Source organism: Melanotaenia boesemani, chromosome 19, assembly GCF_017639745.1.
Source record: "Melanotaenia boesemani isolate fMelBoe1 chromosome 19, fMelBoe1.pri, whole genome shotgun sequence".
NCBI classification, from domain to species: domain Eukaryota; kingdom Metazoa; phylum Chordata; class Actinopteri; order Atheriniformes; family Melanotaeniidae; genus Melanotaenia; species Melanotaenia boesemani.
This window is the reverse complement of record NC_055700.1, coordinates 18,390,691-18,534,869: the sequence shown is the minus strand read 5'-3', so window position 1 is coordinate 18,534,869 and position 144,179 is coordinate 18,390,691. Positions and strand designations below refer to the sequence as shown.

Here is a 144,179-nt window from a genome sequence, read left to right as displayed (position 1 = left end):
TTCCAGCTCAAGCCGTATCTCAGCAATCGGACTGTCACAGATGAGGTGTTAATTGAACGAATCAGTGAAGCAGCAAGTTTAGAGCAGGAAAGACAGCAGAAACTGAGAAAGACAATCATAAACAAGCCCTCAAAAGTCAGTGAAGTGCAGGCAGAGGTGTATCCACCTGATGTCTCAGCAGCAGCAGTTGACACGGTTAGTCGTGAAACAGGGGGGAAGAGTAAGAAAAGTCAGGGACTCAAGACAGAGACAGACCCAATAGAAGCGCTCAAGGCGGAAGTTCTAGAAATTAAAAAGTTGATGTTGCAAACAGTGGGAGCCTCACAAGCTAGCTCGGCAGAGAAAAAGTTTACACCCAGCCGTAGCCGGCCCAGAGGTTGTAGGGGGTGTCAAGAAGCTCAAATGGGTGACTCCTGCAGACATTGCTTTAAATGTGGGCAAGAGGGGCATCTGTCCAGAGGGTGTCGATGGACCAGAGAGCAGCAGGGAAACGAGACTGGGCTGCCGAGCCGGGACTCTCGGTAGCCCGTGAATCATCCAGTCTCAACATGCAGCAATGTGCCCCCCCTTCTCCATTGTCTCAGACCTCATCAGTCAACTACCTCCCACCACGACGCAAGGAAAAGCTCATCAAATTGATTGCACAGAGACACACTGTCCATTGCACACTGGATACAGTTCCAGTAGTAGCATTATGGGACTCAGGTGCTCAGGCGACCATCATTAATGAAGAATGGAGAAAGCTTCACTTACCACACACTATGGTACGACCTCTCAGTGAACTATTAGGCTCAGACATTTTACGGGGGGTGGCAGCCAATCAGACGGAGATCCCGTTCATGGGCTGGGTGGAGGTAGAGTTTAGACTGGGGAAAGAATCGGCCATGACAAAGCCACTTCTATTACCTATTTTAGTGTCAAGCGACCCACATGTAGCAACAGAGCCCATAATTGGCTACAATGTGATAGAGGAAATAACAGGAGAGAATAGTCAGACAGCAAGGACCGACACCATTCATACGGTGTGTCAAGCCTTCCAGATAACATGCAAGACAGCACAAGCGGTGCTTCAACTTATTCATGCCCCTACTAGTGAGGAAGATGTAGGAATTGTACACACAGGAAAAAGAACACTCACTCTTGGCGCTGAACAGGTCACCACAGTGTACGTTAACGTTAACACTGGGGCTCAGTATTATGGCCAAGACCTGCTCTTAGTCCCAAGCGAAGAGCGGGTGTTGCCAGAAGGGGTCGTGATAGAGGAGGGCCTAGTCAGAGTCCCCAGAAAAAGGTCAGGTTATGTACCAGTACCTATTGCTAACACAAACAAACACAGTATCACCCTGACACAGCGCACTGTTCTTGGTCACTTGCAAACAGTGAAGACTGCTTACATGGCAAATGTTGAACAGATAAACAGAAGAGAGGAAGTAAAGCCAACTCCTCACACAGCATCAGCCCCAGGTGGTGATAATTCAACGAAACATAAACCTGCCTGGTGGGACCCTCCGATCAACCTCAGTCATCTGAACGAGGAGCAAAGGAGGATCGCCAAACAACTGTTGAGAGAGGAGTGTCATGCGTTTGCATACGATGAGGACGACATCGGCTCAATCCCCTCACTGAAGCTCCACATCACGCTGCATGACACCACCCCGGTAAGAAAAACGTACATGTCAGTCCCAAAACCACTACACCAGGAGGTGAAAGAGTATATCCAGGACTTATTGAACCGGGGCTGGATTACGCCTTCACGCTCTTCATATGCGTCACCAGTCGTGTGCGTACGAAAGAAAGATGGGACTTTAAGACTCTGTTGTGACTACAGAGAACTGAACAAAAAGTCAGTCCCTGATCGCCACCCCATACCTCGAATCCAAGACATGCTCGACTCTCTCAGTGGCAGTTCCTGGTTCTCCGTACTTGACCAGGGAAAGGCCTATCATCAGGGGTTCCTGGATGAGGAAAGCCAGCCTCTGACAGCTTTCATAACTCCCTGGGGCCTGTACCAGTGGGTCCGAATTCCATTCGGGTTGAGTGCGGCACCCGCAGAATTCCAGAGGAACATGGAAGACTGTTTACGTGGTTTGAGAGATGTCATGTGTCAGCCATATCTGGACGACAATCTAGTCCACAGCGCAAGTTTTGAGGATCACATTGAGCACCTGAGAACTGTGTTACAGAGATATCAGGAGCACGGGGTTAAACTCAGCCCCCGCAAATGTGAGGTGTTGAAGAGGACGGTGAGATTTCTGGGACGGTTGGTGTCGGAACAAGGCTACACTATGGACCCGTCCGAGGTGGCCCCAGTCCAAGCCTTAAAGGGGAAAGCGCCTACAACAGTGGGAGAGCTGAGAAGAGTAATGGGATTCCTCTCCTACTACCGAACCTACATCCCAAACTTCTCCCGAATAGCCCAGCCTCTGTACCAGCTGCTATCGGCAACACCCGGTCAAATAAATGGAGAGAAGGTCAGGACCACAACCAGGAAGAAAGGTAACCTCCCACCTAACACTCCTATACAGTGGACTGATAACCATCAAAAGACATTGAACTCCCTAATAGACAAGCTAATAGAGCCTCCCGTCCTGGGATACCCAGATATGACCCAACCATTCGTCCTCCACACAGACGCATCCCAGGAGGGATTGGGAGCTGTACTTTATCAGAGACAGAACGGCAAGATGGTAGTCATAGGTTATGGTTCTAGGACTCTAACACCACATGCACTATCACATGCACTCAGGAAAATTAGAGTTTTTAGCACTAAAATGGGCAATATGTGAACGTTTTTGAGATTATCTCTATCATGCCCCACACTTTGTAGTTTATACGGATAACAATCCTTTAACCTACATCCTCTCAACAGCTAAGCTTAACGCTACAGGTCATAGGTGGGTGGGTGAGCTGTCTGAGTTTGACTTTTCCATTAAGTATAGGCCGGGAAAGAGTAACGCAGATGCTGATGGCCTATCCCGCATGCCACTAGACATAAATGCGTTTATGACACAGTGTACAGAGGAGGTGGGTCAGGAAGTTTTCAGTGCAGCAGTGCAGGGAGTCAGGGTGCAGTTAGAGAGCGCCCCGGTCTGGGTAGCAACGGTCCCCATAGAAATGCTAGACTTAGTTAGAGATGCGAGTGCACACCCTCGAACCAAGTCCTTGACAGCAGAACAGATACGAGACAGTCAGGAAAAAGATCCTGTCATCGGCAAAGTTCTGAATTACAAGAGGGACAATCAGTACCCGTCCAGGAGAGCTGTTAAAGCAGAACCAGCGGACATCAGAGTACTAATGAGGCAATGGGCAAAGTTATATGTCAATGAGGATGGAATTCTCTTTCGGAGAGCAGGAGATAAACAACAGCTTATCCTCCCAAAAGAGCATCATCAAACAGTATTCAACGAGCTGCACAGAGAAATGGGACATCTCGGGGTTGAAAGGACATTGAACTTGATCCAAGATCGATTCTATTGGGCTCGTATGTACTCTGACGTAGAACACTTTGTCACCCATGAGTGTGAGTGTCTAAAGTCCAAGCGACCTCCCAAAGCAACCAGAGCTCCCATGTCAACTATTGTGACAACACGCCCAGGTGAGCTAGTATGCATTGACTTTTTACACTTAGAGATGTGCAAACAGGGGTTTGAATACATTCTGATCGTGATCGATCACTTCACTGGTTTCGCCCAAGCCTACGCCACGAAAAATAAGTCTTCCAAAACAGTTGTTGACAAACTTTTCAATGATTTTGCACTGCGTGTGGGATTTCCAGAGAGAATCCACCATGACATGGGGAGAGAGTTTGACAACCAGCTGATGGACCAACTACAGAAGAGTTGTAACGTGCGGGGGTCTCACACAACATGTTACCATCCCCAGGGAAACGGGAAGTGTGAGCGGTTCAATAGGACTATTTTATCAATGCTCCGCACACTCACAAATGAACAGAAGGCTGACTGGAAGAGCTCATTGACAAAACTGGTGCACGCGTACAACTGCACCCGCAGTGGGGTCACCGGGTTCTCTCCCTACTACTTGCTCTATGGAAGGTCACCTCGCTTGCCAGTGGACCTGCTGTTCAACCTACAGCCCAGAGAGGCAAAAGAGACTTACACTGAATATGTACAGAACTGGCAAAACCGGATGCGACAAGCTTATGAGATCGCAACCAAAACAGCCGCTCGGGAAGCTCTACAAAGCAAGAAAGGCTATGACAAAAGAACACATGGAGCCGACCTGCAACCTGGTGGTCGGGTGCTTGTGCGTAACTTGTCAGAGAGGGGTGGCCCGGGTAAACTTCGGTCCTACTGGGAACCTAAAGTGCATGTGGTGGTGAAGAGAAGGAGCAGTGACAGCCCAGTGTATGAAGTAGCACCAGAAGGAGGAGGTAAAAGCCGTGTGTTACACAGGAACCTACTTCTCCCATGTGACAGTCTCCCCTTGGGGAAACCAGAAGACACCCCTGGAAAACAAGAGAGGAAAATGCTGACACGAACAAGAAAAAGACAACATCAGATCAGTAAACCAGAGGAGGATTCAGACAGCGAAAGCAGTGATGGAGTTGAGCTGGTGTGTCGTTTTCCTTGCGACCCAGAACTAAAGCGGAGAGCCAGAGGCTTGAATCCAGAGGCGGGGCCATTTACACCAGTTCCTATGATGCAAGATGGAGCACCAGATGTGGAAGAGACAACGGTCGCTGAGGAGGAGGCAGAGAGTGACAACGGAGACATCCCAGCAGAAGGAAATGGTGGAAATGACACCTCAGAGCCTGATGAAAGCCTTCAAGAGTCATTAGAGGAAGATTCTCGGGACCACCCGCCAGAGACCAGCTACCCGCAGCGACACAGGCACCGTCCCCAAATGCTGACCTACAACACCTTGGGTGAGCCGACGTGGGTGGAAGCGGGTGCTGAAAGCCTGCACATTGCAAGTATGCCTCTAGCTTACTACCCACCGGTCATTTGGCGACCGTGGAATTCACGAGACACAGAGGTAATGGGCTGAACTCACATCACACAAACATTACTTTAGTTTGGAGAAGATGGACTCTACACAGTAGGATGGTGACATTTTTGGGACTGTGAAGAAGAGACAATTCCAGAAACATATTAAGCTGGCACTGTACGAACAAAGAGACTGGTAACAGGCTAAAAGAACTGAGGCCGATGTGAGTTCTGTTACATATGAGAGTTGATCTAATTGGGGTCTAGAGTACAGTAACTGATGGTTAATGGTAAAGGTCAAAATGGGCCAGATACTTCGAGAAATGGGTACGAATTGAACTGAAGGTTAAGTGCCTCTTTAACATAAGTGATACCATGTTTTCAGTGAGAAAATTCAATGTGTGAAAAAGGTACAGTTTGGGTATCTGGAATGTCCGGAGACATTTATTATCGGGGGGGGACTTTGAAAAAGTTAAATGTGTAGTGGAGGACAGCTTCATTCTGCGCCACGCTACATAATTATACATATACATACATACATTTACTTAACTATGCAGGTACACTTACATAAACAGCATCTTTACTGTCTACACAATACAAATCATATATAAATATTTATTATTGTCACTAATAATGCTATTAATACTATAGTTTATATTAGCTTTAATATTAATATCAATATGGCTGCCATGTAAGAATACATATGACTCATTGCTCTGCTGCACAAACTTAATTCAGGTTGAGGATGAGATAAACAGCCTACAAGCTAAACTGTGCCCTTTGGAATCTAAAAACTAAAATTGGGAAGATGAACTTGAAAATCAAACCCAATGGAATAACTCGAGACTCGTTATTTACTGGAGGTAGAAGGCCAAGGTCCTTGTTCGTTTCTTGAAAAATGAATTCTGGAGACACTGGATTTGACAACTCTGCAGCGCACCATAGTTCTGAAAAGAGTGCATCAAAGTAGACCAAAAGAGTCACAAAACACACTATTAGGTTCCTTAATTACAAGGACAAGCTAGGGCTGGGCGATACTGCAATTTCTGGTATCGCTCCGATACTAAGTAAATCCAGGGCAAGTATCGCTAATACTGACAGGATACCGATAGGATACCAATACTTTTTATTAAAATTTCACAATGATTGAGTAATTTTGCCTTTAATTATTGATCATGATTAAGATTACAATAAAACAGAGAACAATTTTTTTTTTCAAATAAAACATTTTTATCAACAAACTCAGTGGCAGAACTGAGAAATTTAAATTTAAGCTTTTTTGTTTCTAAACAATATAAAATAACATCAACAATGTAACAAATAAATAAATAAATAAAAATGATAAAAATTGTTCCCTTTTAACACAATTGTTTGAGCGACTGTGCAAACTGGCGAAACAAAAGCAAAACCTACTAGAAGATGACTCTCATTCACATTCTTTGGCTTTTTCCCCCAAAACCCACAGCAAATGATCGATCTCATCACACTGGTATTGATCGATACCGATATTAGCTTCGGATTCAATACTATTGATATTTGGATCAATTAGCCCTGCCCTACAAGCTGGGAGTTTTCATTTCGGCATGGGCTAAAAACAAAGAGATTAATTACTGAAAAAAAAGACTATCAGTTGCTGTTCTACCAGAACTTTGCAATAGCTGATGAAGAAATTTGATGCAATCTGTGAGGAACTGTGTAAATTCGGGATTCAGGTCAGTTTCTAATCCTGCAAGTTTGTTGGTCACTAATAAAGAAAAAAAAAGTCTTTTATTCCCTGGCAGAAGCATGGAAATTCGTTAAGCAGATTCAAGCAGATACTGGGAGCCAAGTATTACATTACGCAATGTAGTTGAAAGGTGTGAGGAAAGTTAGGTGAGTTAATACTTTAATCAGAAATTAATAGAAACTTTTTTTTTTCCTAAATACATTTTCTGATGGAAATATTTTTTTTCTGCTTTGTTGGTATGTGAATGAATAATTAAATTGTTAATACTTCAGTGTTTTAAGCCCTGACAGTTCTCACATAGGTGAGAAAAGAATGCACCTTTGTGTATTTTCATACAAGGTAATTTAGGTTTTCCTGACGAATGTCATCCTGAGCAAATCTTAATTTTGTGTCCTGGAACTGCAGAAACCTTCAGCAACTTAAAGTTAAGCAAGTTAGGAATACAGGATAAAGAATAGATTTTCTTCAAGAAATTGATCTACTGAGCAAAGACATCATAGCGATAAGAAGGAGGTGGCATGTTTTATTTCCTTATTATTAATTTATTAAAACTTATTTTAATTTATATTGTTATATATATTTTTAAGCAACATAAAATATTTATATTTATGGATCCATACAAAAATATTTATATTTCTATATAAATATAGACAACATTGATCAAATTTTTATAAATGTAAAAGTTTTTAATTGTATATTTTCTTAATAAATTTTAACTCAAAATATAAAAAATTGTATATTTTTATTTATAAGTTTTTTAAAGAAAATAATTTTATTTAAATATGAATCATATACTTTACATGGTTTTAGAACAAAAAATCCAATTTGTGTACTCTACAGTTAATCGCTATTGATCATTTTTAAACTGTTGATGCCTGTTTCAGTCTTTACAATATTGTGTAAAAACACTGAAGGTAAACACTTCAGTATGATATATTATGAATACATTTATTTAATCATGTAGCCCAAGTCAGAACTCTGAGTAGAAAGCTTACTTAGAAACTGTCCTTACTGCTCTGAACTGAACTGCAGCTTTGATTCTGTATCCCGACATTGCTTAACAATGCATACCACTCAAAAGAAACAGAACAGAGTACACAGCATTATATCACGAACCTTTGTTAGCAACAATCAGTTATTTTACATTTTATAAAATGCCCACCCTTTCATAAGTGGTTTCACCCAGTTCTCATCTGTTTCAACAGGCTACACAGAGCCCAGTGAAGTAGTGTTGATAAAAAAAATAGCATTTCAATGGTCAGAATTCAACCATAATACAATGTTGATTCAATTATATATTTACAACATTTAACATTTGAACCAGAATTCAACCATTCTGATTCTGACCTTAAATCAATGTTGAATTGACATATTTTGTCATCTGGGTATTCATTTACTCTTTTATCCTACTGTGTCAGAGCCCTTGTTTCAGTTGCACTTACCTCTTGACTCAGCTGGCTGAAGACCCAGGGAGAATAAGAGTTTTGTCACTGCTTCAACAGATATCCCAAGGTTACATTATACCTGTAATGAAAGACAAAGCCTCTGAAGAATGCAAGTAATTTTGCAAATCAACAGTCTGCCCACTGATTAAAAAAAAAAAAAAATATTATCAAGATCCCACAAGCATGAATATATGTGTCAAAAGAATCATGAAGTTGGAAGACTTCATCTGACCCTGCACAAAGACTTTTCAGTTAACACCCTTGAGGAGCACTGAGCCCTGAAAATGTTCATACACTTATTGAAGCTGTCAAAAAGACACTTAACAAAGACTAACTCTTACTACTCTCCAAGTCTCGCCCTGTTGGGGCACTCATTGCAAAAGGTATGTGACATCATACACTTAAGAACTTTGATCGCAGAAGATGATGACGCAGACTTTTAAAACATTGTACGCATAAAAGTGGTCTGAACTTGTCACTCATACAGCCTTAGCAACCTGAGGGGAAGCTCTTCAAGTTGTCCATTCTTCCTTATGCATTTTTTTTTTTACTTGTTCTGTCCAGCATTGTAGCAGGCAGAATGGTGGTCTGGTTGCTGTGTTGTGCTGAACAAATTTGCATTACCAAGGAATGCTTTATGGGTATAAGGTTACCTTTGATAATCAGATTTTTCAATGAATTAAATAACTAATCTATTTTTTTCCTTATTTATTTCTAATTATGGAATTTATGTAATCTTGCTAGACCTGATGAGAGGGGATGAGAAAAAAGGAGAATAATAAGAAGTAAAAAGGAAAGTAGAAAAGGAAGAGACGAAGATACAGTACATAGAAGGCAACAACCCTTTAATCCAACCTAACACCAGACAACCAACTGCTACACCTCTACGGAAACACAGAGAATTTCCTACAACTTTTATAGGTAAACTAAGCTGACAATCAGCAGTTTCTAAAAATAATAATAATAATAATAACCACAGCAACATGTATCAAAATAATAACCAAAGTACCTGAAACATACACAAAAAAAAAAAACCCTAAACAAAGGTAGCTCTTGTATAAACCCACTGGACAACTCTGTGACTGTGTCAGCATGCATAGTATGAGGAATGAGGAGTGATCAAAGTTTAGGGTGAGTGTGCAGATGCAACCACGCCTCTCCAGAGGCTATACGCAGACTAGGGCGGTCCAGAGACCCAGGTGATCAGAAGCAATCCTGGAGCATGAACCCAAGCCGCCCCACCACGATGATGACCCTGGACCCACCAAGGAGGGTGGCAGAAGAATGCCCCAGCCAGAGCCCCCATGGTCACGGTGCAAAGGCCCCTGCCAGCCAAGATCAGTACCTGCCGACCCCACAATGCACCAGCTATTCAGGGCGGCCAGAAAGAAGAGCCCATGGTGCCCAGAGCTCAGAGGCTCAGGGGCAGTAACCACACCATGTTAGGTGCTAGGCCACATGAGCCCCCACCCGCCATGCTCTACATGGCATGCCCCTCCCAGAAGTTGTGTTTATTGTGTTTTGATGTCTAAGTGTAATTAAACTGAAAGACAAGTCATCGTATGGTGCAGCCAACAAGACCACTTAGATGGCCCCCTCAGCTCCATCCAGCATGATGTCTGTAAATGTGTGTGAAAGTTAGCGCAGGGAAGAAGAAGGGTCCTGGGAAGTAAGTCCAGAGGGAAGCAAACTTCCCTTCAGAATGAGAGCTGCTGGTGGCAGTAGGCACCCCAATTCCCTGGGAGGTCCCCCTAGGACAAGACAAGGCAGGGGCAGCCATCCCCCACAACCAGGAAACACAGCAACTGAAACCAATGAGCCGCCACCAACCCCAGAAGGCACCCACCCACCCACCACATGCCTGGGGGCCAGGAGAGGGGAAGGAGGACAGCGGGAGGGCCCAGATCCAAGGTCCACCACTCCCAGGCCCATCTATACACACACACAGCCTTGTCTATACCACAATGTAGGGACACAAGACAAGGACATGCAATGTGGGAACCACCCTTTCTGAAGGTTCTACAGCATTGAAAAAGTAATATACTGGAACAGTCAAAAACACAGATATCACTTCAAATTGTCAATCAGACTAAGTAGAGTTCCTCACCTGACCTAGCACAGCTTCCTGGGGACTGGGATGCACACTTTCAGAATTTTTTGTCTTCCTTTGGACCACTTGACACACACTTTAAGTGTAAATTTTACTTACTTAGTCGAGACCTTAAACACTGATTGTGTTGAAAATATATTTGAAGGAACACATAATTTGTAAGCTTTGACAGTGACAGACAGACACTGTGGGTCAAGGGCTATATTTTAATAGCTTGACAGCCCTGCAATGAACAGAAAATGAACTTGTAGTAAATCAAAACAAAATGTTAACATTAAAACATCACTCAAACAAAAAGGAAAAACAGTCCTTTTCTTCTGTAGTGTAACTACAGGAAACTATGTGGCCTAAAACATTTGACACCACATTTTCCAACTTGGGCTTCAAACCTTCTGTTTCAAAGCTGTAATGCGATTCTTTACATAAAATTTTACAGCCAGCCAATTTCTGTTTCGAAGAGCTGTTTTCTCCAAGTTAATACACTTTTCACAATCACTTTTACCAGGAACCTGGCATGTTGTGATAAAGGACATCATGTGTTGTCGCTCTACAGACCAACACACAAAACAAAATTATCATTATATTTATTCACATTTTTGAGCAGACAATCTTAAAAGTTAAGATTAAAAAGACTTTACCTTTTAACCTTTTCAGAGGTTTCTGTTCATCTGGTTCACATCTGGCCCTGCTGTCTCACTCTCAGTTGTGACTGGTTGCTCTAAGGGAAAAGGATAAATTAGCATGTCATCATATTGGATATTTGTTTGAAATGGTGCCACTGTTCATCAAGTATCAAAATAATTCTTCTATTTATGAAGATTTGACTCACTAAAAATGATGGACGATGTATAGTAATAACTCATTTCCAAATGGATTAGATAATGATGATTGATATTGCGATTTTGATCAAGCGCTTAAAGATGAAAATCTACTAGATGTAGGATCACACAAGGGGAAAAAACAAACACTTACCTGGTGAATCTGACTCATAGTCTGACTCAAGTGTCACATGGGGCCCCGGGATCTCTGTCCTGGTCGCTGTCTAGGTGCACCTTCTCTGGAAGGTAGGAAGAGGAGAGAGAGGAAAATGAATGTGTCACTGTACAAGCTATAATTCATTCAGGCCCTCTCATACATACATTCTCCTTTCACATACATACAAAATGAAGCACAAAAATGAAGCATAATGAAGAGGACTGTTTCAAAACGCACTGCCACTGAACCAGAACATTTAGTGGTGGATTCATGGATCAGACATATGTGATGTTTGTGGTCAATCACCTTGACATAGAACAGCATGTTGTACTGAAACACTAAAAGGTGGACATGTGCACTCAAAAGCTTACAGAAGGTCAAATTAAGTTCACCTGTAAAAGTCAGTGCATTTTAGATGCAGTCAGATATTTCATCCCCATGTCAAAATCCCTAACTTTTGAGAGAAAAATATTAATGTGAGTGGAAAAGTGTGTATGTGAAAGAAGACTGAATGTGTGTGAGAGGGCCAGAGTGAATTCACCTCAAACATGACAAATGCATCACCTGATCCCCACATATTTGAATAATGCAAAAGTAATAAGTCCAAATAAGCATATGTTTCTAAGTGGAACAATTAAATATTTCATACCTTCTGGATCAATGTCATCCAGGGACTTGCCCTTGAACTCTGAAAGACGCCCCTGCTCCAGAGCCATATGAATCTTGCTGATTTTAGCAAGTTGGAGTGTGCCCTCAGGAATTCTGTAAAACTGTCTGTGGACTCTTATGTCCCAGGAAATCTGCCAACTGGTCCAACTCTGTGTTAGTGAGTTTAAGGACCTGGGACAAGGTTCCTGTTTGTTTTCGCAGTTTTGTTGAAGTAAGATTTCCGGGGCTTTTTGCACCACTTACCTTGGCAAAGTATCGAAGACTATCAGACCCACGGTAGCAAATCCGACTGGCTGGTCTTGCAAATAGGTATGTGTTGTCTGGAAGAATCCCACATTCCTGCTGTTTGCTGACAAGCAGATCCAATGCCTGTTGCATTGCTGGAGTTAAAAGTACAGGTACTTTTCTTCCCCTTTTACTTCTTATTTCCATTCTTCGGAAATGCTGACAAAGTTTCTTTTCAAGAACTAAAAGTGCAACATTCGCATCCTGGTGTAGGTCGGATATATTGTAAGATAAATATGCAGAAAGTGGAATTTTTGACACTTCCCCAGCTCTGCGTCGGTTAAACAAAATGACTTGTGTCAAAATGACCTTTGTGCTCAGAATTTCTAATTTACAATTCTGTATATTTAAAATATTCCAGGAAACATTACTTTATTCAGGATTTTTAAACTTTTGTAATATAACTTGAAACATTCTTTGAAATGAAAAAAAAAAATAGTTGTCAGATGGGGATGCTATAATGTGACATCTTTGTCACAAATGTTATGACAAAAGCCATCTTAACTACTGACGTAATCTTATAGAATGTATATTGGTAAGACTATTAGAAATATATTTTAACAGTGTGTAACGAAGGACCTTTCAGAGACAGGTAAGGTTCAATCAGATCTTTAATAACAGACTTGGGAACCAACAGGAGGCTTACAATGGAGGCACATGTTGGATCAATCTCAGTAGTCCAGACAATTTCCACCATCCAGCATTGCTAATACGAGGTCTGACGAGGTGTGAGTGCGGAGCTGGTGTATAAGAAACCAGGTGGATAATCGATAGGTGTGATGAATCAGTACTCGGGGGACTGACTGCGCTGATGCCTGACAGGAGTGAGCGTGTCCATGGCAGAGTCAGGTGTACGCGTAACACAGTGGACATATGAGTTAAATAAACTTAAGTCAAGGTTCAAACAATCCATTTATTTGTTCAGTTCAACATTTTATGCTCAAACACAAGACTTGTAAACATAGTAAAATTCTACAAACAAATTTATTGTTTGTAATTGTAAAAACATTGTAAGAGCATTGTTAAAATACTGCAACTCTGTAAAACATTACAGAAATCAGCACACTGAAAGTGCAAAACACGGATTTGAACGCAATTACTTAAAGTGATTCATCTAAGGAGTCCTCTTTGTAGCCCAACAAACTAACTTTGACAGACTGTTCACTCAACACCAAAAGCAAGTGCCTGCAGAATTCCCTCTGTCATACATTTCTTGAACATGTCATAACGAATATGTACAGGTAGGCGGAGGATTATGAGGCAGGTATTTGCCTCTGGAAAGATTTTGTTGTCTTCGTGGAGGAACTGAATTTGTGGAGGGTATGGAAATCCCAGCGGAGGTACGGTTAAGGCTCCAAAGGAAAACTTCAACACCTTCTCAAGGTTGACTGGACTGCATCCTCATTCTGTAACACAAGTGGTGAAAAAATTATTAGTAAATGATAACCATGCTAATGCTGATAACAAGTGCTAGCAAAACTTATCCTGAATTCGTTGAAATAGTGACTTGACTTGAAATAGTCGTCTTGTTGCTGAGAATAATTCCTCTCCATTTCTGGCCATCAGCTCCTGTCATGTACGGGCTGCGGTGTTAAAAACCCTGTCAAAAACCCCAATTTCAGGTTCTCACTGCTCCGACATGGCAAGAAACAATATGGTTTATATGGTAAGTGGTTTAAGCATTTCATAGCTTGGCTGACGAATCCGGATTACAGTGGTAGATGGTTGGAATGTGTAACTGTGTAATTGCACTGCTTGACTGTACAGAATTGGCATATTTATGTTTTAGCTCACCATATCATAATCAGAAGGTATATGGATGGTGATGGTGCAGACCTTAGCAGAGGAAGTTTATGATGAGTGAAAATCAAGTCAGACTAGTGTGACTGTCCAGCTTACTGTAGGTTTTCCTTTGTGATAACGGAGAATTTTATTTTAGCATGTCTAATTCTGCCAAATCTGAGAATATTTAGTCAAAATGGATCAATTTTACCAAATTTATCAGTCAACCCTCTGTAGTGTTTTTCTGGAAATGTTAGATGGAGCAACAGCAGCTGCATGGAGGAGACAGACCGAACAGACTTGCTGCAGCTCTGAGCTGTTGCAGGGATTTTATTCTTGCAAAAGTCGGTTGACTTAGGTTGGTGTTTAGATGTTGTGGCAAGACAATGTGTGAGCAAAATAAGAAAAGGACCATTTACAGGCATGGGGTAGTGGAAAACCACTTTTCCATTTATTGTAACATTCAGTACACCACAGTTTACAACTTCCCTATGTGCAGAATTGGTCTGCTTGGAAGCACCTCCGAAACAGTATATACCCTGAGGCACCACCTTCTCAGGCCCATCTCAGCAGACTTCTGAAAAAATAAAAGTCATTATCAAAACATGAATAAATTGCAACTTTATTAATTGGATATATTCTGAACTGTTTTAGGTCTTCTATGGATTTTTTAAAACATGTTTTTAATGTAGAATTTATCTGACTCAGCGTGTCCTTCAGCTAGAACTCTTCCAGTACATAGCGACTGATAAGCAGGAACTTGATGTAACCACAATGTCAGAAATGTCAACCACCTTTGCTCCAACAGTGAAAAGCACATCCATATCTATTGAGCAGTGGATGGCCTGCGCACGTCAGTGATAATTAGCCAGTTATAATCGGTTGAGTGTAAGTCCAACCAACCTCTGTAGGGGGTCCGTCCTAGCCCCATAAGATAAATGAGATAAATGACCCATTAGATAAATGACTGAGCGCCTGTAGATACTCTGTCTCTGAGCCCAGTGCTGAATTGCTCTACCCATACATTTCATACTCAGGGGGCAGCATGGCTCAGTGGGTAGAGTAGTCATCCTGCAGCCTAAGGGTTGCTGGTTCGATTCCCAGCTGTCGAGCTCATGTCAAGGTGTCCCTGAGAAAGACACCAAACCCCTAATTGCTCCTGAAGGGTTGTGGTTGAGCGCCTTGCATGGCAGCTTCCACCATCAGTGTGTGAATGAATAGTGGATGTACAATGTAAAGCGCTTTGGGTGCCATGATAAGGTGCTATATAAAATCTAATACAGGTCATGAATTAAATATTCACAAAGGATCGTTATATATGCATAATATCTATATTATATATTATATATATATATATATCCTACTGTCTCCGAGGAGGTCACTCCTCCTCCGCTCTTGGCTCCTGTCTCAGAGGGGGTCCCTGGACCAGACGCTCCTCTGTCTCCTGTGGTTACTGTTTTCTGTCATTACGGTCTCCCGTCCGCTCTTCTGAGATCCAGCTCCTCCTGTCATGGTCTCTGGGCCATCCTCCAGAGATCCAGAGCACAGTCTCCTGTCTGTGCGGCCTCCAGGGTGCCCTCCAGAGCTCTTTCAGCTGGACAGTTTCTTTTGCCTTCTACCTTGTCAGCCTGCATTTGGCTCCTCACCTCTGCCTTTACTCATGACAGCTATTTACATCCTGCTTCAGGCTAACATGTCTTAGCTCTACAAACTGCTAATCACTAAACTGACTCACAATACAAAACATAGGGATTCAACTCTTATAATTCTGGTAGTCTATAACAAAACTAAAATATACAAAAGTTACCCTAAGTTATTAGTCCCATCTGATAACACACTAGACCATCACCATACTGTGGTAAAAGGCTCAGTCCCAATCCACGTTGTAGCTTTTTAGGCTCTGATCAGTGACTGATCAGCAAATCCTGTGGATAAATGGAAATGTACCAACCTGGATGTTCTCAGTTCACCCCTGCTGAGCCTGACCTGTTAACAGAACTGTACTAAATATTTAGATATGATTTTATTGCAACTTAATCAGGTGTTCAAAGAAGCAATGACTGGCTCGGGCAGCTGGCTCCTCTGTGGAAGTGAGAAAAACAGGTGAGTATCCTTGAATGATTTGGAGTATAGAATTTCAGAAGTGTTGAAACCTACCAGCGTGTATGTTGAGGTCTTTATAGGCGGTTTTATGGTTGTGCTGCGTTTGCGTAACCGCCATAGGCTCGCCGTAGCTCCACAGAGGCTTGACGCGCACCTCTCCAAGACCTGGCGTGCAGACAGTTATGCGGAGGTACTCTCTTGTGATTGGTCAGTTTGGGATTATGTGTTGCCAGATGTCTGGATCTCTCGCTGAATTTGTGTGGTAACCCGTGTTTAAAAACATTAACCAGTGGATCAAGTTGATGAGAGGCTGATCAAATTATTTCTTTGTTATCTTCCACAAGCTAATAAAGACACTTAACCATACTGGATGCCATTGTTGTTTTAAAACAGAAAATACTGAAGTGAACCATCAAAAGAACTCTGACCTGGTGAGTTTACCAGTCAATACCACCCCTGCTGCTACCTTCAGATTAGGAGGAAAAACTGCAACACGACACCAAAACGACACGTAACCTCTACGCTTGAGTGCAAACGCAAACTCACCGGCGTCAACGCTGTAAACGACCACACTCAGACGTCGCGCAAACATAAATCCAGCTTTATACTCAAGAAGACCGCAGGTCAATACTTTGACTCAGTCAGCCAATCTTGAAGGCCCAGTGCTTTTATCCATCCAACCAGAGAAAACAAACTTGGTCCAGAATCCTTATAAAATGTGAAAAGACAGTAATAAGTCCAAAAACCAGGAAAGGCTCAAGTTTAGAAAAACAAACACTACAAGGCTGGGGCATGGCTGAAGATTATGAGATCATAGAGGAAACATTTGGCATGCTTGCTTCTTTCAGTCAAGCCACAGTGGAGCTGTATATATGTGTGTGTATATATATATATACATAAATATTAGGGCTGGGCATGTGAACGCATTCTTATTGCATTTTTTAACGTGGGTTGACACAGGTTTCTTTTTTTTTTCTTCAAACTTTTTGCTCAGTGGCCACATGCAGAGGCTTGCAGTCCATGTCTCTTCCTCTATGTCTTGTCCTGCTGTCCTGCTGTTGCAGTGTGTCTGATTTAATTGTTTTCTGTCTGGCAAGAAAAAAGAAAAATAACGACAGTTCCTTTTGTCCGTCATAATCCATACAAACAAGCAAAAAAAATTGTGATTTTTGAAAAGGAAACTGCTCCCAAAAGACAATGAGATCCTGGTGGATTTAAGTTTTGAGGCAAGGCAGCAAAAGTAAGCATTTTATGTTTTACGAAGGTGAAGCATAAGTTGGGCCTTCTTTTGCCGTGGGCTCACAAATCTTGGTCATAGCGAGATTACACTTACATTTTTGGAATCTGTGAGATGTGTGCTTTCAGTAGAGGTGATGTTTGTCAATGTTCATGCTGTTGGGTGGACACAGGGAAACATAATTTGTGATTACAGATTTTTTTGCACTTTGTTTTACCTGGTCTTTTGTTTGTTGTCTTAAACTCTGTGTTTGGTGGTCATAGAAATGGTTTTACTGAGCTGTTAGCTGAGATTCTGGACTTTCTATGGATACCACACATGTTAATAGTTACATTTACAGACCTGACATTACCCCTGTAAAACCCATTAACTCCCAGTAGGCGCAAGAAGTTAAGCTAAACGGTCAAGCAAAGTTAGATGCAAAATGCAAAGTTAGAGAATTTATGGGCAAGAACTTGATAATGAACCACTAAAGGTGCATGTGCAGATGTTATTGTGCATATTGTGAATATTTATCTCTCCTCACCATCTAGAAGCTGTGAGATTCTAATCCTGCTTTCTTTCTGGTCACCTGATGGCTGATATTTATCATATATATATATATATATATATATATATATATATATATATATATATATATATATATATATATCATATTGTTCCTTCTGTGTTTAGAAGGAAGCAGCTTCACAGCTTTAAATTCATCCTGCTGACTTTTTACTTTTTAGCTAATAAATCCTGAAAATGTCCTCCTTCTTTGTCATAAATATTTGATTTTATATATATTAAGAAATATTTTAACTGTTGTTGTTTAAAAACAAAATTGCTGCTATATCCGTTTATTTGTTTAGTTTAGGGGTCAGCAACCTTTACCAAAAAAAAGTACAGGTACTTTTGTTGTCATTCTGTTTTGGAAATTCAATGGAATTATTCCATGTAAAAGACTTTTAACCTGCATTTGTTATTATATCTGTATTTAAAAACATCAGCTAGTTCTTTAGCATGTTTTGCCATTTATTAAAAGCTTTTTTGGAAAGTCCAGAGAGCCACTTGCTGCTCCTGATGTTGCAGACCCCTGATTTAGTGTTTAAAAACCAAAATTAACTGCATTTTCTTCATAAGGCAGTAGACCTTCTTTTAAAGAAAAAGGACATTTTGTGTGTAAATATTTGATTGATCATGATTAAAAGTCTCCAATAACACCAGAAAAAGTCACTAGATTTGTTGCTAGTTGCTTTTTTGACAAAAAAAGGGGGTCTGAGAAGTTGCTAAATATAGTGACAAAGTCGCAAAGTTGGCAACACCGGTGGTGGCCTAGTTGTTATAGAGGTGGACTTAGGAGACCAACTCTGTGGGCCTCTTAACTCCCCCTTTCTCTCTCTGGGTACTAAAACATGACAGTCCACTGTTCTCTACAGATGGGTAAAATGCAAGGGCTACATTTCCAATTGCAATTAAGTAGTATTATGGAGACCAATTTCTTGGGGCACCATTTCAATACATAAAAAACACGCAAAAGTCAGGGTTTCATGAATTATGCAAACATTGCTGTAAATTTCAAATGTAGTCCTTTAAAATCTCTTTAAGAGACCTCAAATATTTTTTATTTATGTATTTATTCCAAGACTTCAGCCCTGTCCTCATAATACCAAATGTCCCCACAGTGCTGTGTACTTCCTAACAAAATATCTCTAGCAATTGTATTCACCAACATATGCCCCCACTCCCCACACACACACACACACACACACACACACACACACACACTATTCACCTGTTTAACAATTTTAAATGATTGGTGTTTCAGGAATCATCCAGTTTAGTTGCCACAAAGTGCACAGACTATTCTCCTTTTCTTTAAACAGTCCCAAATAGGGTTAAGGTAAATGACTAAGGTAAATAGGCAGCTCATTAACAATAGTGTTTCTCAGCAACTGCTCTGTTTACTGTTGCTGGCACTAACCACAGCACTAAAGAGTATGAACAACGAGAATAAAGAAGTGGGCAGTTGGCAGCGGTGCAATCTAATTTCCGGGAAAGCTGAGGATATCTATCTTTGCTGGAGGGCAAAGCTATTTTTAAACTTTTGAGGATATCACAAAGTCAACTGTAATTATTGTCCCTGAGCAGGAATGGCTTTTGTTTAGTTTTGTTTTTCTTTCTTTTTTATGTAATAGACTTTTTTTTTCCCAATTCATGCATAACCTCTTCTTAACAATCTTTAGACTCAGTCTTCACATTCAATGTTCCCTATGGGCTCTACAAATTCACAGAAAGGGAGAATTCTTCATAGCACGTCTGATATATTTCTAATGCTTTGGCACAGCAAAAACAGAATGAAAATTTATTTTGTCCTCTGACAAAAGACCATAAAGAATGTGAAACTGAAAACTTCACATTCATCATTTTATCAGTTTGTCAACCATTAATTTATATCCAGTTAAGTTAGCAAAAGGGTTGACATACAGTACTTTAATATATTTAGTGTATTTATTTTCTTTCACATTGCACAGCTGACATTGCTCCCTTTCACTGACAAATGTCTCACTTTATAATCTTTTGTTGTTTTACGTTTTCTTCCAAAATCAAAGAATTTATCACATACACATATAAAAAAGACAAAAACTTGCTCTGTACGTTTTGTATATTGTTATGCAGGAAAGAAGTTCAGCTGCAATTAAATCACTAACTCGCCATCGTTTTAGTATTTATGATTCTCTTGTTAGCTTTAAAATGACACCTCTGCATATTTTCAATAAGATTTCAGTCCACGTTACAAGCCAATGAAAAGCAAATAGTCCCATAATTAGGAAGCAAGGCAATTGTTTCTGTTTTATTGATTTTTGTTCACCAGGGGCCTCATTATTTTGATGAGGTATATACAATCAAACAGAACAACTTTTCTCATCCCTTTTTTTTTTTATTTAAATTATTTAAAATGGTAGAATACTTATAATACACTGAGGCATTGAAAAACAAAACAAAAGAAACCCAAGAGATTTCTTATTAATTAATGTCTAAAAGGAAGTGTCATGTAGTGAAAAAAAATGAAGTGACAGTAATTTTACATATAAATGTCAGCAACAGTGTTCTTCAGGGAAAAAATAAACCTGGATCTTATCAATGACATTGTTGTTAAAATAATAAATTAAGGTCAGTTTTAATACCTTAATGGCAATTCACTTTTCATAAATATCATCTCTGTTAGTAATGAATAAGAACATTTGTAAGTATGTTAGAAAGTCAATGTCATATTTATTTATTTAGCACATTTAAAAACAACAGTTGACCAAAGTGCTTCACAGTAGCATCAGTAGTGATAAAATGGCAAAAAGGGAAAAAAAACACAGAAGAGTTAGGATTACTGAAAACTTATTAACCCATAAGAATTCTACACCCAGTTTGTGCCATACCAAGTTAAGTCACATCATGAAGCACAATCTGGTTACCACCACAGGCAGAAAAATCCAGGCTTCCCTCAAACTATTGAAACTATGGATTCTGTGGTTAGACAGTGTTTGGTTAGTTGTATATGTATAATTACTGAATCTGTTGTTTTTCATTCTGGTACATCAACCCATTCATTACTAACACTTATCTGGGACTTGGATTAAATAGAAGCAAGCTATAGTCAAACATTCCTCTCCCAAAAGAAGAAATGTTTGTTTAGAAGCTCAGCCAGGGAGATCCCACATTTTCCTGAACCAGATAAGATTTTTAAAAAGCGTGCTCTGAGTCTTTCTCAGATGATCCTATGAGCCAGATATGCCCAGAAATCTTTATAAACCATGTGATGTATGACTTTGTCTCCATTTCTCGTTCCAGACCTAAAGATAAGCCACAGTGAGTTTTTAACAAATAAACAAATTCTTGGCCTTTCATTGTCACTCTGAAAACAAGCAGAAAGAAAGAAAGAAGGGGCTCTATTATATATGATTTAGAGAATGCACAAATTCACCTCAAAGTAAAAGGATAAATCTACAGTGTAAACAGAACTGGGAACTGTCATGGTAAATAACCTGAGACAGAAGACAATTTCACCACCCTTACATTAGTACCCAAAACGAAGTTACATCAAGTAGAAGGATCCAAGAAGACAACTGAAATACCAGGCTAAAATAAAAATGAGACAATGGTAACAAGAAGTAATGGATTGCTCAAGCTATACTGAAAAATACAACAATGGAAGACATCAATAATTTAAACCTCTCTACAGGTACTTTGGGGAGTCATGTAATGAGGTGAGCTAGGTTTATCAAGGGTTTATGGTCTGGAGAGACTAATGCAGATCACAGACAAAGTTAAATAGCTCTGTTACACTATGACAGTGAGGAAGTGACTCTAAAACCTCATGTGTAGAACTGAGTGTGGGAGCTGGCTGCAGCCTTCCTCTGCCTCCTTCTGGCTGTTCATGTGGTGGGCTCTCGGTTCTGTTCTGTTCTGCTGATGGTTGCCCAGGGCTTGGGTCCCTCTCAGTCTGCCTCTGATTCTTGCGGGGGGCACGGTTGCATTTGCAAGATCTCTCAACACAACTCATTCTAATGATTAGTATACACACCTACACACACACACACCCCTGCACACACACACACACGCAGACACACACCCACACACATATACTTGTTGCTCTTGTGTTCATTGCTGTTAATGTTTTTTCTTCCTGCAGGTGTTCCTGTTGATTGTCTGTTGTGCTTTCTTAGAAGCCTTTAGGATGTTTACTGTTTCTTTACAGGTGTAGCAGCTGTTTAGTTTCTCTGTTTGGTTTGATTGCGGTTGTAGTTTGTTTTCTACCTTTTTTTTCTCTCCTTTTCTATTTCTCATCTATCCACATTTTTCCTTCCTACTGCTGTTGTTTTGCAGAATTAGCAACACACAACACACACAACACATTTATAAAATAATGCAGATAGTCCCAAACAGCAAACATTTACGACCCAATAATAGAAACATAAATTAGGGAGGGCAAAACCACCAGTGGCCTTGGTCTTTTGCAGGTGGCTCTTACTAAGACGAGGATGCTTACCCTTACTCAATTTCTTTCTTTATATTCCTAACCAGTTTACCTTCCTAACAAATTAATTTGTTGTGCTATTTCAACTCCCAAGAAATATTTGAGGGAATTAAACGTAAAGTTCTTCAAAGAACTATTAAAAGGGATCTTGATTATTTTCTCGTTACAGTACAATATCTTCTTCTGTTCTATATAATACCTTTCAACGAAACTGAAGTGATTTCTATTCAAGTCCAAGCCTTAGCAGGCCACCTGTGAACTCTGATCCTTCCAACAGCACTGCATCATATATATATATATATATATATATATTAATGTTTTCTGGCTGAGACCCCAACACAAAGCAAAACTTCTCTCTTTTGTGCAATGCCTTATAGTGGGTTAGTAATTAAAACTTTAATTAATTCAATATGATTGTGGGAGACTTAGAATGTATTGAGCTCATTATGCAGTAATTATATGCAATTTGAAGTCTATTTCACAGTTGAGTACACTACTGAACTTTGTCTTTCCATTTGCACTTACCATGCATTTAGAAAATATTCAGACCCCATCACTTTTTTCATGTTTTCTTGTTTTGCAATTTATATAAAACCTTTTGAAATTTTCATTCATCTAAGAGTGTCTCATAGTCACAGATACAGACTTTTGGATTCCTTTTGCAAATCAAATAAAAAGAAGAAACTAAAATATTAAAGTAAAACTAATATTCAAACTTTTTTATGTGACATTTGAAATTTAGCTCAAAAACATATTTGTGACTTATCGCAACACCTTTATTAGATCCCCACCTGTGGAAAATTAAATTAATTTGGTATGTTCTGGTAGGGGATACAGGTGTCGGTGCATATCAGAACAAAAACCTGGCTTTGAAAAAATGCCTGCAGCCCAGAGACATGATTACATCTAGTCTTAGATCTAGTGAAAGCTTGAAAAAAATGTGCATTGTAATTTGTGTTGACAGCCTCCAAGTGTAGAATGAGTTCCATAATTCTTAATTTAGCTTGAAAGTGTGAATAGTTTACAAAAAGGACTCAAAGAAACAAGTTTGTGATGATGCCTAAAAGGACTACTAGTTTGCCTCAGTTTAAAGTGGCTCTGTTATGCTTATTTCAAGCTAATTTATTTTAATATGTGAGTACACAAGAGCAGGAATCAATTCAGCATGTTTTCACAAAATCCCTTTATTTATTTATATCAATCCTCTCTGTAGGCCCTCAGATCAACCTCTACCAGAAACAAGCAAAATGAGACTCTTCTGCCCTGAGCCCCGCCTCTCCCCAATACGAGCTGCCTCTGATTTGCTGTGAGTAGTTGTTGGGAGCACACACTGTTTTCATCATAGAAACACCGGCAGAACTCGTAAACAAACCAAAGTAATATAAATACTCAGTAAACAACGTCAACACAAAACATTCAGCCATACATGTTTGTCGAATCTGACCCCAAAAACGAGAGTGAAAAACTCAACCCACAGCAACGAATGCAGCAGGACACATCGGTTTAGTAAATACTATACTTACCAGCTGTAGTCCAACATATTGACGTCATAATCCCTCACTCGCCTTATTTATTTGTACATGCCCCTGTTAATAAGTGTACATGTGGCAAATGTACCACAATGCTAACACTGGTGGAAAACGGCTGCTGTCAAGAAATACAGGTAATGATGCTATTTGCTAACACTTTTATGCATTGTTACACATGGTTAGCTGTATTGCTAGCCACACCATGTGTTACAGTCTGTCCTGCCGCTCCTCCATTCACTCCTCACTTCCCTGATCCTCCACACCAGTTCCAGATCCGCTCATCATAATCAAGTCAACCTGCCACACCTGTTCCCCATTGACTCTCCAGCCCTTATATACTCCACCATCTCAGTTACACCTTGTCGGACCTTAAACCACACACCTAATGGACTCACTCCCTCTACGTTCCCAGATTCCTCACCCTGTATCGGTAACTGTATGTTTCTCTTCAGAATACCAGTCACTGAATAAACCTTGTTAACGTTCCCTTGTCTCCCCGGAGTCCTTGTGTAACACCATGTACATCTATTGTTTCACAAGACTAATCATCTGGGTGTTTTTAGCCTGGTTGTTAGATTTGTAACAATTCCATCTGCAGTGTTGATCGCTAACTTTCTGGTCATTACATGTGTGTTACCTGCTGGTAGCGATCAGGTAAAGTAAGTATGGGTTAATTCCTTCAGTCTGACTGTTGCTTACACTCTAACTATCAAACCAAAACAGACAACTTATTCTGTTTCACTTTCAATTTGTGGCTCAGGATCAGAAACGCGGTCCTTGATTGTAGGAACAGACGCTCCTTTCAGCTAAAGCCTGGTTGCAAATCTCTCGTTGTACCGGCCCCTATTCATCCAGCAGTCTTCGGTGATGTGCCGGTCACAAATACAAACGTTGGCACAACTATGTGGCTGGCTCTTAAAAACACAGCCCATCCATTGTTGTCTAGCTGTTATTTCCTTTGGGAATTTGAACAAATGTCGCTTTCCCTCACAGCCAAAGAAGCATTTCTTGTGTCATATGTTGACACTGAAAATGTCCCAGTGTCCACCACGATATCTTACACTGCTGTAGCCTGTACTGTAAATGTCCGTCAGTGGCACAGCCAAAGCAATGACAAAATTTGAGCTGATGTGTTGGGAAAAATTTTAGAAAGAATCCAAATCATGACATTCAAAAAGACATTTCTTTTGTTTTTCTTTTTCATTCCTTAATCAGGGATATTGCTGAGTAGTTGTTTACAACCACTGCATCCACAACAACAACAGACCGGTGGCAAATGTTCATTATCCAGTTATCTATGGGGGAGATTAAGCTTGATTAAAGTCTAAATAAATTACACTTTATCTAATGACAGGTTTCTGTTGCTGAGTAACAGATTAATTCTGCTATATATCAGTCTGTGTATTGTACACATATTAAGAGTAGAGAAGAGCTAGATAAAAGTTTAAGTGATTAAACGGTTTAATAAGGCATCTGCATTAATCATCTTCAGGACAATGTGCACATGGCATTGTATGTGTGCTAATGTTTTTGGTGCGTGTGTGCATGCTGTGCCAATGAGCATACATGTGTGACAAATTGATAAAAGACGATGCAGTCATTTTAGATTAATTGGCAAGCCTCAGTGAATCATTTTACAGAAACTTCAATCTGATCAAAACTCCCACCTTCCAGTTTTTTTTTTTTGCCTCAGTACGTCTATTTAAACCTTGCAGAGAAACCAGATTTATGTGGTTGTGTAGCTTGTATGCAAAACTGTTCTCTTGCCAAGACTGTGGTTTAGATATAGTTAAGCATTATTACAGCTTTTTAGGGGGCGTCACCAATCATGTTTGAAGAGGGGTGTGAATACACAGTATTTTTAAACTGGATGCTCTAGTGTGAGAGTAGTAAAGAGACTGACATGGAATGCAGTTAATAAAAACACTTTCCCTTTCATGAATGTTTGTTTTTTTAAAAGAAAAACAAAAGTATTTGTTTTTGCCCACATTAAAACTATTTACTAACCATTAATAATAGTATTATGGAATTCTTTTGCTCACATGACAAAAGTTATTGTCGTTTTAATCACTATTCAGTTTGATGTAAATCTCAGATTTTAATGTAAACTGGAGTGTGAACAAACACAGCGAGTGTGGGAGTACATGATTATGCAGAAACAGTCTAGGGAACTAAATAGAAAGCTAATAATATAACTAATTATAAAGAACATATGCAGTCATCATGAAAACACGCTGTAGATAAGCAAGTCACCTAACTAAGGAAAATAATTCATTCAAACTGTTTGTCAATCTGAAGTGACAGATCATTTTGAATATAAAATACCTGTTAAATGTGATTGTATTTTCACATGTAACCCACTTTGAAATAGGTTAAATAATAACTTGTATTCATACATGCTGAATTATGCATCAGAACAATGTGTGGGACATTTCTGTGGTTACTCACCTGTAAACAAATTATGTTATTTTCCAGTTTGAAAGGATTGATTTACTTTGAATGAATCTAATTAGATAATTTTGCATTAGAACCTGGACTATAAACATGTATTATATATACAGGTCAGTTCTTATTGACTCCTGGAAAAAAAACTGAAGGTCCAGTCCTTGTGTCCAACGAGGCTGACCAGAGATCCAGTTGATGGTGATCCTCACAGTTTCTTGAAATCAGCAGAAATGATGAACTCTAGCCAACACAAAAACACATGACAGCAATATTATCCAAAATTGCCAACATGTCATGTGGAGATTTTACTAGCATCAATCATAGAAAGTTTCTGCAGAAAGTTCGGTGTAAAAGGTTGGACACATTTCAGTTCTCTGCTCTACCTCTGAGAGCAGCTCTAAACTGTTGTACATCTCATTTCGGGGAATGTACAAAAGCAGCTCCAGATAGAGGAATATTGTAATTGTAAGCCAGCGTAACAGAAATATGCCTAATATTGTATATAATATTTAATTATCAGTAGGAAAACCATTTAAAGAAATTAAATTTCATTATTGATAATACCACCTTTTTTTTTTTTTAGAAAAGATTAAGCCTAATAGTACCAGTCAAGTTTACACAGATCCTCCCATCCAAACTTCTGGGTGGTACTTTATGGCTTATTGCATTATCTTTAATCCTGAAGACGGTTTTTGTAGTGCTGATGAAACCTAATATAATCATGGATGGAGGTGCCAGGGCCCTGTTTTCACCCTGCAGAGAGGACACCAAATGGACACGTCTGAAGAAACCTGTAGTTTAAAAAATGCCCAATAGGAGTCATCGAGTAAGATTTAGTTACATTTGTATTGAATGTTTAACAACAATACAATGGTCTACGCAAAGTCAGCTCCGTCTTTGTCATGCCCTCTTATTCTACCAACCGGCTGCTGTTCTTTGTACTCCTTCTTGGCTGTATGCTTTTTGGCCTGAGTGGACATGTGTGCTCCTGAGCCTAAGCACAGCTCCACCTGCAAACACTTCCGCAGTCAAGCCCTACTTAAATGATCAGTCCTGAGACCTCCATTCGGTTATAGCTCCAGCCTTTTGATTTTCATTTACTATCCCATGAGTATTCTGTTTAAGTATACCTCCCTTTCCCAATGTTGGTAGATTTTTAAAGTTTGCAGCCTAATTTCCCAGACATTCTGCTTCCAGATCCCAGGATCTCTCTCACCATAACACAACCAGCTTCCAGCAATGTCCCAAGCCTCCGCCACAGATTTACAGTTAGTTCTGAGTGCTCCAACTTGAGTTTTCCACTGATTCCAAAGCTCCTCTTCATCCTAGTTCATTCCTCTGTCAAAACATGCTTTTAATTAGTTCCTTGTATTCAACTGCACAGCAGTACCACCATCACAGTTTGCACCATCACCGTTTACACCAGATGATTCCAAGCTGCTGTTAATAATATGCAACATCTTAACATGATATCTGAATCTGGAATTTCTAAGGCCAGTGATGAATAAGCACTCCCATGCTAGCCAGGGCTGTATTTGTAGCAACACATCAAAATGTTCATATATCCTATAGGTTATGCAGCGACCCATATCATAGTCTTGTAGCAGTATCACTGTTAAATCAGCAGCCACTATGGTGATGGTGAATAATTTTTGTACGAAAAATAAACTTCCCCAGACAATGAATTTGGCATATATTAGTGTTTAACATAAAGACGGTAAAGATCCTCTGCAATGTTTATCATACAGGCCCATAAGTCTTCTGGACCATGACTACAACATTATTACCAAACTTCTAGCAAGAAGGCTGGAGTCAATTCTACCTAAATTGATTGACGCAGACCAATCAGGTTTTATAATGGGGAGATATGCAGCTGATAATATAGGAAGAACCTTAAATGTAATAAATTGCATCAGCAGTCAGCAGAGGCCTTCTCTGTTGTTATCTTTAGATGCAGAGAAGGCTTTTGATAGGGTTGTGTGGAGCTTTCTTTTTTCTCTCTTCCTGTGATTTTAATTGTACACCAAAAGGCTTCAAGCATTAAATTAAACCCCCCTCACATTTAAGGTCAAATCAGATCTGTTAAAGTGGTCTTCCTTGCCATTGTCCACTATTAAGTAGAATAAACATAATCAAAATTAATGTTCTCCCAAGATTTAATTTTCTTTTTCAGATGCTGCCATGTTTTTTATGTGTGCAGTTTTTTTTTTTTTTATCAATTAATAATCATCTATCAAGATTTATTTGGTCCAATAAAAAAACTCAAATTAGCCTTCGGAATCTTATGAAATCTGAAATTATGGGAGGTCTTGGTCTACCCAACCTCCAATATTATTTTTGAGCAGCCAAATTGAGGAATATGATTTCATGGTCATTGGAGAGACAAGACTCCTTGTGGGTCCAGATGGAATCAGAAGCTTTTGTGCCACTGCCTTTGACCACCCTCTTATTTATAAACCCTTTTGAAAAGATAAAAATACTGATAACTGTTTCACTGTAATTAATACTCTGAAAACTTGGAAAGACTGTAGGAAAAAAATTGGAATTACATCCTGTACTTCTATATATTCTCCAATTTTTCAAAATCCAGATCTAAGTATTCAAATCCAATTCAAATCTTACAGTGGACAAATTAAGGTATATTACAATTTAAAGATATGTTCAACATGAACAAGCAGTTAAAATCATTCATTGATTTAAAATCAGAGTTTAACATCTGTAATAAACATTTTTTTAAATATTTACAAATTCGGGCCTGTTAAACTCTTTTATTAAGGAAAAGAAACTACAGCTTGTGGTATCAGAATTGGAGGACACTTTATCGGTAGACACAGTAAAAGGAAAAACTAGCAAATTATATAATATCCTGATAAGAGAATGACAATCCGCCTTCCAATCATTAAAGAAGATCTGGGAAAAGGACATGGGGAGAATAGAAGATAGTGCATGGTTAAGTATCTGTGAAAGAATTCATTTTCCTTTTACAAGTAATAAAATTAAAGAAGCCAATTTCAAATTTATATATAAAACCTACTTAACGGCAATAAAAATGCATAAAATATCAAAGAATATCTCATCAGTGTGTCAAAGATGTAAAAAGAGGGAGGGGACATTCATGCATATGTTCTGGGACTGCGATTCCCTGAAGAATTATTGGCACTCGATTCATTCTTTTGCTCAGTAAGTCATGGACATACAATTTGATTTCAGTAGAAGTTTATATTTAATAAACAACACATATAATGTACAGTTAGATCACAAAAAATGCAGGATACTAATTTTGATCACTTATTTTGCAAAGAAATGTGTACTTTTATTTTGGAAGAATGACTTTAGAAAAGCTAACTCTGGAGAAGTATAATCATGCCCATCTCATTAAAGATTTTTGTTACCTTTAATCTTTTGGATGGAGCAAGTTTGAGTGTACATGCCAAATGCTGGAGGTTGCATGACTACTGTTTCCTATATTACAAAAGGTTTCAATATGTTTATGTTGTTGCCCATATCAATGATATTATCATTATTATTATTATTATTGTTGTTGTTATTGTTGTTATCATTATCAACTGTAATTTTATTTTAGTATTTTTATTCATTTATATATTATCTATATTTTCTTTTATTTTATTATTATTAATTAAATTAAATTAAATAAATAAAAAAATCCTTAAATGTATTATGGATCTTTTGTGTGCACAGTTCTAAGAAAAATGTTTAAAAATCTGTTAGAAATATATACATATGTTTATGCAGCTGTAAATTTGTGCAGTATTGATATAAGTATAAGTCTATAATTGATGGACGCAATCTTGAGAGTAGAAAGTACAACCTGTAGAAAACTAGTTCTGGAGAAAAAAGGCAGAACTTTACAGCATCTTTTAAGCTCAAAGTAAATTATTAATCAGTGTTGTTTCAATAGATTCTTATTATTTGTGTTTTCATATCAACTTTTCTTTGAAGTTGTTAGTTTTTTTAAAGCATCAGGAAGACTGCAACAGTGCTTGCAAAATATATTCAAACTGTGTGTTGGAATGGATGATGAACATGATGTAAAATGTTTCCCCAAGAGATGGAGTGTTTTCGTTCTTGCAGTTGAAGGGTTTATAAAGTGGAAAGTGGTTGTATAATTCTGTATATAACAGTTTCTTTTTTATTTATCTGAATCCTTCACATAGTTTATCTCCTGCGTGTCTATGTGTTTTGCTGAGCTGTGGGGGTGCAAGCCACCAATCACAAAGAAAGTGTGTTGATATGAATTTTCTCACCTGGATATAAAGCACTGTCAGTGCTGAGGAGACAGGGTGACAAGAACAATGAGTGTGCAACATGAACTTATAGCACATGCTGAAACAGGGTTGACAGTCACTCTATTATTGGTAAAAGAAATGACAGGGAAACAGAGGGAACAAAGAAAAATAAGGTAAGAAGAGAGAGATGGAAGGAAAAGAAAGGTGAGAAGAGGTTGTAAAAGTTGGATAAACAACTGCCTTGTGTGAAATGAAAATCATAAGGCAGCTGCAACACTTGCATTAGTGACTGTGAGCGAGGCAAGCATAGTCAGTCACAAAAAGGAGTTTCTGTTATGTCTTACTGATCTCACAATAGAACATTTCTATTTCTTTTATTCGGTACTCTTTGATACACCCGTCCCTCCATGTAAAAGTGTGAGTTTTGTTGCATAGAGTCCATTGTTTATATCAAATCTAACTTAAAAATTAATGTAATTCTTGGCTTGTAAAAGTCTGAGAACAAAGTGGACAAAAAACAAACTAATTACAAATGCCAAACGGTCAAAGAAGAGAAATTATGGAGTGACATCTGAAGGAGTTTAATTAGGATGCCTCAACAATAAATGTAATACAAGTAAATGTCTTAGACAAGAAAAATAAAGACACAGGAGTAAAATAACAAACACAGGTGAGGTAATACACCAAGTCAGTTAGCAGAGCAGAGGGAGAGATAAAGAAGATGAAAAGAAGCATAATTATGGCATAACATAATAACAAAAGTCTCTCAGAGGCAGCGATAACAGAACAGCAAATATGCTTTCATTTTCTGTTACCTTGCTTTGCTTTATTTTACCAACACTGCTTTTTAGAAATGCTAATTTTCCCCTGTTCCTTTATCAACACCGTAATTGTGAATGATTGTTGAGACAGTTCACTTGTGTTGTTACGGTGGTCAGACAGAGATGGATTTGGACCTCAAGGTGCAGACACAGACCAACCAGAATGCAGATTTCATGAAGCAGAAACAATCCAGGATCCGATGACCGCTTTGGGTCTGGAGTGGAGAGAACAGTTCCAACTCGGGGAGACAATCCAGAAGGTTGATGAGACAGACGGGGTTGGCAGGATCGGTATCATCAGGGGGGTATTCCACGAAGCTGGATTAAGGGAAAGCCAGGCTTATCTTGATAAGTTATAAGTTAACTTATGCACCATACCTAGCCTGCTCGGGGGTAGGCTAACATTCAAGCTTAGCTTAGCTGTGTCTCAAAGGTCTGATACAGACTCCCTAAAGAAAGTTCCACCTGATAGAATGCTGCACTCCCGCCACTCATTTTTGTTAAAAAAAAAAACAAAAAAACACTTTCCACCACTGTCACTGTCAAAAAGCAATAAATCGGGCAGTGCCAAGTAACTAAAGAAATGCAGCTATACAAGTACTGAACATGAAATTAAATGAAAAAGAACATAGCATTCATTAAAACTAATTAATACCTTATCAACCTCCTCCCCAATTTCACGAACTCCCGACCTACACTGCCTCTGGTTGGTAACAGTAAATCTGGGATCAGCTGAGCCCTGTCCATAGAGGCCTAGGGTATTTAAAGAGCGAGATAGAGAAAGAGAAAGCTAATCTAAAGAGATAGAAGGAAAAAGATATAGCTAGGTAGAGACAGAGTTCCTTTTTGGTAACCATGGCTTGGCCTTTTATTAATGTCCCTGCAGAGGACGTAAGCTTAATTCAATGCGCATTCAGGCCGCCAGCTCCACGGTTTTTCAGGGTAACGACCCCCACCAGTAGCAGTCGCCTCAGACTTTGTCTTGGTATCTACAGTGCAACATATTTACAGCTCAACACATGTTTTGAACAAATACACTTCTTCAAAGACTACCTCCCACTCTGAAATATACTTTATTTTCACCTGCTGCAGGTACACTTTTGACTGTTAAGATTGCTTCTGCTGAGATGTAACAGTGCAGAATTAATGGAGGTCACACGCACACACACACACACACACACACACACACACACACACACACACTATAATATATTCAAAAAGATGATGCATATTGATTATTGGGTTATTAATAAATTGAGCCAGGCCAGTACATTAAGAGACTATTCAGCCTGCTTTATGTAAACAGGTTTATTACAGGAGGAGACCATAAATAAATGAGGACAGTGAAATCAACAATTGACAGCAGTGACGTGGGGTCAGGAGAGGCGTCAGGATAAAAAAGAAAAAAAAGAAAAAAGTACATAAAATAAATATTAATATTTTCCACTGTTTGTGTTAATATGCATTTTCTGTATGACTCTACACAAAAATTGCAGAATTTGAGGATTTCTCTATCAAATCCAGGGCAGAAATCCTGGGTAAGGCAGTGGCAAGCTGTGCCTCCTCTGATTGTGTGATCCAATACAAACTGGGTTTCATGACGCTTGCCTGTTTAAATTCCTCAGCATATCACCAATATGAACTTTACAGAAATATTTGTTATACGCCATGACTCTCCACAGTCTGTGTAATGTCTTTAATGTATGTGTGAGAGAATTATTCCTGCTTATCGTACAACAAAGTGCAGAGAAAAGTCAGCAGTTGAGACAGGCAGTACTCTGCCTCACCTCAAGGGGGCATAATTGGATGAATAGTGAAATAAAATGTTCTTCTTAGTTCTTACAATTGTAAATCTGACTCCAGAGGAGTCAGTGCCTCACCAGCCATACAGCTCACCGCATGTCACTGATCTCCATCAGCATTCTTTGTTCAGCTGCTGAGAAATTGAATTAGCCTCTATTAGATGCAGTTGAAATGTGTTAGTGGAACGGCTTGAGCCTTAATTCAGAGATGGTGTTAGTTCATGCGAGGCTTTCCTGATACAGCCTGGCTTTCTTTAGCTATGTTGGTGCAATACCCCCCCGGAGTCTAAGCATAAAAACAGATCTTGTTAACAAGCAAAATCTCAAAGAAGAAAGACAAGTGAGGCCACGAGATACCAGGTGGGTAACTGGACGATCTGGAGAGGATGGTAGAATGATCTGGTACAGCAGGGAAGTGAAGGTGGCTTGATTGTTGGATAAGATCCTGGTATGGTGATCAGCCGAGGTGAGATGATTGCAGCCCTGGAATAATTTGGTAATCCTTAAGGCCAGGTACGGACATGGCACACAAAACCGAAAGTGGGAGCCAAACGCACACACTAGGGCAGTCTGGGAACCACACACAGGGGAGGCAGACAGGAACTTTAGGTTATTTACATAACCCTGGTTCTCTGAGTAATATGAGCGAGATGTCTCACTATGGGATGCAAGCCTCTCTGCAGCCCTCAGAAGCATTACGTAGTGCCATCTGCCTTAAATAGCTCATGCGGGCGGACCAACTCATTAAAGATAAGCACCTCTTCTCACTCGCCCCAGCAAGAAGGGTTGTCTGGTGAGACAAGTCCAAGCTAGGTAGCGCTCGGCAACCGAAGCCAAGAATCAGTCTGTGAACAGTTAAGTTAGCGAGCGGTGGATGCGAGATATGCGAGTGAGAAGAGGTTTTTGAATGAGTTGGTCCATCCGCATGAGCTATTTAAGGCAGATGGCACTACGTGATGCGGACGGATACGTTCACATGTTCATCAGCCAATCAGGGTTGGCGTAATGAGATTAATGCTTCTGAGGGCTGCAGAGAGGCTTGCATCCCATAGTGAGACAACAAGCGTAATATTATGAAAGAGAACCCTATATAGCTCATTTGTTGTTAAATTTAGGTTACTTTATATATAAATACACAAATGAAAAGCATTTGTTGTAGCATACATCTTAGCTACTCTTTTCTTTTTCCACATTTGTTGTAAATATCTTTCTCAGTTAAAACAAAAGCAATTTGCCAAACTACGTACTGTGAAAATACACAACTTCAAAAGTACTCTGATTGCCAGAAACCTGGCAATAATATTCTATTAACTAAATATAAATAAAATATATAGCAATAACTGAGATTAACCCAGTAATAATTCTATGACTAACTCAAAGATGCAAGTGAGACAAAGGAATGCCATAAGAGACTTAACCTGTGTAGATGATAGTTACTCAATATTTTCAGCAATAATTGCACTGTCACGCTGAAATCCAAAGGTCATAGATTAACTCAGTGTTTCCCAATCCAGGTCCTCGAGACCCACTGCCCTGCATGTCTTAGACATGATCCTACTCCAACATAACTGATTAATGAACTTCATCATCAAGTTCTTTGAAGCCTGTTGTAGGTAGGGTTACTTCTAAAACATGCAGGGCAGGGGGTACCGAGGACTTGGATTGGGAAACACTGGTTTCTAAAAGGTTTAAACACTATTCACTCGTTACAGCAATATTATTTTACGACTTTTTTCTTTGTTTTTTCTTCTTTTTTAAACTTAACAATGGCAACCCAGGAAAGGAACACCATGCAAGTTTGCCTATTTAGAATTAAACTTTCAGAGAAGTCTCAGACCTAAATTAGCTTGTTAGGGCTATGGAAAGATCATAATCAAAATTAGGAAAGGTCAGATTATGTAAATGTCAATACTTTTAAATCTCCACAAGACTTCACAAAACAATGTGCAGTTCCTGTGAGCAGCTGCCTACCAGTAAATAAATAATGTATTATCTTAAATAAGAAAAAAAGAACAATCTTGCCCTTTAACAAAATGTAAAATAAAAAAAATGTATATTTACTGTGAATTGTAATGTCAAAATTATTGTAGTGCATTATTGTATTATTATTGTATCCAGCAGGGGGGCAGAAACTAAGTATCAGATTGTGTTCAACAGGGTTTTGAGCCAAGTTTTTACCATATAATGATGATCAAATATACAGAATTATACCCTTTTAATAAAGCTACCAAAAAGCCATGACCCCACCAACATAACCAGCCTTTCCTTTCAGGCATCATTTACACTCTTAGATTCATCACTTAGTTTACTTTTAATACTATTATTTTTACAGTCCTTGATTAGTATAATTAAATGTCGAATTTTTGTGCATGCAGGGCTCAAAGTAATTTGGCATGCAGAGTTTTTGCAGTGAAAAAAAAAAAGAGACAATTTAATAACTTAACATGTAAGTGCCTGCTAGTGGTGGGGGAGGTAGCCGGTCAGGCCTGGCAGACAAAAGCGTTGTGAGGGTCTGCTGGGAACATCTGGCGGCGTTCCCTGTCAGAAAGAGTTTCAACTCCCACCTCCAGCAGAGTTTCAATCAAGTCCCAAGTGAGGCGTGGGACACTGAGTCCAAGTTGGCTGTGTTCTGTGCCTCTATTGTTAAGGCAGCCAACTGAAGCTGTGGACATAAGATTGTCGGTGCCTGTCGTGGCAGAAATCCCCAAACCCGTTGGTGGACACCAGCAGGAAGGAATGCCATCAAGCTGAAGAAAGAGTCCTATCGCTCCTTTTTGGCCTTTGGGACTCCGGAGGCAACTGATGGGTATCGACAGGTTAAGCAGAAAGTGGCTTGAGCAGTCACTGAGACAAAAGCTCAGGCATGGGAGGAGTTTGAATGCTTCCAGACAGCTGCGAGGAGATTCTGGTCCACCATTTGATGGCTCAGGAGGGGGAAGCAGTGCTTCATCAACAATGTGTACAGTTGGGATGGCGGGGCTGCTGACATTGTGGGTTGTATAGAAAGAATACTTAGAAGACCTCTTCAACCCCACCAACACGTCTTCCGATGAGGAAGCTGAATCCAGGGATCCTGTCATAGTTCTCCTGTCTCTGGGGATGAGATAACTGAGGTGGTTACAAACCTCCTCAATGGCAGGGCCCTAGGGGTGGATGAGGTCCACCCGGAGTTCCTTAAGGCTCTGGATGCTGTAGGGCTGTCTTGGTTGACACACCTCTGCAGCATTGCGTAGACATTGGGAACAGTTCCTCTTGACTGGCAGACTGGAGTGGTGGTCCCCCTCTTCAATAAGGGGAACCCGAGGGTGTGATGCAACTACAGAGGGATCATACTTCTCAGCCTCCCTGGTAAGGTTTATTCAGGGGTTCCTGGAGAGGATTGAGTGGACCAATTTCACAACAGTTGCTAGGGTGTTGTTCTTCCAAAAAAATTTTTATTGGCTAATGCTTGATTTGTCATGCAGTGAAAAATTGCACATCCTGGGTCTTTTTCCTTAAGTCATCTGTTAAATGCCCAGTTTTTGCCCATCATTTGATTAGCTGCTCCCCAATATTATGCAGCTTTTTACGTGAACACACCCATGTTTCTACTGACGGATGCGGGTCGGAGCGGGACAGTATGCATGTTTTTTGTGTTTCCACATGTGAAAACTGGGAAGGATACTCTAATATCCAACAATCCTACTCATTGGGACCCTTCTGTTGGGGTACCAGGCTAACTGACCTGGCCCAAAAGGGTGGAATTTTACACACTGCAATTCAGTAATTTGCTTGAGAAAAAAAAAAAATAAGTCACTTGACTTGTGACCTGGCATAAAAACAATGCAGGAATGACTCCTTGTTTAGAGCAGTATATTTTCTCTTTGTTGATTAATCTCCATTTAAAATGGCATCATGAAGCACCACCAAGAAGAGAGAACACAAATTGTTGGATAACCATCAGTCTCCTCTGTTTCTGAGTTGTGTTTTGGTTATACTTTAAGGAAGGCACTGCTGTTATGTAGCTGAGACATCTATAGCGATCCAGCTGATACTCCGACTCTCAGGTAAGGTTACTGTTGGCTGTGGAAACATGAGATTACAGTTTACAAACCATATCTACACCCTAACTGTCCTGACCCAACCCGCACCTGAAAATAAGACTAAAGGAGCCTCCATGGTTTTGTTCAGATCATTGCCTGCTCTTTCAAATATTCTAATGTCTGTGCATCTTTTTGTTAGGGCCAGCTGTTTTTTCCATTAGAAAAACTGACTTTCAACAACAATCCCTGTGTTTTGTTTCCTGGTGTGATTTATTTTGCTTGGCTTCATGCTGCAATTAGCTAGATTCTCGCCATAAATGATACTGTCATGTTTCGATAAAACTGGTCATGGGGGCAATCATCATGAGCTGGTGAGATTTCTGCTGATCCACTCACCAGAAGTTTCTGTCATTCTGGGTGCTTCCTGGCAATCATAATCCGCACATAGACTGGAGTAACGGGGGGATTCTGGGTTGGTATGTCGGCTGTTTGTCTACCTGTCTCCGCACTGCTACTAATCCACATAAAGACCCAGGGGTGTGTCCCGAGGTATTTCCCAATCTGGCAGCAGTTCCCCGGGAATATCATGATCTGCAAGAGGTGTTTAATAAACATCACGCCACCTCTCTTCCTCCTCATCGACCATATGACAGCGCCATTGAATGAATGTCTGGTACGTTTCCTCCTAGGGGTTAATTGTATTCTTTGTCCGGACTGGAAAGCCAAGCCATGAAGGACTACATAGATGACTCCCTGAAGGCAGGCATCATTCGGGCGTCCTCATCTCTTGCTGGGGCTGGTTTCTTTTTTGTAGGTAGGCGAGTGGAAGACGGCGTTTAATACACCCACCGGGCATTACGAATATCTGGTGATGCCATTCGGTCTAACTAATGCCCCTGCAATTTTGCAAGCATTGGTCAGTGACGTCCTGAGAGATAAGATTGGTCAGTTTGTTTTTGTGTATTTGGATGACATTCTGATTTTTTCCAAGGATCTCTCTTCCCACAGGGAGCAGGTCTGAGCTGTTCTTCTCCAACTCCTACAGAACAAGCTGTACATTAAGGCGGAGAAGTGTGAGTTAGAGCACAGCTTTGTTGCTGGGATTCATGATCTCTATGGAGGGCATGGCTATGGACCCATGTAAGGTCAAGGCACTTATGGACTGGCCCATTCCCCAGTGCCGCAAGCAGCTCAAGCGATTCTTGGGCTTTGCCAGCTTTTACTGAAGGTTTATTAGGAACTACAGCATGATTGCATCTCCCCTGCATGCATTAATATCAACTAAAACCCGGTTTGTCTGGTCGGACCAGGCTGACCGAGCATTCATATGTTTGAAGCGATTGTTTGCCTCTGCTCCTGTTCTTTTTTCTCCTGACACATTGCAACAGTTTGTCGTGGAGGTTGACACCTCAACTCAGGAGTTGGGGCCGTTCTCAGCCAAAGATTTTCTGACACCAAGACTCACCCCTGTGCTTTTTTTTCTAGGAACCTGTCAGCCGTGTCAAGGACTTTGTGTTATCTTGCCACCTCTGCTGCCAGGCCAAACCTTCTCGTCGACCACCTGCGGGTTTGCTGCGACCCCTCCCCATTCCCAGTTGCCCATGGTCTCATGTGTCCATGGACTCCATCACTGGTTTGCCTGTATCTAACAATTACACTGTTTTGCTCACTATCATGGATAGCTTTTCTAAAATTACTCACCTGGTTCCTCTTCCCAAGCTGCCCTCTTCCAAAGACCTTGGTGTCATCCTGTCTAGGGAGCTGTTTCATCTTCATGGCCTTCCAGTCAGCATCGTCTCAGACTGGGAACCTCAGTTTGTGTCTAAGTTTTGGAACAGATCAATCAGGAGGCAGAGACCAAGCTCTGGATGCTGTGTGAGTGGGATCCATCTTCTTGGTCACAAAATCTCCCGTGGGTTGAGTATGCCATTAACACTCTTCCCTCTGGGGCTACCGGGTTGTTCCTGTTCTATGTTGTGGTTGGTCACGAACCCCCGGTTTTTAGCATCCAGGAGAGGGACACCAGGGTGCTGCTGCCTATCGGTGCCAGCGGGTTTAGAGATGGGCCCGCAGGGCTCTTCTAACCTCGTCTGCCATTTATTCCAGGGCTGTTAACAGGAGATGCACCCCTGCCCCTGAGTACTCCGTAGGTCAACAGGTGTGGCTGTCCACCCAGGACCTTCCTCTGCAAGTGGAGAATCGCAAGTTGGCTCCTCAATTAATTGGACCTTTTCCCATTGTCTGGATAATTAATCCAGTGGCGGTTTGTCTCGGATTGCCCAGGACCCTCCGGATCCATCTCACCTTTCATGTCTCCCAGACCAAGCCTGCTTCTCACCTGACTCCTGCCTTCGTGCCCCAGCCTCCCGCCCGGTTCTTTGAGGGGGGTCTGGTTTACACTGTGCGGCGCCTCCTCCGTTGCAAGTGTCGGGGTCGGGGCTTGCAGTACCTCATCGACTGGGAGGGTTACGGGCCTGAGGAGTGCTCTTGGGTCACCTCCTGTTTCATTGTGGATCACTCCATTGTCCAGGCTTTCAATCGTGACCATCCATCGATACCTGGTGGGCAGTCAGGTGCTGGCCCTTGAGGGGGGGTACTGTCATTATTGCTGCTCTGCTGTCCAGCTCTGCAATCAAGCTCATCTGCTCCACCTGCCCTGATTGCTTACTCTCCTCACCTGCTCCCCGCCCTACTTAAACACTCTCCAGTGTTCTGCTTCCCTGCCAGATGGTCACCTATCCTAACCTTGTTGAGTTCTAGAGTTATTCTTGTGTTTTCAGGAGCTAATCATTACAGATACATATGGGCCAAATCCTGTCATGCCTTCAATAAAACAGATAAGTTAAGGTAATTATCAACATAAAGTCTTACTTTATTTCTTTTTTTTTTTTTTTTTTGTCGAGATGAGTCATTGTGACTTTGGCATTTCTCAGATGTTTCATTGATGAAATTGTTCAGTAATACGTTGCCAGAATATAGCCTACTTAAACTACTTAGCTAGTGCCACCAGCTTGCTGATCTCACCAAACCACATGGAACAAAAGGAATTTAATGCACAAATCAATTAGAGGTGGTGAAATAGCCTTAATTTATTTTTTTCCCAAAGATAGATTTTCAGGATTTTACTGTTTAGAAGATTTTGATGATCCACTGCAGACCGGAACCTAAAAAAGCAAAGCCCTTGTTTAACTTCAAAGTAACAGCTTCTAATTGTGAAAATATGTTCAGACTTGTTTATAAAACTTATAAGGAAATTCACAATTTTATGCTTTTAAAAAGCTTCCATTAACATTTGTACTCTGAATATGCATGTGTACACAAAAGGAGACATGAGCCCTGATTTTTCTGATTAATAGTTGATACTTTCAACATTTATCACTGAAACAATTTCCTTTTACAGTTCTTGTGGCATTTTAGCAGCACAGTTACTCATGAATCTTTTCTGCATCTACTGTAATGACAGAAGATTGAGGGCATGGCAATGTAGCATGTCTGCCAAATGTCAGCAATTTCTGTTTGCATTTGGGAAAGAGCCCTGAAACAAAAAACAAAATCTGGGTCCTTGTCAACTTACCTAATGATGATGAAAACCTAACTCAAAATGACAGCCTGTCTTCAATCACTGTGGTACAATCAGTCATCTGCAGTGAAGCAGTCTGCCTGGTCCACACTCTCTTCAAGTTACTCCTTTGCTTGCTTCCTTTCTTTTGTTTTGTTTTTTTGTTTGTTTGTTTTTGAAGAAGGTAAGGAAATGCATACTCACCTAGCATCTGTTTTTCTTTCTAGATAATATCAGTGAGAAGTTTTCAATTTTATCCATAGATACAAACATTACACAGTACATGCTGCATTTTGAATGTAGTGTTTTCTATGTTAACTTGGTGTCTGTTGTTTTTTTTATACTCTCCAATTAACCTTAAGTATAAAGCATATTTAATTTTATGTTATTTACTCTTTTTAAATTACTAATAGGCTGAAGTAAACATTGAGTTTTAATTCCATAAGATCACTTGCACAATCTACAGCCATGCTAGAGGGTCTTTAAAGGGGTAGTGCACCCAAAAATGTGCTTTTTGAGCTGTAAACAACACAGTTAATTGTGATGAAAACGACATATACTGTTGATAAAATTTGTATTTTTTAATTTATTTTAAAAACAAGATTTTGTAGGTAAAGAAAAATGCTCACAACGCCCTCTAAAGGGTAAAACCAGGTTATGTTTTTTGTGACATAGAGAGAATAGAAGTCTGAAACTAGCAAATCTACACCATATTCTTCACAGAGTTTCTACAATGGGCTGGATTTGTGCTTTTGAGGGGTGTAAAAGTAACACCGGACTTTATTGTTTACCTGCTGATCCTCATCTAACGAGAGACAGCAGCTCAAATCATAGCAGCAGGAACTTACAGCGGCACTTCCTGCAGCTTCCACAACCTGCTGCGAGTCTCCACAACTTTCCAGAGTCTGCTGGAGCTGCTGACAGGACAGCGCAACAGAGCTAAAGGCTCAGATTGATACAGTTCAGGACCACCTTGTTCATGTGTAGCTGAGGAGATTCAGGAAGGGAAAAGTCTTTCACCTCAAAGACCGCTCGGTGCTTTGTGAATCTCGCTTTGCATCTTGCCAGTGAGCTGAGCACTGATAAACTGATAAAATTTATTACAATTCATTTAAAAGAATTATGTCTGTGAGTCACATTTATTTAGCACTCTTTTTTTTTGTTGTTGCTTTCTTTATGTTCTACTTTACAAGTGTTTTGTTTTATTAACTAATTTTCACAAAGATTTACTTCTTATATATTATTACTTATCACTTGTTTTATTCACTTCATATGTGTCACTTTGTTGTCTGTTATCTTTTCTGCAAAATACAGGTCCTAATGAAGGCCTGTTACATATACTCCACAGTAACTGGCTAAAAAGCATATCAAGGTCAATTTAATGTCTTGACCAAGGACACCTTGACATTTTGAGGGGCTGGGTATTGAACCACTGACCTTTCCTTTACAATCGTTATCTTATTTCCCTGTTTGCACACCCCATGTCATGCATCAGATGTTTGGCCTCAGGATGCAGACAGAGGAGATGAGGAGGAGACTGGAGGAGACAGGAAGGAAGCAACAGGCTTTTCTGTGCCCTGCTGGGGCCAACATCCACAATCCAGTCAGAATGATTCAACTAGCCTGATTATGTTAGTCGCAATAATCAAAAGCATAGCCTTTAGGATACGGTGGAATCCCATTCCTTCATGATGTCATGGTGACATGTCTGGACATGTCTTAAGCCACAAAGCTCAATGGTCAATGTGTTATTACATGCAATAGTAAAGAGTTTAATCAGCTTGTTTTAGAAGGTGTGCCCATGTTTAACTAATTAACTAATTTAAACATGCTAGTTTTTGGCATCTAAACTATAAATGAAGTGACTTATGGTCTGAATTTGCACTTACATTTTTTATGAGTGTAAGGACTAATTATTTAGAAGAATACTTCTACTAATTCCATAAAAAATACAATTAAATGTAATTTTAGAAATTTGACTGTTGCCATTAAAAAAGAAAAAAAAAACTTGTAATGATAGGAGTTAGGCACTTGCTACAGTAGATAAGTGGCTCTTTGGTACATTGCTTTCACTCGCTCTGTAAAGTAATTAAAGTGCAGTTGGTAAAGATGCAGGGATAATGACAAACCATTAATCTATTAGCTGTCTGAGTTTGGCCTTACTCCATGGTCATTTGTCCCCAATGTTTTCTCTCAGCAAAAACCACAGTTGTCTTTTCTTTCTTGTTTATATATTTTTTTTTTATCTGTTATTTGCATTTTTTTTTTTTTTGACAATTTTGATTATTAATATTTTATTTAGTAAAGCCTTTTTTGACCCTTACAAAATGCTTTCTAGTCCTTCCAGGCAGCAATCAATATAAATTAGGTTAATGGTGACAAAACTTTCATACCAACACTCTTTCATATTAAATAACAAAGCTGGGATGGAAGATGATCTCATTCAAGCATTAAGGTGGATTTATGCTTGGGGGGTACGCGTCGTTTTAGTGTTGTGTTGCAGTTTCTCCTCCTAATCTGAAGGTGGCAGCAGGGGTGGTTTCGGTAAACTCACGGGGTCAGAGTTCTTTTGATGGTTCACTTCAGTTCGGTAGGTATTTTCTGTTTTAAAACAACAATGACGTACAGTATGGTTCTGTGTCTTTATGAGCTTTACTTCTCTTATTACCTGTCATCAACTTGATCCACTGGTTATTGTTTTTAAAAACGGTGGTTACCACACAAAATCAGCGAAAAGATCCAGATATCCGGCAACACAAGATCCAAAACTGATCAATCACAAGGGAGTACAGCCGCGTAACTGTCTGCGTAGCACGGGTGCACTTCAAATCTAGAAGAGGTGCACGTCGCTCTTCTGCAGATCTACGCGGCACCTATGGCGTGACGCAGATGCCGCGCAAGTTTAAATCTGACTTAACAGTGTGTATCCCACACATTGGTGGACTTGCTTTTAATTAGGAGTTTTCTATATTTCTATTCTCTTCTATCCCATTTTTACTTCATTCAGCATCAGCCTTTCTATTGTTTAGTGTTGTTGGACTCCGCAGCTTTGGTCCACATTCTGCTGGCCTTCAAAGAGCAAGCGACTTAGTTACTGTTGGGGAGAAAAGCAGATTACAACATGCCGATATGCGTGTCTGAGAGAAAAACAGGCGGATAAAAAGAGTATAAAAACTCACCAAGAAAGCAATAAAATAGAGTTCACACTCTGTGATTACTCTCCCCCAGCAGTGTGAATTGTACTGCCATTGTCATTGCATATAAGCCATTGTTTCCTGCAGAGGAGATGAAAGTGGGTAAGGAGTACCATGCAGTGAGCCGGCCAAGAATATCGAAGAAACAAAAAAAAACTTGTTTAGTCTGCTTTCAAGGATGTAAATGGATTTAAGACCACCTAAGCTGCTGCTGTACATGTGGTGCTATTTAGAATTTTCATTAGCCACTATGTCAGTCACCATTGGTGGCATCTAAGGAGGTCTGGTTCAAAAACACAAAAGGTTTTAACATGTTATTTGCTTTTTATTTGGTGAAAACCAGGTCCACAGTGACATGCGGTATTGTAGCAACACAATCAGTAAGTGTATTAAAACAACAACAAAAAAATAGAAAACAAAAAGACCTCACGATGAACAAAGAAAGTTGGTTGCCAATATTTCTCTGTATATTATCTGTGTTTTATTAATCTTAAATAAACCTAAATAGAGTCATAATTACTATGCTATATAATGGATTGGATTATCTGGTGGGTAAATGGCTATGGAGGTAGGAAACATCTGAAAAGCTATGCTTTGAAATAATATTGATCAACAAATGTCACAGTTGGATTTTAAACAGATGACAAGAAGATTAGTTCTTCCTGACAAAGAACACTTTGTCTGCTGCTAAATTATTGGATTGAATATGGGAGGTTTGGGGCAAGTTAGGAAATGGCTCTGAAGAACACTGCTTAACCACAAATCTGCCAGTGGAGCCAGTTACAATCCAATCAGTTCAAATGAAATTGCATCTTCTCACCTTAAGAATAGAAAAACCCTTTGAAATATGGTGGGGCTCACAACATGAGCTCCTCATTTCAGATTTTCTACCCCAAAATTCTCGACGGTGATGTTTGCTAGAACACCCCTCAGCATTGCTTGGCTTTAAAATTTTAAAAAAAAGGTTATTTATATTCTTATGAAAGTGAGCCAATGTTGAATCAGACCTTTCTTTTGGTATGACTCGTGAAGTTCTAAGATCAAAAAAGATGAGATTACAAAATTAGATAATTATCCCTAAAAAAATCCCTAAATTTACACTGAATTCTATTGATGATACCTGGTGAAGATTTGCAGACTAGATATAGGAATAGACAGACATTTTACTTTGCTATTAATCCACCTTTTAGGTAATGTGTTTGTTTCTTATATCAAATCATGGCCAAACAATATGCATAAATTTAATAATATATATGTGAATAAAGCACAAACAGCTGAAATCATCAAGATTCACACAATGTTTAATCAGTTTAGTTGATTTGTTTATTTAGAGCATTGCTTCCTTTTTATCATATTTTATAGCTCTGCTCTTTGTTGTTAGTTTTTATTTCATCCTGTTTGAATAAATGTTTCTACATGTGTATCACTGTTAATGGTTTCAACAGTATATAACATACAGACGTGTTCACAACTGTCTAAATCAGTTATGCTGTCACCTGTGCAGCAAATTAATTCCTCTGCTATGCTTACCATTATGTGTCTTCGCCTGGCTGGGATTGGCTGCACTCCTCCACACCTTTGTTACCTGCTCTCTGGTGTGTTGCCCTCTGGACCAATTACTGCTGCTTCCTCGCTCCACAGATAAATGGGCGCGGCATCCTTTTCATTCAGTGGTGGCTGTGTTCTGGATAGGCAGCTTGCCCTCCTTGTAGAGACTCTAGGATTTTGGTGATTAGAAGTTACTGAATTGTGTCTGATCCCTGAGGTCTTGTGTTGAGCCTTTAAGCCTTTTTACTTTAGTTTTTTGTGTGATCATTGTTACTATTAATTGTTTGGGAGATTTGGGCCAGTTCCTTCTACTTTCAGTTTTTGTTGGTTATCTTGTTTAGTTATTGGTGCTGCTTCTGTCGTGTTTTGTTTAGCATAAGTACAGTTAATTTGCATTTTTTTATTTTACCTTAGGTACCCTGGCTGTTTTCTTTTCCCATTTATTTAGTGCATTCTGTTTTGTTTGATTCTTTGATCATTATTTGATTGATTTTGAAGTGGTGCTAGACAAGAAAAAACCCCACATCACAAATATTGTTCACACATGCGTGCACATGTGCACACAGTATGAATATGCACACCTAGTGGGAGCAAAAGAGAATAGGATCATGACATCTGTATATGAAATACGTACAAACATTTCCAGAAACAGCAGGATGATGATGCCATTGTTGAATTCTGATGTTTCAACAAAGCCCATCTCTAACCATTCCCATTGTCATGGTAACGATATAAGAGATGCAACAAATAGACCTCTCTATAAAATTTTCAAAGGTCTTTTGGTCAGAATCCTGCAATGTATTTATATAGTATAATTTTATTTATGTTTTAACATTAATAATACAGCTTTAATAGAGCATTAGATAGGCTCAAGACTGACTAAATGGAAAATTAAACAGTGAGTGAGAGCAAAACAAAACAACGTGAGGAACAGGGACAAACAGGAAATAGACTTGGATTTTATAGATGACAGAGATATATACAAATCTACAGCAAAACCCAGCAGCTTTCAAAAACAGAGTTACTATTATCATATTTCATTTCTTCATTTGAAAATGACAAATGCTCTCTTTGAGGACATATCAAGCTCACAACTGAGCAAAAGTAATAAAAGAATAATTTATTAATCCAAATTCAACTGTAACAGAGGTCCAATTGAACATTTTGCATAAAGTCAAATTTATCCAGCTCCAGCTGCCAAGTATGCCTATGTAGTAGTAAGGATAGAGATGTGAGTGCTGTCTATTGCAAACAAAACATGGATGAGCCGGGATTACATTATAGTCAAGGTTTTAGATTGTGGAGAACAGAGAGCGCGATAAGACCGAAGTCCTAATTAAGTGAAAGGCACATGATAGGTCTAGTTCAGATAAAAAATTATCAAACATATCAACCAGAATGAACAGATACAGGCTGAGCCAACCACAAGTGGGCCTGCAGGGGTCATAGTAAACTGTCCGAATTTATGTAATGGGATTCAGGTCCATACAAAACAAAAAAATACATACATACATACATACAACAACCAAATAAATAAATAAGTCCCATGTCAATAATCAATTTTATGACTGTTCAGTTTATTAGTTCAGCTCAGTTAATTTACCGTTACACAATCCCTAGTGTTAAATATTTTTTATTCTAAACCATCAGTTTAGTGTTTGCAGTGTCTCAGGTGGTAGAGTGCAGACATGTACTGATCAGAGGGATAGCAGTTCAATTTCCACTCCCCCAGTCGATCTGTTGTTGTGTTCGATGCCACGTTCAACAAAGACTGGAATAAATGGAAGACAGTTCACCCTCCTTGCCTCCAGTGTCAGAATCGCTAGTGTATAAATATAGATGAATGTTCAGCGGTGGTCGGCTCGGATTGGCTACCTCGTTTCTGTCAGTCTGCTGCAGGGCAACTGTGGCTGCACATATAGCTTACAATCACCTGGAGTGAATGAATAATGGATACAATGTAAAACCCTTTGGATGCCTTGGAAAGTGCTATATAGTGTAGAAATCTTCTCTACACAGCTGGAGGTTGGAGAGGTGATGGTGGAATTAAGAATAGGAAACCTTTATTAGTCTGTCAGTGAGGAAATTGCTTAGTTGCAACAGCAACCACTGGGCCTGCATCTGAAAGGCCCAAATTGGATTCCAGTACAAGTTCTTTTTTTTCTCACTTTAACGACAGATTACGTAACTTTCCGACCTTAAAACTCTGCGTTCAGGACTCGTTTAATGGCACAGTGACATCTATTATGTATATTTCTGTCTAGCGGCTTCCTGAGGCTGAGAAACCACAATATACAACTTTATGTTGCGGGACGCCACATGACATTACAGCTGATTTTCGCTTTATGCACCACATCACGCTAACAAGCAGATATAAACTCGCCGGATGTTTTGAGCGTGCATTGCAATGGATTCAGCAAAGAAACCAAGAAAACATTTTCAGAGGAAGAAGGAAAAAGAAAGTGAGAAAGGGACAGAACAAGAGGTAAGAGAAGAGTCAACAAAATATTTCTTTACCACAGTGCACCAGCTTGTGAAAAGGTGTCTTTTTTGCTTTTCAAATGGTCATATTATCTTGTGAGTAGTCATCACAACACCATTGACAGCTGTTTCAGTTTCCTGAGATTATGTTCCCATGCAAGCAGGCAGACACAGACTCTAAATATGTTTGAAGAATTTACAGCCTTAAGTGGTCATGAGAGCAACTGCATGTGGAGGAGGAAATTTGCATTCATGTTGATGACAGTTTGTAAAACGAATGTATAATAGACTTTGATGTGATTCTTTTGTAAATATAACTTAGTAGTTTTGTATGTTAATCTTATTTACAACCTAAAACCAACCCAGAAATGTTAGTTCCATAATTATTGTACTGAAGTAATGGTTTATCATGCCACTGATGGCATATTTGTTGTTCTCACTCTCACACAAAGGCTCATCATTGAACACTATGCACTCAGCTCCTTCATCTAATCCGTCTTTCTTTATTATGTGGACTTTGTGGCTTGTGGAATGACAGATTTGACAATGAGCTTCGCCCCGATGTAGAAATGTTATTTAAAGTGTATTTCCCTCATGATGGATTACAAGATGACATTATTGCGCATATTTACGGTTCTGAATAAATAACAGATATGTCAGATTCAGCAGGAGAACTTGTTGAGTTTTCTTGTACTTTTCAAGTCTTATTGACTTGTCCTCATAAAGGACAGTGTGCAGGATGTAATGACAACTGTGAGGTTTTCCAGCCAACTAAATGCCCTCTGCTCTATCTGTACAAATACCTTGCACTAGTGTACAAAAAACACAACAGTTGTAAGTTTAATGTGATTCTACACATTGAGCACATTTACCTGATTTCTGGAGTTATCAGACAAGAGATCATGTAGACAGCTTTATAAAATAAATGTCATTATCCGACAATGAGAAAGCGGATTATCATCCTTAGATTTTTACTTAATACTCTGTGTTTGTACATGTACATTTACTCACATATATCTTGTTTATGTTGTCTTTTTACATCTGCGCATGAACACAAGTCTGTGCTGTTTCTGTCTTTTTTACATCTTTTGTAAATGTGTCACAACATGAGCAGAATGCAAAAGAAAAACACGCTAGCGTACAGCAGTGGGACGTCAGAGTATAGACAAAATAAAGAGTTCACATTCAGTCTATTTTGCAGCTTATTAGCTCACAACTAATGCTAAGACCACGAGCGATGCCACTTTCAACAAAATGGCAGTTTTGAAAATAACTGGAAGTTATGTTATTACATACATACATACTCTAGCGAATGTAGACAAGGGCTTTTTAAATATTGCATTTTAGAAGTGCATGTAGACACGCAAGATCAGATTATTACAATTATCTGATTACTCCCAGATATCTGATTTTGATGGTCATGTAAACTGGCTCAGCTAAAAGTGGAGCAGTCTTTTCGGGGAGCAGAGGCACATAGTGCACACTGCTTCCATTTGGCAAGATGCACATCACTCAACTAAAAATATGCTCATGTGCAAGAACATGTAAAGAAGTGTTATTGATCATTTTAAAACTTATTTTGTTATTACGTGTATATTAAAACTCTTTTGTTTGTTGCCTAAGGCACGTCTTTCTACAGTGAAATTGTGCTTAGTTGCAAAATAATTACAATAAAGATGTTCTTTTACTTTACCACTGGCAAACACTTACAGGAAGTAGACTTAAAAACATTTTGGAAGTGGAAAGTTCATGATCGAGGAGTTTGGCAGAGAATATATTCTGATTACAAGTAAACATGTCCATCATGGCTGCTTCACATGTTTTGCCTTTTTTAAGCTTGTTTGTGCATGCCTTCAGAAATCTGTGCTATGTTTTTACAACTTCCTTCATGAAAGCAACTAAAAGAGGGAGTGTATGGACAAAATTAATTGGATGTAAGGTCACAGAGCTGACAGCAGTAAAAATTATAGAAACTCCAAACTCAACAATAGGAGTTTGCTAATGTGCCCTCTGGTGAAATACTCTGATAACATAGTACACAAACAAGTAGGGGAACAAGTATGCTCAGAATAGAAGCAGTTGGCTACATGGATACAAGGTCAAAAAACAAGAATAATGTTGGCCAATGACTCATTCTCTCAGACAGTGTGCAAGTCATAGGACAAGTCGTACAAACATAGTACGTACAGTATTCTGTGGGCCATCTTGTACCCTGATTTAGCTATGCTGATCTTTTAAGCGTACAAACTTCAAGGCTATAAATAATTGTACATTATCATTAATAATCAGTGAGAGTACAGCAGCAGTACCTCTGAGGGTACCGCCCCAGCAACAGTCCTTTTTCCCCCTAAAGATACAATTAGGTTCTTTATTTTCTGAGTGTGTGGAGACAGCGAGGAAGAGTGGATCCTAACATCAGGCCTGAGACATAGATAAGAGATGAAGGGTCAAGCAAATGTCAGTCAGAGCAACAAACTGTGTGCGGTTTTTGTGTGTTTATGTGCATGTAAGTGGAAGAAGAGGGTTACAGCACATGTTCTAAACTCCATTTCCCATTTGCTCTTTTAAAGGTATACATCCACATGATCATGAGGAGATGGTATTTATTTTATATTTGATGTGTTGGAACCATTTAGGGATTATTTTTTGTCTAAATAAACATGTTTTCTAATGAACAAATGTTAGTTTGATGTATATACCACCTATTATAATCACTATAGAAAACCTTGAATTTTAGAATCCTTATAGCACAGTGTTGCCCTGAAGCAGAAAACCCAAATCTTGCCACAAAACGCGGTCAAATATTTTTTTCTTAAAATATAAAAAGGCATGCCGTAGAGGGTTAGTAGTTTGTTGCCACATCCTCATGAAGGGCATTGTTTGCACTTTTCTTCCAGATAATCCTCCTCAGGCTTTCAAAATGAACCAGATTTCCTCCTTGCAGGATGAGAGGATCGCCTGAGTAATAAATATAAAAATGCACAGTCCATCCTATGATGACAGTGAGACAGTTACATAAACAGATCATCCAAACAAAATTTGTAAGCATCACTTAAAAATTTTCTTTAGAATAATGAAATCAAAGTTGTGGGTTAGTTGAAGTGAATATTGTATTAGAATCACCTTGATACAGGTGAGCTCTTGCTGTGAACGGTATGTGTGTCTGTGTGATTCAGTGTCTGTAAGCATCTGGGTATGAATTCTTATCCCTTTAATACAGTAGACACAATGCTGATCATATGTACAGGCTTCACTTTTTTCTGCCATTTGAAAATCTGAGTTGAGTAGTTGGACCTCGACATGCAATTGAAAGGAGAGAAGCCTGAGATTGCCCTCTTTAAAGTCTGATTTCCTGTTGCATAGATGTTTAAGCATTGCCTATAGACGCATATTCAATACATGAAGTACAAGAACACAGTAAAAAATGTTTTAAAAGAAAGGAGAGAAAACAAAATCATATATTAAATTGGTGTTGCTGTAAACAAAATAAATAAAAAGTAGAGCCTTTTTTTGTCCATTCTATAAATAGGATGATGAAATTATTGCTAATTAGCAGGTGGTCACCTGCCAAGGACTTTACATTCAAATTGTGTTTGCATACCAGTTTAGTCTTGGAGAAAGTTCAAGGTGCTTTAATAATTCTGGTTTGCTTTCCATTCGGTAAACAGCTTCAAGCCATTAACCAAGACTGTAATGGCAGTTTACTTTATGCTGCTCTCTGTTGCTTCTTTTAATGACTTTTATATAAGTTCTATCAAAATGAGGTGATTTTTAAAATCAACTAGTCAGGCCTTCAAAATGATTAATTGATTAGTCATGAAATCATCATAACATCATCAATAATGAAAATTAAAAAAAACTTTATGTCAAAATGTAAATTGTAAAACGTGTATGATATTTTATTTGTGTGTGTTCCATGAGTAAGTGTTTTTTTTTTTTTTTTTTTTTTGGTTTGTTTTGTTTTTTTTTAACGTATTTTTAACATTGTGTGGGCTCTAGTGTGCTTTGTTGCTCAGCAGGTGGATGAGAAAGTGGGTCAGGACGATGGGCCTTGCTTCAAGGGGCCGCCTGCTTTGCTATGTGAGCTGAACACCACACCCACAGAAGCATTTAGCAACAACAAAACCATCTTGAGTGATCTTCACTATGCGAGTTTGATTTGATGCCATCAGGTGCTACCATGTTCGTCAAAAGAGAACCAATAGATATTCATAATCTTTTATTCCTTCAGCTGTCACACTTCTTAGTTCTGACAGCAGTCATTTTAAATGACATTTATTCTGCCATTGCTTTATTTTAGCTGAGCTAACAGGTGGCTTAGCCTTTATCCGTATTTATTGTTTTATTATTTATTGTTGATTATTAAATGTATTTATTTGTTTGGCTTCCTACAATCTCATGGCTACTGTGTATTGATTATGTCTGACACATTGCACTTCGAATGCTAACTAGTATCTGTGGTAAGCTGCAAATGAATTGCCCATATGGAATAAAGAAAGTTTTCTGAATCTGAATCAGTTATTTTTCTTTTCTTTCCGTCTGGTCTTTTTGCTCCTGAATCAACATTTCTGAGGGTTTAGTATTCGTGCTTCTCTGGTCTGTTGCCACCACTATTGTTGAAAACTCCAAACAGCTGCGAAAACCTCCTGCTTCCACACCGAGGTTGGGAGGCAGAGGAGAGGTGATTACTCCTGGGTGAAACTGCAGCTGCTCCCTTCACTTTACCCAGCAGAGGTAAAGCAGACAGGCTAGAACTAGCAGAGCTGTGCGGTGTTTATTGCTAAACCTTGTTGCAAAACATTAACCACAAAACAGGCAGTTTCTCACAGCGACTTTCTCTGCTCTGACACCCCGCCCCCAACAGTAGAGTAGGCAGGTACATAGGATACATAGGCAAAAAAGATTGACAGACAGCACCACAGCGGCCAATAGCAAGATGCAAAGCAAGATTCTCAAAGCACCTATGCCACAGAGCGGTCTTTGAGGTGGAAGACTTTCCCCCTCCAGAATCTCCTCAGTTACACAAGAACAAGGTGATCCTGAACCATATCAGACTGAGCCATTAGTGCTATTACGCTGGCCGGTCAGCAGCTCTTGAAAGCTCTCGCAGCAAGTTGTGGCAGCTGCAGGAAGTGCCGCTGTAAGTTGCCGTTGTTACGATTTGAGCTGCTGTCTGTCGCCAGATGAGGATCAGCAGGTAAAGAATAAAGTCCGGTGTTACTTTTACATCCCTCAAAAGCACAAATCCATCCCATTGCAAGAATATTTAATCAGAAACTCTGTGAAAGAATAGAAATCTGAAGCTAGCTAATCTAAAACATATAAGTTCACATCCCTTCATATGCATTGCCGGGCGTGGTTTTCTATGTCTGCAAAGCGAGAACCTACCTATTTGCATCTGGAGGGAGGGGGCTGTGAGGTCTTTAAAATTTACTGGTGACATAGAGAAGAACAAAGTACGGCTCGAATACGGCTTTACATCACAAAGAAACAAAACCTGGCTTTACCCTGTAGAGGGCGTTATGAGCCATTTTTTTTACCCAGAAAATGCTGTTCTTTAAAGAAACTTAAAAAATACTCATTTTTATCAACAGCATAGGTGGTTTTCATCACAATTAAGTAATACTATGTTATTTACAGCTCTAAAAAACATTTGGGGGCGCACTAACCCTTAAAGAAATTAACACATTTAACCACTGTTTGCATTTAAACAACGTGGAACATTTGTCAGTGTACGATTTCTGCAGGCCCCTCCCCTGTCCCTGTGAGCACTCACAGCTGCAGTCCGAGGAGGAGACGTTCACCTCTGCTCCATGACCAGACTGAAAATGAAACGTACAAAACTGCCACTGGCTGATCCCGCCCTGGCTCACCGTTAGATACTAATGCCTATTAATGAAGAATGTCGACGAAAACATTTAAAAAGTTAAAAGTGCTGTAACATGTAGACTTTTGATTGGAGAACAGCTGGAACTGTCTGTAACTTTAACTGTCTGTTCATTTTAGGTCAGGGATATTTTCTATTTCCTTTTCTACTGTTTGGAATTGAAATGCAATTATATGTGATAACTATTTGTTTATTTATTTATTTTAAAGGCGAATCATAAAGAAAATGTGTTGTAGATTTCTCTTTAATTTGTTTTAGAATTTTTTTAAGTTTTGAGAAAATTAAAGCAACAGCTACCTAATGGATTTTAATGACAATTATCAGAAAACTTTCAAATAACTTTAAAAACTTTTTGATTTAATTCTAGCTTTTCAGGTGCACAATAATCAGAAATAAGGCTTCATGAATAATATCTGAATTGTTGGTTTGGCTCATAAGATGAAAAATTAATGACACGAGTCAGTATGTTCTAATTCAAAACTTTTGTGATGTTTTTCATACCATTCTCTATAATTATTGTGCATATAAGCCCATGTTGCTAATGTTAAAGGCACTACTCCCTTATACTGGCTTCGTAGACAGATCTACATCAAGCACACAGGGAGGCTCAGGGAGGATGCAGGGGGAAGAAGCTGCATGAGAGAAATCTTTGTTAAAACTTACAGTGGCTGTTCATTAATGTTCCAGAGCACATGCAGCGCATTGCTTTGTACTTGTTTCCTTGTTTATCTTGCCTCATTAAGGCAGTGGTGTGACTTGCACTTGCAAAGAGGCAAAGAAGACAGAGATTGTCTCAGAAGCACCACGTTAATGAAGAGCTGTGTGCAGTCGGTACAGTGCAGTTTTTCCTCATTTTCTTCATCCATTTAGAAGGAGAAATGGAAGATGAAGCACTAACTTAATGGACCAAAGTTTTGAACTGTGATGGTCCATTAAAATCATATTATGCACAGTAAGAATGAAAGGCACGAGAGCAAATGCATAGAAGTAAACCGTTGATACACTGGATTGACATTCAAGAGGTGAATCATCACAGAAAAAGAGAGGCAGACCATGAGATGTGTTTTCTATCTATCTATCTATCTATCTATCTATCTATCTATCTATCTATCTATCTATCTATCTATCTATCTATCTATCTATCTATCTATCTATCTATCTATCTATCTATCTATCCATCCATCCATCCATCCATCCATCCATCCATCCATCCATCCATCTATCAGCTGGCTAAAATGTATTAATATATCTAGGGTAGTGGTAACTGAGCATTAGCCTAATAGTTACTGACAATGACATTTAGGCCAAAGTTACATTCAAAATGGTTTACATGTTTTACAAACCATGTATTACACATAGAAGTACCCACAGTTACTTACAAAATAGTTTACACAGTTCACAAATCATGTTTTACACACAGAAAATGATATTGAGTTGATTTTCTGTCTATTAAAGTGCCAGCCCACCTGACAGTGGGACAAATAGAAAAAGAGATGGTTTAATGTGACCCAACTTTGAATATGTTGAGGTATTCACTTTGATATAATAATACTGTACATGACTTTCAGTGAGTGATGCTGCAAACTCAATCTGGGACTTGTAATTTGATCATCCCAGCATTAAGAACACAGAGCAATTACATGCATTACATTTTTTTTTTCTTTAGTACCTACTTTATTGTGTATTAGAGTGGCAAATTGATCTTGTGAATTGCGGATTCACCACCATGAAATAAAAAAGGTTTCCGCACCTCCCAAATCAATTCAGCTTAAAGCTCACATTCAGCTTTGGGCTGCACTGTTCTGTCCTTATCATTTATCAGAGGAGACACGTGTGTGGTAAGAGTTCAACAAAGTACAGCTGAGGCAGAAGCTCCAACACTGCCACCAACAGGCCTTACTACAAAAGCATTCCCCTAAATGTCTTCTTTTTGTCTAATACTTTAATCTATCCTGCTTGAAAACAATTCGTATTAGATTAAAAATGTGTTTTTACTCATGTCTTTGTTTCTGATGTACGACAGGAAAGAAAAAGCTAGTGGTACTAAGATTCAATCATAAGAGTTGGGGAGAACAGCATCAAAAATTCTACATGACATGATAAATATGCATTTCTTGCTCATGCATCAAATGTGTGAAAGTTTGTCATTGTTAAAGCCTTCCTAGAAGAATCTTGTGGAAATCAGAAATGATATATTTCTAAGGGAAAGTTTAAGCAAGGGAATCAAGTTAAAGAATAAAAAGTTTGGACAAGAATCGCAAAACACCTACAGCATCCATTTTCAAGAAATTCAATTTTAAAGTCTGCAAAAGTAGATAAAAAAACAAGGACATGACAAGCACAGAGAGGAATCCCTGCAGAAATCTATCCCGACAAATAACAAGTACAGACAGTCATGCTGAAAGATTGAAAGCAACATTATCTACATCAGGATCCTCACAATGACATCTCCTCATAGTATTCTACCTGTGCAAGCAAATTATTTTAGTTTTCATTTACTTCCCATGCTGATTCAGACACATGAGACACAAAATAAATGTATATCTGTTGACTGGAACAATGTGAGAATACATTTCTTTCAGTGAGGTCCTAAAACTCATAACATCTAGAAATGTAAGCAATTTCCTTCTAATGAAATATATCCAGATGAGTGCTGATAGAAAAACAAGCCAAATCGGTTCTGTGTTATGTCGTCCCTGCGGGGTTTCCACACCACTGCGCTATTACAGTTTCTATTATCCATCCTCTCAGTTTACAATGAGGGGATATTAAAAGTTTAGCTGTTTTCACTGTCTTATTAATTTTCAGGTTTCAGTCGAGCCCAAAGACCTCTTACTGCAGCACGTAAATATGATTCTGAAGTGCCTGGTTGATTGTGCTGGTGCTTTGGAGTTGATCAGGGACATGAAGTCACAGGTTTGTTCCGCTATAACTTACTCATCTTCATCACTCTGAAGATATCAGAAAAGATAGCCGAAGCAGGCAGCTGATAGCTCTGGCTGTTTCTATTCGACTAAATGTAATTCTCATTTAAAAATGAGTGGAGCTCTTAATTACTTATTTTCTTTCACATCAAGTCAACCAACTGTCACCAGTTTAGTTTATAATTTATGAGACAAATATGAGTCGAATCTCTATTCTCAGGCCTAATCACTAAACCCTCTGAGGTTTAAGTGGCATCACAGCTGCAAAGCTGGAGTGTTTGAGTTTATTAACGTAGTATGAAATGTTAAAAAAAATGCAAGAATTAGACGCACTATTGAGACAGCAGATGTTGCTGGGAAACAAAGCAGTAGAAAAAGAGAGTCACACATTCTTGACTCCCTACAGAGAACAGAGAACCAGATGACTTTGTGGTCAGTTGGTTCTCTCACCTTATGTTTCCTCAATAAAGTAAATTAAGTGAATTATAAGAAATAAATATCTGTCCATCTAGAGTGCATTTAATTTCTTTTAAATCCTGATATGTATATATATTTATTTTTATTTAAAGCAGTATCTTATGTTTGAAAAATAAAAGATGCATCTCATTTATTGTTTATTTATCATATAAAAAATTCTATATAAGCAAACACCTGCAAGCTCATCTGGGGTTATTACCACAGATAGAAATCTGTAAAGCAAATATTGCTAAGGGAATTGAAATCTAGTAATAATCTGGAAACTTAGGTGCCACCATCTCACCTAAGAGCAGCAATTACCAGGAATGCTGCTGAAGAAAATTTTGCTTCGCTTAAGGCGTGCACTGAAGAATCCTGTGTCAAAGTGCCATCTAGTGTTCAAATATGTCCGCTGTTAGATTTCAGGTCTCACTCTCTCATTTTCTCATATTGAGACATTTGCTTCCTCCCCACAAAACCTTGTTTATAAAGAAACAAACTGCCTTTTGTGTAAAAGATCATTGCAGAAGTCCATGGGGTCTGTAACATAATACCTGATTTACCTGATTTACAAACACTATCAGCTCTGACACTTGTCTCCACTTCTTATGATCTGGTGTCAGTCTTCCTCCTCCCTCTGAAGTGCTGTCACGGGTGTGATCAGCGATGTCTCCAGGAGTCGATGAGATTCATCTGCTGCAGCTTTGCCTTGTCAGTGTCAGTTATCTGAGCCCCACTCTTGAATACTAGAAGAGCCTTGAGCTGAAGCACACAGCTCAATCTTTCCCATCACCATGGAAGCGAGCTCAGCTCCAATGCTCTAAAGGATCTGTTCTGACATGTGCTTCAGCCAGTGTGCATATGCAGCAAATGAGTATACTATTAAAAATGGGCTTTGTGTGACTGGATTATTTTTGGCTTCTTTTTGTTGGGCAGTGGTGGGGGGTGACTTGTCCAGCAGAGAGCTGGATGTTTCAAAGCTAGGTCAAGGTTGCTTCTTAATGAGATTTTCAGGTCAGAGCTGAAGTACAAGGGTTTCCTTCTCCATCTTCTTGTAAAAGTTGGTCCTTCTTGCTAAGGGTAACAAGTCATGATCCTCTGCAAAGTGAATCAAACATGCAATTTTAGAAAAACTTTAGTACCCCTTAAAACTTTTTGCAGCGCAGCAGTTTGTAGTTGTGCAAAGAAATAGAAAACATGATTCCAGAGCAGATAGCAAAAAAAAAAAAATCGTTTGTATTCTGTATTTATATTATCTAACAACTATTTTTTTTTTTTTATGTCATGTTATTTTGTCAATCTTGGATGCAAATCAGTCCAGTTTAGAAAAAGGTCAGATCTCTTTAGCTGTCCACTAATGATCTTCTCATGGTTTTGTTCTGGCTGCCATTTTTCACTTTGAACATTTGAATTTCCACATTGCATTCAAAGTGCAAAATGTCCCTTCATATGATTCATAAAATGATAAAATGATAGATATAATATATATATATATATATATATATATATATATATATATATATATATATATATATATATATATATTGTCACAGGTGGAAATAAAATGGAAAAATACAATTTCAGCTCAGGCATTTTTTGAAGAAAGGTAACAAAGGTGACAGCCTTGTGTAATGACATTTATCTAAACAGCAGTTTAAAAGCCTTTTGAATGGCTGGATTGCTTTAGAAAGAAATGTCAGTTTTAAAATAAGAAAAGGTATCAAGAAGCTATAGTGCACTTCAGTATTATGATGACTTCAAAATAACTTGAAAATGTAAAATATCTGCATGCATTCAGCTCATTCACCAGACTTTAAAATGATCAAATGAATGCAACTATAAGTTTAAATTCCATGAAGAAGTCAATGCTGCACATGGAGGACAGACAGACATCAAAGATTAATTCACCCTCTAGCACTATTGTTGGAAGCTTAGGCCAAAACATTTTATTTATATTTTTGGTATCAGAAGACATATTTTAGGGTTTTTCTTTCGTATTAATAAAAATGGAATTCAGAGATTCTGGCACCCTCAGTGAGTAAGTGGGTTTAATTCCATGTAAAATCCATTGTAAAATTTGCAATAATTTTCAGGAGGAACCCAGCTATTTGTAGCTGTTTTGGGGAGACTGGGTGCTATTTCACAGTCTAATCTCTGAGAGTTTCTTACTCTTTCACAGCCTCTGACTTGGAATGGATCTTGGCAGGTTGAAGTGTTGCTCCCAGGTGCTTTATATTCAATAATGTTATCTCCTCTTCCTCAGAAAGAAGGTGAGGTGAGGAGACAGCGAACCAGGAGACACTTCGCATTTACCTTTGAGAGGTTGAAAAAGAATGGTGAGGAGTTTTAGAGGAGGTGGTGGCACTGTTACTGATTTTAAAAAACAAAAATGGTGATAGATGTAGCCCAGAGGAAGGAACTCAAATGTTTTGAAAAAGGTTTTCACTCTGGATCTTTTAATGGGAGGCGATGTTTTTTGCCATGTTGTGCTTCCTACTCCACAATTAAAGTTACAAAACATGCAGTTTGTTGGGGTAAATGACAAAACAGACATCCTGTCATGTTTAAATGCATCCTACTGTAATGTAGCATGCTTAAAAACTTCTATCCATAATATCGGAAGAGTAGATAAAATTAGATTTAACATGTTTCACTCAAACAGATGGTTGTGTGTGAGGAGCAAAACAGCAGCTATTATTAACTAGATTCTAATAACCTTCTCTAACATACATTCACTTTCATCTTTTTCTAAATTACTCTCAAGTAATTAATTAAAGAATCCCTTCTTAAAACAAAGTGACTAGATAATATCTTTTCCTGACATAAATGCTTAGAAATTTCCAGGTAAATAACTAAATGGCCGGTTACATTGTGCATGTGTCAATATGAAACTAAGTGTGGAAAATCAATATGCGCATGAGTCCTTAGATGAAGGTAATTATGCCCTGTGTTGTTATGAGAGATGAAGTCTTAAAGGTTGTGTTCTGAGGTGATAAGAGGGTACTGAAGACACTGCTACTGCAATTAAAGCTTGTGAGACTCCAGTCTGCCCTTAAACTAGTTGGGATTCACAATCTCTTTCTACGCCACTGGTTTTGCAGGTCCTATCAGAATTTTAAACAATTTCCATCCATCTTTTTTTTTTTTAATTGTATGCACAGTTAACTGATTTGTCTTCTTATTTAAAGCAATACAAACAATAGAATAAAATACAATACAATACAATACAATATACATTTTTAGCCTTAAAAATGCTTCTGATTCATTTTGATGGCACGTGGACAATCAATGGTCCATGGCTGATTCGGCAAATAAACCCAGAAGGACATCATTGGTGGAAGTGAGGAAAAGAAAGAGAGAAAGGATCACAGCAAGACATAAGACAAGAGTTAACATCAGACTTACTTTAATGGCAGGAGAAAGCTCAGAGACAAGACAGCATGCAAGACAAATGCCAAATTAACCTTCATAGGGGGTGCAAAAAAGCAGAAATCCAACAAGGTTTAGTCGTGCCACTTTAAGGAGTTCCTCTGAAGGTCAGCAAGACACTAGAGAGTATGCAGTTTAATAAAAGTTTACATTAAACACCTTTATTTTATTTATTTTTTTAATTATTTAGAAGTGAAAACAATCAGCCATCATAATCCACTACAGTGCAAAACTTAAAAGCAGTGCTGTGGAAGTGCAGTGAAAACACATCCCAGGATTGTACCTCATTGTTCAGAATACAACAGAGACTAGTGTAAACTTCATAAAGTTAGCTGTACTAAATGTTAGATCTCTGTCCAACAAGTCACTGTTAGTTAATGACTTCATCATTTCTCACAGTTTAGATTTTCTTTTTCTGACAGAAACATGGTTAACAGAAGACACAAGTGCTACAGTTCTTAATGAAACAGCACCCCCTCATTTTAGTTTCATGAATAAATGTCGAAACGGGAGGAAAGGGGGAGGAGAAGCTGCCTTATTTAAAGATTCATTCCAGTGTAAAGAAATGTCATTTGGTGATTTTACTTCTTTTGAATATCTTAGTTTTATTTTAAGGGGCATTCCTAAAATCCTATTTTTAATCATCTACAGACGTCCAGGACACTGTGTAAATTTTATTGATGAATTTTCTGAATTATTGTCGGTTATCTCTACTGATTTTAACCATTTCATCTTAACTGGGGATTTTAACATTCACATAGATAACATGACGGATGGTAATGTCAAGGAATTTTGTTCCATATTGGACATGTTTGGTTTGTGGCAACATGTTAAACAACCGACCCACATTCGAGGTCACATTCTGGACCTGGTTATTTCAAAGGGTGTTGATATTTCTTCTGTTGTGGTCACTGACTTGGCCTTGTCTGACCATTTTTGTATTTTGTTTGATTTACTGATCACTCAGAATGCTCAACCAACCTGCTTCTCCGTTAGGAAGAGGTACATTAATGAAAGAACAAGTGCTAAGTTTGTGGAGGCCATAGCGATGTTACCAACAACCAGTGCAGAGTCAGTTGATGGACTCCTGGATAATTTCAATCTGAAAGTCTTGAATGTAATGAATGCTGTTGCACCGATAAGAATCAAGAGCAACTTGAGCAAACAGAAAACACCATGGAGAAACACCACTGTGGTTACCAGCCTAAAAAGAGAATGCAGAAAAACTGAGCGGAAATGGCGGAAAAATAAACTTCAAATTTACTATGAGCTGTACAAACAAAGCCTACGTAACTATAACAATGAGCTGTGCAAGGCCAGAGAGCTGCATTTATCTGAAATGATTAACAGGAATGTCAACAATTCTCGCACTCTGTTTGCTATGATTGAAAAACTTACAAATCCTCCTAAACAGATAAGCCCTGAGCTCCTTTCCACTGAGAAATGCAACCAATTTGCAAACTTTTTTAGCCAAAAAATTAAAACAATTAGGCAAAATATTAATTCCACACAGTCAAACAAGAAAATTAGTCTGTGTCTAAAACCCGGAAATAATTCTGATGTCATGTCACAATTTAAAATGGTGAATTTAAAAGTCCTACAAGAAACAGTTTGGCATTTGAAATCAACAACATGCACTCTGGACATGATACCATCCGACTTTTTAAAAACAGTTTTTACCTCAGTAGAAAGTGATCTCCTACTGATAGTTAACAGCTCACTGACATCAGGCATTTTTCCCCAGTCACTAAAGATAGCTGCTATTAAGCCACTCCTAAAGAAAAGGACTCTAGACGCCTCTATAATGAACAACTATAGACCTGTCTCTAACCTCTCTTTTATTTCCAAGATTATTGAAAAAGTTGTATTTCACCAGCTTCATGACTTTTTAAATGAAAGTGGAAATCTTGATAAATTTCAGTCCGGCTTCCGACCTCATCACAGCACTGAAACAGCTCTGGTCAAAGTGTTAAATGACATTAGGTTGAATACCGATTCTGGTCAAGTATCAGTCCTGGTTCTGTTGGATCTCAGTGCTGCGTTTGATACTGTAGATCACAGAATCCTGTTGCACAGGCTGGAAAATTGGGTTGGACTTTCTGGAGCGGTTCTTAACTGGTTCAGGTCCTATTTAGAAGGCCAGAGTTATTTTATTACGATCGGCAGCTATGAATCCGAGTGAGTGGCCATGACTTGTGGAGTCCCCCAGGGGTCAGTCCTTGGACCTCTTCTGTTCAACTTGTATATGCTCCCTTTGGGTCAAATATTACAAAACTATAGCATTAGTTATCAAAGTTATGCTGATGATACACAACTTTATGTGTCTCTGTCACCAGATGACTGCAGTCCAATAGACTTAATGTGTCAGTGTCTGGAGCAAATAAACACCTGGATGAAGGAGAATTTCCTACAATTAAATGAAGACAAAACTGAGATTATTCTGTTTGGTAGCAAAGAGAAGAGGGTCAGCATTGGCAAACACCTGGAGACTCGGGCTCTTAAAATTACCAACCAAGTTCGTAACCTGGGAGTGTTGATAGACTCAGATCTGACTTTCAGCAGCCATATCAAAGCTGTCACTAAGACAGCTTTTTACCAGCTCAGAAACATCAACAGAATTAAAAGTTTAGTCTCCCAGAAAGACCAGGAGAAACTCATCCATGCATTCATCTCCAGTAGACTGGATTACTGTAATGGTCTTTTAACAGGACTTCCTAAAAAGAGCATTAAACATCTGCAGCTCATCCAGAACGCTGCTGCTAGAGTTTTAACCAGGACTAAGAGATCTGAACACATCACACCAGTTTTAAAATCTTTACACTGGCTTCCAGTCAGTCACAGAATAGATTTTAAAACCCTTCTGATCATTTACAAATCCCAGAATGGTTTAGGCCCAGAATACATCTGTGATATGTTCAGAGAATATAAACCTAGCAGAGCTCTTAGATCCAAAGACTCTGGTCAACTAGTCCAGGCCAGAGTCCAGACTAAACATGGAGAAGCAGCATTTAGCTGTTATGCTGCAAACAAATGGAACAAACTGCCAGTGGAGATTAAACTTTCCCCAAATGTAGACATTTTTAAATCCAGGTTAAAAACTTTTCTTTTCTCATGCGCCTATGCATGAAATCTGCACGGTACCTTTTTTTAACTTATCTTGCTTTTAATCATTTTAATGTAATTTATTATTTTATTGTGATTATGTGTTGATTATGAGTTGATGCCTTTTACTATTCTAAATATCTGTAATGTCTTTGTTTTATGTAAAGCACTTTGAATTGTCCTGTACATGAAATGTGCTATACAAATAAACTGCCTTGCCTTGCCTTGCCTTGCCTTGCCTTGCCTTGTAATAGTCACCATAATAATGAGTGCAATCTATTCCAGACAATCCTACTGCTTTATTTATTTATGTATATGTTTTATCCAGCAGTGCTCCTCTTGAGCTGTTTTTGGAGTTTAAACTAGAAGATGCTTCTCTGCAGACATAAAAAGTGATCACTTCTGAGAGAATAAGTTCCATTAACAGCACAGGTATGAGTGGGAGCTGAAGTCTTCTCAGCTCTGACTCTATTTAGATGAGCGAGGCCTCTGTCATTGTCCCTGTTGATATGCTGCGGGGCTGTAAATAACCACTGGGTTAATGAGGTGTTCCATGTGTAGGTGCTTACATTTACTTTCCAATAAACTCCTGCCAGGGACAACATCATCCCTGTTTCTTCTAATGGCATTTTAATAGATAATCATTTCATAACACCAGTGCACCATTAAAGCGAAGGAGGATGACAGCCTTTTCCTTTGTTTATGTGTTCATGTAAAAACAGCTAATGAGAGGAAACATAGGAGATAGATAAAGTGACATTTTAATAGCTTGATAAAAGGTGTGTTTTATATGCTCACAAATCTCAAAGCTGAACACTTGTCAATCAGGATGTTGGTGAGGCTTCCCAGTCCGCAGTGAGAAATTTACAAGCTAACAGGGATTTAGCAACAAAAGAAAAAAGAAAAACACTTATCAGCAGCTGCCTTCATCTTAAAAGCTGCTCATTATATATTGAAGGTTTCATGTATCTATATTGACTCCATCAAGGTTTGTTTAGCTTTTGTACATCAGGCTAAATTAATGCAGCAGGGATGAACAAATGGTTTACTATAGAATGGGAGAATGATATTTAAAAAACATAAACTTACTTGCTGAATTGGTTGGGGTTTTGATGAAAGGTAAAAATGACATATTACAAATATACACACTAATTATATCTATATACCCTATATATTAATTATATCTTGAGATTTGATTTATTTCTATCTTTTCCCAACTTGTTTGCAATATTTACTTTTAAAAACAAGAAATGTCATTCAAGGGTACAATCATAATATCACAATGTGCAAAATTAACAGCATTTTGGGCCATGAAATGACAAAATGCAAATTAACTTCAGTTAACTTGCTAAATTCACCATTAAACCCATTTGGTTTTAATATTCTGTTATTATTCTTTTTGGGAGCCAAAGCTGACTTGAATTGATGTAATGGACAAAAAAAGATAATAATTTAAAATAAAATGAAGGAACTGAAATAGGATGCTGACAGAAAATAAACAGTAGTTTTGATTAAAAAAATAAAAATACAAATAAAATAGTAGTGCTTCAGTGATGTGGCTGAATATGTCTGCTTTGAATCTGCATAGCACCACCTGCAGTCTCAGGATGGTGAGGTCAGGCTTTTAGGTGTAACATACATTCAATCCTGACTACCTGCAGAGATGGTGGTACCACTAATTCTTATTAACCTAAAGTAAGCTTTTAGCACAGGCCATTTTGCACAGAATGACACAGAACAAAATAGATGTTCTTCAGTTGAGAGAATAATGACAAAACTCCCGGCATATGCTCACATTGCATTTTTTGTTTCCATTGTTTTAGATGGTGAAAATAAACTTTTCTGTGGCTCATTGTTAGTAGCTTTTGGCTTAAGTCTTGTATCATACTTCATCCCTGATTCTGTAAACCATAACGTAAAAGTGCTCTGACTGATAATAAAAAAAACAAGTAGATGAATAAAGAACAACTTTCAGTTAATTTAATATTTTACACAAAAATAATAATTAATTTGAATAACAGTTACTAAGTTGTAATGGTTATTTGTGTTTACTCTGTCATTTTTTTTCTTTTCATGTATTAAATGATTTGTTTATGTATTATTATCATTATTCCAGTTATTCATTCATTTATTTATCGACTGTGACAATGTCTATTTTCAGTGTTTTGTGCACATTATTGTTAAAATTAAATTGTTGCTATTGTGTCCAATGTGGCAATCCAGGTTTTGTTTCTGTTGCTAAATTCCAGGTTTCTTATTTGCTACCCAATACCCAAATAAGATGAACAAGATAAATACAAACTATTTAAGCATGGTGAATGTTTTTCCAGATTTGCTTGCAGTCTAACTTCAGTCACTGATCAGAAGCTTGTAGATAGTTTCTATGTTTTTATAGAGTGGTATGTCACTTATATTTTAAAATGTTAGTGATCTGTTGCAGTTGTGATGTCTTGTTGCAATTATTTATTCCTGTTGGTTCCACTTGAGCATAGAAATTGACAGTAGTCAGGGAAAGTACTTCATTTTGCAGACAGAGGGCAGCATTACACACTATTTGACCTTAGACTGAGGCAACGATGCCACTTGATGCAGAGAGAAAACACCACTTTAGTCCTTTTCTGATTTGTTTGACATACAGTTGTGAGCAACTCACTTGATAAACCAAAGCAATACATTTTTCTTTAGCTGACACCTAAAAATTAAGCACTTGTCTTGTTTTAAAGCAGCGGTTCACAAACTTTTCTGCAGGGCCCCGTTTTCATCAACAAAAATAATGTCAAGCACCCTGGATCCCACTATCACATGCACCCCGATGCGTAGGATGTGTATGAAGAAATGTCTTGACTTTAATGGCTGCTACTTCCTTAATTCTAGTTAAAACCATGCCAGTGGCAGAGGGAACTATGAATTCCTCTACTATAGCATGAGGCGTTTTAAACCAGGAAACTGCAGACTACTTTAGGTGAGGTGAGCATTTAATGAGATGGATGCTGCTTTAGTAAAACAACTCTGATATTTACGACAGGTAAGTCATTTATTTCTAAACTAATCAACAGGATTTTTTATTTGTTCAGGATGAGAAGTCCCCAAGTGGTGTTGTAACAGACGACACACTGTGGTCTCTCTTCATTACCCACTGTTGACAATTCTCATGACCATTACCTGGTCAAGCCTAGGGCAAGATATGCTTCATCATATTTGTCTTTTCATTGGTAGCTGAAATGTCTGTTGTAAATTCATCATCATTTACCCGTTAGTACTTTCACAAATGTGTCCAAATTTTGCTAGCAGTGCAAACATTATAAGTTTTATTTTCCCTGGGAGACTGTGCAGATCCTCTTTCTACATTCTTGGAGTTAAGTCTAAGGAAAACAGCTTTTAGTTAAAATGGATCTGAAACCTAGACCCACTGTTGGTCTTGGTTTGCATTTGTGTAGGTGTGTGTATGTGTTAAATGTCTGCATGTATAATGTTGGTTGAACTTGTGAAGGTGTGTTGATGTTTTCAAACTAATAGTTTGTGTGTATGTGTGTGTGTGTGTCTTGACTCCCAGTTTGAGCTCCCAGTGTGGGCTTCCTTCTATCCACAACACTCCTTAGAAAAATCATTCCTGTGAATGGGATCCATTGACCCAAACTGAAGCTGAGTGACACCCTGTGGTGCAGTGCCAGCACAAAAATTGTTCATTTGTTTTATAAGCTGACAATCACAGGCAGTCCAACCTTGAGAGGCCAATAGAGACACAGAAAATGTTTTCGTTTTGAAACTCCAGCTGAATGGAAATATGGGCTTAAAGTGTAAATGGATGGGATGACTGCTGGATCATTTCTATCCAACCATTTGTTTTAGATTTGAAGGTAGAAATGAATGTGAAGGAAAATGATTTTTTCTTTATGAAAGAAACAAAACGTCTTTCAGTTGATGCCATAAGCATGAATTGCTTTAATAAATTCACACATAGGCTTTGATTTCAATGTTTGTGATTCATACCAAGAATAATCTTCTGCAACAAAACAGGACTGTTTCACAAAATCAAAAGTCAAGGTAAAATTACTCTTTAAAGAACTAATTGCTGCTCTTGTATTTAAAAACTTCTCTTTGAGCGTTAACGGAGGTAAAAAACAAACTAATCGTAGCAGACAATGAAAGCTTTTAATGCTTTCAAGATTTACATTTAATCTTTTTCTGTGTATTTATTCCCTAAAAACTCTTTGACAAAACTGCACATTTCAAAGTTTTTGCTATGAAAAAACTCTCATGGGCTTATAACTGGCTTAAGATGAATCTCAACCCCTTTCTTTATTCATTGAATGGGTATCCATAAAGAACTTATTTGTCAACAATTAGCTAAAGGAGCGCCACACTTTAGAATTAGTTAAGCCTAGATGTTTTGGGGTCAAATATATGAAGAGACTGTGAATGAAGAGCCACACCTCTCTGGTATTTTTGGATGTGACACTACACAGTAATATCACTAAACAAACTAAGTCATGAGACTATGGGAGGTGCCCCTTAGATAATAAGTGATATATAGAGGACAGCCATAGTATTAATGGCTGATCTTGTTCATATTATGCCTTGTAACATGTCTTAAAAACATGGAGTCAAACAATGGAGTCAGATTTTAACATAGACTATATGCATTTAACCCGTTAAGGCCAGAACCATGAGAAAATAGTAAGAAAAGTCCAAAAAGTTTTTTTTTTAAATATGAGGTCTTTATTTGGCCCTTTAACAAAATGTAACAAAAAACTTTAAATTTTTTGAGGGGGATATCTACCATTTATTACCATGTGATATAATAAAAATATTATAATACAGATTATTGCTTCCGGGTATCTATTAGGGGACAGAAGATGAGTATCAGATTGTGTTCAACAGGATTTTGAGCAAAGTTTATACCATGAATTGAAGCAAAATGTCTCAGAAACTGTATGTGACAAATATGTCTCATCGGGCTTTTATGGGTTAACTAAACAAATGGTCTATTATGTTGTCTCAGTGCAAAATAGATGCGTAAAACTGCAGCTGATGTAGAAGGATTCTGTCAACGCAGGCAGGTGGTCGTCTTTGATTTCGGTCCAGATTCTTCTCTGAATGATATTGTCATGATACAAAAAAACCTTGAAATGGTAAAATCATTACTTTTGTATTTCCTTTATTGATTGTGAGCCAGTAAAATCTGTAATGGTGATATTCATGTTTTTAAATCACGTCAGTGCTAGAAAATAAAAAAAAGCCCAATAGTTGAATATACTATATATACTATAAGTAAGTATGAAGTATACACAAAAGATAGAAAGAATAACAATGTGCATCAAAAGAGAAATAGATTGGTAACTTATCATTTCTCTTTTTTCTTAGACAATGTAAGAAAAATCCTGTTTTTCCATTTCCAACATATTCTATTTACATAGTCAGTTCCCACTGGTCAAAGCTTTAAACTACACTGATAAAATATTAAGAGGATCCCAGGAAGATTTACTGTGTAAATATACTGAGGACTCAGTCAACAGAGCACTAATTGCCGTGAGTCTCAGTTAACACTCTGAAATAACTATTTTTCACTGATGCAGTAATAATAGCCACAGAGAGACCCACTCTACACTTAGCGTCGGCTTATTTATGCAAGGCTGCAGGACTGATCAGAGCGACATCAGATAAACAATAACATGCTGTGCTTGTTTCCACAGCCGGGATGGATCTAACCTCATTTTGCTGAATGTACAGTATGATTGACAATCATATTCTGATAATAGCATGTCATCATCAGTGTCCAATGTCCTTATGATAAAAACCATAGGTATTAATCTGAATCTGATAGTTTTGGCCAAAATATTTAATCATCAGATATTAGACTTTACTTATGCTGGTAAATTTCTCAGCCAGCATCATGTCTTATTTTTTATGCTGTATCTTTACATTTGCCGTCAGTTTTCCCGCCTTACAGGAAACAGGCGTCCTTGTGGACATCTGCTTTCAATTCCTACAGGTCTGCTTTCGTCCACTTTGGCAACTCTACCTCCAATCCAGTGTGGTGTGTTTTTATAAGACCCATTTTCTTATTTGATTGTCGATGTCTGTTGAGAGGACTTTTCCCTTTCCATATTATGATAGATATGTGCATACTAAGGGAAAAAAGTCCCCCCCCCCAGCAACTTCAGTTACAGATCTGAAAGAAAGTTCTGATTGAACATAGTTCTTATTTTCTCTTGCCATTTTAGATGGATGGATCCAGTAAAAATATAAAACTGTCCTCAAATAGTTCATGTCTGTCATTTTAGGGCCTCTTAGTTTCTGGCCCTGAGTTTGAATCAGGCTCAATAAAAAAAAAAAAAAGAAAAAAAAAAGAGAGTAAACTCAGTAAGTTCAAACCAATAATCTTATAGTTGAAGGATCCAATCTTTAGTTTATTGATATGATTTATTACTTGACTGCAGTTAGCTCTCATGGTGCTCAGTTTTTAGAATTCACACCCTTTTTAAGCCGTGTTTCTAACAGTAAATGAGCTATAACATCTGTCAGCAAAAGCACTCAACAGGAGGCAATTACAGGAGTGACCTGCACCTTTGTTTGTTTGTTCTTTTATGGAATGACTGAGTGACTTACACACTCTGCTGTTTATAAAAGTTTTAGGTTACATGGAAGAGACGAAAAAAAAATGTCTTTTAGAATCACATGCTACTTTTACCATGACGTGGCTTTAACGTTTTTGAGCAGTTGGACTGGCTACAGACATGACTTGAGCTACAAAGTCATTCTGCCTTTTTTCCTATAGTCAACCGGTGAAAAGTAGCAATGTTCAGTTTTGCATTTACAAGAAAATGTCTGGGATAATGGTGTCTAAATAATTGTCAGAAGGGAAACAAAGTCATTTGCTGAGTCTTAAAACTCAAACAGCTGTCCAGATGTTATTTTCAGATAGAGTGAAGTAAGCTGCCTTTACACTTGATACTCTGATAGCATCACTTACTGTTATATCTCCTTAATCTTCTTGTCATCATATTGCACACGCACATCAGCACGTCTAGCACACGGCCCCTCCTAAATCAAAGCGCAGACTTACAAGTCAATTAGCTATCTTTTCCTGTTGATATAACAAATCAATTAGCTCTCATTTCCTGAACATCTAAAGGATCCGTTCTGGCTCCTGTTTCCTGTTTGTTTCCTCACTAGCCAGCAGAGCAGCTGTTTGTGGCAGACCACATGCGAACATCAAACAACATTTAATAGCTGCCTTATCGGAATACATGAACAACACAAAACATGAGCCCTGGATGAGGGCACGAGGGCAGCAATGTGTTTATGTTCTCTTATGTTCAAGCTAGCCATAACACAATCATTACACTGTGATAGCTGGAATAAAGCTCACTTTGATCTATTACAATCCTATAAAAATGGTGAAAATTTTAGTAAGCAGTTGCTTATTTATACATCCAGAAGCAACTTTAGAATTCATTTGGACATTATTTTGGACTCAGCTGATGTACAGGGATTAAACTGAAATTAAACTTTTTCATGAAGTGGTATATGGCTTAATAACACCGCAGCATTAAGGTATAACTTGCTAAAAGGACTGTCTGGTAATCCAGCTAACTTGCTCAATATGCTGCTGTTTACTTGGACTTATGTCAGAATTTTCAGAACCGTTTGGCATAATTTCTTTAAGTGCTTAAATGACTAAGATGGATTTTAGAGTCATGGTCTCTGGTAAGATAAACTCATTCATGTCTCTTCTAGCTTAATCTTTTAAAAACCATTTGGAAAACTTTGTGAACAAATAGTGCCTGTCTGTACTAAAACCTCTCTAATATTGTTCTGATTCACTTTATCAGAGTGGGCCTTGCAGAGGGAATATTCACATGCTGTAATATGAGTTGTAATACTACTGTAAGTTTTGTTTTTGTTATTGTTTTTTGGGGGCTTTTTTTTTAAAGCAAGCCTGAAACTTTTACATTTATGCTATGTGCCGTCTTAATAAGTCTCTCAAGTGTTTCATTTACTATGTATTCAGATAGGTATTGTGTTTGCAGAGATATACTCATTATGGAAATGCAATTTTAAAGTAAAAAATAAACACAAGATTGAAAGTGTTAAAAAAAAAGAAAAAGAGGACGATAGCTACATGAAAGAAGATTCAAAGACATTATTCTTTAAAAAAATATAATAATAATATTATTAATAAAAAAATAAATAATAATAATAATAATAATCCATTATGCTCAGTGATTTGAATTCAAGAATCAGCAATACAATCAAAAATGAATCTATTTAATATTTTATTGTTTATCAATACTAATACAATCATCTCATGCCATAAATGAAATGTGAAAGGCATAAAGCACTATGATGCATGTGGTCTGCGTGTGTAGACATCTTATTAATTTAAACTGCAGTATCATTATTATTACTAAAACCTGTGAGAAAAACACATTTGGACATAAAGGTGAAAAAAAATATTTATAAAACGTCATAAGAAATGTCTCATATGATTTACAACAAAACTGTAGTAGTTAAATAAATAAAACAAATTACCTGTATGTGAAAAACAAAAGGTTTTTTTTTTTTTTTTTACAAATATTAAAGCAGATTAGAACACTGATACACAAAGTACATAACAATCATCTGTCCCTTTTAAAACTTTCATTTCAGTGACACACATGATGTGGACTATGGTGGTTAGTTCCTGATCTCATTTTAAAAAATATACTGCATATCTATATATTTATATGAACAACAATGCTTTTGATAATTAGCGCTTTTTTTATAACTCTAAAATACAAATCTATAATATTTAGAAACATTATGTACAATTTCCCCCACAGAAGGATTTTATGCAACATTAAGTACATTCCTCTAAAATGGAAGAATAAATTAAGGTCTGAAGAACGCTTCTGTTGGAAGGCAAAGGGAGTGTAAGAGCTGGTAGATTGTGTTCATTCACATACAACACGTACACATACACACCTCTAACTCACATACATAGTAGACACGTGGTTCCAGTTGTGCTTAGTAAAGGTATTTGATATTCAGCAATGTTGTAAATGATACTCTTGTTCTTTTTATACTGAAAAGTTACTCCATCTCCAATTGTTGCAGGCACTGAATGGTGAATACTTGGACCCTGTAATCCTTCAGGGAGCTGACATGTTTGTCATGTCATGTTTTGACATCTTTTTTGTTGTCACCTTTCTTTCCTGCTATGCTCAGTGTGCTCAGTTCTGCTCTGTGCATGAAAAAATGTTTCTTGCAGCCTCATCTTAGTCTTAAGCAGACCCCATATTTATTATATTTATTAAAAACCATCAAATATTTTATTTTAAACTTAAGTAGACTGACTGTTTTTTACAGTCTTAACCAATGTCATGCTAGAGGATCACAGTCCATATCTGCAGGATCACCGTTAGCAATGTGCAACTGAGAAGTAAAAATAATGAGGATGAAGAAGTGGCTGATGCAGATGGTGGGTAATGGTGGTCGTGGTGGCCGTGGACTCTGTGAAGCGGCTGCACTGTGATGTAGCCATTAATGATGCGAACCAAGGGGGGGGGAGGGGATTGCACCATTGAACTGTGGAGAGAAGAGCAGAATAGACTAATTAGATTAAATATTCCACCTTTATCACTTCATTTAAAGGAGTTTTGGGCTCTGGTGGCCTTTATTCAACAGTGGATTGACAGGAATGGGGTCAGAGAGAGAGGGGGGAGTGACATGTGACAGAGAGATCCAGGCTGGGACTCAATCCTTATTATTTTTAGCATTACAGTTGAAGGTCCAATCCAGAATCAAACAGATATGTATTAACAGACTGAAGACTTGAATGAGGTGTAGTTTTCTCTCAGTTTCTAAAAGGCTTCAGCAGATCTGTTTCCATTGACTGGTCTTAGCTTTAGACCTCCCACCCTGTAGTTTTTATTCAGTATTTCTTAAATGGATGAGTATATCAAAAGAAGTAGCTGGTGCAGTTTTTAACTGTACAGAGAGAAAAAAAAGTATTTTTTTTTTCTTATGAAGCAAGTTTATTTAGGCTAAAGGCAGCAGGTGTGACACATCAATATGTGGACACGCATCAAACACAACAAAGAGCCGTGGCACTGCGGTCGTTTCTGTTCTTTAGACCGCCTAGTCTTTGCTTTCTTGGCCACCTTTTCAGATGTTAAAATATACAAAGAGGTGCAGCGAGTACACTTTGCTGCATGCACACACAAACAGTCTGTTTCCCTTCCGTTCAAAAATGCAGGGTCTCGCAGTCAGAGAGAAAACATTTCTACAGACAAAATGTACACAAACATTCACAAACCTCCTCTGTTCCCTCGAAAAACAGATGCTACTCAGGTGGAATTTTGTTTCCATCACTAATTTGGAATTGCACATGTTGCATATGGAAGAAATCAATGCATGTTCAGTCAGGGTAAAAAATTTATGAGTCTTGTACGAATTCAGCTGTATCAACTATTAGTTTTCAGAAATTATCCTAAAAATCTAGCTTAAGATGAGGGTAAGATGACAAATTTTTCTGGGAGCTCCCATCTAGAGCCTTATAGATTCAAACCACAAAACACCTACTGTATATTTCACTTATATTTGGGCTTTTTTTCAAATTCAAATCAAGTTTAAGGAATTTAAAACTACACATGAACAAAAAGACACAAAAATTAAAATTAAAGTTCCAGGAATGTAGCTTCAAGCCATGTGCAGACATAGTGTTAGAAATATGAACATGTGCTATAATGTCAAGTGTAACACGCAATCTATGTGGGCTTACTTCAGCATTAAAACACCCACGTCCTAAATAGATAAATAAAAAAAGAAAAGATTTTATTTAATTATCCTTGACGGAGAAGAAAACTGTGATTTTCCAGTTTTTGAGAATGTAATAATATTACAATGTTTATGTTGTGGCACAGGTTTAGGACTGTTCATTTCCTTCAAGATTCAATGAGAAAATATAGTATTAGATATCTCACAGCAACGAGGGCCTTTGTGGTGTGATTTTTTAGAATCACACAACAAGGTAAGTGGAGGACATAACAGAGAGGAGACTCTCACGAATGGAAGGATGATGTTTTGGTTTTTCTGACCACTTTGCTTCCTGTGCAGGTGGATGATTGTCATGAAAACAAAATCTTACTGTTACAAAACAATGAAGGACATTGACACTGAAGCCTGCACCTCGTGCAGAGGGATATCTTTTGTCTGAAAGGTGATCTTGTTTTGCTGTTTGGTTAGTCCCTGCCTAGAGCAACAGTAAGACCAAAGCCGGATTCTTATTAGGAATTATCAGGTTGCTATTTCCAAGACACTTAAACCAGCTAGGAACTAGTCTGGACTCATACACTGCAGGGTTAAAGTGTTTTTTTTTTTTTTCATCGGCATGATGAGCATGGTGATGTGATATGGTGGCTGTTTGAGCCTGCAGCATCTCACCAGGAATTGTCAGTTTTATTCTACACACAAGTCAACATTACACATTTCTGACTTCCCCTCCTCCCTCTCACAGCCTTGTCTTTTTTCTCAAATTCTTTTTTTCCTTTGTTTTATTGTGTTGTTTCCCCTTTGGCTGGCCCATGTATTGATAATACATCAGCTTTCTGTCATCTTACCTCTCCTCAATGCGAACCCAGAGGTCATTAAAATGTCGGTTTCGCTGTTTCTTCTGTTTGTTTCGCCTTTTTTTCTTCTGCATTTTCCTCTCTGCTTTCTCCAGCAGCTCCAGGCTATCTGCTGGCAGAAGCATGTGGGGTAACAGATCATCCTCCAGCCCATGATCCTCCTCCTTGTGGGGGAGCTCATGAAGGAAAGGCTCCAGCATAGGGGACTCATCGTGGTGGCCCTCCAAAAGGGGTGAAATAGGTCTGGATGATGATCTCCTGCAGGGCACATATGAGAAGAAGCTTTTGAGAGACAGAAGTGAGAGACGTGTTTTTGTGCTTACATGCAGTATTTCCATACAAACCTTAACTGTAAACATATTTTAGGAGTAAAAATAGAAACTGATGCAAACTCATGACAGTAATCAGGTATGAACAGATCAGAGTTCTCCTCAGGCTCATGATCCTATATCAACCAGTGTGTGTGAAAGTAGATTCACTCATTCATTCACTCACACAGGAACAAGAATACAGATTCAGACTGAGATAGCCACCCGCAGTGGGCCATGGTAGACTGAGTGCACTACAAGCTTTGCAGCAGGAGATACGAGCCCTGCTGAGGTTGGACTTTTCAACACCACTTCATTGGTGGCCAGTGGGGAATTTGTCAGACATATCAGCTGTACAATCTATAAAGTGGAAGCATTCAAAGACATGCTGAAACCCTGGAGAATGAGATGCATCACTGAGAATTATTTTGCTAAAACAGAAAAATGTAAACAAGAGATCCATGATTTGGAGATAAACTCCAATACCTGGAAGTGTCTGACAAGATGTTTAACACTTAGGTGCTTGTGCAGCAAAATACAACTTTTGGGGGATGTTGGATTTCGATTATATTTTTGTAAGTTTTAAGGCTCATTTGCCACAAAATTAATTCTACTAAAGGTACTTCATGTATGACTATAGTGACCTCTGGTGGTAAAACTGCAAATTGCAACTAACTGAATACCAACTGTTGCATCATATTAGCTCTGCAGACATGATTCCTGTAGAAACTTTTTATTAAATTTGTCCCAATAAATGCAACATTCTATAACTTTGACCTATTCTGAGATGATTATGATGGTGGTGATGATGATGCATTAAAACACATATTAGGAGAGAAAGTACCTTCTTATGGGCTGCCCAGCAGGGGTGTGTTCCACCTCGTATCCATGGCGACGAAGAACATCGATGACTGTGTTGTTACCAAGAAAGTGGCCTGCAATCATGAAGAAAAAGTGATCCCAAGTTTTGAAAGCTAATGGTGAACTCTGACATGCTAATGAAAACAAGATAACACACAGCGAGAGGTTGTGTTGTGATGTAACATTAGTGGGTATTGTTTCATAATGTTGGTGACATTATGTAATACTGGATATGCAAACACTCAGAATGTGACAAGAGCTCACTGTATCACATGATAAAGGTATTTTCTGACTGGTGGGGAGGAAAACCTGGAAACTCTGTCTTTATGCAGGAAGAGGAAAATAAAAGAAGCATCTTTGTCATTTGTGACATCCGTTCTCAAATCCATCATGTTAATGAAGCGAAAAACAGATACCATATGGTCAATTAGGGCCAGTATGAAAAGTATTATTTATGCTTCCATTCTTGTCATCAGACATTCTTCCTCTCAAACGGATTTATGCTTCTGCTGCCTCCTAAAAACATTTTGATCTCCATGTCCTCATTGGGGACCCTCTATCCTATGTGACAGATACATATCCTTATCTTTGTTCATCCTTGGACATTCTCCATCCACCCCCCCTTTCATTTTGATCTCTCCATTCTCCTCCTTACTTATCTCTAACTTCCCCTCTTGATGTGACCCTCCCAGCTAGGTGAAGTGGGGGTATTGAGGCTTCAGGTTGCCATGTCAAGAGGTCTCCATTCTTCCTCTCACTCTGACAAAGGGGAGCAAGGGCCCATTGTTTGGGCCTGCTCAGCCGTGGCACCACAGAGCTGTGTAAACAATGAGCCCCAGCACTTTAATCTGGCCCAGAGCCATCGATAGAGAGAGGTTAGCTTGGGTGCACTTTGGGTGCCATGATGCTGCCCCACGGCTTGGACAAAATGCTGGTTGAAACAATGTTGGAAAATGCAATTATGGAAAAGGGTCTAAAGAGGATCTTTGAAAAAGTGTAAAATCAGTATGTAATAAGCCATATTGAAAAGTAAATTGATTACTTTTTTCTTTTTTTAAGTTTATTTTCGTCTTATCCGCTTCACAAGTTTTGGGAAATGTAATTTGTTTATTCAATTTTTATCTCTGATTGAACATTCATTACCAAACCACTGGTCAGATCGTGGTATATTTTGAAATCACATATTTTGGTATAATTTGGGAACCAGAGTTTTCCTCCCTGCACACATTTACAAGCTACTCTGCTTGATTTATTCAAGTTGAGGTCAGGGGATTAAGGTGGGACAAATGGAGCTGTTCAACACAATGCAAGGCCGCAGAGAGGTAGGTGGACATCACAACTTCAAAGGGACATAGACACATACACGCTCGCGCACATGAACACACATTCACACACATTCACACAAATGCATGGCTATATTATGGAGGTAAACCACCAACTTTGTTGTGTAAATAATTAATTAACTGATTAATTAATCTTGATCTTTTACTAGCAATGCACTTGAAACTTTATATTTTTTGGTATAAGTTAAAAATTGATATTTTTGCTCTTATAAAATTATAAAACCTCCAAAGTTTAATAGAAACTCAAATTCCAAAAAAGTGGGATGCTGTGTAAAATGTAAATAAAACATTATGCAATGATTTACAAATTAACCCTATTTTATTCCTAACAGAAGATAAACAACATATGTGTTTCTGCCTGTGTGTAATAAAGGTACAAACAAAAACAAAGTGTAAACATCTTTGATCAAAAAATTTTGATGCCTTGGAGAGATGTGGAAAAAATATGATTTTAAAAGTCTGCTTGTTTTCTGTAAATTAAAAAAAGGCTTGATGTAAGACATGTATTTTCCATCCTGCATATTCCAATTTCTTTTGGGCTAAAACTGAGGAGAACTGATGGGGATGAGTTAGAGCTGTCAGACTGAGCTGACATCGCAAAACACAGAAGCAATTCAATGGTGTAAAACTAAGTATCATTCCCCTTTTTATTTAAAACAAAACAAGCATCAATTTCCAGCTGGGGCCATGGAAAGCTTTTTTTTTTTTTTTTTTTTTTTTAAACACCCCTGGAACTCATGAACCTCACTACACACAGCCAAACTCTTTATATACCTTATAAACTACTTATAGATATTTTGTTTATTGCATTTCGTTACCAACTAGCCCTTACAATTTGTCCCATTGCATCTAAAGACCCATTAATGCTTGACACAGAAGACGGATGTGCAGACGGACGGACAGTTTCGTCTGTCTTCTGCGTCAATTACACACGCAATTTGGTCCATTTTCGGGGAGCTTAGCTATCCATTGATTGACACAGAAGTTGGAGCAATACCACCAGAAATCGTGGGGGCAGTGTTGAGCAGAACAGCTGATATACAACCAGCGAAAGAAACAAACCAGAGAAGAAGAAGAGGATTGTGGAACAATTGTAGAAACTGTAGCTTTTGAATAAAGATTGTATGCGAGTGTATAGGGTGTGTTGGCTGGTTGGTAACAACTTTATTACCGCTGCCAAATATTGTCTGAAACTGAGGTCAGCTCGCTGGAGTGAACTCTGCACTTGGCACTGCAAGCTAGTTGAAAAAGTGACTTAACAACCATGGAAACACAACGTAGGCATGAAAGTATGAGGACGACGACGTATGACAACGTTTTAAACAGACGTCGCTATTTACGTACGTAAGGGAGCATAAATGGGCCTTAAGGCTGTTCCAAGCTGGTTTTACAGATGCTCTGATTGCATGGTTTGGTTGCACACAAACCAACCAACTCACTGAATAAATTTATTTTTTATTTTTTTTTATTTTTAATAAATTTAAATAAAAATGCCCAATGGGCATGTTTTCTTTAAAAGATTATTTTTTCTTCTATGAAATCATCGAGTCAATCTGAGCATACTGTGTATTGGAGTATTCCACCTTAGGGTCATTTGTTTTACTTTTTTTCTTTATTTCCATCCAGCACTCCTTAAGGTCACAGACATAAAGTGTACTAGATATATTTATTTAAAGATCCCTCTGGAAACAGACCTACAGCCCATGTTCCAGCCCAGCCCCACAGTTTTAGAGGTACACATCTGGAGTAATATGTGACATCTGACATTTATTTCCACTGATTATTTATTCAAGCCAATTTCATACATTTGAAATCTATGAACCTGGCAAGAAATAAGTATACACCAATACACAATATATTCACTGTATGTCTTTTAAGTAGCACTGAAAGAGAGAGGAGATGGTAGAGATAAAGAGCTTGGACAGACCTAAAAGCTTTCATTCACAGTGGACTCCATTCATGAAACACCATTTGTACATGAATACATTGAGTAAGAGGATCACAGATCAGCTTGTATCATGCTTATAAAAACTTCATTTCAGTAAGTTTGTTCGATGTTTCTGATGTGACAGCCTTTAAAACTATTCATGACAGCGTCTAACAAAGGATAAAATGCAACCTCAAAAAATTTGCTTAAAAAACTTTTTCAAAGGCTTCTTTCACCCCACTAATAAGTATAGCCATGTCTCTTAAAAACAGAGTAATTACTTGCTCTGCCAAAAGTGTTTCGGAGCAGCCATTTCTCCCTGGATTAGGTTTACTGAGGGGTGCTCAGTACGACCAAGAAGCTGAATGGAGGAGAAAGAGGTATGTTGTTGGGGGTAAGGCAAGCTCAGGACACCAGAAAGCAGTAGTTTGTTTTCAAGAAGGTAAAACTAATAAAATAAAAAAATTTAAAGGTCTCATAAAATACTCCACCAAGGCAGAGTTAACTTCAGTCTTACACGTTCCCACAGGGTATATTTTAAGTTTCAGTGCAAAATAGATCTTTTTGCCTGTGCAACTTTTCTTCCCTGTTTCAGTTTTTGTAGTTTTAATGTAACTGAGGTGCTACTGCCCACATCCCGTTCAGGAAACTCATGTTTACAATCATAAATATGGTAAGATCAAGGCCCAAGGACATAGATTACATGTTTTAGCTGCAAATCAAAATTAAAACAGAATCTTACACCAGTAATTCAGCAAACTAGTTACAGTATTTTCTATGACATGAGCTAAGTTTTAATGTATGCTAACAGATTATATTATATATTATGACATTATTATGATATTATGACATTTTAGTCGGTAATGATTAAAAAGACTGAAAACTGGGACTGATTGGTTTAAAACAAGAGTGCATACACAGCTAAGTGGTAAATCTGACTATTATTTGTCTAAGATATACAGTACTATTCAGTTCCATTATGTTTATATTACATTATGTTTATATAGAGAAATGGTGACAAACAATGTTCATTATTTTTGAAGTGGTATCTGATGTCATTGTATTAGAGGATGTTGTTGATAGATGTCTTTCTTTGTATCTCTGTCGTAATATACAGTATATATGCTAAGTATGATACTTTAGAAACATAATAGCTGAGAAATCAACAAACTTTTTGTACATCTGTGCTCAGATGAACACTAGATGACAACCACAGCAATATTTGTTCTTAAGAAGACATTAAATCTCCACAATTAGTGGCTCAAATTATTACAGCATATGGTAAGCCTTAAATAGTGCTCCGTTTCCATACACTTCAATATTTACATTACAGCTTGTAACCAGGGCCAAAGCAGCAGTTCTCATAACATTACAGCATGTTGGATAAACAAACGCCTTTCTGCCCCATACAGCCTTTTCTTGCTGTTTAGTCACACATACAACTTGCTAGTTGTCTGGACTCAGCAGCCCATAATCACTACCTCTGTGCACAAAGTGCAGCCATTTATTGAAAAAGATGGAAGTAAAGTGTCACCTTAGATCTGGAAATCTTAATAGCTTTCTCTTATTTTGTAAACATTTGTGACTACAGTAGTTTTAGGATGATCCCACTGTGTATAAATCTTAGTGTGTAAAGAGAGAGAGACACACACACTGAAAGTTAAGCTATTAAAATAGTCGTAAAAACAAAAAAGACAAAAAAGACACAAAAAAAAGACATGGTATGTGCTAACCAGCAGAGGATTTTACTGGAAAATCATACTCCTAGCTGCTCACAGTCTAGAAAAACCTCAGTTTCTTCATCTGTCAAGAAGACTTAGCCATCCATAAATGTGACAGTCATGTCAAAGACAAATAACATGGAAATGAATGGCTATCCGCTGGCATAGAAATCGCATTGCCCTCCTAGTGTTTTCCAAACAATACCAGCTCTATGTTAACACATGGATAAAGTGTCTGGAAATACAGACTCTGCTGATATAGCACTTTTTGTTATCCCTGGTTAAGCCATGAAGTCATAGATCCTTGATGGACAGACAGTTCCAGACTATATTGAATATACACCACATCTAGCATCAAGGGGGCACAGTTTACTTGAAAACAGAATACTGTTACAAATAGGTCTCAAACTCAGACAACATGATTAAATCCTGTCAAACTATTTTAGAATCATAATAATCTAAATATGGTGTAATGTTGTAATGCAGTGTATCAGTATTCCATTCATCATGTTTTAGTTATTTGTAGATTAACTATAATAAACATGCTGCCCAGAATGTTTATTTTATTGATTTTACAGCAGGCTTTCTGAACATTATATTTTTTATAGTATCTTGCACAAGCTAGTGCTTAATGAAGAGACTCATGCTGATTAATATATTACAAGATCTAAAGACAGAGAAGCAAATCATTGTGTTGTCTTCCTGTTAAGCACAAGACTTTTCTTATCTATTCATTTCAAATCTTTACTACAAGTTACAGTTTTTCTTCTTTTTGGTGATTGTGGACCTCAGAACTTATTTAAACTTTTCTGTACTGCTATGGTCCAAAGAGGAGCTATAATACAGCCACTGGAAAATTTTGCTAGGATCTCTGGCATTAACAAAGTTTTGTATGACACGAGCCCTATATGTTAAAATGCTAACAAACATGCAAAGACTAGCTAACATAGTTAAAAGGTGCAATGCAAACCACCTTTACTGTCTGAATTTAGCATGTTAGCATGCTAACATGTTTGTTAGAACAGCTGAGTGTGATGGGAGGTCTTTTGCTTCACAGGTATTGGTCAAGCTGAGGTATTATTACTTAATATATTACTAAAGCTACACTTTGAGTAGTGATGGATAATATTCCAATTCACACCTAAAACTGTATTTTATTCTTGTTTTGATATGAATTTGTCTTGTATATAGTAAACCGGTTTAAATAGCCCTAAACATGTTCGGACAATGGGACGGCAGAAAACTGAGTGGGGACTATTTTCACTGCTGCACCTCTAAATGCGCACGCAACAGAGCACTCCAAAGTGAAATTATAGCAGAAGAACCTTTGCAGCAATATCTGTAGTTTGGAGATAGCCTACATTGGTTTGAAAAGGTCAGACATAACTACTTCAGTCAGACAACAGTTGATGAATAAAAGCTTGATTAAGAATAATTGTAGTGTGGCAGCAAGCTCCAATCCCATCACTCCCAGTAAATACTAAACAATATTTTCACTTTTGCCCGGAGCCTACAAGTGGATGTTTGGGTAGAGGAGCTCAAAATAAAAATAATCATTGTGTGGTGTTTAGGACAGCAGAAGCAGTAGTGGCATCAAGCATTAGGCAAAGAACAAGGGAGGGAGTGTGAAGTTTAAAAAGACCACCCAGATTGGATGGGTATATTCGATGTAGCATGAATTGTTTGAGGCAGATCACACTGGGATGTAGCACAGCAGCTTGAGTTGTTTACCTAAACTTGCTTGCAGGTGTCGTTTTATTTATTACAAATGCTATCAAGCTGAAGTTGTCGGCGAAGGTAACAAACACAATTTGCGGCACCACAATGACCGCAAATATGTTTTGGAGTACCAAAAAATGCATGAAACTGAAAATCCTCAAGTTAAACTAAAAAAGCTTGTTGCAAGTTGCCAGTCTATCACAGGGCTGCATCAGTTATGTCTATAAGAAAAACTCATAGATCACAAAACTCAGCAGCATTGGGATATTTCAGAATTGACTAAATTGCTTATCAAAACACATTCGGCCCATGAGCCACATCAAAACCACTGCTAAGGACTACACAACAATAAGGTCAAGAAACGTTTAGTGTTACAAAGAAAGAAGTATAAACCACAATTCATTTACTGCACAACTTTCTTTGATATTAATCTATTCAGTATGATGTAACTTGTCAATGCATGTTTTCACTTTTCCCTTAATATAACAGCAAAGGGTACAAAGTCAGCAGCCAAAACCAAGATATGATTGGTTAAATGAGTTGTTATAGTTAATTCCCACAAATTCAGCTTTGGTCCCCAGAAAAGAGGAAGCATCATACACTCAAGGCGGCCTGAACATACATACTTAACTTCAATCAGTTTATTCTGTTTTCATAATAAGAGAAAAAAACAGCAGAGTGAAAACTATGTTTAAAAATATTAAAACAGAGACCCTACCAGAGAAATTCAGTCTAAACTTGTTTTAGATGAGCTGACAACTTATCTTTCAAATCGCTTTGTTAAATGATAATAATAATAATTTAAAAACAAGATACCAACGATAAGAGTAACCCGTGATAAAAGGTGGCTGTGACATGGATGTCAGAAAAGGAAAGGCAGGTAGGCCAGATCACACAAAGCATTAATCTGAATGTTTGTATATGAATCAGTTGTTCCGTGACATAAGCCTTTCATAAGTCAAGCTAAAGAATGCTAACATCTCTGCTACCACCAAAAGTAATCTCTTTTTCTTTTCAGGCATAGTGTTATAGGCTTGAGTGTAGAAGCACTCTGGATTTGATGGATCATTCCATTACGGTAATAGTGATATCTATCATCATCCACTGAATGACACACAGATGGAAAAGGCGGAAAAGCCAAAAAGAGCTTAGCATGTAAAGAAAAACAGTAGCAGAGACAAAAGAGAAAAGCAAGACAAGAATGTTCAGTCATCAGATGCCAGACTGTGAAAGCTGAAGTTGACTGAAGCTTTTCAGGTCTTTGGTTGTAGAAGGACAAACCGTTGGTATATTAAAAAAAAAAAAAAAAAAAAAAAAAGCATGTTGAAGCTGTTAATGTGTACAATCTACAACTCAACACAAAGCTTTATATTGTATCTCAGTTTGGGACAAAAATTTAACCAAATGTGTAACCTAGAAATGTACATTTGTGTGCAGAATAGGGCTATATCACATCTAAATAAATTCAGATAAAATGTAAACTGAACGTTTGACATTAAAATCTTTTAAAATGTATAAATGTGAAATGTAGCATGAAAGGTAACTGGGGGAATGGATATATATGGACCTGGAAATGTAAAACATTGTAATTTATTTATTTTTCCTTTTTCAGATGAAGTAGAGGAAAAGTACTGAATCACCTTATAGTCTGAATTTCTAAAGTACCTGATAAGAATATGCAAATGACTACAAACATGGCCACAAGAAGAGCTGAGCTAGTTCAAGAGAACAAGTGTAAGTGGCTAAAGATGTTGGCTGATCCCAGTCAGCTGGGTCTAAAATCTGGAGCCAGTAAAAACAAAGTGGGCAGTTTCTACAGGGGAAATACCAAGAAATACATCTTAGCAACAGGACATAAAACTGAAAGCAGTTTGCCTTGAAAATAGAAAATGCACAGCGAATGAATGGAAACGTAGGACAAAAAGAGGTGTCAGTGTTTGTGAATGAAATGCAGTCACGAACTATGAAGGATTGGATGAAAGTGATGTTCACTGGTGAATAATGAATCTACCCTTGGCAAGGAGATGATCCTAGAAGTCCACTTTACCTTATAAAGAGGACTGTCTGAAGAAGACAAGCAAACTTCCGCACTCATTAATGATGTGGAGTTGATGTCAGAGAAGATCATTAGCTCTACAGCAAATCTGCAGGTGTACTTTAACATTATTTTATTTTTTTTTTAGAAATTCCTTACAATAGATCATAGATTTGGTGACAATGAGCCCACTTTTTAGGATGACAATGCATATCTCTATAGAGGAAACAAGGTTAAAATTTGTTTTCAGGAAAGGAAAATTAACTAAATCTGAAAACAATCTGACTGAAAATTAATGGTGAAAATTTAAACAAATGGTTAATAACACGACTTATTCCATGATCATTTTCCCCTAAAAATGTAGTGATTTCATTAAATTTCCCCCATTTAATCTGCAAAATAAATAAATAGATAGTAATAAAAAATAGAAGCAAGCACATATTTTGCCAGTAATTATATAAAACGTGCTGTGGCAACTATGTGCATTTGCGTAATTGAAAAAAAAAAAAAAAAAAAACGATTTAACATTTTAACATATTTACATCTGAATTGCTTTTTCTTGGACTTCTTTATCCAACGTGATTAATGTTCCACTGTGTTTATCATTAGAGTGCAAAGCTGCTCGAGTGTCTGTGAGAGGTTTGTTAAGATCATGCTAAGCAACTACAGCTTTCAATTTATGCTCAGAGTAAATGAGAAACAGGGCACATAAGAGGTCTGTGGTGTGAGGTTGTTTTTTAAATAAACCCTCACTCAAAATTTGTGGTGGCACACAGCACTTTGGAGCCGTGTTAGGGATTACATCTGTCAGCCTGCAATAGTTTCTACACTCTCAGCGCAGTTTTCACTTTTACTACTTCAGCCAAGAAATTATGGTGCTTGAACACACATCACCTCATTCACTGTGGTTGTATGAAAAAGTGATCAGAGGTAGAAAATTCTTTAAAAGTGAGCAGTTCTGACAAAATAAACCAGAGCTTTGCCAGCTCTGAATGCTCTGCCACTCCTTACTAGTTTTTCTTACAAATACAGTCTCAAGGAATATTTCAAATATAAAAGAGAGTTTAAAAAAATGTTTTATAAGCAATTTTCCGCCTGTGTACCACTGAAAAATAGTGGAGCATTTGGATGAAAAGCGAGTGGAAATTACAATGAAATTTATCAATACATGATATCTATTCTTATGCATGGAGCATCTACAATTTTTTATGTTGGGAGATTGTTTAATTTATATGTTCTGCTTGTCTTTATTCAAACCTAGATGTGAATATGTTTGACTCTTTGTATTTTTTTTTACCGTGCAACATTAGCAGCTGCCCTATTGTTGCAAACTGAACAATAACTGAACCACACAGTACATGTGCTAAGTCAGTGGTTCCCAACCTCTTTTCCTTGGGGACCCCATTCATGTATATACTAAAATACCATGGTCCCCCTGCTCCACCCTGTGCTGAAACAATGCTTAGTTTTAGGTTTTCAAAAGTGAGTCCCAGACCCCAGGTTGGGACCACTGTGCTAAGTGCTTCACTGCTAAGTGAAGGTGTTATACAATGCCTAACAAAATATCATTATCTTGACCGCTTATTCCATTACGGGTCGCGGGTGAGCTGGAGCCTATCCCAGCATTTTAACAGGTGAGAGGCAGGGTACACCATGGACAGGTCACCAGTCTGTCGCAGGGCCGACACAGATAGACAAACAACCATTCACACGCACACTCTCTCCTAGGGAGAATTTAGAATAACCAAAAGACCTATCATGCATGTCTTTGGATGGTGGGAGGAAGCCTGAGAACCCAGAGAGAACCCACGCATACACAGGGAGAATATGCAAACTCCACACAGAAAGGCCACCGCCCCCCAGCTGAGGCTCAAACCGGCGACCTTCTTGCTGTGTGGCTGCGGTGCTAACCACCACACCACCGTGCAGCCTGCCTAATAGAATGTGTAAAAATAAATTCTTTGTGGACTTATTGTTACAAAGCAAGTAATCCTTTGAGTCTTTTGTAGATTGTACTTTCTTTCCATCAAATCTCATCAGACCCCATTAGATTGATATCTTGGCTCTTTGAGAACAGGGTAAACACCTCAGATGTTCTTTTATCCCTTCTTAAGAAGGTTTGCAAGGCTGCTACTGTGGCAGCTTTTGCAGTCTTGATATAAGAAATAAGTTTATGAAAGCAAACTTATGAGAGCAAACTTTAATGTGCTGAATTGCTTTGCAAGGTACAAGAATGCAAGAAAAATTCCAAAAGAAAACAAGCTGACATGTTCAGCACGCATTAGCTTTAGCACAAGTTAAGTATAATGAAACCAAGCAGTATTCATTAAAATGCGCTGAATTAGACCTGCTTGAATGGACTCAGATAATTACAGAACTTACAAAACTTGATTCACTGTCTGTAGATTGGGGACATAAAAGGCGTTAAAAGATGAATCTGAATGGTTGCAGGATGATTAATAGGATAGAAATGCAGAACAACACATTTTTGCCAGACAAAATGATGTTTAACTTTTCTAATGTTATTCTTATCTGTGCATGTGTCTGCTTGGGTAATTCTACATCTTTAAGTCCAAATAAAACAGTTTGAATATTTGTTTGAGCTGGCCACCATACACAGACATAATGTAATCTGCAAGCAGGGAAAGCTTTGTTTAAAGGGATCACAAGCCAGAAAGTCAATTTGTTAGACTGCTCTGACTTTTAAAGACCATACACATGTATAGAGGATACATATGAGGCATACTCTTAGAAACGATTGTACAAAAACTTAAGGCTGTGACAACATTTTATTTTATTTATTTTTTTTTTGTATTTTTTTATATATCTATCCATATCAATCAGAATGTATTCCTGAAGTTTGCATGCTGTGGTCAGCTTCCTCAAAAATAACAGAGAAACCTCTGCAAGCCCGGGATCCTGCTGCGAGTCTCGGCTCAGCCTTTCAACTGTCTCATCCAGGAAAAAGGAAACCAATGGGAGTCGGATGCCCTCTCACTCTTTAAAAAGCATTCCACACAGCGCCTCCATTTAAAACATGTGGCTTAGAGTGCAATTTTGTGCCTGTTTAGTTTGAGTAATCTGCAAGAGATCTTGTAGTCGTCCCAAGAGGCCTGCATTTCATCTGTGATTTAGGTCTATGTTATAACCAAAAGCAGATTCACTGGATTGAGTCTTGTAAATTCCCAGAGGCTCTGTTTTTGGCTGTCATCCTAATTCTCTTTAGTACACTGTCAACATTTATCCTTCTTTTCCAGACAGACTGTTGCTACTTCACCACTATCTTTGTCAATTCCTCATCTGCCCAGCCCATTTCATTCCTTATCGCTCTTACTTTTATGAGCTATAAACTAGTCAACCAAAGTTGCACATATTATACAAATGTGGCCACTTTTTTTTTCTTTTAGACATTGCATCTTGCTGCAAAAATTTCAGCATCACTGCAAAACATGGCCAATTTCTACATCTGTTAAACATCTGAAACAGCCTCAACAAAAACATCAAATTGTTTTTTTGGATAATAATCTCTGGTTCCCTCCAGGCCGTCTGTGTGTTTCAAACAGAAGCTAAAAATCTCAAAAGTGGAATTTTAGCAGCAAGTTAATTAAAACTGAACCTGTCTGATTTGAATCCAGAGGAATATTTTATCATAGTATTCTGGATATTGGATAAAGCCCGGTTCAAAGTTAATGTCATTTTGTTGACTTATGAGAGTAAAAGATTTTTGGAAATGGGATTTTAGATGTTTGTTTTTATTGCTCTGTTAGTCATAAAACTGTCAACAATCCACATACAAAGAGAAAGGAGGAAAAATCATTGAACATTTGGGAATAAAATATTCTATAAATCAGGCATTAAGGGATACACAAACAAATCCCACAATAAAAACCTTTGAACTACAGACAGAAATAAGACTTTATTTAGTTAATAAGAGCTACTGAAAATACGATTTAAGACCAAGGGTGTGACAGACAAAAACCTTTAGATATATTGGATAAGTCCAAACACGCTTAATGAAAATGCTACCTTTGGGTAAAGCTTTTAACAAGTTTATGCCAGCATGAAATTTATCCAGTTTCTCCAGTAACATATCCAAATATGCAAATTATTTACTGTCTTATTAAATATGAAACCTTTTAGGTCCAAAAGGCAAATAAATGAATGAATCAATGAATGAATCCTTTCATCAAAAGCAAACACTAAATTACATAATAACTATTACCAAAAATATTTGCTTTGTTCATTCATAGAAGCCTTTCTACTACTATCAGTCTAACCATAATTATCTAAATGTCAAAACTTAATCAAAACAAATTTTTTTAAAACTTGAAGAAGTAGTCCATATAATCCTCTTCACACACTATGGCCAACAACACACGCTGATTCATAAAGAGAACCAGAAAACAAAACTCTCTGCTCCACTGAAACAAAAAAGTATTCAATAACTGCACAGCAAGAGACAGAAGGAGAATGTGGAAGCCACAAATCACACAAGTCATGCTCTTCTCTGTCTCTTCATATCTTCTTTCCCTCCGGCCAGCGCATTGCTCTACGTTATGTTTCATCCCCAAAATGAAAGGGGACAGCTCCTTCAGAACAATTCCCATTCCAAATCATCAATCGATGCGCTGCTGCTCACTAGCTAAAGATATAATTTTCCTTATCCTTTCCCCTTTCATATAGGAGAGAGGTATTTCTGGTCCAAATGAAAGTTGAGCCTCTGGGCAGGCACATAAAGAGCCTGTTCCAGGTGGATAAGGAAATACTGCTGGGTTTGAATGGGGTCAGGGGTGAGGAGTTCAACTCTTTCAATAAATCACAGCAAGCTGTTGTGACAACTAAGAGAGAAGTGTGGGCTATATGAAATATGTCTTTCGAGAACAGAGACTGAGGCCTCTGACCATATGAGATGAGAAAAATGTATATATTTAGGTGCTTTTCACTCGACAGCTTAACAGGCAGTTTGTTATCCAGAGAGGATGACAGGTTTATCTTCCTTTTATCTTTCTTTAAGGAGGGATGGGGTGTACTGATGACACATTACAGATGCTCTCGACATCTTATCCTGCTGGTAATTTTTTTTTTGCAGCTTCATACGAGTTGTATTTGGGATTGTAAACATGACTGAAGCTAAGATTTAAAAAAAAAACAAAATATTTCACCCACGGTGAAGCCTGGTGACTGCTGTTTTACAATATTAATAATGGAATTAAATGCTTAATGGGTCATTTATCTGCAATTTGCTAGAGAGCATAGAAAAGCAGGAGCCGAATATAATTTTTGTGGCATTTTGCATCATTAAAAACAATAAAAAGAATTGTTCAGTAAAAAAAAAAAAAAAAATCCAATATGAAGGTGTTATTCAAAATAAAATCTAGAACTTAATCCATGTTTGGCTGATAGTTCGCCCCTGCATGCTCTGCTTCCCCACCCAGTGTGTATGTGTGGTGGGTCTGGTCTGAATTTTAATGGTGCTAGATGACATGTGTGTACTCGTGTCAGCGACTACCCCAAACAGTTGTAAACTGGCTGTTTATGAGGGTGAGGTGCTGTGGAAAAGCAGCACATTTTTGACTTTCACACCATCTGGGTTAGAAAAAAAGAAAAAAAAAACAAGGAAAGAAAGAAAGGCTTCAGCGACTGCAGTGATGTAGTGCTCAGCGTAAAAACACAAGACAGGGATTTAGCCCAGCTATGGATTTATTAAATAATAATATCGAGTCAATAATTAAGAACTTGCCACATAGGAGTTATGGAAGCTTAGTTTATATACAGATCAACATTTTGATGGGACAGTGCTGTATTTCCTTCATGAATGGGCTGATGATCCCTACAATCATCATAGTTATGTTTGTAGGTTGTAGATTTTGCATAACAGTGGTTTACTGGCATCCTTCCTTTTCACCTCTTTCGGTTTTGGACTCTATCACCTTGCCTGCGACGTGACGTTTAAGACACACTTACACTGTATTTTATACGGTAAGATTGGGTGGTCTTCTTCAGAGACGTCATACCCATTGGTACCTTCTCATCTAAAAAGACCTAACTGGAAAACTTTCAGGAGTGCTTCGCTATGCTGATGAATTTTATCAGATCCGCTCTGCTAACAGTTCTTTGCTTCATGTTCAGCGAGTTGAGTCTAAACCTGGAAAGACTGTTTTTAATTTCATTGCTCTTGGCTGCCCGTACAAAATACAAGACTTCCTTAAAATCCACATAAGCATCCCCACTTTTTTTATTTTTATGTTGTACATTTTACAACAAATTTCCCTTTATAGGCTATTTAACCAAATATAATAAACTTTGCAATAAGTTTAATGATTTCTCACATTACATTTTTATATAAATTTGCATGGTTTAATGTAACATATAATTTCCCCTAAAGATTAAGAAACCAGAGATAGTGCATCTCTTTATCGTTGCTTATGTTATTTTTCTCTGAATGTTTAATCTGCATCCTCAACGGCTTTTCTACAGTAAAACAGTAAAATTTAACATCCTAGTTTTTTTCTGAGCTCTTTTCCTTGACTATACTGGAAGTGCCACAGGGTTAAAGAAAGATGGGTGAAGAAACCTTTCCAACCCTTGGAAAACAATAAAAAAAAGAAAGGTAGACTCTTAGACCAGGGTATGTTCAGTCTTTGAGAGCTGCAATCCTTCAATTTTTAGATGTTTAGATGAATTTGATAACTTTTTGGGTCTATTAAACTTAAATCAGGTAACATCTCAAACCTGCTGGACTGCAGCTCTCAAGGACTGAACTTGCCTCCTCTGTGTTGGACTAAAATTTGATGTGGGTCTTCAGTAGTTAAGCTACATATGTTCAAAAACTATTCTGCTAAAAGGACATTAGGTTCTTCACCCAATGCATGTTTAAAGTATTGTTTCATGGAGACAGAATTAGCTGATTTGACCTCTGCAGTATTACTTGTTTTACACAGTCAGGTAGAGTTTAATGCATTCAATAACTACTTTGCAGCCCTGGTACAAGACCTACCCAAACACTGACATGTTAAGGTGTTCTGGGTGATTTTATTCCAATCTCTTTCATGGGTCACATCTTACTGGCCATTCATTTATCACAGCCTACCCAACATGCTAAATAGCTAACTAACTAAGGGGTATTCATTCTAGTGAGGCCCTACCAAGCTAAATAGTCAAAGATCCAAACGCAAACCTTAACTGTCTGTGAAAAGAGTCAAACATTACAGTGTACAGTAACCGATAAAGCCTGCCAACCACAGTAACAATTACTCTGCCGCAAACATTTAAATTTGTGGTTTGGAGCAAAGTTTGAGTAGAAGCATGGTGTGCTAAGCAGATTCGGGCTGAGGCTGAAACATGGATGCAAGTTAAGCCTGGAGGAGAAAAATTATTTCAGAGAGCTGCAGAAACAGAGCAGTCAGCCTTCAGCATGGCAGGGATTATGAATGGAACAAGGTTTCAGATTGTATACATGGATTGGGTTACTGTACCTATGGAACTCAGCAATAACTGCTTCCATATGTCTGCCTGAGAATATGATGCTTTTTCAACATTGTCATTAATGCTGAGTGATGGGTGTGGTACTTTAGACAAACAAATGAGGGGGACTAGAAAAAATTACTGTAAAAAACTTTGGGGGATGACAATGCTGGAATTATACTGTAGAAGAGCAAGACAGCACAGCCCTTTATTCACACACAGTGAAAAACCTCCATATTTCTACCATGATGTTTATTTAAGTTACTCTCCTAAAACCAATGCAGGATTGCTGTGATCCAAAAGTTTTCTAACAGGCTGTAAGAATTGGCAAACTGTATCAGCCAAAAGTACCACTCCAGCCAGTAAGAAAGGTTTAAAATATGATGTCAGCTCACTCAGACTTTACCAAAAATACCCTGCTTATCTTTCATTTAGTTCAAAGATGAGTTTCTAAGTATGGCATGACAAAGTTTTGTGCTGTGGATTTGTAGTATGTGTTTTTTTCCATAAATTGTTGCAAAGCAGCCAATATCACTGGGTGGTCATCACGTAACATTACTGTAAGCAACTTTCTTCCACTTTGTCAATGTTCCCTGTGCGGCCTACACAGGTCTCTGAGCAGCAATGTTAAAACAAGACAAAGCAGAAGAACGTGTGTCTTCTTTTGGAGCTGTTTGTGAAGTCTAAGAGCTGACCAGTAACCACAACTGTTACTCTGACTGTCCACTCTGTGACCAGACCACTGAAAGTTTTTCCAACAGTGAGAGTTGGGATGTAAAATTGGTCACGGGCCTCTTTGTAGTGAGTCAGAACAAAAGAAAAAAAAGATATCTGTTAACATTTCTTATAATTTGGACATTTTGTCCACATGGATCTGGCATTTTAGGAGACCAGAAATGCTCTTTTTAAAACAGGTCCCAAAATGAGTAAATCTGAAAGTGCCACCATTTCATTTCCCTGTTTACCTCCTGCTTAGAGCTTGGTTTGGTCACTACACTGACTGGCCACCACTGATCCGTTCACATGCCACACACACATTTTTCTATCTATAAATTGCTGTTATTCAAAATAAGACATCTTTTGATAGTCCTTTCCCCGTTTTTGTCACTGCCTACCATGCAGGCTGTGGCACTAGTGAGTATGATATAAATAAAGCAAAATTAATGTCTGCTTTTAAGCTTGACTTACTGCCAGCTTCGTCTCCCTATGCTGGTTTACATCTCACATGTTTATGCCCATGCTCCATGTTGTCCTCTTTGTTTTTGATGGATGTTTTGTGACAGCATTCAAATGCCACTTACAGGTCTGGTATATATACTACAGCATTTACAGTGGTTTCGTAAAACAGTTCCATCTTTGCATAAAACTTTTTAAAAACTTTTCTTTTTTAGAACTGATATTGTTTATATTGTCATCGTAATCACTGTTATGATTGTGGCAGCCATGTGTTGTCTTACACACATTTAACACGAGGGGAACAAAATCACAACCCACAGGATCAATAGTGAGGGATACTGTAAGAGGCGAATAGAACAATGTAAACAATAAATTAAAGTATGAGAAAAAAATACTAAAATAAGATCGAATAAGTAAAGATGAATAAAGATGTTGTGAATATAACAAGTTGTGAATATATATGGTCAAAACATTTTTATGTCCCTGTGTCCTGATTCTATTTATATTGCATAAAAGCTGAGGCACAAAACAAAAGCCTTAAGATTTGCATTTTCAAATCAAATGTTGTGAAAACACTACATTTTAGACAAATGGTCAAACACGCCTAATGAAATAATGCTGCAATCATACCTCTTATTTCATGGTAATAGCGTATAACAAAAATATGTAAAGCAAAAACAGCAATTATCATAGCAATGGTCAAACAGTCAAGGCATTTTGGTCAGCTTCCATAAACATAAATAAGCAACACACTTTTATATCTTAATTTTCTCTGGCAAAGCCTGGTCAGTATCTAACCAGACAACTTGACAGGGAGTAAATTATCATGTATAAACAGTTTTGTTAAATTTTTATGACAATAAAGCTTATTGAAGGCAAAAAAGAAGAGAACCCACAGCAATTTTCCACATTGCATCAGTCAAGAATCTGCAGGCTGCAGGCTAATGGGATCATTACATGGGAAGAGCTTAATATGCTTCTGATCCTTCAAACAACACAACTGTAATTCCACTGAATCCAATGTAGAGCTCAGACTAGATACATTTAAGTTAATCACAGATTATCTAAAGCTTGTACCTTTGCAAATTAAGGGTGATAAATCCAGCTCTTTCCCAGGGTCTGGTTACTGCAGCTTGTCACGCTGACAGTTCCCTAAATGCATAGTACAAAGGAATTGAACTTTTAATCTGCTGAGATGTCCCTTTGTGGTGATTTAAAGGGACATGAGATGGTCACTGATAAGTCTCACAGCTGATGGTAACAGGGAAGCGAGTATGCTGACATAATGGGCGCCATTGTATTGAGCGAGTGTGTGAATGTGTGTGTGTCCTATGACCCTTCCAGGGATAATTAAGGACACATTTTACCCAGGTTGGTTTTGGGAATGGCTTCTGGCTGTGGGCTTGTGTGTATGTGTGTGTGTGTAGGTATGTGTGTGTGTATGTGTGTGTGTTTGTGCATGCACCTAAATGTGGCCCATCCCATTCCTTGTACAAGTCGACCTAACCTGCCCTCTGTGTGTCTAGAACTAGTGCTTCTGGGCTGATTGGCCGTATCACTTTCACCCACCAGCGTATACACAGGCATGCACACACACAAATGCACACAGAAGCGCACACCTTTAGAAACCAAGCCCTTGTAAAGGCACCTCCTTTGGGACACGCTGTGAAATGTACTCCTTGTTAGGCCCTGAATGTGTGTGTGTGTGTGTGTGTGTGGGCCTGCTTTTCCTCAGCTGTTTCCTGCCAGCTCAGAGACCAACAGACTGTGAAGGTCTGAAACTATCCTTCTGCTAAAAGACTCTTTGATTTTCGACTTAGAAATAACCAACAACAACTTTGAAGAATAATGTTTCTGGCTAAGTCTGATACAAGAGATTAATTTATTTTGAATCCAATCTGTCTTTAAAAAGAGGATTCCTACTAAAGCATTGCTTACTTAAAACAAGGCATATTGAGTATTATGATTTATTATAAGACGGTATTATTATCATTGTGTATTGTGCTTAAATATCCTGGTGAAATGCTATGAAAGTGTCAACATTTAATTATTGACAAAAGGGTTTTGGACTAGATAGGTATTTAACATTCATCCTAAACCTTTTTGTTGTGCACTGAGGATGCTCTGAGCACTGTCTACTGCAGGTAACTCACTGACTACCTGAATACACACAATTCACATAATCCTAAGAATGAGAAGTGGGAACATGGGAGCACCAGTAAGCGCCTGTCTCTTGTCTTTTTGGTGTGGAATGCAAAGTCTGCACTTTCCGACCTTGTCAACATTTTTTTAATTGATTCAACATGCCGGATAAGCATCAGGCCTGTCAGCATGAGTGATTTGATTTGCTGTTCAGCATAGCTGGAGAATCCCTGATTTAATGTGTCCCTTCACATTTTTCTTCTCTGCCCCTTCCTATATTCTTCTATGATCAACAAGCCAAACAGCAACAGCAAACAAAGTTCTCACTAATCACATCCTCAAACTACACACTAAATTCAATGGTATGATAATAAGCTGTTTTTATTTTTTTCTTATTTTCACTTGTTGAATATAGCGAACAGACTATCTGTTGAAGATTTATGTCATTTATGTCTTGTACAGGTGTAGATGGTACGCTAAAACTGGCACCTAGACATAGTCTATGATGTGTTCAAGGGCTAACCCTAACCCTAACCCTCCACACCAGGAGTGTGCACTTTTATCTCTGGTTCTTGATTTTACTTCAAAGTATAGCATCGCTAAGCTTGTTACTGGTCATTTAGGGAAAGATGTTAGTTCAAAAGCAGAGGTAAAGTAGGCAGCAAGCCCCTCTGGGAAATTTAATCAGCTTGTAATATAATAATGATATCACAGTATAATCCATTTTTGGTAACTTGAAAGTAGTACATGCACTTGAGAAAATGCTATCACGAACATTATAATCTTACAAATGACTCGTTCCTTATTTTCTCGTTTCATTTATTCATATATTTCATGTTAATCAAAACACCAACCTGCACCAAAGGCAAAGAAGAAGCTCTTGTCAGGGTGTTCCTCAAGCAGGGCCTTGACCCTCTTGCCCATCCTCTCATTTCTTTTGTAAATGAGCTCCTGTCTGAAGTAGCTGTCTATTTCCTGGGCAGTCACCTGCTCACTGGGTGGCAACGTCACATTATTGAAGTTAGGGACCTGTAGTTGGCAGGAGAAGTGGTTCAAAGGAGATAAAAGAAAGAAGATGAAAGCCTTATTTTTTTGTTTAAAACTTTGAATCAGGATATATATATATATATATATATATATATATATGCTGCAATTCTAAACAAGACATTTTGATTGCCTCTTTATAGGATATGATCTTAAAAAACTAAACAAACTTAACCATCATTGTTAATGAACAGGTCTGATGTGGTTTAGAAACACTATTGGAAGATGGTTGAGGGGGAAGGGAAGTTGTTCAGAAGGTTAGAGGTAAATGTAAAAGGTTAAAAGTCATGTCAGAGGGAAAAACATTAGGTCCAGGGGTCAAAATCACTCTTAGTTTATTGAGTTAAGTGAAAGTAGTGATGTGGCTATTAAGGCAAGGTAAGGCCAGACCAGATAAGATAAGATAAGATAAGATAAGATAAGACAAGACAAGACAAGACAAGACAAGACAAGACAAGATAAGAGACAGACCTGTGAAGTGTCATGATTGAAGATGATGGAGTTTAGATCTCCACAGTTGTAGTGCCTGATTAGGTCTTCGGTGGTGTATGGGACCTGCAGGCTTCCTGCCCTCAAAGACTCCTGTTGTAATAATGTCTGGTTCAGGGCAAAGATCACCTAGAGTGAGACAAAAATAACATAATGTTAAGTCAATTTGTCACCCTGGTAAAAATTAAGTTTGTCTACTTTCTAAAACATAATTTTTTAACATAATCAGAGAATGCAAATCACAAGATTTCAGGCCTGATTTTCTCTTTCCACGTAATTTAAGAAACTCTTATGGATCATTTATGCTTACTTTACATACGTAAATAGCTACATCTGTTTCAAATGCTGTCAAATGTCACCACCCGTACACTCTCCATTCGTGCCATAATTTGAATACGTTGCGGCTTCTTCTTCTTCTATGTTACTTTCACTGGTTCCATGTAAGCTATACTGCTCAAGACTGCCCCCAACAATTTCTGGTGGTACTCAGTTTGACTGCCCATACTGAAGATCTCTGAAAACAGACAGAAATATTCACAAAATGCAAAGGACAGATAGAAGGAGCCGACTATATGTATATTTAACAGTGAGCAAAAATGAGCCCTTACATTGATCACGTTTTCTAGCAGAACATCTGTTTGATATTCTGAGGCAATCGGCAGGGGGAATAGCGGATAAATGAAAGGCTATAGCTTATGATAGCGCAAAAGACTGAGTCATAGGACATGAAAACGGCAAACCTGAAAAAACTACAGCCTGCACAGTTTCCTGACCTTTACCAAGATGTTGGAGAACAACCAGGTAAACAAAACAAACTGAACCACTTGGAGCTACTTGTATTGTCTATTGTGCAACATTATTAATGAGAGAAAACCTTTTCTGACTCTTATTAGCAACATTTTAGTTTATGGCAAAGCAAACCAAGCAGACAGTAAGGTGTGACCTGGACAAACTATCAAATAAAGTTGGATTAACGAAAATTGATTAATCGATTTGAATCAGTTCAAACTCAAATATTGTATTTCAGAAGTGCACATTGATGAGTCATATCAGATTATTAAAATAATGTGATTACTCCCAGATATCTGATTTTGATGTTCATGTAAAAGGCTGTGTTTTATTAAAATAGTCATTTAGGAATGTCTTTAATATTCAAGAAAAATGGGTGTTGTTACAAAAATATCTGTAAATGAATCAATATTGAAACAGATTTAATTTAATCGAATCAGGCTGTTGTGGATCAAACTGAATTGTTTCAGGAAATTAGTGGTAATAGTCAGGCCTATCAAGAAGCCAGTTAGATTTGCATGTGGTGAAAATACTATACCTATGTCTAAAAATTTCTTTGGTTTATTGTATACTTTTTGCAAAAGCCCTTCTTTTAAATTAAAATGACTACCTGAGGCAGTGAGGCAGGTACAGCTCTAAGGCCCTGTTTATACCACAACGCTGAGACAGTAAAAAGCAAAAGTTTTGTTGCATTCTGGCCTCTTGTTAACAGTTTTAGGTGGATAAAAGATTTGACAACGACCTCTAGAGTGAAACTCAACAACTCAAGGTGAGTCCCATCAGTGTCAATTAGAAGTGGAATCTTTTGGCAACAATGACGTATTTCACATCATCTTGCACTTGCACACTCAGACCTGCTTATCCCGTGAAAAGCACAACAACATTGGTGGACCTCTGTGTCACGTTTGTGCCGCTAAATCTTTTTAATTTATTTGGTCTGTTGAAGCAAAACCTGTTTCTGGTAGAACATTTATGCCGTCAATGAAGAAGCAGAGGTTACATGCACCACATATCTTATGAGGATGTTGTACACACCTGGGTGTGTCATTGCAAAGTTTCGCTGCCCACTAGAGGCCTGGCATGTGCACGACATCATTTCTCGTCCTCTTTACATGGTTTCCTACATGGACATAGTTTTCATTCCGCTGTTGTGCAAATGCTTTTTTTTTTTTTTTTCAAAAATGCAAAGAAAATATATTTGCCATTTCATGGAAACATTATCATGTAAACAAAGCCTAAAATGAATGCCTGTAACAACTCTCAGTCTTTTTAGATATCATGTCTAGCTCATATATACTCCAGTATTGTAATCCACGATTATCTGGAACATAGTTAAATTTGTAAGTGATATTCTAACCAGCACTGTAATAGCAAGAGCCAAGTTGATGACATAGACAAAGAGAAAACAAATACATTTTATGCTTGATTATTAAACCTTCTTAAGTGACAGACACAAAGACATGATTCAATACCCAAGTAAATACATAAGTGAGTGAGTAGTTTAGTTTTATTACATGAGCTACAGACCAAAGGAGACCGTTTGAGTCTTTCCACCCAAAACATTCTCAGCTTTGCTGCAGAGATTCAGCTATTATGTGAGCGTGAAATCAGCCAGTGTCTGGTGACAGAGTCCTGGCGAGCTCGCCACCTATGATCTGCACCGCAAGCATGCACACACACAATGCAAATACACGTACACACACGCTCCAAAAGTTGTGCAGTCCACACACAGTAAGGAGAAGGCAGATGCACACACAGACAGCACTGCCACTCACCTCAGTGCACGGCCTCCCTGTGATGTCTCCACCACACACGCACACATATATATATATATATATACATGTGTACAACTTTCACCGTGTGAAACGTTGATCTTAATGTCCATGAAAGAGGAAAGTTTGCATGGTTTCTCAAAGGGAACAATCAGCCAAAGTAAAGATGTGTTTAGTAAGAAGTGGAACGTTGTAAACAGTGTCGATAGTATGTCTGCATGCATCTGTGTACAGTGTGTATTTATCTGTAGTGTGTATAGTAAGAATAAATTCTGTTTTGTTACTCAAATGAGTACATCAACACAAATGACCATTTTTTTCCCTCATTTTCTGTTTACTAAAGTGCTCTGATGACATTTTTCCCTCTTGGCCATCCCACAGTGAAACCCTTAGAGTCGTAGAGGAGAGGAGGGCAGCGCAGAGCAGATGCCTTCTTGTCAGGGGACAAAGAACCCCTCCGTCACCCTCTCTTCTTCTCTCTACTGCGTTCCCTCCAGCTTTCATCAGCCGCGCATCAAAGTAGCGCTCTGCATATGAAAAGGACCCCGTCTTTATACCACACAAATTAGCCTATCGTCGCCCCTCCCCACCTCATTTCACAGAAAACATTCTCACATCTGTGCCACGTCCGTGAAGGAAGGCCCTCATCTGCAGGGTCTCCCCTTTTTCTTAGCTCTCTTCTTTCTGCTTTCTCCACTCACCATGCCTTTCAGCCCCTTAAATTATGGTAGTGAAGGGAGGAGGAGGAGGCAGGCGAAGGGGTAAGGGTGAGGGGGAGGACAGTCATATATAATCAGATAAAAAAGAAATACAAGAAAAAGGGAAAGGAAAGAGATAAATAGGAAGAAACACTAACAAGAAAGTAAGAATGACTACAAGAAAGAAAAAGAAGCAGCAATGAGAACAAAAAACATGAAAACCCTAACAAATGAATTCTTTCTTTCGGCTGTGATCCTCTACTTCTCTTAGTGCACTGTGGGTCAGTGGGTGCATTTTCCCACTCGGTCCCTTTCATCAGATCCCCCTGTTTCTTCTTCGCCTCCACTGCTGTCCCCTAGCCCGCCCCCTCCTGCACACACACACACACACACACAGACACACCCCTAGCTGATATCAAAGCAAGCGGAGCCAATGAAAGTTAATAATTGTCCTTTGTCATGGAAATGTCCACTCTTGTTGAAATGGAGTGGGGTGGGAGTGTGCATCTAGAGCAAACATCATCACAGTCAGATTCCCACATGTGGAGATTTCAAGTGTTCAGTGGCTTGATTTAAAAAGCGCTCACTCTAGAGTGTTGGCTTAGGCTTTGCACACACAAACATAACTAACGGCATATTTTTCTGTGTGTTTGTGGCCTTTTGTCCACATACAAACAGTTTTGGGGCACTGAAACTGAACACACCTTCCAGGGTAAAGATTTTCACTAACCCCAACTGTAACGTTTCTGAACAGAAGGCTTTCTGGCTGTCTCCTTGGTTTAATGTCACAAATATGTATCCATTGCCTCTTTGTTTGCATGGTAATGATGTACCTGGACAAGACAGCAGTGGAGCTAACCTTGCTAAGAGGACTTCCCACATGTTGTCCCATAAATGTACCGTTGACTATATTAAGAAACATAAGCGTCAGACTGTGTTACAGTCTTCACTACTACATACTACTACATAAAACTATTACTACATTACTATATAAACTAGTATATAGTTTAGCAAGAAAGAGAGGCTCCACAGGTCCTTCATCCCAACTGCTGTGAAGCTCTACAACAATCTGTAACACCTGAATCAGGCTGTCATGTTGTAGTCTGTTTACACTGTTTACACAGTCATTTATACCGTCACCTTATACTGTTATTGTTTTTTATGTTTATTGTGTTATATTTAATTCTTAAGTTTATCTATTTATTCTTTCTTTTTTCACTTTCTCTGCTTTGCTGCTGTAATAAGTGAATTTCCCCGTCCGTGGGATCAATAAAGTTTAATCTAATCTAATCTAATCTAATCTAATCTAATTTAATCTAATCTAATCTAATCTACATAAAATAACACACTGATTGCAAAAATCTAAGCAAATGTAGCTGCTTTTGGACCAGACCTGGTCTGGCCTCACGTTTTTGGGACAATGTTAAGAACAAGGGGATTTTTGCACAAGAAAGACGAAAGAATCTGTCTATGTACAGGACATTACTGTTGAAATGCTTCTCCTCTACAGGGCTGAAAACCTTTTTGAAAACAGCTGCCATTCCTGTCAATAAAGCTATATGCATACTTTGTTTGTGCCTTTCGTTCGTTTTTATTTGGAAACAAAGGATGAGAAAGTGTAACTTCTTAAAAATGCCCATATTCATGTGCACTTATCCTGATTGTTGAGAGCGAGTTCTGTGGAGTTTCAACAAGACAATGCTGCTTTATGAAAATCATTTCTTGATTAACAGCTGTAGTTGGAACAAAAGGCATTAACAGCCTTGCTTGGTGGAAAATTCAGTGGCTCAGAGCTCAATGCACTGCACCTCAAGGAAACAGGCTGATGTGTTGAAAATTGAGGAATCGCTTCCATCGATTTAGCAACACCTGCTATATGTACTGTTCATATTATAGTTGTACATTGTGTCAAAAATGCACAACAAATGCAAACATAAGAGTGCTGCAGATAGCACAGCACTGATGTGATTCACGACCTTACATTTTACCCATGTTTTACATAAAACCGATGCGAAATTGCTCTTTAGAGCTTCAAAAGTCAAAGTATTGTAAAACAATCTCAATGCAGAATTGTCAGTCATTTTTTTCTTTCATAAGACTTTCAATCAGCGACTGGATCCACACATACACCTAAACTCGTCTCCGTATGGACATCACCTGGTATGTTTTTGTTGTGATTGACTTTCTTTATGTGTAACCGCTTTGTACATGGGCATCATTAGAACCTAGATGTTATCTTTCCATAAATACAAGTAAATAAAACAACTGATAATATATGGCCTGATCCTGCCCGTGACCTTTAGTCATGTTGGTGGATTGCCCGTGATGAAAACACCCCAAAAAATTTGACAACACGGGAAAAGAATTGACTGAGTTTGCAGGAAGACTTCTCTTAACAAAGAAAGATCCATCTGCTGTCATGACCTTCTGTATATTTAAAGCAGAACACTGCGAGATAAGATGACTGTATTTAAGCTCAACACCAAAGTCAGAAACACATTTAATTAGTTGACTGAACACTCTGTGTAAGCTGTATGAAAAAATGTCTACTCACAAAGTGAACACAACAGCAACACACAAAGAAATACTTCCCATATAATAAAGCCTCTGGCTAGTTCTGGTTGTTCTTACACGAGATTTAAGAGTTTCAGTAACTTAATTTCCAATTTGGATTTAATGAGACTCTAAAGAGGAGCATATGTGCGTCTGCATGCAACTATCTCTCTGTGTGGGTGTTTTTCTTTGTCTTATGACTGATAGTGTGTCTGCATGTGAGTGGAAAACCATGTGTTGTAACAAGTGTTTCAAAGGCAGTCCATCCACACACATACATACATACACACTTGCAGTCAATTCAATCTTGGCTGTCTCCCAAGCACAAATGAAGACTTCTAAGCATTTCTCTTTCCTCCTGCCTTTAAGATGTTATCACAGTAATATAACTCTCACTTTCCTTCTTTCTGTTATGCACACACATGAAGCAGTATGAAACTATGAGGACAGCACTGTATGATTTCTACCAGAAATCAGTAAGTAAGAAAGAAAATAGCCGAAGCAATGAGACGAGAGAAGGAAATAAACATTAAGACTCAGTGGCGATGTTATCGATGAAATCTGATATGAGTGGAGCACTGACAGAAATTAAGACACATGGAAATAGGTAAATATATTCTGAGTTACACATCAATGAAACCCTAACACAAAACCCATGAGGAGGACACCAATACTGGTATAGGGATATAGTGTGACTGAGGAAAAATGTTACACTTTCTGCATCCTCCTGTAAATTAAGTCCAATCACAGTTCCCATTATTGGCCCTGTAGGACATTTGGATGGCTAATCACCCACTATTCCTTTGTCTCAAAAAAGTAATAATGATAATAATATTTTTATCTATATAAAAAAATGCTAGGAGGCTAGGATGGGAATTTATTTAAAGTTTTATTTTAATGTTCAAAATTGAAGATTTTACACCTAATCTGTGTTTGTGTACGAGTTTTGTGGTGGAAAACGATGAAAAAAATTTACGCTGTAGTCTTTGTCCCCCTTTTATTTAAACATTTGTAACAAAACTGCAACATCCACAGTAGCTCGTGGGCATTGCAGCTTTAATAAAAATGGACCCTGTTTTATTCAGCAGGCATTCACAGACACTTCCACACGCACACAGAGATACATAAATCTTTCACCACTACACAAGCTTTCACTTTCTGGCTGAAAACCTACCATTTAAACACAGATACACACACCTGTCAGTTTGAGTTATTTGTATTGTTTCTGCACTCCATCCCTCCACTCTTTCCTTCTGCTTCTTTTCCTCCCCATATTTCCCTTTTTCTCTCCTTTATTCCATCCTTCCAGCACAGTTTCTCATACTTCTCTCCCCCCTTCCTCTACACCTCCACTCTCACTTACACATTCATCCTCCCATCATTTCATTCCTCCTTTCCTCTCCTCTTTGATCCCATATATTCCCTCCCTCTCCTTCCATCTATCGCTCCCTCCCTTTCTCGTTCTCCCTTTTGATCCTATACATCCCCTCTATCAGCCAGGTCTTTTAAGATTTGACCTCTGCATTCCTCGGGTCACTAATGACCTCCTCGCTGGGTGTGTGTGCGTGTGTTTCCATGCTTCTAAGTGTGTATCCACCTGTACAAGATTAGGTCTTTTTCTTCATTGTGCGTTAGTACATGTATACATTTGTCCATGTATGTCTGAGCAGGACTTTGTGTTTTAATGTTTCATCATCATGGATTACAGCCGGTGCTGCAGAGCTCAACGTGCACCTTTGAAGATAGGTTTATTAATTTTTCAATACAATGCAAAAGAAAGTAAATATGAGGTCAGGATTTCCTCCAAAAGAGAGAAGGAAGAGAAATTTAAAAAATAGAAAGAGAGAGAGAGAAGAGGCCAAGCCACATTAAGAAAACTCCCCAGACCTAAAACTTTGAAAATAATGATGACCAAAAAATAGTTTGGAAAATCCATCATCAGACATAATTGATATATCCTTTTCCTTTTGATCATGAACAGTTCCATCAATGAATGTTGACAGGAACGTTCTCCTACAGCCAGACATATGAGGTTAGTGTGTGTACAAGAAGTTTATTTCTTTTCAAAAAGTGGATAACAAATGAATTTTCAATGGAAAATATATATTTACGTAATCTCAAGTGGACTGTGCATTTAATCTTCTTAACATCACATCAGAAATAATAAGGGATTTCCCAATATAATCTCGAGTGTCAGGCCAGGATCCCAACTGTTAGAATTGCTGACTGATCAGTTTCAGGGTCACTGGGTACAATTCAGCTTCCCATGTCTGTTGTTTTGCATCACCAGGACTGTAACATAGGGAAATGTGACGTTACTGTACTCGCAGTGGAAAACAAGAGCTCTGCATATGGATTTTCAGCTGGTATTCCCCCATGCTCTTTCAATACAATATACAGTAGTTTACCTAGTGGTACCCCAGCTGTACATAAATTCTCACAACCCTCTTGTAAGATATTTTATCTAAAGGCACCACTAAATGTTGTAGTACAAACATTTGGAGTTGAGATACTTATTTCATTGCACAATAGATTGAGTTCTTGTCTGATAAAAAGCATGTGGTGCTCCATGGTGGACTATACCATAGAGAATGCAAAGCATGCAAATGAAAACTTGTTGAATTTATGAGAAACAACGACGCTGTCCATGTTAGTTTGTGAGATCAAGCAATAAATATGAAAGTTAAGAAAGAAGTACATGGTAGTTTTAGAAAACAAAATTTGAGAACCAGCATGAACAAGACTGCTTTTCTTAGTGCCAATCATGTACATACTATTGGTTTTAATAACCTCTATATACTTATGATGTGTGGTTTGCAACCATGTACTTTTAAAAATTTAAATATTGGATTGAGAATTGACTGGCCTCTACTCAACTGACCGGTCCAAATACATCATAACACTAACAATACCAGATGAGAAAGCTGATCAACGTAGAAGCTTGCAGGAGAAAACTTTTGTCCTGCTTGTTGTTTGTTCTAACTCCAAATGCATCACACACTGATGTCTGGTCAGGACTGCTACAGGGTTCCACTTTAGCATCCTAGTAATAGATTTTAATAGAAGTTTGAAAACAGATGCTGTGAGATGATCACCAAATTCTGTGTTAATAACAGATTTTTGGGAGAGGAGACAAATTTCCTATGGCTTAATGAAGATTCACCATCTGATAATTAAAATATTAGTAGCAGTTCAATCCCTAAATAAAAACATACCTTTAAAAGTGCTGTAAAAAAAGTGTGTGAATGGGTGGTTGTGGCTTGTAGTGAAAAACACTACATGCTTTACTATTTAAAGGTTTAATAAATGTTTTGGATTGCATTTTGCCCAAACAATAGTATTTTCTACACTTACATTTAGTTTAATTTAGACTAACCAAACAGCAACTGTAAAAAGACATTTTTACTTCAATCCTGGGCACAAACTTTTACAGAAACATCTTAACCTCCAGTGTATTTTAACTTTGTTTTAATAGGAATTTTGACAAAGTCACATTCACTCAATCAATTTTCCTATTCCTGACTTTAGGAATCATATTTATTCTCCATCCTAACTTCTCTCTTTATTTCTTTAATGTTACGAGTTATGTGATAGAAAAATGAAATATTGCTATTTAAGATTTGCCTAAGTATATTCTTACTGTTTGCTCTGGGCTTCTCTGTCTTTATCTCTGACCAAAACCTCCCTCCCTCCACATCTCTGCCTCTCTCTCCCACCCTGTAAAAACATTCTTGTGGGGTGCATTTACCTTGGTGCCAGGACGCAGCCAAATATTTAGGCTGTCAAAGGGAATCAGCCTCAAACCAAATGGCTCAAGGTTTGTGAGTGTATGTGTGTACGTACTGGGGATTGTGGTGATTGAAATGTCAACTTCTGAAACCCCCTCTCTATCCTGCTTCACTACACCCTGAACAAAATGTGCACAAGTTCCAACAGACTCAAACAAAAATATATAACATTTGGACATATCATGAGGAAACATTGGGTGCCAAAACTATGACCAAAACAGGAGACAAGTGTGTGTGTGAGTTGGAAATCATAGTAAGCCACAACAGATTTCCCCTGCTTCTGTCTGTATCCATCACATTTCCCTTTTTTCCTTCTTTTGCCTTCACAAATACATATGACACAGCGACCAGCCAGCAGCCCCCTCCATCCATCTGCTAAAAAGCTACATGTGGATACTGAAAACAAAGCAAGCTAAAAGGAAAACAGACATCAATCTCATCGATTGTCTCTTAACTGAAGGATTCAGGATACCATGAGTCAAAAACATCATAGCCAAGTTATTTCATAAAAGAGATTTTTCCACAGCTCTTAGACCATCTGAAGATTTAAACTGTCAGTGGTACCACAATACGTGAAAAAGAGTAACATCGTTGGCAAAAATTAGCCCCACAGTAACCACTGACAACCCCAAATCATCATCACCTGCCAATGAGTCATTAGTGTAACATGCCAGAATTTTTACATAAACTTTCATTGAAACCACTTTTTGTACAAACTGAACTGAAAAGATGACAAATTTCTTTCTGGATTGAGAAAAATAATTAAGCTGCAGAATTAATTGTCTACAAGCTAAATTAAGGGTTTGAATACAAACCATATTTTTTCTGGAAACTCATATTTTTGTGTTTTGTATTGCTGATTTAACTTCGTTGTATGTGGGTTCTTGTTTTATTTCTGAAATTGTAAGAAAAGGAGCCATTTGACTAAATGTCCAACCGTATAGGGTGATGACTACAAGTTTGTACAGAAATCTTGTTCTTTGCATTAAAAAAACCAAAATAGAACCGTCTTCAGAAAGACATCTCAAACTTTTGATCCCACAGAAGTCGGTTAGATAGACTCAACAGGGAAACCCACAGAACCATTTCTGTGTATATGTAGTTCCCTTAAAGCACAGAAGCAGAATAAAAGCTAAAACACTCCTGGCAAACAAACTGAGGAGGCACACCTCACCATACAGCCATAGTTATTCATATTAATACACTTCTATACACTTTCAAGTACCTTGCACCGATACCCATTTTCTAAATAAAAATACAGTCAAATTGAAGTATCCTTAAGCATACTTAATGCTATCACCAATGCAAACTCACTCACATTCAGAATAGGTGCAATGGAAAATCCAAACTATCAGAGAACAGATCTGTTTATTGTGCTGACAGACTGATCAGCAAAGGAGACAAAAGGAGACAAACAGAGATAAACAAACTGGGAAAGAGGCAAAATGAGGAAAAGAAAATGAAATTGTGCCTGTAAGCAAAGAAAAAAGGCAAAGTGATGAGGGGGTGTTGGTGGAAAGATTGAGAATCAAAGTGAGAATGATGGTGTTTGTAGTATTGATATCTGCAACAGCCCACAGCCTCACCACAGACTTAGAAAGAGTCAACAAAATATGAAAAGTATCCAAACATTGTAAACTTGTTTGCATTTGCAGTAGATGATAAACTCATGAACATGATCCTGACGTGGGATGATAAAACCAAAACAGCCACTCAAAACCCTAAAAAAAGAAAACTGATTTTAGATTTGCAGGAGGAGGAACAGCCAGTCGAATATGAGATTAGAAAAGAAAGGTTTCATATCAGTAAGGCTTCCCTTATCCTGCACTCTCAGGCAAGCAATCCAAAGAGCCAGAGTGTGCTTAAGGGACTTCTCTAAACAACAACGCTATCATCCGTCAGCTGCTTCTGCAGCTTACTTTTTGGAAGAGAGAACAGTAAACCTCCTGAGTATGGTCACTATGGATGAGAAAATGCAAACAACAGAGTTTTAGTAAGAACTTCTTTATGTACTGACATAGCTGTGTGAAAAGGAATTAAGATCCCTCTGAAGTGAGATGTTTCAGACAGGTACAGCCAGGGAAAGCTTCCCTGTCAGAACTGAGGCACCCTAAACTAAGCTAGACAATTTAACGGTGGCTTTACCCTGGGATTGCCTTTAACTTCAAAGGTGGAGAGCGTCTAATTTGTTTATGACAAAAATGAACCAACAAGCCAACGTGGCCAACAGCAGAGACATACTGCTGGCATGGCTGACAAACTTTTATATCCAGAATAGTGTAAGAAACTATAAAAATAGCACCAATGGCTGTAAAACCCTTTGTAAAGGAACCTCCACATAGAGAAGACAGACAAAAAAAAATAAGAGAGGGTGGTGAAATGAGCTAAGAGGCTAAACAGTAGTGTTGCTGTTAGGCTCTCACAGGTTTTATGATCTCAGCAACCACAAGTAGTCAAACTCCTAAAACACAAACAGTCTGTGGGTTGAAACAACTCCGAAAACCTTTCATCCACACAGTGGAAGTGACTCTGGGTGGTGGGAGGAAGTCGATACATGAGTTCATTGTATCTGTTGTTGTGGCATGTGCACACGCATACATAATTGCTTAAAAGTGGGCGCACAATTCTGTAAGGCCTGCTTTATGCGTGTGTGTACATGAGCATGAGCTTGACTCAAACAATTTAAGTAAGAACATGTAATGATAATATACTATTCATTTCATCCAAATGTTGATATGGTTATAATACCTTATTTTAAGATTAGGGATAAGGAGTTTGGTTGTTTGTTGGTTTGTTTTTAGTAATAAACCTTAATCTCACTTTCTGCTGTAACACTGAGAAATAGAGACACTGAAACACTCGTAGGGTGCCCAAAAGTTAGTTGGATTTGAATGCTGAAATGCACCAGACACAAAAACATGACTGCACACCACATGTTTATACAACATCTCTTCCTTTCTCTATTTTATGGATTCAAAACAAGTCAGAGCAGCAGACCATCACATTTCCAGTTGTGTTCAGACCAATATCTGTCATTCATCCAAGATGCAACAACTATTTATCTTCCACTGAAAAGATCTTATCTAGAAGCTACAACTACAGACTGCTAGAGCTGGTGATACTGTTGCATTTGTTTGAGAGGAACTGTGTCAACCACGTGCTACTTAAATCCCTGACTAAATCTAATGCTGTTAAAACTGCAATTCCATTCAAAACAGCTCTATTCTGAGTCAACTGCAAAAAGGAGACCAAGTCGTTTTCCCTTCTAATCGGAGATCAAAATGAAGCAACAGCTTGTAAAGATTCAGACTGGATGTAAAATTATCTTTAGTGTGTTTTAATGTTGCACATCAAGAAACGATAGCTGAAAATTATACAACATTTTTGCCCAAAAGGGACAACACAAAGGCAGCTCAATAGTGGCCTGCTGTTACAGCTGTGGAGCATCTGGAACACTGATGAACATCAAAGTCTTATACTGTAAGGTGGACTGCATCATAGCAAAAGAGAAGAGGAGCTCCAAGGAAAATAGCTGTTAGCGTGTTGTCTGAGATGTTTCTCTGAGAAGTCAAATAAAATAATTAAATTTAAGTCACCAAGATCACATTTCATTATTTTCATTACAGATAGTTAACAGTGATAGCCACGGGCTTGATGAGGCTGCAAAAAAGAAAAAACACTAAATGAGGGAAAATACAGCTTGTTAGCTTTTGTTTTTCATCCAGCTATTTAGCCACCTGAATTTTAGAGGAGAAAAAGTTTTGCATATATTTAGTTCACAGGCTGTCACTCAGAACCAATGTTGGATTTAAACCCATTAAGTGCTGCAGTACATTTATTTGACATTTTAGTTTTAATGAGCAAATTTCTTGAAATTAGCTCAATTTTTAATAAGAATAATATTTTGCAGGAGAAGTTATAATGTGAAGCATCAGACAGTTTTTTTTTTCATCGCAAAACATCCATTCAATGTGGGTGAGGAGCGAGATCATTGAAGCAAGAAAGACAGACTTGTGAATCCTGCCTTACAGGTGAGCAATGACCTGAATGTCAAAAAGCCATTTTGCAGTACAGGTTGAAATTCATGTTCACATACAAGGAGACTATTCATTGCATTCCTGTTATGTGTGTAGATGTGCGAGAGCATCCAGACATTTGCCCATCTGACTCTGAGTCAAGTCAAAACATCTGTGGAGAAAAGTAAAGTCTCACAAAACCCTCCTGTGTGGGGCTCACCTGTGAAATTCCACTAAAGCCACAGAAATGTGGACTGGAGCCAGAGAAACACAAGTGGATTTATGGTAATGTTAGCTTAAAAAATTATGCGGTTCTGATCATAGCTCACTTATTTACAGGTTTATTTAAATAAGCTCAATTTCATTAGCATCTACTGGACACATAATCAATATAAAATCACTATTAGCAGTGGCTTGTTTGACTGGACTGTTGGATAAGCAGTTTTGGGAAAGGACTAACATATATTTTCATCTGACTAAAGGCCAAAGAGAAGACTTGAAAAGGAAGTAAGACGCTATAATTAATCTTAAAGCAACTCATGACCAACTTTACCTTAGAGCAAATGTAGAAATATAATTCACTTGTCATATTCTTTATTATAGATATTAAACAAATTTTATTCCAAATTTAAAAAGTGGCTGCTGCACAAAACCTGTCAACACTGCTGGGAAGCAGAAACTATTAATCCTCTGTGTTGGAGCTTGTGGACAGGTTTGGCCTTGTATTGCTCTGCTGAAGTCCAGCCAGGTTTGGCTCACTTCTACGAGCGGCGGAGTAGCTGGATTAAATCCAGACCAGCTACAAATCTCACCAGTATACAGACAGCGTTAGCATAGCAGGCGAAATATATGAGATGACATGTCTGACAAAGAGAGGTTAATGTTTTATATGAAAACTTTCATCCTAAGAAGCATCTTTATCTCTCATTCACTGGCATTTTAAGACCTGTTTAGCAGAGCTTGTTTTTGAATTCATCCTTTCTTGATATTCAGGAGTTGAAACTGCTATATACTTTCAGATATCAATGGTTGGCCATATTTGTAGTTTTACATTGCATTTTTACTCAATTGAAGCACGAAAAAGTTAAATGATATGTCAGTGCATGTACGTAATGACTCATTACATTATAACTATTTTATCCCTGGTAGCAAATCCTCAGGGATTCTTATCACACACGACATTATTATCCATCTAATAACATGAAATATATCTCAATACACTCTTCGAGGAAATGTCAACTGTTAAGTCAGAATGTTATAAAGTTGCAGGTTCCTGTATTTCAAAATTAAATAAGCTACTACAGTGAAATTGCCGTTAACTAATGCAATGTCCCTACAATGAACAAATTCATGTCAAAACAAATTTCAGCATTTTAATACTTTAATACTTTGTGTGAGAGCAATTATTCACAACTATTACTTAGATAAATAATAATTATATTTAGCAGTTTATGTGTACTACTGATGTTATAGCTGGTGAGAAAATCTGTGTCATTTAAGGGAAATATAGATAATGTGTTGCAGTTTTTTTACAGTGTAGTAAAGGTTTACTGAAATGTGAAGCTTGATGTAAAAGGAAACAGAAGCTATTTCCATCATTAGAATACACAGTATAACAATTATTATTGCCAAACAAAGCCTCATTTTGTCAATGTAGCAGTATAATTTACCCTAAATTGCATGTATTGTATTTCTTCATTTGTATCAGACGCATGCTAATTCACTGCATGATTTTTTTGTAGTGTAGTAAACACAACAACCGTAGGCCTAAACCACATTCAGCCTGCAAAAATCTTAAACTGCACAACAATAACGGCAATTAAAGGCATCACACAAACTGAAATTAGCCCTGTAGTGACTCTTCCAGCTCTTATGTACACACATACCTAAACACAACTTGTTAGCTTTAATAACGGGAAAGGAAGCTGTGATTTAGTGATTAGTAGTTGTTTAGCTTTTTTTTTTTTTTTTTTTTTACTTAAAGGTGTGAGACTGCAGAATGTATTTTCCATCTTTCCTCATGAGGTGTTTATGCCCAGTAAGGTTTCATAATCAGATGCTGGACCCATGCATGGAAACTCCTAAAATAAGCAGCAATGGAGGTATCTGTTATTTCATCTGTAACTACACTGAGGCTTATTTTCATTTGCCGCCATCTAGTTACTATACATTAATCACTGGAGAAAATCTGGTAAGTCATAAATCAATTATAATGAACCCTACTTAATTTGAGTGTTACAGTATAAACCATGGCCAACCTAAACATTACAGTGAATTGGGGGTTTTGTAATTAGAATCACTCTATTTTGACATTTTGTGTCTTGTATGAACAAAACTACACAGAAGGTGTAATGGTGCAAAATACTAAGTGGATATGTTATAACAGAGGAATGTTTGAGGAAAATCTGTCCTCACTTGTCCTAAAAAAAAGTGGCTGTGTCACACAACAATTTATATAAAAACTTTAGAAATCCTGTGAGAATATTTTCCTTAACTATTAAGATTACATTTTATTTAAATCCCTGCAAAGGCCATTTTAAATGCAAGCTTTTCATTTCTTCTTGGATTAATTTACAGATTTTGTAACAAGCAGAAGAACTGATCCTGTTTAAGTTTTTAAAGAAGATGCAAAAAAATTGACAACCTTTATACTTTTTCATACTTATTTGAATATGTTCTCAACAACACATTTAGAAAATTTAAGATGGAAGCAACAAAAGACTGAAGAAGATGTGTGTTTGTTTGGTGAATGCTATGTAGAAGTTGTTACAGGTCAGTAACATTATCAATAAAAAAAGTAATATATAGCCTGCAATAAAAATAAAATAGGCAAACTTTTGGGGATTTCACTGTTCATGGCAAAACAACTATACTACATAGTATGTCTGTTTTTCCTGTATATATAGTCCTAAATTGTTTGGTCTCTTCATTTGGTTTGTTTCTTTAAAACTGACTCGTGTGTCTTTGCCTCTTTTAGCATTAAAGTTATTGTAATGCTCCATTTCTCACATATGCAACCTCCACCCTCTAAACAAGACCCTTCTCTAAAAAACTTCACATGCCTTTTATGTGAATCTTTTCCAATAGTTTATATACATTTCATGGCAGAAATATAATTGTTCTTAATCAAAGAAAAACCGGCAGCAAAAACGGGTTTATGGATCATTCTAAAGTGATCAAAACATAATTCATTTACATACAAAATGACAGTCAAACATCAATATATATCATTTTATTTATATATTTATTTTTATTTACCCTTTATTTAACTAGGCAAGACAGATTAGGATCAGTTTCTTATTTACACCACTTTGGGGTTGTAATCATTAAAACGTCATCACTTTCTGTTTTATGTTTCATACAGTATCCCACACTTTGTTGGAAACAAATACTTTTTGTCTGAATTCTAATAGATATAAAACTTTCAATGAACATTTCTAAAAGTGATGTTTAAATGTGTGTCAGAGACTGTTTGTGAGGATCAATGAGTTGACATTCTACATATTTGTGCATGTTTTCTTAAGCACTTTTGTGCTTTTGAAAGCTTCCAGACTAAGCATACTGTGAAGTTTTAAGTATCAAAGATTTGTTCGAGTGCAGCACAGCGTTGGTACTATGAGCCTGCACACGTTTTCATGACCTAGTGTTAAGTCAAAAAGACAAGCTATTAAATCCCTTTTTGAGCTGCAAAAGCTTGTGTTACACAACCAGGAAAAGCCTGAGGCAATCTCCACAAGTCGAACCCTTCTCCAAGGGAGAGTATTACTATGTGTAGTTTCAGGGATCTAAGCTCTTTTTCTTGGCACACAGTTGGCACCATCCAGCGGTGTCTGATTCCACTCTCAATCAAATATACTTGAAAAACAAAATGATGCAAACTATTGGACTAACTTACAGAGGAGTGGAAAATGTTATTTGTAACATTATTCTAGCTTGATAGGAGGGACAGCAGCAAAGGAAGGGGGAGTTTATGGTTAAATTAGAAGAACCTTTTCAAATGTTCGTACAAATGTTGAAGGAAATAGTCAACTTGATATGGCCTGAGAGCTTAAAATATCAACATATATAAATGACTGAGCTTGGGTTTATCCTTCACACTTTAATTAGATTTTTTTTCCCCCATTTTTTGGCAGCATAGTGATAAACAGTGATTTTCTGCATGGCATGAACAACTACATTTTTACACATAAACAGTTGGTACGCATTGCCTCCTATACCCACTAGAAAAGCAAATTCAACTCATTCAGCGCAGACTCATTGTCATTTGTTCATGTGAGTCATAAATGCAGCAAACAAACCCAACTGTTCTTGGCTTTTTTGCTCAGTATTGTTTTTTTCTTGATAACTTGGTGATAGATTTCAATTTCTGTTTATATACTTTTGGAAAAGAGGAAAAAAAAGGGTTTGAAAGTTAGAGGAACTCTACATCTTTGCCTCCGGTGTCATTTAACCAGACAGATGGACAGATAATGTCTGAGGAAATGCCAGACATCTAATATGGGACTGTTTGGTCAACAGTGGGGAGGAAATCAAGCACCTCACTGTGACATGAGAGCAGGGACTCAAAGGAAGTCATAAGGACATGTTGGAAATTCAATCGTAGAACTGTATTCTCATTAACATACACATATCCATACTAGCCCTTATTCATACCCAGATGTGAACTCTTGCAAACAAGCAGAAAAGTGCACATGTGCATGGAAACATTTATCCACATAAACAATAATAAACAGCAATTACACGAACAGATACACACCAGACAAATACGGCCCTCGCTGTAATTGCACGTGGAAAGTTTACTCCTTCTGATCAAAGCAGAGTGAAAATTATTTCATAAACAAACTAGGCAGAAAAATACAAGCTGACCTAGTTTATAGGATTATAAACAATTTCTAACAATATAAGTAGGCATAAATATGTAGCTCAGTGCAGGGCGTGACCAAGACATCGGTGGGTAAATGTTCAGATGCTATATTTAAAAATAAATCACTGCACTTATTTTTCTATACTTCTTGTTTAAGAAATTGCATATTTCCTGTTCATATCTCATGTGATGACATTTTCTTGGCATGACAGTCTCATTAGTTATTCAAAAATGCCCACATGATTCATAATATGTCCAAATAAAAAAATGAATATCCTTTAAGCTTCTTTAAGCCAACATTATTATTTGGCAGAGCATTAAACTTCCACATGAAGAATACCCTAATGAGCTTAATAAATTCAAAAACAGGTTAAGCTTTATAGTTGCTCCTGTTCTTTTTTCTTTCTTACTTTTTCCTCTTTTTCGCTGTGGTGAAGGGTGAGTATAGCTGCAGGCCCTTCTGCTCTGATGGCGCTGGTCATGGTTCTTTTGATTGGGAAAAATGAGCTCTTATTAGGTTTTCTGTATATTTAATGCTAGCATATATTCTCTACAATAGATTATAGAAACTACATCACTGTTTGCACAACTTAAGAAATCAATCACTTATTTTTTTTAAATCAATTAAAATCTTAGTCCATTCAGAGTTAAAATATGTGCTTTTACAAGGATTAAACTTGCTGACTTCCCAGTGTCACTACATTCACTCTTATCATTTCTGGTATGGGGGAAAAAACTCAGAACTTTAAGCCAGCAGATAAGTTTACATGGAGCAGTTTTAATCCGATCGAACCGTCCAACCAAAAGCGTCAAATGCGTTACGATTGTATTAAATCTGCCCATCATGTAAATACAACTGATCAGATCACTTTATCTGCAAACATTTAAGCTGAAATCTCCAATCAGATTGATTTCAATTGGACTGATTAAATATTTGTCCATGTAAACATAGCTAGAGTTGCAATGCAAGTGTCCCCAAAATGATTTATATGGTAACCTTTATTTTTTAGTTGACCTTCACAATGTGGAGATATATTCTGCAGTGATTTAGTGTGGTTCCAGGGCATTTTATTTTTATTATTATTGTCCCATATACAGGAAAAATGTATACAAATTTATCAAACTAGGGGGAAAACATATCTGGGTTCAACATGGAGACCAAACTTAAGAGATTCTTAGCCCAAAAGCCTACGTAGCAAATAAAGCATTGCTGCTTAATTTTTAATATCAAGATTTAGCACTACCCTTTTCATTGATCATTTATTTAACATTCAGCATATTTGAATTATGAAAAATTAAAACCTTTGGTATTGCATTGTGATATAATCTGTTGTTGCCCTATTAATGCTGCAGTTTTACATATTTGCAGTAACTGAACTTACTACAATGTCCTCAAAAAAAAAATGCTGCGATACAAACTCTGAGAGCAGCACAGAGAGCTGCCTCGCTGCAAGGCCATTTTCAGCATGTAGCATGCTAGCTCAAATTATGTTAGTAACTAGATAAGGGAGGAAAAAAACTTGCAAACAGGGGTCACAACTTTTTGTAAAGATTAAACTAACACGATACATCAGATTTAGTTCTAATTTTCTTATTTTTGATCAGAGCAAAGTTGTTTCCACAGATTTTCATGCTTTGAGCTAAGCTAAATAGCTTAGCGTGTTTTTTCTCATGATTTTTCTCACGTGCATGCATTCTGAAATGCATACACCCTAACCCTTTTACCATCTAATATTATTAAAGTCAGGAACTGGAAAGATTTTTCTCTGCATGTGAACTTAGCAGCACTTAGCTCAAAGGCTCTGCGCATGCTAGGTCAAACATTAAGGATGGCTTTTCTATCTTGATAAAACATTCATAACAAACCAGCATTTTGTAGGATCATCTGTTCTTTTCAACAAGTTCTCATTCAGGTTGAAGCATTTACTTATGTGACTTCTCTGATTGTGACTGATAATAGACATTTTCCCATAAATCTGCAGATTTAAGAGCCAATTGTATATTGATTTATTCATTGTTAAAGTCTATATGTTTGGGTCACAAGAGCTTTGCCTTTGTTGCTGTAATTGAAAACATACCCTACTTTCTGAGTCCAAAATATTTTCCTGTCCCATAGTTCAAGATGACTTGTTAAAAAGAATTTATCTAAACCTTTAAATCTTAAAATCTGGTGAGGTATCATCTAAGTTTATGGAAGCTGAACAAGCACACAGGTGCAAAAATTAAGTTTTAAATGCAACAAGACAAAGACATAAATCGGTAAAAATCAAATGCTTAATGTTGCTTCAGGCAAAATTTATGTTAAATTTTGGTTGGTAAAATAGCTCGCTAATGCACTAAAAGACTAAAAAGAGAGAAATGAAAGTATAATAGAACTGAACTGCCCCATCAAAAGGGAAAACAGCATTATTCAGACTTTGACAACTTAGTATTTCTTTAATGTTATAAATGTGGGTTTTGTTTGGATTTCATCAGACCTTGCATTGTGTAACCCTTCAGATCTAGCCCCGTCGCCTGTCAGTTCAACTCAAAAGGAAATACGGCAACTGGGGTTTCAAGGTTGTCAAACAGAGGTAACGTCATGATACCTTTAATGGAGATGGAGTCACGCCTTCTCTCTTTAATGGCTCTTCTACTGATCTCAGTCTGCATCTCAGCTCTCCTTGTTCTCCTGGTTATGAATGAACTAAATGGGCTTCAAACATTCCTTCTCTGCTTTCATAGACGTACACTGAGACCTGCATTCATCACGTCTCCATGCACCATTACTCCCAGTGATGGGAGGAAAGAAACAACACTTTCATTAGCAGGTCTGCACCACTGAGGTGTGGAATGTCCCGTGGGTTTCTAACAACAGTGACACAGAAAGCCGGCCTTCATGTGGTTATTGTTGTCCTCGAAAAGCTCACTTAGTGTAATAGGCAAGGCTGAACCCTCTCTTCAAAAGACTTGGAGCACCGTGCAAGAATAAGAGCAGTCATGCTTAGCCAGATTAAAGATCTGACAAAAGAAAGTATAATTCATTGTGGTTTGATAATGAGCTAAAGGGTTTAATTTGTATTGACAGGCAAACTAAATGTTAGGTAGTTAGAGACAGCCTCATGAAGCCATTTACCAAAATTTTAGCTATTTTACCTTTATGAGAAACTTCTATAAGGGTGGTATCAGTCAAAAACCATCCCAAAAAGAAAACAAAAAAGATGCCTGGTTTAAAGTGATGCAGGATTCAGTGAACTGGTGGTTGACAGCAGGTCCAACTTTGCAAAAGCTTCTTCAGGATTGGATTTCAGTACAGTTACAAAGGAGCTTTTTTTCCACCGTGGAAATCAGAAACAAAGGGTCCAGCTAATGGTGCAATCATCCAACCAACTACACAAAGGCTTTGTTTTGATATTTCACTGAATAGGAGAATGTCTGGTTCAATCCAAATCCTCTGAATTACATATCATCTGGGCTGTCGGACGTAAGCAAGCAGGCAGGATGCCATTCTGGGTTTGCCCTTAATGAGCGCAAGGAGAGAACTTTTCACTGCTTCAGTACTTCAAATATTTTCATTTTGTTCTTTGATCTGTTTCATGCCAGATACAAATGGCCAGTGAAAACATTACTGAGACTGTTACAAAGCGTAAATATGCCTCTATTTGTAGCTTGATTAAACATCTTTTTCAGTCAAGAATGGCGACTGAGGCGTGTCAAGCGTGTCTCTCACTCATCACTCTCTGTCTGGACGTCTTACAGTTGAGTTGAGCTAAAAGGCTTTAAATGAAACTGGCCTTTTCACCTGCGAGAAAAAAAACTAGGAGAAAAAGGTTTTACTGCAATATTAAGGCAGCGGGTTGAAGGCGTCTGTCGAGCTGCTGGTGATAAGATTGAAATTGAGTGTGAAAGTTATGGAGCGCCAATCTGTTTGCTGTTTTGGTAAAAAATGTCAGGATAGGGGTTGTTTATGAGACAGTAGACGTCATTGTTAAGCTTGGTAGGGGCTTTTCAGAATAAATTCAGAGAAATTAGGGATGATGAAGGGTTTACTATCTTTATAAATGTGTTGGCAATCCTAACCCCAGCTTTACATTCTTTCTCCAACAGCCATAACAATTACCCATGTCTACACAAAAAAACGTGCAAAGACTGGCTTGATACAAAAAGTCATTGGAAAAATATGCCCTTGCCTTTAGATTAATACAATTATTTAAAAAATGACAACCAATAGCTGAAAGAAACCAAAGACATCTATTGTACTTGATTTGGATTTATAAGATACTGTATGAATAAGAAGGGTATATGGAAACGAAACATATCCACAAAAACTTTTGAAGATGATTCAATCCTTATTGGGAGGAATTGAAACAATATCTTAAATTAATAATATCTAATCAAAGATTATAATAATTCACTGTTTCTGATGTGGCAAATGATGAACTCTCAGAATTGATTGACATTCTTTTACCTTTAGTCTCAGAACAGAGTAAAACTTAAGTCTGTCGCTTAAAAGTTTCCAGAAACGTACTCCAGTGCCACCCTCAAACCAACCCAACAAAGAGGACATGTTTGCTGTTTAATGAGGCACAAACTGGTGCATGTTGTTGGGGTGTTTTCTGAGAACTATTGAGATAGCGTTTTTGTGTTTTTTTAGATACACAACAATGCAACTTCTTAGTTTGACAAATGACTTGTGTCCAAAATACGCAAAATGACTTTCATGAACTTCCTACATCTAAGAAAAGGGGAAGTTGTTAAGAACCAAACCCAAAGTAATAACCTCCTCTTAATTAAATTTTAAAAATGACTTTAACTGTTAACTGTGTTGCACAGTACATGTGTATATCAGTACTTCAGAAACAAAAACTCAAAAACAGTGACTAACACCTCTCTCCTACTCTCAAAAAAATGTCCAAAAGGTGGTATATTGAGGGTACAACAAGGGCTGCTTTAAAATAACACTACTTAAAGCTGCTGGCCGTTAAGCTAAATAGTCAAGGTTAATCCCTTTAACTCCTGACCAACATGAGCAGAAATTCCTCAATAATACGCAACACGATTTCATAGTGACTGCTGTTCGGAGACATGTTTGTAATGCTGAAATGGATTCCAGGGGGCACAGAGAAGCAGGCAGACAGGTGGACAAGAAGACTTTTGCCTGCTTGTCAGAGAAACAAGGCTCCTTTTTCTGGTGATTGCAGACTTGAGTCATTAGGATCCATTTTTCTTTAATAACAAAGGACATGGGGAAGCAAGCAGCTGAATGTTTATACAGCTGATTATTAACACCACACTGTTCTCCACTAGACTAAGCTGTGGGAAAAAGAGGAAGAGAGCCTTCATTTGCGTGTATATATATATATATATATATATATATATATATATATATATATATATATGGGCTTTTTAATTAATTAATCTAAATTTATCAAATTTTAATCAAATAACATTATTTGTTAAAAAGCAACATTTATTTATTTAAATGTATTTTAGTGGACGACTAAATCAAATAACAGACACAGACATTAATACTGTAAACTCGAGCTCTAGTAATGTCTGGAAAATGCTTTTAATTGCATTTCAATTCAAAACAGTAGAAAATGAAATAGGAAAAAATCCCTGGCCCAAACTGAGCAGACCTAAAGTTAAAATGCCATTTTTAACTCTTCTCAGATTAGGAATCTACATGTTACAGTACTTTTAACTTTTTAAATGTTTTCTTCCACACTCTTCATTAATAGGCATTAATATTTGATGGTAGGCCAGAGTGGAATTAGCTAGTGTCAACTTTGTGCGTTTCATTTTCTGACTTCACTTCATATTAGCAGAGGTGAACATCTGCTGCTCTGACGGCAGCTGTGAGCACTTTTGGACAGGGGATGGGCCTGCAGCAGCACCCACGGCTCAAATATAGTAAACTAAAATGTCTTTCACATTAGTCTCCAAAAGTCCCCAAAAATACCAGAACCCCTGGACAACTGAAGTCTACATTTTTTTCTACTACTTGTCAGCTGCTGTGTTTGAGAAAAGTCCTGTCAAAGTCCTGCCTGCTAGTACGGACCATGAACCGCTAGTTTCCTCCTTCTTACCTGAAGGATAAACAAACGCTACAAGAGAGATGGCACTAGCGACACAAAAGCCGCTTAGCTGATCACCGTCAGCCGTCATGATTCAAGGAGCGACAGGAGGTGGAGAGGAGGAGCAGACACAGAGAAGACCAGAGAGCCACTAGACCAGCCACGTTTGTTTACAATGAAAAAAAAAAAAAGTGGTGCAGCTGTGGAACCCGTGCAATGCGTAAAAGTGTGGGTGTTAATACACTATCATCTTCCACAGGGGTGACACTCATGTGTTCCATCAATGTTCTTTTTATTCTCAAATCCATCCATTGACCCAGCAGGCTCTAGACGCCTCCATGTCCCAACGTCATAACAAAGAAATAATGGATGAATTGGGCTTGTTTGTTATGCCATGGACGTGTTAACTGCGTTAAAAATATTAACGCAATTAATTAGATGTATTAGTTACCACCATTAACGATTTGCATGTTCTCTCCGTGTATGTGTGGGTTCTCTCCAGGTACTCCGGCTTCCTCTCACCATCCAAAGACATGCATGTTAGGTTAATTAGTTACTCTAAATTCTCCCTAGGAATGAATGTGAGTGTGAATGGTTGTTTGTCTCTTTGTGTTGGTCATTTGATGGACTGGCAACCTGTCCAGGGCATTCCTGCCTCTCGTCTGTTAATTGCTGAGATAGGCTTCAGCTTCCCGCGATGGACTAAGCAGTAGATTTGTTGTGAATTTATTGAAAAGGGTATAAAGATAAAACCATGCACTTCATTGTGCAGCATGTTATCTGGAATGATGAATATATGGATGTTGTTAAGTCAAGTAATTAGGGAGTATCACCTAGATGCAAAAATGAGTAATAGTGATTAAAAACACCAATTATTTTTTCTTTCCTTTGTTCCAGATTCCACCCAATGAGTTCAGTCGATATTAAGTCCAAAGCAAATGCTCTTTTTTCTAGTATTTAATCTGTTAATCACCATGTAGGTCTGGAAATATGTAAGCTAACTCAAAGCTGCTGCTACACACCATTTCTCAACTATGCAGTCATTCTCATGGAAAAAACCTTTCAGTGTTTTTGTAACTTATAATTGAGACTTCTGACTTTGCACATCACATCAGAGACAACACATGGTTGTCAGTTATTCATTCAGCTTAAAAGTTTAGAAATCATATATTTCAGCCCAAAGTCAGTGCCATTAATCTCAATATCTTGCTTAAAGTCTTATTCTGCTGCAATTTCCGTGATATTTCTTCCCCTGCTACATTCATCTGAACATGGCCATGATAACAGGCGAAGGGCGCATCTTCCCTAAAAGGCTTCTGTAGATAAAAGTTGACAAAATATCCTTCTTTGCTTCAGTCTTAAATATTCAATTGCAAGTTTTACTTTATCTGTCCTATTTTAGTTGGATTTTTTTCTTTCTGTTAGGTAATTGGAGCATCATTTCATGCTGAAGTCCAATTGGCTAACTGATATGCTTCATTAGTTTTGTTCTAAACTGCATTTAGTCTTGAGCAATATGATTAAATTATGGCTGAGTGATTAATCAATTAAGCTAATTTTTTGTTTATGATGATTTATTTTTATGAAAATCAGGATTGCTTTTTTCCTCTTTTATATGCACCATATATGCTCTCCTTTGGCTTCCATAGTTAATAGCGGGCTCAGCCCTTCCTTTGCACCCGAACAGTGTTTTTCTGAAATCACTAACAGATATACAGTGAAGTGAGCCGTCACTTAGCTGTGTGGAATTTAGCTGTGCATATAGTCGCAGTGAAAAATGCTGCCTTCTTATAGAGGCAGACAACAACTTCAGCCCACCAACACTCGTTACTAGACAACCAACATCAGGGGAACTATTTCCACAGGGAATCCGGTATGATAAGGATCTAGATGAAAAGAGGTGATGGATGCAGTGGTGTTGCATTTCTCTCTACAGGATATGAAGCTGTCTATACGGTGAAAATATTATGACGGTATTTACTATTTATAAAACATATATAAAACATAAACACATTTTGCATCCAGAATCTTTAAGTTTAATATTGTTTTAAAAAGGTTTATTTTTAGGCCAAATTGTCCAGCCCTACCACAAATCAATATCACGACTTATTGAACATGTTGCCACAATTACAATTAATTATCAATTATTTTAGTGTTGTTTTATTTTTAGGCCTCACAGCTAAGTGAAAGCTTTTGTTGCAAATATTTTCATAATAGAAGAGTAGATATTGATTTCAAAGTAAGTGAAAGGATGTACATACTGTTTAACTACATATGGTCATTTAATCAATATTTTTAAATATATTTAAGATAAATAATATAAATAATTGGCATGAGCAAGATTACTTTGATTATTGGTTCTGAATGCTGGTTACGATTAATTTCAAGGTAAAAAACATTTCCTAAAAACCTGAAACTTTGAAAGAAGAAATTGTGAAATATAGTAAAAAAAGAAGAAGACTTAACCTATTTGAGCTATCTGGGCAAGGAAATAGTACCTGTACACACTACAATGATCTAGCTGCCAGCTAGAGCTAGGGCTTACAATCTAGACTTTCGTAAGTGGGCGTAACTTTCCAGAGTGGAATACAGCTGTAGTTTATTTACTGAGCTAAACATGTTGGATTGTTGTTGGGTCAAGAATGTCAGTGGATCCTAACGGTGCTGAAGTGACATGCCAAACACAAAGAAGCACCAAATGTTTGCCAACACTCCCAATGTTTCCAATAACTGATTGTCAGCTTGATGTATTGGGACTTAAAAGGTTTAAAGGTTTCTCAACCCAATTATCTCCAGGGGGAGTCATTTTCCTCATTCCTAACAATATCAAAGGTACAACAACTTGCTAATGAAAGGAAGAAGTCCAGACTTTAGAGTTAGGTGTCATTAATACAAATAATCTGAATTCTAGACAGTTGCTTTCTGTTTTTGATGTCATGACAACTGATATCTTTATGGATGGCCACAGAAACTGAAAATACAGTTGAGACAATGCAGTGGAGAAATGTGTACATGACAAACTCACCTGAGAGAAGTTGAGCCCGTTTAGTGGGTGGCATTGTTCCTCTACCTTCTCGACTGCTCCTGTTCTCTTCCTCATCCTCTCCGCCTCCTGTGCCAGGTACAAGTCTAGCACGGGTACCCCTCGCGTCTTGATGTCTGCCTCAGTTAACGAGTTGACCATCAACATTACCCAAACAGGTCGCTTCCTTTCCCAGTTCCCAGCAATGGCATTGAAGAGGTAGTCTGCATAAAGTCCCTTCCCTCTCTGATCAGGAGTCATCCATGAGGGCATCATGAGTTTTACATATTCAAGGTGTCTTTTAAGTCTCCTGTAGATGTCTCTGGGTAGGACGTCCTGCAGGTTCTCACCTTGTGGAAGCAGCTGGCAGCTGGTCAGGGCTGAAATGGTGTAAGGGTCTGTCAAGTCCAGCTCAAAGTACACAATGTTGCTCTCCTGGAAGGCCTGCTTGGAATTTTCAGGGATGAAATCCCAAACACGTGTGTAAGGAACATGGATTGTACCATAGAAATATGAGGGGGGATCACGTTTGATGGTCCACAGAAAGGAGTTTAGGTCCGTTTGCTGATGGGAAGAGCAAGAAAATTTGTTAGGACAAAACAAAAAACAATGTTGTAATTTTTTTTTAAATCAGTTTGACTGATTAAATATCTGAAAGACTCAGAATAAGATGCCTTCAAATAATCTGTTTTCTTGTTAAAACAGCCCTAAAATCAAAGCTGGAATCAAATTCTAGCTTTGGGACTTAATTTGTTGTAGTTTTCAATGTTCAATTTATTGTCTAGGCACTTCAGCACTAACCTCAAGTCAAACACATGAAAGGCATGCAAGAGAGATTTACAGTTACTTTACAACCAACAGCAGGCTTGTCTGACACCAAACACCTCTTTGTCCGCAGCAGAGTGTTTGTTAGGCTGCTAACAGACTGATAATGACTTATTAACAGGCCACTTAGAATCCAAGTGCCAAACAAACAATGAACATGTCAGTGATTGTCAGACTATGGACTGATGCCCAGAATGCTTTATCCTCCAGCTGTTCCTGGAAATGATCTTAATAGTCTGTGTGACAAGTTTGAAGAAAATAAGAGGCTGAAGAACAATCAGTACAATGGAAAAGTAATAAGTAAATAAGTTTTTAGTTGAAACTTGCCTTGAATCTGTGCAGCATGTTACACAATGCCAATACACAAAACAGTATGTGCTTCAGCAATTAGCAACTTCATCAATTAATCAGCATGAGTCATGATCAATAATATTAGTTATTTATTTATTCATTTTTTATTTGGTTCAATAACATAATCAGTAGTTGCATGAAGCAGATCTAAGAAGGCAGAGGTTTTCTGTTTATAACAAATATACTTTTAATACATAGGTGTTGGGGGAGGAGGGTAGACAGCATGTCATAGAAAAAGAGGGTAAATGGCACTTTAAGATTCATTCACTCGCTAACTTTTATGAAGTCTTATGAAGTTATGAAGTTCTACAACAGGCAAGCTGAAATAGATGTCCAAATTAAACGTAATGTGGTTATAAACAATTTAGCAACTTCTGCAATAGTCTCTCATTGATTATAGTTTCAAAATCACTTACTTTCCTGTTGAGGTCGCAGTTGGCGGAGTCCTTCAGCCTCCACTGGTCTGCCCGGACCAGGAGTATGAGACAAGACTGGATGAATGCGCCTAAAGTGCCACGCATCGTTGCTCTCTCCAAACTCTGCACGACAGGCTGTTTGCTTCGCCCCAACGTGTTTGCAACAACTATTCCCCAGAAAGCATGGATAGCAAACCCTATTTCCACAGCTCCGGCTCCATGCGGTCGAGTAAAACGAGCTGACAAGCATCCGACAAACCGCCGGACAGGCTCATGTTGACTTGGAGCGATGTGTACGCAGAGCTGCTGTTTCACGTGTGTTTGAGAGGGAGAGGTGGTCACCGGGGTTTTGCACAGGGTCAAACCATCTTCCCACAGCTGGTCAGACTCATTTTCCACTCTTCCTTCTCTAGAACGCCTACTTCCACGAGGAGTTACGAAAACTGCGCGAGTGGGGAATAAAAAAAAAAGTTACCAAATTGATCCAACAGGTCCACGCCGCGTCTGCGCTTAAAGACTAAAAACAGGATAAACATCATAAAGTTTAATCTGTGTTCCCATGGTTAGACAATGATTCTCAGTCAGGTGTGAGTGAATAAACTAAACCGAGGAGTCTTGTTTTTCAGAGAAAATCTCCACTCTGCTCGCGTGTCTGCCAAGTCTGCGCCGTTTGTGCGGCTCTCTGTGTGTATGTGTGGGTGGGTGTCAGAGAGCATGGGCAACACCAACACTATTCCTACCCCCTACCCCCTTGGTTTGCCTGCAAAACCTCACCACTAGCACCCCCAAGCCACCCTCTCTCACGTACACAGCAGTAGCTTGCGCGCAGCGTAAATTGATTAAACATCACCATGGTCGTCTGCATCTGAGTTATTCGTATCAATAAAGTAAACCCGCATCTTTTTAGTTTTAAATAGGCTATGATAATATTATATCTATATTTCAGTTTACCACTCCCCTTAAATTCCAGTTAACACTATCATTACCTTGTTATTCTGATGAGGGCTCTTGTTGTCGCCCTGCAGGAGACCCGAAGACAATCAAGGATGCCGATGGAGATTCAGCTGATACATTATCATGCCCTGGCAGTTAAGGCCTTACAAACTACATGCATTAACATGAGAAAAGCTGCAATAACGCTGCTTTACGCGAGGACAGAGAACTCCACCTTTTCACAAGGAGCCAGCAGCTTTGACATGTTTTTTTTTTCTTCTTCTTCTTCTTCATTATGCCTTTTAATTGGAATAATCAAATAGGCTTTCATTATGTAAGCATGTGCATTTTCTGCATACAGATTGCCTTGAAAACGCACTTAATAAATTTAGCAGGAATTTATATGTGGAGGCCAACCTGCACTCTCTTCCGCTGCTCTTCCATGCGGACAAACTCAGGGGCCAGCGAGCACACACAGAGCATCTACGTGTCAGACGTCTGTGTAAACACAAAACGATTTGTCCCTGCAAAGAATGACTTCAGGGTTTGTGATTAGTTGCTGCTGTTTGCAGACTGATAAAACGGGCTGGAAAAGTTAAGACTAGCTGGTAATATACCTGGTTTCAGCATCAGTCTGAGACGAGCTCATAGACTTACTTTTCAACCTGACATGAAATAAGTTGTTTGACTCAACAGGGTGGAAATTCAATCCTTCTGCAAACCAAACCAGAGGGGGGCATCATGAACCCGTTTCAGTTTGCTATGATAACAGAAAAAGAAAAAAAATCTTTATAGGCAACACAATAGGAACTTCCTAGACAAATAGCATTGATAATCTGTGTTTAATATGAAGTCATGTTTGTCATGGAGCTTAATCCAACTATGTCAAGGCCTCTTAGAGCTCCTCCTAGTGGAAACATATTTCTGCCAGACATTGGAAAACTAACCAAGCTAAATCTAAATACTCTGAGCTTTAGCTACAGTAATATGATGTCATTCTATTTAGACAAAGAAACCAGTCAGCTAAAACATATGATGACAGATGTAAGGACAATTTTAAATACATTTTCTCATCTGTTCAGTGGATGTGGCTCAAAGTTTTCTGCCATTATGGGCTGTTGGTTTGGTCAAACAATATCAAAACATATTAAGAAAATCATTATTTAGCGAGTCTATGTCTTAGAGCATAAATACATAAGCAATAATCATCTTTGTTTTTATTATTTTTTCAATTAGTATTATCATTACTGTTTCTAGAGATGCCAGAAAGGCTCTCCATCTCTAAAGTGGTAAAACAAAATCAAGCTACTAACTTAAACATTCATAAGTATTCAGTTCCTTCAAAAATCATTACTTTATAATACCCCATTTTGTTGCAAGACTCCTGGGTTATGTCTCTATAATTCTGGTAAATCAAGGTAGTTGCATTTATGCCCAATTCTCAAGACAAAAAAGTTCCAGCTCTTTCAAACTTAGCAAAACATTCCTAGACATTTAAATGTATCCCCTTAAACCACCTGAGCATTGCTTATGCAATATGATGATTGTGGTCATGCTGAAAGATTACTGCCTTAGGTTTGGATTAGTTGTTCTGTCTCTAATTGGACTTATATGGAAATGATTTATATTCTCTTTGAAATGAATTCTGATGTGAAATGTGCTTGTTAGAATGCCAAGGAAGTAGTAAACATTAAAACCAGGATGAACTGGTTAAGTCATTTATTAGTCAGTGAAAAGCGGGGTCTTAAACATGCACACACATGCAAAACAGTCAAAGGAAAAATGAAAGACAATTCAACCCAGCTAAGTTGAGGATGAGGTGTCCAAACAAAGAAATAAAATTACAAAATAATTAAGCTAGTTGTTTCTTCTCTGTGATGTGGTCACTTGGCAAGGAGTTGAAAAACTAACCCAGCAGTAAGTGGATGCCAGCAGTGCAGTTAAATAGACGAGGGAGCCACAGGGATTGGTGTTTCTAAGCACTCACACCATCCAATTGCAGGTTAGGAACCACAGCCTGGTGAATAACATATAGACTAAATACACAAAAGAAACATGCCTAGGCCTGGGACCATAACACCTTACAGCTTTAAGACATAAACTAAAAGGTTTTTTAAAAAAATAAAAATGTATTATGGTCTGCATAAACAACAATGGTGAACCAGAACTAAAGTACACTTCAAAGTTGGAGTTCCAAGTGCAAAGTTTTCTCATTAGTAGGATATTTGAGCTGGTGTAGGTTAAAGTTCTAGGAGAGGCAACATACAGGGTGATCAACTCCATCATTACCATCAGCTCCCACAACACTTGCATTAGTTTCCAGTTTAAAAGGTACAGTCAGGTCAAGAGCAGACAATAGAGGTGCAGGATTCAATAGTGTTTTCTATTTTGGGACAAAGCATGCTAGTTAGTGGGTAAACACCAGTGGAAAAAGATGTGGCAAAAATTCTGTAATAAATTTAGCCTCAATGGGGCACACTCGTTCCGGACCTCTCTTTCTACCTAACAATGGCCTTCCAGTCACTGGATTTAGACCACACTCTAACTGGCACTGTTTGGTCCGCTTTAAACGAACCCTGGCCCGCTTCCATGGATAGTACAGTTCATTTGGAGCAGTGTGAACGCACATTCAAACTCTGGTAAAGACCAAAGAAGCAAAGTCCAGTTCACTTGGTGTGAAAGCAAACAGACCAAAGAGAGAAAGTGACGTAGGACTTGTCATAGCACAACATGTCAGATATCTTGCTGCCTGTACTGCTGCTCATACTGGACAGATTCTGGTGAAAACCACATTAGGTTTGAACATCAAAGTAAAAACATAAAGCTCAAGACTGCAGAAACTTGGTGTTGCTCCTTTGTTTCATTATGATGAACAAGCTGTTTTCAGCCCTGGCCAGTCAATGAGCCAGATTTTCTTCTTCTTTCATGTTGGTCAGCAGGGGTTTTGGGAAATATCACCCCTAGCGAGCAGCTGTTGTAACTTTGTGACGTTGTTCAGGCAGTTTGCACCGTTTTAGTAAAGTACAGTGTAACAGCAAACCAAACCAAACAAAGGGGCCATTTTTTGGAACTCCCTGCCCAATAGAACCAAATCCCCTAGATTACCCTGGTGTGAGTGTTCCTTTAAAGTAAGCGGCATGTTAGCAAGCCATGTAAATACTTGTTTCAGGACTTTCAGATATTTTTTTCCATGAGGAGGTGTAGACAATAAGGTCATCTAAGTGTGTATTACAGTTAAACATCCCAGAGAAAAAAGTTTTTACTAGATACTGGAAAGCAGCTAGTGTATTTAACGTGCCAAAACCCATGACTGTGTTTTATTAGTGGTGTCGAATGGGGATATTTCTGAAGCCCACTCATTAAGAGGTTTCTGCATTAATTTTATGAAAGTCCATAAAGCAGGGAGAACCATTAGGTTTAGTTTCTAAAATGCACGGAGAACTCCAAGGACAGGAGCTAGGTTCAGCAAGGTGTTGCAACATATACCCAGTCTCAGTTTTAATCATTTCTAAATTTATTACCACCAGGAGGCAGAGTGCAAAGTCAAACCATCATCTTCTGTGGTAGAGTTGTTGCTGGGTACCGTATGAGCAGAGCTGCCAGTGATACATGTCATGGGGCTGGACAAGTTTACAGCTTGTGGAAAGCTGTCTTGAGTATGATAAAGTTTTAACTTGATGATATGACACATGTTTATATTATAAGTAAACTGAATCCACCCAAGTTGTATTGTCTCTATTACTGTTCATTATTTCAACATGATACAGCCGCCACCATGCCTCACTGTGGAGATGATGTTTTCAAGATGATGAAAGGTGTTGGGTTTGTGGTGCACAGTGAGTTTTCCTAGAAGGTCAGTTGGAGTTCAATTAAGTGTCTTTTGCACTGGTACCTACTCGGATCTAAAAAAAAAAAAAGCAAGAAATTATTTGTAAATTTTACATAAAACATCTGGACACTCCCTAAACATGTGGAAGAAGGTCCTCCAGTCAGATTAGACACTAAAGTAGAGCCGAGTCGGGTAGAGTAGATCCAGAACTTTGACTGATATGACTGGAAAATTCTTGGTTGTATTTCTTGCTTCTTTGTGCTGCAAACTCTGAGGCCTTTCATGACAGGTGTGTATATGCTGAGTTCATGTAACACTGTGTATCAAGTTAATTCACCCAAGCTGTTTACAGATCACAGTTAAACACAGAAAGACTGTGCATGCTTGTACTTGTGTTTACTATGATCATACTTGTGCTGTGCAAGATTAAAAGATCACCATCTGTGCACAGACAGACACAAACACACACCTGTTCTTCATCTTCTTACTCAACTGACACAAGCTGTGCTATCATCTCTGTGCAGAATCAAAGACAGTATTCCTGATATATGGCCTGTTAAATGATGTTTTTTCATTTATATCATTTATGGTTCCTCATTACAACAAAGTGAAACCACATGTTAAATTATTCACCTGGGAATCAGGACAGAGGCTGAGGTTGATGATGCCACAGAGATAACAAGGCTGTGAACTAAAATATCATCAGAGCTACATGTTTCTGTGAAGTACATGAATTCTCTGATTTATCTTGCTTGGGGGGGAATAGACACAAAATTTGTCACATATTTTTATTTATGTGCACTTCCCTCAATTAACAGTCAAGAATGCTACTTTTTAGATTAAACGTTAAAAAATTATAGGTTTTCATGGGGTGAGATGAATTACCAATTTATATTATTATTTATATTTATTTATATAATAAATTATTTATATGAATTTATTATTTATTTATTTATAATAAAGACCGATTTATTACAAAAAATATGTTGAAGTTTAAAAAGCACTTTGTATTGAATTGCCTCCAACATTTCAATGCAATCCTATTACTTTATAAAAGGGAGTCTTTTTTTTAAGCCTGTAATGGATTCTGATGTCTTCCTGTCAATACTGCTTCTAGAGTACATCTGTACATTTCCACTTTAAAGTAGGTCTGTTTGTGAACATCAAACAAAGAGCGGGCCCTCTGAAAGGTCCGAGCAAACATCTGATTCTACCTTTTTAGAGAAACCTTCAAAAGGGTTTCACAATATGGAAATGACCACATATGCTTCATCTTATAAAGACTGGATGGTGAATGTGTTTGATCCTGCCAGGTGACTCGAACAACAATTACTCTTTTTTTCTCTGTCTTTAGCATAATACTGAAGCTTGCAAAAAAGATGTGGCTTATATTTCTTTTTGCCAAAAACAGCAAATGTCCAAAAGTGCTTTTTAAAAACATGCGAAAAGAATAAAGACATTTTTGAGTTAGCCAAAAAAAAAAAAAAGAATTAGGAAAACGTGTGGTAAGTTTGAAGCTGTGGTCAATTTGAAGCTTGGATCGGGGTGACTAGTGTCCATTCCTTGACTCAGAGCTATGATTGATGCTTACTGAGTCTTTGACATGGTCTAAGCTTGAAAAAAAAAAAAAGACATGAAGCTCTTCACCTGGGGGCCTAATGACTGTAAATGCTTACAAGGGAAATGCACTGGGTTAATAAGTCTGTAATGCAACCAGTTCAAATGTCCCTGTGCAGAAACTCTGGCTCTTTGGCAGAGAATGGTGCAGATTTGGTGCAGAAGGTGGACTGGTACCAATGGGTTGCATGTTTTGGATATACATTTGCCTTTCCAGAGTTCCTCATGGTGAAAGGTGGGTTGATTTAATGAAAAGTACCCAGCTGAGCACCTAATGTGCTAATGTTCTGCACTGAGAGGAATGCCCTAACTGGGATCCTGACAAGCTGTTTAGAGTACACAGTTGTTCATTGCCTTCCGCAACAAAACAGATCATGAGTTGGTGGTATGTCTTGCATAGTTTAAACCAAAAGCGGTGTGTTTCATTGAGTTTTTTAAGCATGTACACAAGTAATTAAATCCTTTCTAACTGCCAGTTGCAGCTTGTTTATCGTCAGCGTCTACTTCCCAGTGGACAAGTGTACCACAAGACAAAGGGATGGCATTACTCTGTATCCAACAGGTTGTGCTTCTGATAATCACGAAACTGTGAGAAAATTAGGTTTGTTCACTCTGTCCCACACAGAGGGACAGATAATGAATTACTGGCTGTTTAGAAAAAAATAACCAATCAATTGTACATGGCAAGTTGTAGATGCCAATTTCAGAGACTCTAGGCAGACATCATGGTCAGTAAAGAAAATACTTGTGTAAAGAAAATATGAGCAGTACCCACTCTTGTAACCCCAACAGCAGCATCTTTAGTAAAAATGAACATGTGTACCGAGGTGTTGTGTTACTATTAATACTGTGCAGTGATAATAACCCACATCTACAGTACAGTCGCACTGGATGCTGATGAAACTTTCCCATTGCGCTTAAAAGCCAAATTTCAGCAGGTGTTAATGTATTTTTTGACCAGTGTAAAAAGGCTGTACACATATATGAGGCTGAGCAAAACCTAGCATCAGCTGTGAGATCTTTATCACCCACATTCACTTTTTTGTGCATTATATGGAGACTGGAAACATGGAATCACAGCAGACCATGTTCAGAGCCTCCAGAGGTGGTTAGTTGGAGCTGTGGTCAGAGGGTTGTCAGTACCTGTCAGGACTGCAACTCGAGTACCAGATGGTGGACACCCATGTGGAAGGAAGCTGTCAAGCTGTAAACGGGGTGCCTTTTGGGCTTGGCTGGTCTGTTGGTTTTCCAATGTGGTAAAGGTACAATCAGGCCTGACTTATGTTTAACTGTCAGCTGATCCATTCTGTGTTCAATCCTGTTTGTCAACTGTTGACCCGGACTGAGGATATTATTTTGTGTCAAAAGGAACTATTTGAGAAACCAGACTACACGAGAAGAGAACAGAGGACAAGAGATGAAAAGCATATGGACTATGTAATCTTTCCAGTAACAGTTAGACTTCATATGACTCAGCCCGTTTACAGACGGTCAGTCATATTAATGATGGTCCACTTCCTTCACAGGCACTGCTTTGCACATCACACATGCATGCAAAAAGTATGTCTTACTGTACTCCATGCATGCAGCCCATAGATGCAACCATATGATTGCGTGCATGCTTATATTGACACATCAAGGCACGCATAACTATAAGCTGTATGGTAGAACTTATAAGTATCTTCAATCAAACCTGGCAAGATCATCCAGATATATGAGTAGAGTTAATGTTTCCATTTAAATGACTGTTGACACCTATGTGACACACCTATCTTGCATCAGTCACTTTAATTTTAATTTAATTATAGTCCATTCTGGGATAAATAAATCCCTGAACTGACTAGCACCAGCCTATCTATCTGACCTGCTTCAGCCGTATACTCCTTCGCAATGTTTAAGTTGTGCTGACCAGCAGCACTGAGTCGAACCTACGACGTTGCAGCTCAGAGGAGATTGGACTTTCGTTGTGGCAGCACCAAAGCTGTGGAACCAGCTGCCTTCCAACATTAAACAGGCTTCCTCACTGTCTGTTTTTAAAACTCTCCTCATAACCCACATACTTTCTTTGGCTTTTAAAATGAACTGAGGTTATACTTTTATATGTTGTTTTTGGTGACTTTATAATTTCTTAACTGTTTGTTTTTTGGCCTGTGTTTTTGTGTATTTAGTATGTATAGAAATACATGTTTTAAAATGATTTGTTGGAGCCTAAATGAAGCTCATTTCAAGTTCCCTTTAGATGAAAATTTCTGCTACATGAAAAAATGTCAGTGTAAGTATCGTCAAGCAGAGGATCAAAAGTGCAGCCTTTGTATTTAACTTATATTTTCAGTGAAACTGGGAAAAGTAGTTCAGTGGGCAATGAGTAAGCCTATTGCATGACTTCATGCATGACACCGTACCTCCACTGTCATATGGGGAGAGAAGCAGAACCTAACCAAACAGTAGAGGGACCGAGCAACGAGATGTGGGAAAGGGATGGAGAGGATTAGAAGGATACTGAGTTCAGGCTACAGCTTTTTCCTCATAGGTTCAAGCAGAATATACTTTGAGCTAGTAAAAACTTAACTGATATTTCAGACATTAAAACTGGCAAAGCTGCATTTATTCCAACCAGAAAGTCAATGACCATCACACATGCTCACATAAATGTGCAGGTAGAGTTAGTGTCTCTGTCAGGAAGCAAATTGTGTACTGTACAACTGCAACTTAGGTACTAGGAATAATTAATAAATTTTTTGGCCAATTTAAATGTGATGATCATATACTGTACATGGAAAAACTTTTTTAATTTGGCAGAACATAATAGAACATACACAGGGAGACCTACTTTAGTGTCTCAAGTGTTACTGGATAACTTTTTTTGTGGTATATTTGGTATCAAAATCACTATTTCTTTGATAAAGATTAATTTTCATTACCTGCTGAATGATTTTGTGCATTCCCTGCAAGGAAAAGAGATAAGCAAACCGTCTGGTATCTATCTGAATAATGGGGCTTTTTCAGGTATCTTTCCTTTAAAGGAAGCTTCTGTCATCTCTCACAACCAAAACTGACATTTTATTGCTTATAAGAACCACACTGTATTACTTTACACGGAATCTGGTCTCTGAATTAATCTTGATAAAATAATTTCACTAAACAGATTTCCTTTAATGCTTGGAAGTTTGGGAGATATGTTCTAGTGGTTATCAAATGCTTTTCTGATTTTTAATTGTAGGACAGAAAAATAATATTAGAGAGGTATGTATAACTTCTGAAATGACATTTTTAAATAAGATACACACAAAAAAAAACACAGATTTTATTCATAGGTGTTTTTGTGCTACTGACAGTAACTCCATGCATTCTCATCTGTCACTTCCCAACATAAGCAGCAAACTTCCCATTTAACTCAACTTCAATAAGATTTGTGCTCTGACTCTTGTTTTTAACAGGGAAACAGACCACACAGTTGATGTTTTCTATATTTGTGACACATCAAATTATCCAGTTCTTGCAAACATCTACAGTTTCATGCTTCAAAAAACAAACATGACATTAAAAAATGGCCCATTGACCAGAAAAGACATGACTGCACGGTTAGTTGTAATAGAAGTGGTTGACTGATGTGTTAGTCACAGCATCAAAGCAAAAATGGTGCTCAGAGCATAAAACCCTTACTGGAATCCAGTTTGTCCTGGCAGCTTTGTGGGCAGACTCACATACCATGTATACTTGATCCAAAGCTCTGATCCCAGCTTATGTCCTCTGTTATCCCACCAACACCTTTCTACTCTTCCCTGAGTCTTTGGAAAAATCTTTTTTCATAATCTGCACAACTGCACATACTTTTGTTCACATTTCTTCTGTTATTCACACTGATGTCCAGTTTTATCGTACAATAACCATTTACTGAGTCATTCCAATGGTGTAAAAAGGTTCAAACACATCTAAATCACACACAGATTTGCCTTCATGTCTTTTTCACAAGCTTTTTCAGGAAAGAGTGGGGTCTAATGGTGTTACAAAGCAACTTTGACACTTCCAGGTTGGGTTTAGACAATAACAACACCTACTTTGCAATAAAAATCCAAACTACTTTGTTAGGGTTATAAAAACATCATAGTTACAAAATGCATTATTCTACCACCCCACCATCACGCTGAAGCGGTGTTATGCATTGTGCAGACTGTGAGCCTCATGTGGTTTTCCAGGTTTTAATGTGTGGCTCACATGGCAATTAATGATTTAATATAAATGCAGCCAGTTTTGTCTTAAAATATGTCAAATGTCAACATCATCCAAGCAAAAGATGGCAGGATATGTCACAAACACGTAACTGTCAGGGCATGCTCTACGCTGCCAGCTTTTGAAAGCACCATGCAAATTATGCTTTAAGAGCGGTGATGAAGTAGTCACCTACAGAGGTCAAGACTAACACTGCTTAGTTGCATAGTTCCTGTATTTGGTCACTTCATTTGATGCTTGATTGGCTGTTTCTGATATGTTCCAAAAATGTATTGATTTATAATTAAACAAAGGCAAACAAACAAAAAGAAAATCTAATGAAGACTTACAAAGTGCTGGACCAATTGAGGAAAATGATAACTCAGAGCCTGACGCAAGAACAAATGTGGAGAAGCTAGAGAGGTAGTGGGTGAAAAAAAGGTGCAAGCTATACAAAATGACAAAGGAATATCAAGAAAAATGGATGGATGGATTATATACTCAGTATTTTCATTAGCTTTTTATTTTCTTTATTCTAAGTTGTTCTGCTGCTCTCATGCAAAAGAAATAAAAGTGGACACTTCACACACAACCACTATGTCTACAACTATTGGTCATGTGTTCTTAACAACATTGATGCCTACATGAATAAATGAACCATATTCTCATTTTTTAGGAGGACAGTTTCTCATTTGTAATAACAACATCACATTGGATTTTAAAATACTCATGATCATGTGGACATGGCAAATACCAACACAAATATTTTATATTCATTTATCTTATTTATTCGAAAGGCAAAGTTGGGATATACACACCTCATCCAAATATTGTGTCCAGATGAGGTCAAAAGTTCATAAATAAAAACCGTAATTATCATCATTCCAACTTCACCCTCAACTTCCATCCCATTCCAGGATGGTCAGCATGCATGTTGTCGACCACTACCAGAGGCTTTACATAGTCTACATTTCTTGTCACATTCCAAGAGGACAAAAAAAAAATAGTCAGTCACTAGTTGATGTTTTAATGATTTTGGCTTCCATTTTTGTAGTTGCTGTGTGCTTGCTTTAATCATTTTTTTAAACAAGTACAAAGGAGAATTTTACAATGCCTAGTTCTTGTATCATTCCACAGCTTCACTTTAATAATGTAATTCTTACAGAAGTGAGCCTATAATCCACGATGGTAGTTGACAAACCTCATCTGTTTAGTATTACTTCTCGCAGCAGACACTACTGCCAGAGTGTTCTCCCTCAGGTGAAGTCTTCCTTCAAAAACGAATTGATGAAGAGCTTCATCTGAATTCTAGCAGCTTCTCTGGAGAACACAGCAGTAGATAATTACCAGCACTGTCAGGATCAAGGGATGTTAAATGTAGATAGATTTGCAGACATTTTCTTGGCACTCTTAATTCCGGCTGTTTGAAAGCCATGAAAATACCTTGAATCATATTTCTTCTGGAAGGAAAGTGCACTCCCATGTCACTTTTCTGTCTGTTGACTGTCACATGTACAAGAATAATTGGTCTCATTATAAAAGATGCATTAAATGATTACTTTTTAATGGAGACCCTGTCATGCTTCAGTTCTCTCAAGAATCAATCCATAGACTTTTGCCAAAAGTAACACAGTTATTGCTTTAAGTCAGCTCGCGGGCCAAACCAATTAGGAAAAAAATCTGACATGCTCAGCTCCATGTATGGAATATTTAGGAGTAAATATTGCAATTTTTATTTTAAGCAAGGTTTTAGGTAAAGTTCACTTTATGACTTTATTGCTTTTTTGGGTGCACTCTCAAGTTTCATTTAAAGCAATGCATTTAGAGTTTGGCAGGCTTTTAAGGAAAGAGCAGGGGACAAAAAGAAAAAAATGTCACGTGATAAAGATGGTATCCTCAAGCATGTAAGGAAATCTTATAATGGGGTCAGAAAATGGAAAAGAAGAAAAAGTATTGAGAAATATTTAGCAGGATTACAGAAATGGACTGGTAAGTGCCTCATTGGAACTATGGCAGCGTAAATGTCTTTCAGTGGATGTAAAAAAAAAGTAAAGCTGAACTTCAGAACTGCACAGGCAGACAGAAATGTATTTTTATTCACTGTAATTTGGTAAAAACTTTTAAGTTTTTGTTACTACCTCTGCAATCACTACAGTTGAATGTATAGTATTATAAATAATAAATCATATGGAATCCTTTTACTTGTTGTTTTAAGAACTAACATAACATCTGACACTTAAAACAGAAGATATCTTTCAGTGCTGGGTTTGTTCATACAATTACAGCACATGTCACTGAAAACTGATGGTCCAACATTGAATAACTCTGGAGGAGGGCGGCTGTACGTGTGAAAAAGAAATGGAAGCTACATAATGACTCACTCAGGCTGTCATGGGTCTATAAATCAGCCACAGTTGCTGCTGTGAAGCCTCACAAAGTTCCTCTTGTTCTATGGTTATACTTGTCCTAATAGACACCTGTCCACAGTCAAATGATGACTTAACTCACTTTTGCACTCTTTTTCCATTAAGCTTGATCTCCATCACACCAGAAAGACACGAACTGAGGTGGGGAGGGGGGTTTGGGTCAACAGCAAAACCAGAATTAGTATTACTGCATGGCAAGAGAGCGGGAGAGGATGAAGGGGTGTGAAGGAATGCAGCTGTTCAAACAGCTCTTTGATTTAGTGGTCACGGCGCCCAGCGTGACTCACTGTGGCTCAAACACAGAGGAGATCACTTAGACCTTCATCCCATTGGGCCCATGGTTTTCGGCTCTATGTTTGCCTCTTTACGTGTGTGTGTGTGTGTGTATGTGTGTGTGTGAAAGGGATAGAAAAGTGCGGGCAGTATTTTCTGTATACATGATTACGTATATGGAAGCAGGTAAATGCCCTTGCGGTCTTTTTAAAACTTGCTGAATACTGTAGAGATCAGCTACATGGACGCACAGTTGAACAAGCAAAAAAAAAAAAAAAAAAAAAAAAAAAGATCATGTAGGTTTCTAGTTCCTTATCAGCGAACTAAATGCCAACTTTGATATAAAAACAGTAATGAATGAATATAGTATTTTTCTGTTTTTCCTCATTTTGGTGCCTTCAGCTATGAAGAAGTAGCCCACAACCCAGGACCGAGACAAACCAGTTGGCATTTGTTCCAAAATATCCCTCTATGGTTAAAAAACCATGCAGAATTTCTCAATATGCTTTGTCCAAGAAATTATAAATTGTGTGGTGAAGGCAACTCGCCATAAGAAATATGATCAGCATGCTATTTCAGATAGATGACTACATGTGAGTGAAAGGTACCTTGCAGAGTTTTCTGGGAAAGAAAATGTCTGTTATTTTCCTCATAAAGCGAAGCATTGCGGTCATCCTTGAACCCTGGTAGATGCTGCCATAAAAAAAATGTCTGCAATGGTACTGCCAGCCTGTATTTTGTAGCCTCTTCAGGATAGTTGAAACATAAAAGTACACTTTTAAAATTGCACCAGAGAATTATTTGCCCATTATCTAATGTACTTGTCAATCAAAAGTCTCTTTGTATCAAAGCTGCCATCACAGACGCGTATATTATCTTTGCCAAGGGCACTGATACAGCATCATACCATTACAGGTCCTATAACAGACCCAGACTCTGGTACACACAACAAGGTGATCCTTTGCTGTCTCTGGACAAGGATAAAGAGGCTTTTTTCTTACAAAGTAAAGTTTTACATAACATTTGTGAATGTCACTCTACGCTGTATGTTTGACAAAGGTTTTCCCAAGTAATCTCTTCTCCATGAATTTTCTTTTTTTTTTATTACTTAATAAATAAAAATAGGTTCTAAGCTGTTTGACGGATTGCAGATGTTCAGTTCAGGCTTGGGTCCTAAGTATTGAAATCCGTCTTATCTTTTTTTTTTTTTAATATATTTTTTTCTTTTTTACATTTTTTTAATTCAATTATTTTCTCACACATTTCTTGACAAAGGGGAGATCCAATCTCCATATTTTCTCCTTAAAGACTCAACCTGTTATGGAAACTGTTTTTGTACCAAATCATGATTATAATCAGCTGTTAATATCAACTTCAACCTAATTTTTCCTGTCCAAGCTTTTTTTTTTTCTTTTTCTTCTTTTAAATGTGTTCTAAGTCTTAAATACTTTAGGGTTCACACTGATTGCATTTTGCAAAAGAATGTTAGTCAAAGTTCTTTAGGATTAATTAGCATTTTACCTGCAGTCCTTCCCTTTTCCTTATTTGCCCCTTTGGATCAATCAGTTTCTGACTTTAGTGAGGTGCTGAATTGGCAGATATACTACAGCTTGCAAAGCTTGCATCAGTTTTGCTGCCTCCAAAATCTTGTGAATTTCCAAACAGGGCTTTTAAGATTGTTTGGAATGAAAATGACTCCCTTGGCTGGGTTATGGGTTAGATATGAATTCTCTGCTGTCAATCCCACATACTTGAATGATTCTTTGGTTTTAGCTTAACTTATATTCATTTTTTAAATTTAAACAAAGATGCAAAAATGCGATGTAAAAGAGGTTTCTTATAGAAAATAGATGATGTGTTTGTCCAAGAATTTCTAAAACTTAAAGTCACATTACAGGCCATGGAAATGTAAATGGAGCTTTGTGTCTAAAAACAAAATAAATTAAAAATAATCCCAACGTGGCTTTTATGTTGGCATTTTCTAACCTGTACACGGCCTCCTGTACAGCAGCTGTCTGTCAAACTGATCCTCTCCAACTCTGCTCACTTCTCCATGCTCACAGGGGTCAGCGCAATCCAAAGAGCCGCTCTGCTCTCCTTTTACTCGCTGACTATGTCAACAGGCCGAGCTCGAGGTTTCAGTTCCCCCAGTGCACTTCTCACCTGAGCTTCACTCAAGTCATGCCAAAAACGATGATGTAAAATGTGGAGAGGTTGCCTATGTGCTGGTTGACAGTAAAAGTGCTGAGTGTGTGCGTGCTGGTGGTTTTCGTGTGGAAGAGCGTGTCAAAATGGGAGGTCAGGTATCCGCTAGGCCTCAGTCCAAAAGTGCTGAAATACCAGCTGATCTGTGCGTGTTGGAGCGCGTGCATCAATGAGAGCCTTGTGTTATCAGACCTCAGACACCCCATCACCACCACCGCTGCTATGATTGAAATGGAAACTGAAAGTGTCATAAAGCCCATATTGTTAGCTAAACACCGAGTTATGAAGCAATAATAACAGACTCTTTCATTAGGAAAGTGACAACTCTCATTTGCTGTGATTTTCCTTTCCATGGAATGTTTTAGTAATTGCTTCAACATTGAGAAACAAAGACAAATTAGAAAGAAAAAAAACATCTGGGATCAATGAGAACATTTTCTTTGGATTTTTAAGTCAAAATTCTTGCTCTGACAGAGTTAGTATTAAAAGCAACTCTGGTGTTTCATAGAGGGAATTTAGAAAACATCCAAATCATACAAAGTAAAATTCTGTTTCTAATAAATTCATCACTGTGCTCGTTATATTTGAGATAAAAGTTTGTCTGGATATTATGAAACAATAATGATGTCTCAGAAAAACCTGCTCTGGTTTTCCATGAGAAGGGAGGCAAGCACAACTGAGACCTTTTTAAAAAAAACGTTTCAATTTTAGGAAATAATGAAATGATTATTACAACTGAAGTTGTCATCTAATGTAAAAAGTAAAGCAAAATAGGTAAAAACAAATAGCCAATGATATGTTTACATTACATTTATTTATGTTGAGTCTGGAACTCTGTTGCGACTTCTGTGAAGCATCCAAAAGTTATAGTTAGAGAGAAAAAGAAACTCTCAGGAATGAAGGATGGGATATAGGGAAGTCCTGTGTCCACAGCTTCCAGGGACATTCATTTCCCAGGTGGGGCTGAGTTTGTGTTAGCACAGAAAAGGGGCTGAGTGGGCTGTAAGATTGCAGGAAGCAGAGGACTTTTCTCTGCAAAGTTGCATGTTTTTTTTTTTCTTTTTGCATAGTATCATCAATATCTATTACAACATATGCAGATCAGGCTTTACCAGTTAGCAGTGGAGCTAAGTGAAGAGCCCACTAGGGCCACTGGCACACATGAGCAATTCTTTCACAGGTGATCCAATAATGTCCAGTGTCCTCATCTTCGCTGTATGGCTGCATTTTGGATTTTATAGGGCCTCACCCTGTAATGGTTGGGACTGATTTTGAACTGCTGGAATCTGTGATGAGTCTGCTGTGGGTTATCTGGGTGAAGCAGATGTGGTTGCTGGGACATTCAATTACTGCTCAAAGCCGTGACTTTCTTGTTGCATTTGCTACTGCAACTGGGTAAACTGGTGCTGAATTAGCTTCCATCTTCCTGCTCACTTCTGGCGCCACGGTCAGCCCGTCTTGAGAGATCAGCTACACTTTCTTGTCATGAAGGTTGGCCACTCGTCACTCCTGGCTGGGCACTTCCATGCTGGGATTCAGCTGCTGGGCCTTTCTTCTGTCTGGTCACATCTTTTTCACTGCCTCCATCTGTCCTGGAGAAACCACCACTGTCACCAAATGTGATAGGTTGTGTAACCAGAGGGGCTGAAAGACAGCAGTAGGTAGCAGTCTTCCAAAATAGTATTTATTTTACAAAGGTGCATAGTGCAGCAAAATATATATAGAAAATTGCAAAGAAAGAAGAAATAACACTTAACTTGGTCAACAAAACATAACTGAAATTAAACCTACATTAATCTCACATGTACTCTGCTACATTCATTTGGCCTCCACAAAGACAAAAGCCTTATTTAACCTTGGGTCCTGTTAACTAAATGGCTTCCCTAGACGCCAGCCACTTGACAGGTAAGTCTATTCTTTACACGGATTAAAAAATGTCATTAGGTTATTCGTTCACAGTA

At 38.0% G+C, this 144,179-nt stretch overlaps 1 protein-coding gene and 1 long non-coding RNA gene across 2 annotated transcripts; both read right to left on the bottom strand.

Moving 5' to 3' along the window:
* Positions 1–10,893: 10,893 nt before the first annotated feature.
* On the bottom strand, positions 10,894–12,464 carry LOC121629554. The gene is made up of 3 exons (XR_006008388.1): positions 11,852–12,464; positions 11,200–11,284; positions 10,894–10,945 (listed from the first exon to the last, which is right to left on the bottom strand). It is a non-coding gene; the product is annotated as an uncharacterized LOC121629554 (long non-coding RNA).
* A 59,537-nt stretch (positions 12,465–72,001) lies between these two features.
* trabd2a (TraB domain containing 2A) lies at positions 72,002–127,395 on the bottom strand. Its single transcript, XM_041969191.1, has 7 exons — positions 126,727–127,395; positions 125,138–125,698; positions 97,559–97,705; positions 96,898–97,072; positions 76,500–76,590; positions 75,339–75,605; positions 72,002–73,305 (listed from the first exon to the last, which is right to left on the bottom strand). The coding sequence occupies exons 1-7, from the start codon at positions 126,829–126,831 to the stop codon at positions 73,104–73,106; spliced, it is 1,548 nt and encodes a 515-aa protein (XP_041825125.1). The 5' UTR covers positions 126,832–127,395; the 3' UTR covers positions 72,002–73,103.
* Positions 127,396–144,179: the final 16,784 nt, after the last annotated feature.

Coding starts and splice junctions, on each gene's coding strand:
- trabd2a (XM_041969191.1), bottom strand. CDS start 126,831: ATGCGTGGCACTTTAGGCGCATTCATCCAGTCTTGTCTCATACTCCTG. Junction 125,699..126,726: donor ACTGCGACCTCAACAGGAAA/GTAAGTGATTTT, acceptor TCTTCCCATCAG/CAAACGGACCTAAACTCCTT. Junction 97,706..125,137: donor ACGGGCTCAACTTCTCTCAG/GTGAGTTTGTCA, acceptor GTCTCACTCTAG/GTGATCTTTGCCCTGAACCA.